The sequence below is a fragment of the Adiantum capillus-veneris genome, chromosome 15 (genome assembly GCF_014529385.1).
Source record: "Adiantum capillus-veneris isolate H3 chromosome 15, ASM1452938v2, whole genome shotgun sequence".
Lineage (NCBI taxonomy): Eukaryota > Viridiplantae > Streptophyta > Polypodiopsida > Polypodiales > Pteridaceae > Adiantum > Adiantum capillus-veneris.
In genome coordinates this window covers 68,889,869-69,034,047 of record NC_140945.1, presented here as the reverse complement: position 1 = coordinate 69,034,047, position 144,179 = coordinate 68,889,869, and the positions used below count along the sequence as shown (strand labels likewise).

The window sequence follows — 144,179 nt, the reverse complement described above, 5'->3', positions numbered from 1 at the left end:
TACTTGCTAAGCTTTATTAAAAGGGAGAACATTTATACGATACATCTTTTAGTCATCAACAATGCCCACCTTATTTATGTATCCAAGGCTTCTTGATGTACTCACGTTTTCTCCCTTCCCTAGGAGGTCCTCTCCCTCTGCTTGGTTTGCTTTGCAATAGCTGCTTGTGGGTGCCAGCACGTAATTTTTTATCCTTTCTAATATATTCATCACGTTTATTGGGGGTGGGGGGGGGACATTGCCCACCTTCTTGGGGAGAGGGAGGCAAAAGAGGAAGGCGCACATAGTGGATGGGAAAGCTGTGTACCTCAAGCAACTACTTGCAGGTGGGGAGAAGACGAAGGTGCGGCTGGTGAATGGGGAAAGAAGAAAGAAGTTACTGCACCTAGCAGAGAAAAAGTGTTGCTCGTGGATGGGAAAAGAAGGAAGAAGTTACTGCACCTGGTGGATGGGAGAGGGAGGCAAAAGAGGAAGGCGCGCAGAGTAGATGGGAAAGTTGTATACCTCAAGTACTTTTGCAGGTGGGGAGAAGATGAAGGTGCTCTTGGTGGATGGAATGGAGGCAACAAACCAGATGAAGGGGCTAAAGATGGATGGGAAAGGAGCATAAATAAAGGAAATGATGGTGGATGGGGTGATGACAAAGGTGCCATTGGTGGATAGAGAAACCATTCAAACCTTCACTTACTTTGGTTGACGTTCTTATTGGTCGAGACAAGTGATAGACAATGAGTTATTGTTTTTGCAACACTCAAAGCTCTCATGTAATTCTTCAATTTACTACTTCCACTCACTCTTTGCCAGAATTGGTAGCGAGTTACTTTTAAGAGGGTCAAATGAGGTGGCAACATTTATAAGGGTTTGAATGGGAGGACATGAGAATGATCTATAGCAGGGACGTGTCCACCATGACAACCATCCCACAACTTGGTAGCCCTCGCCACCATCACTATAATGTGTGTTTAGAACGTGAGAGGGAACACATTAATACATGATCTTGCTTTTGAGATTGAGAGAGAGAGAGAGAGAGAGAGAGAGAGATGAAAATAAGTGTATCATTAAGATCTTCAAAAGGTCAAAATGATCAATGACATAGAAAACAAGTGATAGGGTCACGATGGCTTTCTAAAACAATAAGAAAGTGATAAAATCATTAGGTTGAGTTTAACTAGAATTATATAAGGTGAAGCAGTTTCCGGGAATGTCTCTTTCATTAAGCGATCAAGTGTCCTCCTCGCAAAGAAGCAAAATAAGTGTATCATTAACATCTTCAAAAGGTCAAAATGATCAATGACATAGAAAACAAGTGATAGGGTCACGATGGCTTTCTAAAACAATAAGAAAGTGATAAAATCATTACGTTGAGTTTAACTAGAATTATATAAGGTGAAGCAGTTTCCGGGAATGTCTCTTTCATTAAGCGATCAAGTGTCCTCCTCGCAAAGAAGCAAAATAAGTGTATCATTAACATCTTCAAAAGGTGAAAATGATCAATGACATAGAAAACAAGTGATAGGGTCACGATGGCTTTCTAAAACAATAAGAAAGTGATAAAATCATTAGGTTGAGTTTAACTAGAATTATACAAGGTGAAGCAGTTTCCGAGAATGTCTCTTTCATTAAGCGATCAAGTGTCCTCCTCGCAAAGAAGCAAACTAAAAAAGCAAGTCGATTGCTCATATCTCACAGTAGGAGAGGTTGAACACGCCCTGTGTGTGTGTGTGTGTGTGTGTGTGTTGGGTTCTTGATGCTACACCTACTACTATGGCATGTTTATCTCCGATGGTAGAGGGTATGCGGGAGCTCTATTGCACCAAGGTTATAAGGATAGGCATTAAGGGTAAGAGGGAGAGTCATAGAGGGTGGAGGTCATAGTCTTATGGAGATGCAGAGAAGCAAATCTAGCACCCTAAGGTACAATGGCTGTATGGAAGTAAAGCCATGATCATTTACGGTGTGAATATCACACCCCCAAGACCACAAAACATAATAGATCAAACTTGCTCTTACAAAAATAGCAAGTTATCACTCTTCATTTTTCCACTATTGGAAAACCACCCTCACTTTATTAAGAAAGCTTCCATCGATGATTTGGCTGCCCTATAACCTATGCCCTATTGAATAAACTGGAGAACCTACTAGCCCCACACTAGAAAGATAACTCTATTGGCTTTAAAGGTTCGCTTTGCTAGCAATAATTGCTCTAAGGTTGCAAGTTAGTAAATGACACTGAGGTCGCTCATTATCTCCTTTGCCATAAGCCGGTCCCGCAACACACACACACACACACACACAGTCCCTCCTACCACAAAAGCACATGTTTTTGGATTTGAAGTGTGCATGTTGTAAAAGTATGTGGGATACCTTTCAGGAAGCAATCATGTGGAACACCTTTCAAGAAGCGATCATGTAACACACGATGTCACATACGTACATTATTGGTTCTAGGTGTTGGCATGGAATTTCCCATGTATTATAAATTACAGGTCATCTCATGTCTCTCTTTGAAGGGCAACACAAGTACTTTGCAATGATAACTTTCAAGCGTTGTTGGTCAAGGTGGTGCATTTTCTTCTCTCAATTCTTTTGAGTTCCCATCTTTGCGACATTTTCAAGGCGACTGATATATATATCATTGAAGAAGATGACTTGGACTTGCGTACGGTAGTTAGGTGCACGCACACGTGCACACACACACACAAAGAGAGAGAGAGAGAGAGAGAGAGAGAGAGAGAGAGAGAGAGACTCTTTGCAAGCTTACCCTACTATAATAGTAGATGCCCGCAAAGCTCAACTTTTTACTCATCATCTAAGGTGAAACCCTTTCGGAATTCCAACTCTAATTCATTTTTTCATTTTGAAGGACCCTAATATATCTCCTAAGGCTTCCAAACAGTTAAATTCTATAGGCCTTGAAACTCTAAAGAGAAAGAAAGGCTAGAAAAGGTGAGTAAGGAACTACAAGGAGAAGAAATGAAGCATGCTTCCACCACCAAACATGGTTTTTTGGCTTTCAAAAAAAGAAACCGTTAGTGTTGGGATGGGTTAGGGGGACTTCACAGTTTTAGTTTTCGGTGCCTGTCTTTACTTTCTTGCATTCTATTGTTTTAGAATGCTAAAGTGAAGTTTCACCTTACATAATTTTAATAAATTTTACACACACACACACATATATGTTTTTTGGCCTATGGAAGACCATCATAGGATTCATTGTGCAAGGTTGTTGCAAGACTCAGGCCGTTGGATTCTTTGGTTGGATGAGCGTCACATGCCAAGGGTCTTTGTGAAATAACTTTGTTGTCCTTTTTGTTTTCTCACATCATCTTCTTTGAGAGACAAGTGTCCCTAAGGAATTCAAAAGTCTCCTAAATAGAAAGCTAAAACTTTGGAATAGAAAGCTATTCTCCAAGGCATGAGTTACTTTTCCGCATGCTTGAAAATGACTTTAAAGATCAAAACATTAAACAAAATATTCATAGGAGTTTGATCTTATGATGCAGTCTTCGAGAAAGTCCTTTTTGTCTAAGCGGCAAGTTTTCTCCTTATACAAATACAAAATGGAAATACTATTAGAAATTTTTGAATTTGCAAAATATTAGAACTATTTTCTAGTATATTTTATCGGGTTTTTTCTCCTTTGCCATCCTTTGCAACTGGCTAATCTCGATTTTCAATCGGCTTAAGCCTAAGCTCAGACACATCTTTCTCAAACACTGAGGTATTGATAAACGATTCTCTCATTTGAGGATTTCAAAAAAAAATCACTTCACTAAATTGTTTAATTATTTTCTATGCTTATTTGAAAGCATTAAAACATTCTTTTGTTTTGATTTTTAATGTGTCTTTTTATTTTACTTCCTTTTTGTTTTATTTTGTTTCAAAATACTAATGTGCCATTTGCAGTAGCGAGTACCGACTAGAAGAACATTAAAAAATGTCCTAATTGAGACTTATCTTAAATGTTCTTTAAATTTTATTTGTTTTCTCTCACATAGTCTTTTGTAGACCATAATGAACTTTCACATTGTTTTTTTGGGACTCCATAAGGCCATTGTAAAAGGGTTACATTTTGGGTGCAATTATGGACCATTGGTTCAGAGATGTGTTGGGTTAGGATACTTTCAGTGTTTTCAGTGATGATTGAGACTTACCTTTAATGTTTTTTTGGTTTTAAAGTATTAAATGGATATTTTTATTTCATCTTAGTTCTAGTAAGCTCTATACTACATACATACACATACACACACATATATATTAATTAGTTATATATATATATATATATATATATATATATATATATATATATATATATATATATATATATATATATAAATTAATGAGCAAACCATGATAAAGAGAAGAAAAACTGGTGCAATGATGTCAAAACTTCGCTCAAAGATCCTACAAATTTCAAAAAAATTACTAGTATACTTGGTTTGCTTCTTTGCGAGGAGGACACTCAGTTGCTTAATAAAAGAAAGCCATCGTGATCCTTTCACTTGTTTTGCTATATTTTCAATGTTTTAGTGATGATTGAGACTTATCTTAAATGTTATTTCAATTTTAAAATAGTAAATGGATCGTTTTATTTCACCTTTCATTTCACATCTACATGTCTTGACTTTTCTTGCATTCTATTGTTTCGGCACGCTCATTTCGGCTTCCGTTTCCACTATAGGCAGTACTGCACAGGCTATTTTGTCATTTTGTGCAGAATTTCTATCAGCACCGTTTTCTGCATAACAGGTGCCTTATATAGTCTTCTACGGTTTGTGCTATATAGCACGTGTTTTCCGGCTCCGTTTCTCCTATTTTCGGGCAGTTTTCACATCAGGTGCAGCATTTACCATGGCTGACAACAACAACATAGATGTGTTCAAGATGTTTGCTGCTGAGGACAGGTTGGATGGGGACAACTACCCTATGTGGGCTTATATGATGCAACATGTTCTTGTGTCAAAGGGCATCTGGAACATTGTGCAAGGCATTGATGTACGTCCTAGTTCTGAGGATGTAGGCGATGTTGAGGATGTTGCAGGTCTTGCTGCAAGGATTGCTGCTGTTAGAGTTGTTTTGCCTACGGCAGAACAAGCTCGATGGGATGTAAAGGATGCACAAGCTCATGCATTGATTGCGTTGTCTGTGAAGCGCACCATTGTTCCTCACATCCGTTCAGCAAAATCTCCAAAACAGGCTTGGGATATTCTAGCAAGTCTTTATGCAAGCCGCAATGAGGCTAAAATTGCTTTGCTGCGTAAAGAGCTGGAGTCGAAGATTATGCATGAGGAAGATGATATGGACACTTTCCTTGCTAGTGTCAAGGATATCAATGAGCATCTTATTTCTGCAGGTGAAGTTATTTCAGACAGTTCACTTGTGCAGACTGTTCTTGATGCCTTACCAGATTCTTACGAGACATTTGCTAGTACTTGGAGACTTATGACCCAAGGAAATCCAGAAGTTTTCACATTGCTGTTGCAAGAGTCACTTTCTAGAAAAAACAAGACTAGACAGCGTGCAGTTGAACAGGCTTTTATTGCTTCTCAAAGAAAGGGTGGTAACAACAATGCAACCACTTCTTATGGTTCTGTTGTGAGTGGCAAAACTTCTGTTCCTAATGCTTCTGCTGGCAGCACTTCATCTGGAAATTCTGGTGATAAGGGTAAAAAGAAGATGCGTTGCCATTATTGTAAAGCTAATGATCACTTGATCAAGTCGTGTCCTAAGTTGAAGGCCAAAGAGGCTAAGAAGAAAGAGGGTGGTTCCACTGCAAATGCTGGTTTCACTACAAATGCAGCCATTGTTGAGTCTTCTGTGAAAGGAGATTGTGATGTTGATGTTGATGCAGAATGGGCTTTTAGCGCAGAGTGCACTTACAATCCTGTTGTCCATGATGCATGCTTGTCAGTTGCTGCAGATTCACATGTGTGGTATTTCGACAGTGGTACTACAAAGCACATTACCTCACATCGTGAATTGTTTACCTCTCTCGAGTCTGTCCCTCATGGGAATTCAGTCACTTGTGCCAACAATGCCTCTTATCCAGTTCAGGGAGTTGGAAAGATTGTGCTTACTGCTGCTAATGGTAGTTCCTTCACACTTGTTGATGCACTTTATGTACCTGGGATCAATAAGAATCTCTTGTCTGTATCCACACTTGCTAGACTTGGACTTGTAGTCAAATTTGTGGATGACAGATGTACATTTCATGATCTCAGTTTTGGTGATGAAATTGTTGCATCTGGCCTTTTATGCTGTGGGCTGTATAAGCTCACTTTGTATGACAAGTGTGGACAAAATTTTGCAAATGTTGTTGCAGATTCAAGGGCTATTTCAGATGAAAAACTTTGGCATGCACGTTTTGGTCATCTGAATTTTGTCAGTTTGCTGCGTTTGCAGAAATATGATATGGTTGCTTCTTTGCCGCCTCTTGAAGCACCTGTCAAACATGTTTGTGAAGGCTGTATTTTGGGTAAGATGCAGTGTTCTAAGTTTCCAAAGGATGGTTCAATTCAGGCCACATGCAGGTTGCAGCTTGTGCATAGTGATGTTTGTGGGCCCATGCAAACTCCGTCTTGGGCAATTACCTGTAGTTCGTGACTTTCATTGATGATTACTCCAGGCATGCATGGGTATTTCCGCTTAAAGCAAAGTCTGAAGTTTTTATGTGCTTCAAACAATTTCTGGCTATGGCTGAAAATGTCTCGAAATATACTATGGGCACTCTCCGTTCTGATCGAGGGGGGGAGTATATGTCTCATGAATTCAATGCATTTCTGGCTAGTCATGGGATAAAACACCAATGTACAGTGCCTTATACACCTCCGCAAAATGGTGTTGCTGAGAGGAAAAACAGGTCACTTACGGAAATGGCACGATGTATGGTCAAGACTCAAGCTTTGCCGCATTCTTTTTGGCTTGAGGCCATCATGTGTGCCACTTATGTACTTAACAGGTGTCCTACAAAAGCTTTGCATTCTATTACTCCATATGAAGCATGGCATGATAGAAAGCTTTCTATTGACCACATGCGTGTTTTTGGCTGTTTGGCATATGCTTTGGTGCCACAAGTGCAGTGCAGAAAATTGGATGATAAGGCTGTCAAATGTACTTTTGTTGGTTATAGTGCTGAAAGCAAAGGTTACAGGTTGTATCATCCGCAAACAAAACGTATTCTGGTTTCTCGGGATGTAGTGTTTGTGGAAGATTCTGTTCAGCCCTTGCTGTCATGTACTAGAGACAGTAATGTAAGCTCACAGGACATTTATGACACTTTGTTGCCTCTTTTCAGTGGTGGAAATACGAATGTAAGTTCCAATGAGGCAAATGTACAGCCTATGGGAGTTTCTGAAAATGTTTTAGATTAGCCTATTACTGATGCAGATGTACATGATATACTTGATGAGGAAAGGGCTGAAAATGAGTAGGCTAGAGGTATGCCAAAATGGCTGGTGCACACTTTGCGTGATAGTAATTTGGATGCACCTGTCAGGGAGAGGCTCTCAGCGGGAGAGATCAGCTTGGTTTATGTGCCAACACAGGACAACCTTGCAGATCTTTTCACAGAGGCATTGTCTCGTGAGAAGCTTGAAGCTTTCTGCAAAGCTTTGGGCTTACTCCCCTTTGTGGACTGATCATGTCCTCAGGGCATGGCACTTCCCTTTACTCATGTGCCAGCTCTTGTTCACCGCATCACTGCATGGGGGATTTGTTACCATATACATGTGGTAGTGATGTGTGTGAACACACTAGGACCGCCAGGGAATTTTTTCCCTCTTTAGAAGGTTTTCTCCCCCGAGCATTGTATATACGCCCATCACTCTAGGGCCATCTATCTTTCCATTGCACACTAAGTTATACACTCTCTATTGTGTGCCTTGAGATTCCTTCGTCTTCTCCAAGCTGTGTGTGTTTCTCTGCAACCCTAATTCCAACAAAGGCTACTGTCTTTCAAAAGATAGACTTTGCCAAGCAAAAGCAACAATTCTATGCAGGATTACCTGAAGAGATGGCCGAGTACGTCAACTCCTAACGGCCTAGTTCTATCATCGAAGGAACCCACCACACTGTGGTTGCTTCGTGCATCAATTTCCAACAAGGGGCTAGATGGAATGTCAAGCCCATGGAAAGCAGAGACAAAAGTGATGCAAAGGGGAAAACCAATGCCCAAAATTCTTTCCAAGGCAATTCCAAAAACAACAACAACAATCGGTCTAAGGAGAAGGGAGTTTACAAAGATAAAAACAAACTCTCTCTTGAAGAGCTTGAAGCTTTTCGCAAGGACCACAAATGTTTTAAGTGTGGGGAGCAAGGACATGGTTATTGTTCTTGTCCTAAGAGAAATGCCCGCAATGAGACTCCTAGAGCTTCCACTATTGAAGCTCCAAAAGAGGATGTTCATTGCAAAGGATCACCTCTCTCCTATGCTTGAGGAAAGGTAAGGGAGCATGATGCCTCAATCTTGTTTGACCGTGGCTCTACTCACAATTTCATACCAATGGAGTTGGCCACAAATTTGGGCATTGAATCTTTTGAGATGGGAGATATTGTAACGGCCAAAACAACTTTCAAGGGACAACAAGCCTTCATTACTCCCTTAATTGGGAAATTGAGGCTTTATGTCCAAAGCTATGTCGACAAAGAAGACTTTTTCATCTCTCCTCTCCAACATGAGGATGCTATCCTAGGAGCACCATGGTTCAACCGCATGGCTGCCAACATGAAGTTCCCTGAAATGAGAATCTACTTCACCTCAAGGAAAAGAGCATGCATATAGATGCTAGTGAGTCCGGTCGTGCTATACCACTTGTAAATCCTCTTGCTTTTGACAAATCAATAAAAAGCTCAGTTTCTACGTACATGATTTCTGTCAAAGAGACCCTAAAAGGTCCTAATGTTTCATTAAGTGTAAATGGTAGGAATCAAGAAGAGTTAGACTTGTCAAACTTTCTAAAAGGATTCCAAGATGTGTTCATCGATGATATCCCTATGGACTTACCTTCAAAACGAGGGGATGATGACCATTGAATTGAGCTCCTATCAAGAAGCCCGCTGCCAAACAAGCCTCCTTATCGAGTTTCCCAAGCTCAACAAGAGGAGATCATGAGGCAAGTACAAGTATTGGTAGACAAAGGGATGGTGAGGCCTAGCTCCTCTCCCTTTTGTTCTCCATCCCTTTTAGTGCAAAAGAAAAACAGTACATACGGTATGTGTGTGGACTATCGAGCACTAAGCCATATTACTATCAAAAATAGATTTCCCATGCCTCAGGTATAAGATCTGTTTGACAAGCTACAAGGCTCGACCTGCTTCAGTAGAATCGACCTTAAAAGTGGCTATCATCAAATACGCATAGTGGATGAAGATATCCTAAAGACCGCGTTTTGGACAACATTCAGTCTTTATGAATATCTAGTCATGCCTTTTGGCTTGACTAATGCACCAGCCACGTTCAATCGATTAATAGAGAATTATTTTAGACCCTACTACAAATTCACTGGAGTGTTCTTTGATAATATCATTATCTACTCCAAGTCATTGAAGGAACACAAGCAACATCTTCAAGTGATTTTTCAAGCACTAAGGAAGAACAAGCTTTTTCTAAACCAAAAGAAAAGAGATTTTTTCCTTCAAGAGATTCAATACTTAGGTCATATTATCTCTCAAGATGGTATCCGTATGGATCCATCGATGTTAGAGGCAATAAAAGCATGGCCTAATCCAAAAATCTACATGAGCTAAGAAGCTTTCTTGGTATGTGTGCATACTATAGACGCTTCATAGAAAAATTCTTTTAAATAGCAAGACCATTACATGACTTAACAAAGAAGAACGTTCAATATTCATGGACTGCTAATAAGGAGCAAAATGCTTTTGACAAGCTATCATAAAATCTAATATCTAACCAACCCGAAAGATTTTCTCATATTAAACTGATCATTTAATGTGGAATAATAAACAGGGACAAGGGTTAGATTATAGACATGTGCTTACGGATCTATCTCGATACGGGGCCAATTGTTAAGGAGTCTAAATGAGAGATGGTATGTCAAAGAGCAATGCTACCTAATGGAGCTTAAAAGACCTTGGGTTAGCTTCATTAAAAACCTCCAAAATTTAGTGTTAAAAGGTCATTTGACCTTACGCAAGCTAGGGCTAACCTCGAGGTGGGAATCGTACCCAAGCATGAGGTGCTAAGACGCTTAAAGTGGTTGTGGGAACCTTGCCCAAAGCTTGAGGTGATTTTTATGCTTAAATGACTAAGGTTTTTGAAATGTTAAATTCAAAGATAAGTTCTCAAGAGGCATGAAAGCACATGCTCGATTGACTAAGGCTTGAAGTATCAATTAAAAACAAATGACGTAAGAAGCATAAAAGACACATCCTTGCTTGATTGAATAAGTCCTTGAAGTATTCCATTCAACCAAATGACTTAATAAACATAAAAAGACACATATTCAAATGATCCTCCACATGCGGCCCTCATGATGTGCTTGAATGCTATTGATTAGGTTTTTAAGGGGTCCAATGAGAATTTAGATACATACAAATAAATAATTAAGTTCTTTTTCTCAAAGAGGAAAAAGAGGATACATGTCCAAAGAAAATAATAAAATAATACGAAAGAGGAAAAAGAGGACACATGTCCAAAGGAAATAATAAAATAATATGAAAGACAGAGAGAGAGAGAGAGGTGTGGACCAAGCATGAGAGGGGGGTATACTCTCCCACACACACACACACACACACACATTCTCTCATTGTGTGGAGTGTAAAATGCAAGAGCTCTATCTCCTTCTCCAAGTTTATTGAGAAGTGGAGAGCCTACACCAACACCTTTGGCTATAAAATGCAAATCCAACGAAGAGCCATGCTTCAATGCTTAAGCTGGCCATCTTCTTCATCTTCTTTACTATGCTATTATGCTATGCTAAGCAAGAAGAGTGATGATAAGTGAGGAACTATTTCTTTCTCCTATGGAATGTTTCTTCTTCCTCTTCCCTACCCTCATTCCCCGCTAGCTCTCTCCACCTTCGAAGGTGTTTGAGGCCTTAGGACTGAGGCTTAGGATAGTTAATGCTTTTTGCAAAGTTTATGTTAATCTCGTCTTTTCATCTTCATAGCATCACCAAGGTCACAAGGAACGCAAAGATTATATTGTAACAAAGTCTCTCTTGATGGGAGAACCTATAATACAAATGCCTTTTGGAGGGGGGACCGGCTCCAAGTAAATCCGGTCCTCATTTATTGTCATGTTCTCTAATACTCTCTCTCTCTTGCAAAAGTATTGTTCATGCCAAGTTAATTAAGTACTATGTTTATGTTGCTACCATCAATTAAGTTCACCCTCCAAGTTCTCAAAGTAATCTCACAAAAATGCTCACTCTAATTCTCTTCATTCTGCTATTCTCAAAGTTCATAGGACATTTTCCATTACAATGGTATCAGAGCATTTGGTTTCTCTTTTCTTGCTTAAGAAGAGAGGTCCTTAAGTATCCTGTTAATGGTTGATTTTGTTAATTATATTAGGGTAAGTGGGACTGGGATTTATTATCAGTTTTGTTGAGCCCATTATGTGGGATATGGTGCACACCTCCGCGAGCTTTGGTCTTAATAATAGAGTCTTCTTAGACTTGCCTACTTCTTTACCATTATTGAGTCATAAGAAGTCCGAAAGGATCTATCCCTTGGCAACTTTGCTATGTTAGACCCACTCCACTACTCTCTATAATTAACCAATTGGAGCCGTGGGTGTAGATACTTAAGTGCCTATTTTCAAAGTCTAAGAGGAGTAGCAACTAAGGTTTTGAATTGCCAAAGCATACACTAAGTAGACCGTAAGTTTAATTTAACATGGCTAACAATAACCAAGAGAGTAGAATGAACACTGATAACTTTCATTTTGCACATGAAGGTGCTAATGATGATGCCCCCATGTTTGTTAATTATCTTGTTACTAGGTTGCAACAAGCTATGGGCAACCCAGCTTTGCAAGCCGAAGTTACTCAACAACTTTGGCTTATGGGATTCCTTTCCTCTCCAAGAGGAGAGAAAGCTTAGGAAGCCTCTTAATGAGACCCCCAAAAAAAGACTCTCTCCCATACGAGAGGAGAAATCCAAAGATCAAGAAAGTAATGAATCCCTAAGTTCCTCCAAAGATGTGGCTTCACAAAGAAGGTGGACTAAACGATCGCCAACTCCTCCCAAGAGGAAACGGTTAACCCATAGTCCTTCTCCTCGTCACTCCAAAAGGGAAGAGAGGAAACAAAGGAAGAAAAGGGCAAGAAAGAGGTCAACTCTTCTCCTTCTTCTTCACCTTCCTCCTCTGCCGATGAAATCTATGGCTATACTTCTAGAAAATACGAGAGGGGAGGACATCGCAAATCTTACCCTGCATGGCGAATGTCACAAAAGCTAAAGAAGTTCAAAGAGGGAAGAAAGAGTATCTATTTTCTCACCTATGATGGCACCTTTGGTGCTACCGACAAAGTATTGGCCTTCATCCAACAATTTGATGCGGCCTTTGGAGACAACGGCTTCACGGAGTCCTCCAAGCTACGCCATGTAGCTATGCACTTCCAAAAATCGGCTCGTCAATGGTGGTCTAGCCTTCGTGGCAACGGCGAAGCCCCAAAGATTTGCAAAACTCTACGAGTTTCCATCATGAAGCAATTCCTTGCAAGCGATGCAAAGGACAAAGTGCTCACCAAATGGCGGAGTTTGAGGCTTCTCTCTCATGAGTTTTGGGATTTACATCTCAAGGCTACTGTCTTTCAAAGATGGACTTTGCCAAGCAAAAGCAACAATTTTGTGTGGGACTACCTGAAGAAATGGCCGAGTATGTCAACTCCCAACGGCCTTGTTCTATCACCGAAGTAATCCACCACACCATGGTTGCTTCCCGCATCAATTTCCAACAAGAGTCTAGATGGAATGCCAAACCCATGGAAAACAAAGACAAAATGATGCAAAGGGAAAAACCAATGCCCAAAATACTTCCCAAGGCACTTCCTACAACAACAACAATAGGTCCAAGGAGAAGGGAGATTACAAAGGTAAAAACAAACTCTCTCATGAAGAGCTTGAAGCTTTTCGCAAGGACCATAAGTGTTTTAAGTGTGGGGAGCAAAGACATGGCTATCGTTCCTGCCCCAAGAAAAATGCTCGCAATGAGACTCCTAGGGCTTCCACCATTGAAGCTCCAAATGAGGATGCTCATTGCAAAGGATCATCTCTCCCCTATGCTTGGGGAAAGGTAAGGGAGCATGATGCCTTCATCTTGTTTGACCCTGGCTCTACTCACAGCTTCATATCAACGGAGTTGGCCACCAAGTTGGGCATTCAAGCTTTTGAGATGGGAGATATTGTAACGGCTGACACAGCTTTCAAGGGACAGCAAGCCTCCATTACTTCCTTGATTGGGAAGTCGAGGCTTCGTGTCCAAAGCTATGTCGACAAAGAAGACTTTTTCATCTCTCCTCTCCAACATGAGGATGCTATCCTAGGGGCGCCATGGTTTGATCGCATGGCTGCCACCAACATGAAGTTCCTTGAGAGGAGAATCTACTTCACCTACAGGGGAAAGAACGTGTATATAGATGCTAATGAGTCTGGTCGTACTATACCACTTGTAAATCCTCTTGCCCTTGATAAATCAATGAAGAGCTCAATTTCTACGTACATGATTTTTGTCAAAGAGTCCCTAAAAGGTCCTAATGTTTCATTAAAGGTGAATGGTAGGAATCAAGAAGAGTTAGACTTGTCTAACTTTCTAAAAGGATTCCAAGATGTGTTCATCGATGATATCCCTCTGGACTTACCTCCAAAACGAGGGGATGATGACCATCAAATTGAGCTCCTATCAAGAAGCTCACCGCCTAACAAACCTCCTTATCGAGTTTCCAAAGCTCAACAAGAGGAGATCATGAGGCAAGTACAAGAATTAGTATACAAAGGGATGGTGAGGCCTAGCTCCTCTCCCTTTTGTTCTCCAGTCCTTTTAGTGCAAAAGAAAGATGGAACATACCGCATGTGTGTGGACTATCGCGCACTAAACCATATCACTATCAAAAACAAATTTCCCGTACCTCAGGTAGAAGGTCTGTTTGATAAACTACAAGGCTCTACCTACTTCAGTAGGATTGACCTTAAAAGTGTCTGTCATCAAATAAGGATAGTGGAGGAAGTTATCCTAAAGATCGCGTTTCGTACAACGCTTGGTCTTTATGAATATCTAGTCATGCCTTTTGGCTTGACCAATGCACCTGCCACTTTCAATCATTTGATGGAGAAAATATTTGGACCCCACCGCAAGTTCACTGGAGTGTTTTTTGATAATATCATCATCTGCTCCAAGTCCTTGGAGGAACACAAGCAACATCTCCAAGTGATTTTTCAAGCATTGAGGGAGAACAAGCTTTCTCTCAACCAAAAGAAAAGCGATTTTTTCCTTCAAGAAATTCAATACTTAGGCCATATTATCTCTCAAGATGGTATCCATATGGATCCATCGAAGTTAGAGGTAATAAAAGCATAGCCTAATCCAAGGAATCTACATGAGCTAAGAAGCTTTATTGGTATGTGTGCATACCATAGATGCTTCATAGCACAATTTTCTCAAATAGTAGGACCATTACATGACTTAACAAAGAAGAACGTTAAGTATTCATGGACTGCTAAGGAGAAAAAAGCTTTTGACAAGCTCAAAGAGAAGCTTACCTCTCAACTAGTCCTCATGCTTTCGGATCTCTCAAAACCATTTGAGGTCCAATGTGATGCTTTGTGGTGATTTCCTTGGAGCAGTCTTGCTTCAAGAAGGGCATGCCATAGCATATGAGAGCCGAAGGCGCAATACGGATGAACAAGTCTTGGGCATTTATGAGAAAGAGCTTTTAGCTGTTCTACATGCCCTAGACACATGGAAGCACTATCTATTGGAGACTCCATTCATTTTACGAACAGGCCATCAAAGTCTCAAGTACTTCATGCCCTAGACACATAGAAGCACTATCTATTGGGGAATCCATTCATTTTACGAATAGGCCATCAAAGTCTCAAGTACTTCATGACGCAAACAAAGCTTTCTGAAAAACAAATGAGGTGGGAAAATTTTCTTTTGCAATTTAATTTCCACATTGCTCACATTGCTGGTAATCACAATCAAGTGGTTGATGCACTTTCACGACGACCAAAAGTTAATGTTGTGTCTATAGCAATTCACAATGATCTATCTTCTATGATAGATGAGTATGCTACTGACCCTGACTTTGAAGACATAATGTCAGCCCTTGCTTTATGGAAGAAAGAGGAACCGTTCACCTTGCAGGATGGTTATCTTCTCCATGGCAATAGGCTATGTGTTACCCACTCCCTTCGTGAGAAAGTCATGTATGAATCCCATGCTCCTCCCTATGCGGACATAGAGGAATTCAACCTACTCTTCAAGGAGTAGAGACGTACTTTTATTGGCCTACCATGAAAGTGGACATACAAGAGTATGTTTCAAAATGTGTGGTATGCCAAAAGACCAAGTATGATAGAGGGAAGCAACCTAGATTACTCCAACCATTTCCAATCCCTAATTCACCATGGGAGAGTATATCCATGGATTTTATCTTTAGATTACCCAAGTCTATCCATGGGAATACGGGAATATGGATAATAATGGACAGGTTTAGCAAGCAAGCACACTTTATCCCTGTCAAGAAGACTATTAAGGCACACCAAATGGCAACTCTCTTCATATCCCAGATTTTCAAGCACCATGGGTTGCCAACATCGATCGTGTCATATAGAGATCCTAGAATGATTAGTAATTTTTGGAAAGGTCTCTTCAAAAATCTAGGTACAAAATTGAATTTCTCTTCGGCCTATCACCCACAAACAGATGGCCAAAGTGAGATAGCCAATCTTACGATTCTTGATCTACTAAAGACCTATGTTACAGAAGTAGATCAACGCTCACAATGGGAAAAGTACTTACCTCTTGTAGAGTATGCGTACAATAATACTATCTATACTTCTAAAGGGAAAAGCACCTTTTAAAATCATAGAGGGAAGACCTAAAAGTCCCTTGCTACTTAAAGTACATGGGAAGATCTTCGCTGCGGATGAGTATAGCCGTGACCTGCAAGCATTTTTTCAAAAGATTAAGGAGGCTATATCCATCTCTCAACTAAGGCAAAAAGCTGTTGCTGACAAGCACAGAAAGACCTTAATGTTCAAAGAAAATGATTGGGTCTTACTTAAGTTTCCTAAGGCTCGATTGAGGCAAACGATGGGCAAAAATCCTACAGGCCATCAAAAGTATTATGCTAAACTGGCAAAAAGATACTATGGTCCTTTTCAAATTTTGAAGTCAATCAATGAGGTGGCTTATCAACTCAAGTTACCTAACCATTGGCTCATACACAATGCTTTTCATGTGAGCCTACTTAAGCCCTACAAAGGAGAGCCTCCAAATGAGCCAATATTGAAGACCCTCCCAAAATCGAAGACCAAGAAGAGGTGCTACAACCCAAAGCTATCCTTCGGCATGAAGACAAGGTACTACAACATGGTAAGATTATTCGACGGTATCTTATTAAGTTCAAAAATTATCCTTTTGAAGATGCTAGATGGTTGCAAGGAATCCAGCTTAAGGATAGTATGAACCTTGTCAACGCTTATAATGCTACATTAGAGTAGCAAATGTACATGTTTCTTTTAAATGATCAATGTTTTTGTCTTATAAGATTAATTCTCTCTTTATTGTGCACAAATTTAAGTAGTATGCATACTAAGAATCATGTTTGCGATGACGACGTCTCTATTACCATATACATGTGGTAGTGATGTGTGTGAACACACTAGGACCGCCGGGGCATTTTTTCCCTCTTTAGGAGGTTTTTTCCCTCGAGCATTGTATATACGCCCATCACTCTAGGGCTATCTATCTTTCCATTGCACACTAAGTAACACACTCTCTACTATGTGCCTTGAGCTTCCTTCGTCTTCTCCAAGCTGTGTGCGTTTCTCTGCAACCCTAATTCCAACAATTGGTATCAGAGCAGGTTACGTCTTCTCAGGCTTAATCGCCAGCTGCTCCAGCACACGACTGCTCACTTTCTTCGATTACAATGAGGTTTGTCGAGCGTTTGCAGGTCGACATATATTCCAGGAGAGCTAGTAGTGCAGTTTGCTCAGATTTTTTATTCGGGCTCATTTCGGCCTCCGTTTCCACTACAAGAAAGTCTGCAGAGGCTATTTCGTCATTTTGTGCAGAATTTTTGTCAGTGCCATTTTCTGCATAACAGGTGCCTTATAGTCTTTTACTGTAATGTTGATGTTGATGCAGAATGGGCTTTTAGCGCAGAGTGCACTTACAATCCTGCTGTCCATGATGCATGCTTGTCAGTTGTTGTTGCAGATTCACATGTGTGGTATTTCGACAATGGTGCTACAAAGCACATTACCTCACATCGTGAATCGTTCACCTCTCTCGAGTCTGTTCCTCATGGGAATTCAGTCACTTGTGCCAACATTGCCTCTTATCCGGTTTAGGGAGTTGGAAAGATTGTGCTTACTGCTGCAAATGGCAATTATTGATGCACTTTATGTACCTGGGATCAAGAAGAATCTCTTGTCTGTATCCGCACTTGCTAGACTTGGACTTGTAGTCAAATTTGTGGATGACAGATGTACAGTTCATGATCTCAGTTTTGGTGATGAAATTGTTGCATCTGGCCTTTTGTGCCGTAAGCTGTATAAGCTCACTTTGTATGACAAGTGTGGACAAAATTTTGCAAATGGAGTTGCAGATTCAAGGGCTATTTCAGATGCAAAACTTTGGCATGCATGTTTTGGTCATGTGAATTTTGCCAGTTTGCTACGTTTGCAGAAATCTGATATGGTTGCTTCTTTGCTGCCTCTTGAAGCACCTGTTAAACATGTTTGTGGTTTTGGGTAAGTTGCAGCGTTCTAAGTTTCCAAAGGATGGTTCAATTCAGGCCACATGCAGGTTGCAGCTTGTGCATAGTGATGTTTGTGGGCCCATGCAAACTCCATCCGTGGGCAATTACCTTTACTTCGTGACTTTCATTGATGATGACTCCAGGCATGCATGGGTATTTCTGCTTAAGCGAAGTCCGAAGTTTTTGTGTACTTCAAATAATTTCTGGCTATGGCTGAAAATGTCTCGAAATATACTATGGGCACCCTCCGTTCCGATCGAGGGGAGGGAGTATATGTCTCATGAATTCAATGCATTTCTGGCTAATCGTGGGATAAAACACCAATGTACAGTGCCTTATACACCTCAGCAAAATGGTGTTACTGAGAGGAATAACAGGCCACTTACGGAAATGGCATGATGTATGGTCAAAAGTCAAGCTTTGCCGCATTCTTTTTGGCTTGAGGCCATCATGTGTGCCACTTATGTACTAAACAGGTGTCCTACGAAAGCTTTGCAGTCTATTACTCCATATGAAGCATGGCATGATAGAAAGCCTTCTATTGAGCACATGCGTGTTTTTGGTTGTTTGGCATATGCTTTGGTGCCACAAACACAACGCAGAAAATCGGATGATAAGGCTGCCAAATGTATTTTCATTGGTTATAGTGCTGAAAGCAAAGGTTACAGGTTGTATCATCCACAAAAAAACGTATTCTGGTTTCACAAGATGTAGTGTGGAAGATTCTGTTCAGCCCTTGTTGTCATGTACTAGAGACAGTAATGTAAGCTCACTGGACATTTATGACACTTTGTTGCCTCTTTTCAGTGGTGGAAATACGAATGTAAGTTCCAATGAGGCAAATGTACAGCCTATGGGGGTTTTTGAAAATGTTACAGATCAGCCAATTACTGATGCAGATGTACATGATGTACTTGATGAGGAAAGGGCTGAAAATAAGCAAGCTAGAGGTATGCCAAAATGGCTGGTGCATACTTTGCGTGACAATAAATTGGATGCACCTTTGTCTAGTCGTACTCGTTGAGGCTGTCGCCATGCATCTTATGCATTAGATTGTTATGCTTTGGCTGTGTCTAGCTTACATGATGTTGAGGAGCCTATATCTTTTGATGAAGCACAAAACTCAGAAAATTGCATGGCTACCATGCAATCAGAATATGATGCACGTATAGAAAATGACACATGGACTTTATGTGATTTGCCTCCTGGCAAAGAGGCCATTGGTACGAAGTGGGTTTACAAGTTGAAATGCAAGCCGGATGGTGAGATCGATCGCCATAAGTCTCGACTTGTTGCAAAGGGTTATGCACAACAAAAAGGCATAGATTATGAAGAGACCTTTGCTCCCACTTGTCGTATGACTATTGTGTGTTTTCTATGTGCATTGGCAGCTCATTTTGGTTGGGATGTACATCAATCAGACATTGTTACTGCTTTCTTGAATGGTGACATATTTGAGGAAGTTTATGTAACGCAGCCTCACGGTTTTGTCATAAAAGGACAAGAGGACAAAGTGTGCAGATGTAAGAGGGCTTTGTATGGGTTGAAGCAATCTCCTCGTGCTTGGTATGAGAAAGCTGACACTCATTTGGTCAAACGAGGCTTTTGTAACAATCCAACAGAAAGCACATTGTATGTAAAGCGTGAGGGTGATGTACTTCTCATTGTGGTTCTTTATGTCGATGATTTGTTGATCATTGGACCAAATGAGACATATATTGCTGAATTTAAGGCTGATTTGAATGCTACTTTCAAGATGAAAGATTTGGGGCTGTTGCATCATTACTTGGGTATACAGTTTAAGCAGTGTGATGGTGGTATTGCCTTGTGTCAAAAACGTTACATAGAGACATTGCTATGTAAGTTTGGACTTGAGGATTGCAAACCTATTGCCACTCCCATGGAAACATGTTTGAGGTTGAGTCTACATGATGCTGGCGATCCTGCTGATGTCACTCTTTATCAAACTATTGTTGGCTGCCTCATTTATGTATGCAACACGAGGCCGGATATTCAGTTTGCAGTATCACAGGTTAGCAGATTTACGCATAGCCCAGGGTTTAAGCATTGGCAGACTGTCAAGAAAATATTCCGCTACCTTAGTGTCACTTTACATCTTGGCTTGTTTTATCCCAAGGGCGGATCATTGCCGGCAGACTTACATGCTTTTTCGGACTCAAATTGGGCTGGTTGTTTTGACACGCGAGTGTCCACAAGTTGTTTTTGTTTCATGCTTGGCAGTTCATGTATATCATGGTTGAGCAAGAAGCAACCTACTATGGCCACTTCGAGTTGTGAGGCTGAGTACAGGGCAGTCTTCACAACTATGGTTGAGTGTGTATGACTCAGACGCCTTATGGATGATTTGGGTGTTGGACAGGACACTGCCAACACTATCTACACTGACAGTCAGAGCGCATTGGCAGTTGCGAGGAACCCAATTTTTCATGCTCGCACAAAGCACATTGAGGTGCATTACCACTATGTCAGGGAAAGGTTCTCAGCAGGAGATATCAGCTTGGTTTATGTGCCAACACAGGACAAACTTGCCGATCTAAGCATTGTCTCGTGAGAAGCTTGAAGCTTTCCGCAAAGCTTTGGGCTTACTCCCCTTTGTGGACTGATCATGTCCTCAGGGCATGTCACTTCCCTTTACTCATGTGCCAGCTTTCATTCACCGCATCACTACAGGGGGGATTTGTTACCATGTACATGTGGTAGCGATGTGTGTGAACACACTAGGACCGTGGGGCATTTTTTCCCTCTTTAGGAGGTTTTTTCCCCCGAGCATTGTATATACGCCCATCACTCTAGGGCTATCTATCTTTCCATTTCACACTAAGTAACACACTCTCTATTGTGTGCCTTGAGCTTCCTTCGTCTTCTCCAAGCTGTGTGCGTTTCTCTACAACCCTAATTCCAACAGTCTCTCAAACACCATGTAGAATTTGTCACTCTACTTGGGAGGTTGAAATGGACTAAAGAGCAGACATGTTTGCAGCAGCTATGTCTCCCAAGCACCAAATAGATTAGTCATCCATCTTGGAATGATGTCGTACGGTAAAAAGGGATCCTCTACGCGCTAAGCCAAATTGACGAATGACTATGGCTTTATCTCTTTTGCCTCATAGTCGGAGAGAGGCAATGTCATAAAATCTAATATCTAACCAACCCAAATGATTTTCTCATATTAAACTAATCATTTGATGTGGGATAATAAACGGGAACAAGGGTTAGAATATAGACATGTGCTTACGGATCTATCTCAACACGGGGCTAATGGTAAAGGGGTCCAAATGAGAGATGGTCTGTCAAAGAAAAATGCTACTTAATGGAGCCTAAAAGACCTTAGGGTTAGCTTCGTTAAAGACCTCCGAAAGTTAGTGTTAAAAAGTCCTTTGACCTTACGCAAGCTAGGGCTAACCTCGAGGCGGAAATCGTACCCAAGCATGAGGTGTTAAGACGCTTAAAGTGATTGTGGGAACCTTGCCCAAAGCTTGAGGTGATTTTTATGCTTAAATGAGTAAGGTTTTTGAAATGTTAAATTCAAATATAAGTTCTCAAGAGGCATGAAGAGGCATGAACGTACATGCTTGATTGACTAAGGCTTGAAGTATTCAATTAAAAACAAATGACTTAAGAATCATAAAAGACACACGCTTGCTTGATTGAATAAGTCCTTGAAGTATTCCATTCAACCAAATGACTTAATAAGCATAAAAGACACATGTTCAAATGATTCTCCACATGTGGCCCTCATGATGTGCTTGAATGCTATTGGTTAGGTTTTTAAGGGGTCCAATGAGAATTTAGATACATAAAAATAAATAATTAAGTTCTTTTTCTCAAAAGAGAAAAAAGAGGACACATGTCTAAAGAAAATAATAAAATAATACGAGAGAGAGAGAGAGAGAGAGAGAGAGAGAGAGAGAGAGAGAGAGAGAGGGGTGTAGACCAAGCATGAGAGGGGAGGTATACTCTTCCACACACACACACACACACACACACACACATTCTCTCATTGTGTGGAGTGCAAAATGCAAGAGCTCCATATCCTTCTCCAAGTTTGTTGAGAAGTGGAGAGCCTACACCAACACCTTTGGCTATAAAATGCAAATCCAACCAAGAGCCATGCTTCAATGCTTAAGCTTGCCATCTTCCTCATCTTCATTGCTATACTATTATGCTATTCTAAGCAAGAAGAGTGATGATAAGTGAGGAACAATTTCTTTCTTCTATGGAATGTTTCTTCTTCCTCTTCCCTACCCTCATTCCCCGTTAGCTCTTTTCACATTCGAAGGTGTTTGAGGCCTTGGGACTGAGGCTTGGGATAGTTAATGCTTTTTGCAAAGTTTATGTTAATCTCGTCTTTCCATCTTCATAGCATCACCAAGGTCACAAGGAACACAAAGATTGTATTGTAATAAAGTCTCTCTTGATGGGAGAATCTATAATACAAACGTCTTTTGGAGGGGGGACCGGCTCCAAGTAAATTTGGTCATCATTTATCGTCATGTTCTCTAATACTCTCTCTCTCTTGCAAAAGTATCGTTCATGCCAAGTTAATTAAGTACTATGTTTATGTTGCTACCATCAATTAAGTTCACCCTCCAAGTTCTCAAAGTAATCTCACAAAACTGCTCACTCTAATTCTCTTCATTCCGCTATTCTCAAAGTTTGAAGGCCATTTCCATTACACAAGCTCAAAGAGAAGCTTACCTCCCAACCACTCCTTATGCTTTCAGATCTCTCAAAGCCATTCGAGGTCCAATGTGATGCTTGTGGTGATTGCCTTGGAGTAGTCTTGATTCAAGAAGGGCATGCCATAACGTATGAGAGACAAAGGCTCAATACGGATGAACGGGTCTTGGGCATTTATGAGAAATTGCTTTTAGATGTTCTACATGACCTAGACACATGAAAGCACTTTTCTATCGGGGACTCCATTTATTTTGCGAACTGACCACCAAAGTCTCAAGTACTTCATGATGCAAACCAAGCTTTTCGACAAACAAATGAGGTGGGCAAATTTTCATTCGCAATTTTTATTTTCATATTGCTCACATTGCGGGTAAGCACAATCAAGTGGCCAATGCACTTTCACAATAACCAAAAGTTAATGTGGTGTCTATAGCAACTCACAATGATCTATCTTCAATGATAGATGAGTATGTTGTTGACCCTAACTGTAAAGACATAATGTCAGCCCTTGCTTTGGGAAAGAAAGAGGAATCATTTACCTTGCAAGATGGCTATCTTCTCTATGACAATAGGCTATGTGCTACCCACTCCCTTCGTGAGAAAGTCATGCATGAGCCCCATGCTCCTTCTTATGCGGGGCATAGAGGCAATCAACCTACTCTTCGAGGAATAGAGGTGTACTTCTATTGGCCTACCATGAAAGTATACACGAGTATGTTTCAAAGTATGTGGTATGCCAAAAGACTAAGTATGATAGAGGGAAGCAACCTGGGTTACTCCAGACATTGCCAATTCCTAATTCATACTGGGAGAGTATATCCATGGATTTTATCTTTGGATTACCCAAGTCTATCCATAGGAATACGAGAGTATGGACACAACACGTTTAGCAACCAAGCAAACTTTATTTCTGTCAAGAAGACTATTAAGGCACACCAAATGGAAACTCTCTTCATATCCCATATTTTCAAACACCATGGATTACCAACATCCATCGTGTCGGATAGAGATCCTAGAATGATTACATGGTCACGCGAGGCTTAGTTATAGTTATCGATAACTATACCAACTATGCACAGACAAAACATTTAATGAATAACTAAACCTCTTGGATGGTCATGCGAGGCTTAGTTATTCATTCATTCTCCCAACTATGCCTTGAGCTTCACAACTATGCCAAATTCGACATAATTACAAAGGGGAGGCTTAGTAAGTCACTTAATGCTCCTTTTTGCGTGTGACCAAGAATGAGGCTTAGTTATTTTATTCAAATAAATGATAACTAAGCCTTGCGTGACCATTGCCTGACCGATACCGCATTATCAAATGGGTGAGATGATTAGCTTTGCTCAGTCCCCAGTGCGCCGTTGAATTTGACGAGGCGGCGTCAGAGTTGACGGCGTCGCCGGGAAAGGGAGGGTCCTGGTCGTCTGGACGTGCAACGAGCGATATTCTGCGCGTATGTGTGTATATGACAGAGCAAAAGGATAACACGACAATACTTCTCTCTGTCTCTCTCTCTTTCTGTGATTAGCCTTTTGCGATTAGTCCCGAGCCGCTCATCACAGACACGCCAGTCAGCAAGCTATCCCCGCTTTTCGAATACACTAAACCCTTTGCCCCGTCATCAGTGCTTGCCTTTACAGCAGTGAAGTCCAGCTATGGAAGCGCCTCCGGCACTACGGCAGCAACAGGGGCCTCTTTCAGCAGAGTACGATGCCCTCAAAGCCACAGAGCCGCAGCCCAATATGGAGCTTCCATCGAGGCGCCCAATTGAAAGTCAGGTGAGAGAGAGAGAGAGAGAGAGAGAGAGAGAGAGAGAGAGAGAGAGATGACGACATGGACACCCATATATAGTCTTCTTTGTACCACAGGAACTTCACGTCAAACCCAGCTCTGTGGAGAAAACTGTGATGGATATCGCACCTCATCACGGGGAGCCAAAAATAACCCCAAAAGAGCTCGATCATATCAAGCCTGCATCAGAGGTGAACTCGACGAACATCTCTAGTCACCCTACGCTTTCTACTTTACAGGAACATCACAACGAAACCTCCACAAAGAATAGTTCATCTGAAAATTCGACAGAGAATGATGCTCCGGCACCTTCCTCCACACAGGACAGCCATCAGAAGGAACCCTCTTTAATAAAAAGAGTAGTAGATACATATTCAGACCCCCATCTTAAGCCTGAACATCTCAAGGAGCCGGTGACAATTAATGTATCATCAGAGCCGCAAAGTCAACCAGTTGCGACTCTACTGGAGAGGAGTGAGGCCGCGGTGTTGTCCCAACATCATGCACCAGATACTGTTGATGCCTCCATGAAGACTGTTGACCCTAAGGGCACCTCCTTGCAGAAGGAATTCAACCCAGTGTCTGAGCAGCGAGATGAGATCAAGCAGCCTGGTCCACCTTTAGAGCAAGGGCATTTGGAGACAGCTACGGAGAAAGACGTTAATGTGCCATCGCAACATACAGAACATGACTCACCACATTTGTCCTTAGAACAACCTCCAGTGGAGCTGCCTAGAGAACCACCCGTGATTGATTCCAGAATGTCGGGAAACGTAGAGCTTTTGGCAGAGAAGCATCCTAGTACATCAGAAAAGGCTCAATCATTATCACAACAGGAGTCTGAAAGTCAACAGGAGGCCGGTGTGACGAAAGAGATTCACGTTACCACATTTTTGAAAGAAGTTCAACAGAACTCAACAGGTTGGGTTCAACTTTGATAGTTACAAGTTATGTTTTTTTGCACACCTCAGACATAGTCATTTAGGAATTTTGACCTTTGTCATGCCTTTTTTATTTAAGTTGGATGGGGCAACTTAACGTGGGAAGTATATAAGAGGCCCATGGTTCTAAATTTGTAATCATGAAGTTAGAGTTAATTTGTGCAATCTCAAGCCTTTCGTTACTCCAATGAAAGTTGCAATTCGCCACTATGCAGTAGTGGTCCTCTTAACACCAGTGTGTAAGCTGGGGCCGACGTCCTCTTGCGAAGCTAGTGGGGTTGACTAGAGGAGAGAGTCAGGCTAGTGAGCGAGTCTTTGTGGCTCTGAGTTTAAGAAACGACCTAGTTGTCTCTGGTCCTTCGCCTCCATCAGCTCCCTGGACAGAGTAGTGTATCGACTATGTATGCTCTTATAAGCTGGGCATTTGCAAACATAGTGCTGCAATGGCTCATTATAGATGTAGCGTGGATGATTGGAGCATGTGATTTAGGGGCGAGACGTACTCTTATTGACTGAGTATGTGCATCAAAGTCCAAAGAGAGGATTATCTCTGGTCAAGGGTATCAGTCATAGTCACCAGGAACTGAAAATCGGAATGCGGAACAGGGAATGGAAACGGGCATGAATTGCCATTCCTTGCAACTATGGTATCTGTGGGAGTTTGCCTACAGGAGGATTGCAAGATAGGGCACCTTGGGAGGCTAGGGGGAGGGGCATCGCTCTTCCGTTGAAACCACGAAGAACCCACCCCACGGGCAAAGGGCAACAACACCTGCACACAAGTTTGAGAGAGAGAGAGAGAGAGAGAGAGAGAGAGAGAGAGAGAGAGAGAGAGAGAGAGAGAGAGAGAGAGAGAGAGAGAGAGAGAAACGCTAAAGAGAGAGAGAGAGAGAGAAACGCTAAAGAGAGAGAGAGAGAAACGCTAAAGAGAGTGGTCAGCTAAGCATAAAACACTAGAGAGTAGGAGAACCAAAAGACCAGAGAAAGTATGTGTCTCCAAAACGCTGGCAATTTGCATACACTGGAAACAGATGCTATACAAGGGGGAGGCAAGACCCACAATAAAAACCCCACGACCCAGAAAAAGGGGCCGCCCTGGAAAAATGCTGCATCAACTAAAAGTGCTCATAAACTGGTCCACCTTGTCAAACAAACTCACGGGAACTGCAAAAAACCGAGGACCAGACCTCAACCTAGCAACAAGACTCCTGCCTCATGCTGCCTACGGAGTGGGCAAATACATGGCTTGCATTGCCAGACAAGGTACGTCTACCTCAAATACCAACAAGCACAGCCACAAAACAGCCCACTACCTAAACTAGCCACAAAATGAAACCCTTACAATGAGCTTGGAGATGGTTTTGGAGCAGTTTTGTTTTGCGGTAGTTTCGAGATCCGACGGCTGCCCGTATTCATGAGGAGATTTGTTTGCGGTTGCAAACTTGATCGCTATCCGATTTACCTTTTCCACTACGCCTTTGATACTCGTGACCCAAAGTCTTCCTTTAGGGCTCCTTGAAATGTACGTTTTGATGTGATCCTTTTGGCCAAATATATTTGGATGAGGTTTCTCAGATGAGGGTGATATGCATCACCCTATGCTACTTCTCACTATCGGGATTGTAAATAGTGGGAACCGCCTCTATATAGGCACTTGTACATAGTCGGATTAGCAGTTACCAATAGTAATTATGGCTGGTAATTGTAACAGCGCATGGTAGTAATCATGGCACAGTCGATTAGAACCTAGTACGTTTTAGTCGTTGAGCTGTTGCTCTAATTGTAACGAAGCTCTGTCGTAACAAAGCTCTTTTGTAATTGTGACCAAACTTTGTTGTAATTCAACATCCGGTGCCAATTATACTTTTGATCCATTATTTGAATACATCAGTTCCAGTGTCTTGTGTCCAACATCTGACTTTATACTTCAATTTAGTCCATTATCTGATTTTCTTATGTTCATTTGAAGTCTGAATCTGTTGTCCTATCACCGTGACGAGCTAATTTCATTTTGGCGATCATGGTGGTGAGCTTAAGCTCTTAACAGAAAACTAGCTCCCAGTTGAAAGTCGAAAGTCAACTGAACATTTGCAATGCCACCAAGACGTTCAACAAGAGGAAGGAGACCTACTACAATCTTTGCTGAGGATCAAGATGTCACGGGACGGGCACCATGTGCCAACAGAAATAACAACTGAACAGAAAGAGATGCACGACACGAGACGGGGAGTGGCGGAGTTCCACCCCGAGAGAGCACTGGCCCCAAACCTTGGCGCCCCTATCGGTATTTCTTTATATTACTTGAACTTGGTACAATGCCGGTACCCACTCTTTGCAGCTTCACCAAGAAGAGTGCCAGAGAATGAGCCCTTTGCACATATTTAAAGGCCCTTGGCCTTGAAAAGCAGTTACATGAAAAGCTTCAAACTCAAAAGCATCTGGTCCCAGAAAGCATCTTGACCAAAGGTTGCCAGCACAAACTGTGGAAATCCGTATAATCTGCCACGTCAGCAGTCAACATAAAACGCGCTGCCATGTCAGCATGTCAGTGCAAAATCCAAAAATTCGTACAGGTCTGCCACGTCATCAGCTGTTTGCGCATTCTTTTGAGTGTGTCGTGCTTGGTTTTAATGTCTTGAGTCACTTTGGACCCTATCGGACGGGGTTCCATAAGTTGGTGGGAACTCCTCTTTAGTAATAGGCACTTGGCAAGACTTTGCAAGTTGGTAAAACTTCTTTTGGTGCTTCTTCTAGGGTTTAGGCCCCTTGGCTGGGATATGCTGGTTGGCTCCATTCTTCAGTGGCTTGAGATGTCAGCAGTTTGTGACGCAAGACCATATCAGCATGGTGGCTGAAGAATCGGAGGAGAGCTTTTGTAACATGACATGCTGGAGATAGAAGTATCCCCCTTTGCCTGTCAAAGCCAACTCCAACACATGCACGGGAATATGCACTTGAACTGCTGCATACCAGATGAGCAAGAGTCACCTGAGGTCGAAACTGGAACTTCCATCCTTAGATGGACAATGGAAAATCAAGAACATCCTTTGCCGCAAAAAGGGAAGAGACTCCCCTCTGTGCCAAAGTCGACGATGCGGAAGAGTAGAGAGAGAGAGAGAGAGAGAGAGAGAGAGAGAGAGAGAGAGAGAGAGAGAGAGAGAGAGAGAGAGAGAGAGAGAGAGAGAGAGAGAGAGAGAGAGAGAGAGAGAGAGAGAGAGAGAGAGAGAGAAATGAAATTAAATGTTATATTAACGTCTTCAAAAGGCCAAAATGACCTATGAGACCAATCTGTTACAAAATGGTGAATCTAATACCATGTGTGGGTACAAAAGAGAGAGAGAGAGAGAGAGAGAGAGAGAGAGAGAGAGAGAGAGAGAGAGAGAGAGAGAGAGAGAGAGAGAGAGAGAGAGAGAGAGAGAGAGAGAGAGAGAGAGAGAGAGAGAGAGAGAGAGAGAGAGAGAGAGAGAGAGAGAGAGAGAGAAAAGAAATGCAATGTTATATTAACGTCTTCAAAAGGCCAGAATGACCTATGAGACCAGAAAGTTACAATGTGGTGGATCTGATACAAAGGCAGAGTAACAAGATGACAAAATGACAAAATAAAATACTATGGAATCCTAGACTGCTGAGTGTGGACTAAGCCGCTAAAACAGCTAGTTGGGATAGCTAGATCACAGGAAATCTAGCATCGGTTGCTGGCGGATCTCATCAATCTCCTCCATGGTAAGTAGTCTGATCGGGCGTCGTGCATGTTGAGCCAAAGTGACCCGGATCCTCTGCTGCAGCCTTTGTCGATGTTGTGTAGTCCTCCGCAGTCGTGGGCGTCTGGATCTCCCCAGCTCAGTCGCTCGGTCGATCAGTATGCCTCTGGTGTAAAGCGACGAGCTCTGCTGTGGTAGTAACTCCTCCGGGTGTCCAGTGGCAGCTCTAAAGAAGTCTGTGATCTGTCTCTGAGACTGGCTAGTCTTTCCTCTCATCAAGCTCTCTCTGTGTGTGCGTAGCTCGAGCAAAAACAAACCCAAGCATCTCTGATCCTCATACCGCATGACTCTAGAGAATGGTCCAAAGCCCTCTCTGAACAAGCAATGGAAGCGGCCTCGTATCTTGTAGTAGACGGGGCAGTGGCATGTGTAGTGCAATTGTGTCTCAGGCTCGATGTCACACAAGGGGCATGTCCTGGCCTCTGCTGGTATTCCGCTGTATCTCCCAGTCTCGATCCGCAGATGGTGTGAAGATGTGCGTATCTGGCCAATAGCACATCGTATCCCATGAGACAGGAGTCTCGTGAACCGATCAACCTGGGCAATGTATAACTGAGTGTGCAATACAATGGAGGCAAGGGGTTTGCATATATACCAACCTCAGTAATTTGCCCTACGGAAACTTTGACACATAAGTAAAATAAATACCTAAAAGCCAAAATAAATAATGGGATCACATTGGGCAATTCACTTTAGATGCCAAAACTCTTGACACCCGCTCTGCAATTCATAGTGGACATAATTAATGAGACCAAGTCAATGAAGGAGCTACCATGGACACTCCAACAACACCGGCATACTAGATACACCTCGGATTTGCTACCCTCAACTTTATACTTTAGAAGAATGCCATCTTAGAGCATCGGTTGCCTTTTTAGAAAATTTGAACCGAAGAGCACACTATGTCCAAGAATCCTCATTCGTGAACTGTGAACACGACGTCCAAAAATAATATTCCAAGAAAATGAACTGTGGAACTCATCTTGTCCATGATCCGCCCAACAACAATGGATTGTGCACTCATCCATAGTGTTTTAGATACGTCTGATTGGTTCTCTTGCGAGATGCATGTGCCTTGAACTCCGACCCACGTTTTCAAACATCGATAACTGGAACTCCAACATAAAGGTCGAAATTAATTATACAAAGCACCTCTTGCCCCCCTCTGCCACTCACAAGCCTCTCTCTGGATGAAGCTAGTGGCGACACCAATCTCTGTTAGGTGCAGCGGAATGATTGTTTGCGCTTTGCTCAAGATGATTGCTTCGAACTGTGCTCAAGGTTCCTTTTGTTCTTATGGAAGGTAGAGACTTCCGTTCTTAATGAGAGAATGCTATGATCACAAACAAAGTGAATGGACACTGTGCGTGCAAGTGTATGAGATTGAGAGATAGAGAGAGAAGAGAGATACGACACCAGAGACGTTGTAAAACCCTCCTCCGAAGGCCCCACTCTCGTCGGCGAGAGTGGTCTACTTATGATTGCACAATCTGGTACAAATGGTATGCATGAGCCTGATGCAAGTCTAGGCTATGTTGACGATGACGACGGTGATGACGAAGTCAACCTAAGGGCTGAAATCTGCAATCTTTCTACTGCTGTCCAAAAACGCTATGGACTGAAATCTGCTGATCTTCTATCTGCTGAATTCTGACTCTATGTCGGTGACGATGTCAATGACGACGATGCGACGACGACGCTTTGAATACGCAGATGCTGTGTAACAGACTTGGACACTCCAAGTCAAGAATCAACCGCGACAACACCAAATAACCACTTCAAAACAATTCACAGATCACAATAGATTTGCATTGGCCCGGCGGAGTTCCGTGCCTAGAGATATTGGCCCCAAAGACTGGCGCCCCTTTCGGTATTTCTTTTTGTATCTCAGACTCTGCGTCCAGATGCTCTGAGAAGTGAAGCCCTCACCACTTATTTAAAGGTACAAGGGATGCCCAAAAGCAGAGCCCCAAAAGCTTTTAGAATAAAAAGCATCAGTTCTCTCTCTCTCTCTTAGAGAGTCTTCAAAATTCTCGTCGCTCATCATTTTCAAATTTTTTTTTTATAGCCTCCGTGATTTCCGGAAATCAGGGTTTCTGGCAAAAATTAGGGTTTCTGATGTCCGCCACGTCATCACTTTGTGACATACCCCCCTCTTGAAAGCATTGTAATCGATTGCGATTACACCTGCAAAACCGATAAAAGCCATAAACCATCTTAGCAGACACTGACTGGTAGTACCTACGTACTAGGAACACACATCTAGCACATGTACAAAATCGACAGTCACATCACAGGACATCACCAGACATCACAGGACATCACACGACATTCAACATTCATTCGGATCTTAGACCATGATTTATCGGCAATGTAGCTAGCAATCACATCTAGGTCCAATCGGGACCTCATCGATGTCCGATTGACTAACCCCTATTGCAACCATGTCTATTCGAGATCAATCCGACCAAAATGCTGAAGTCATTTCGTCTGTCAGTTCCTGCACTCACAAGAAGTAAAGAACAAATCAGTATCATTATCAGGAATTCCATTTCATAAAGTCATCCAGCAGAATACTGTCAGCTCTCAGTATCCCTGAAGCTCAAAGAGACATCAGTGACTTTAGTATCAAAATCGAGGCATCTGTTGACAAGGGAGCGGAGTGACTCCCCTCTTGTGCATCCCACTGCACCAGATCTCGGCCAAGCTGAATTCTGGGTTCCGTTTGGAGTAGACTATGCTAAACCAAAACATCGAGGTAAAGTTTCTCAATCCGAGGAGTATCTGCTAGGTCCTCCTCCTCCATCCACTTCGCATCAAATGCAGGAAAGTTCTTGAACTTAACCAAGAATCGCCTTCGGACTTTACCTTTCTTCGTATCGTTATGTGCCAAAATCTGTTCATGAACAAGGATCTCCTCGTTTTCTTCCACTTTGGGTTGCTCATCAGGCTCCTCGTCATCAAGCACATCACCCTTACTAGGTTTCAAGAGACTCACATGCAATGCATTATGAATCCTCCAAGTATCTGGCAGTTTCAATCGGAAGGAGACATCATTTATCTTGTCAGTGATCTGGAAAGGTCCGTAGTATCGCATACTAAGCTTTGGAAAAAGCCTCTCCTTTCCCTTTTTCTTTCGTAGGCGTGCCTTCTCAAAAGTAAGAGCACCCAATCATCCTCCTTCAATTTCAAATCGCGACGATGGCGATCCGCTGCCTTTTTCTATCGTTCTTGAGACTCCTGCAAAGTGTCGCGAACCTTGGCAATAGCCATATCCAAATCTTGCGAATATTCATCCGCTTCAAATATCTAATCTTTCGTGCTCAGGAAGGATGGAACCTTCGCAGCACTTTCAACAATCTCACATGGCGTCTTCCCCGTCGAGGAGTGTATCGTGTTATTGTAGGCAACTTCCACCAAAGGTAAGTTCTTTTCCCATTGAGTCTTCTGATCCGAGATACAAGACTTCAATAAATCTAAAATCACTGAATTGGCAATCTCAAATTGCCCGTTAGTCTGCAAGTGGAACGATGACGAGAACTACAACTGCGTGCCAATGTTCTCCCAAATTGCCTTCCAAAACAAACTCATAAATCTGGGGTCTTTGTCGGAGACAATCGTCTCAGACGTGTCATGTAATCGGAAAATCATCGTGATCATTCTGTGTTCTTGGGAGATCAAAAATGAAATCCATTACAATACTTTCCCAGAGGTGGGTGGGTATGGGTAAAGGCTTTAACAATCCCTGTGCCTTATGCCTGTCAAACTTGACCTTCTGGCATACCAAGCAACTGCGCACAAACTTTTCCACATCCTTTTTGAGTCTCGGCCCAAAGAAGTATCTCTCTACCCCCTTCATGGTGGTAGCAATGCCGCGGTGACCCGTAAAAGGTGGACAGTGGCATTCAGCCATAACCTTATCCCTCAACGGCTGTGTAACGCACAACATAGTCTTTTTCATCAAGTAGCCTTCCCGAAGGGAGTATCCAGCTACTTTCTCCCCATCTCGTATCCGTGTGAAAATATATGCAAAATCTGTATGTGTGGCATACTGATCGACCATATCCTCGAAGCTCCTATGATGTATCGCGGAAACAGCCAGAACCAACGGTTTCCGAGACAAAGCATCTGCCACCACATTCTTCTGTCCCTGCACATGGACAATCTGGAAGTGGAACTGTGACAAGATGTTCGCCCACCGCATCTGCTTTTCTGAAAGCTACTTCTGTGACAAGAAGTAGCGCAAACTCTGATGGTTTGTAAAGACAGTAAAATCCACTCCGAGTAGGTAGTGCCGCCACTGAGTAAGAGCATGGATAACCGCCAAAAGCTCCTTCTCATAGATCTGTGCTGTCATCTCCGGCCTAGAGAACAAACGGCTCTCGTAAGCTATGACATGGCCTTCTTGCATCAAGACCGCACCTAGACTACGACCACAAGCATCACAATATACTTCAAATGACTTGTGCAAGTCCGGCAAAGTCAAAATAGGTCCCGTAGTCAATTTCTCTTTCAATGTCCGAAAGGCAGTCACCTCTGTGGGTCCCCACGAAAAAGGTACTCCTTTCTGTGTCAAGGTATGCAAAGGGGAAGCAACCACTGCAAACTTTCGTATGAACCGCCTGTAGTACGAACACAGTCCCAAGAAGCTTCTAACTTCATGGACATTCCTCAAATCGGGCCAATCACGGATAGTCTCTATCTTGGCCGGGTCCATTTGCACTCCTGCTGCTGACACACTGTGTCCCAAAAAGTGTATCTCTGGTAGGAAAAATTCACTTTTCTTTGCATTAATCACTAATGTGTGATCTCGTAATGCCTGAAAGACTTGAAGCAGATGATCTCTGTGTTCTGCCTCATTCTTGGAGAAAACAATGATGTCGTCAAAGAAAGTGCCAACAAATAGCCTGTACTCTCGAAAAATCTTGTCCATCATCCGGTTAAATGTCGCAAGAGCATTGGTTAAGCCAAAAGGCATCACCAAAAACTCAAATAACCCAAAAGTCGTCCGAAAAGCTGTCTTGTAGACATCTCTTGGCGCGATCCTGATCTGATGATATCCACTCTTCAAGTCAATCTTGCTAAAGCACGAGGATCCCTGTAACCTGTCGAGTATATCATCGATCCTAGGAATCAGAAATCTGTTCTTGATGGTGATTTTGTTGAGAGCTCTATAATCGATGCACATTCTCCAAGATCCGTCTTTCTTCAAAACCAACAACACTGGAGAGCAATACGGTGAAGTACTAGGCTGGACAAGACGCTTTTCCAAGAGGTCTTTCACTGGGTTCATAATCTTTTCATTCTGTACTCGGCTCACACGATAAGGTGGCCGATTCGGTGGCGTGCTTCCAGGTATCAGATCAATGGTCTGATCTTCAGGCCCTCTGAAAAGCAATCGGCATGAGTTAGGAGAAAAATCTTGGCGTTCTTTTGATCAGGTCAAAACATATTCAACCTTTATCCAGCGTTCAGTTCTCTCCCAAAAGAATGATTAAGAAACTGAAGTTCATCAAGTACAATCTCTAAGCCCTTCATTTATCAAAGTCGCTTTCTCTGCCCGGTAGTCAACCACGGCGTAGTTCTTGTGGTACCAAGGGATCCTGAGTAGAACGTCACTCGCGTGCCCTGAACACCCCTATCATTGCAAACAAAGTTTGCCAATTCTCGGTGTAATGGCAACATCCCATCTGTGTGCCAGTCGAACTACCTCTGCCTGTGGCGTCAGTCTGTCGGGCGTAATTCCAAATCGAGCCGCCAATTCCAAGTGAAAAGAAGTTGGCCTTGGCTCCTTCAAAAGAGCTTCCTGATCCTTCACTCTGCCCCAAAAGCGGCAAAGTTTGTACTTTCATTCATTAGATTCGGTGCAGGTCCCACGCCATGTGGTACCAGTTCTGCTTTTCTATCTGCCTTTTCTGCCACATTCCTCAACTGCTCTCGAACTCTCAGACCTGTCATCGTCTTTATCATTCTGTTCTTTCTGTGCTTAATTAGGGCAATTCGCGGAGATATGTCCATGTTCCCCGCATCCAAAGCACTTCCCCTCTCTGATGAAGCGAGCTCTCTCCCCAGGAGTAAGCTTGGGTCGTGCATCCTTTTTCTCAGGGTTGCTCTTTTTCTTTCTACTTTCATTCCCAGAAGTCTGTTCGGCTCATTGAGTCATGACCTCATCTGTGGGGTAGGTCAGACTGCCAGAGTGAATGGCAAAGCCCCGCTTTGCATGACTCATCAACTCATGAATAGAAGCTGACTTTTGTTCCAAGCAGTGATCTCGGATCTCTGTAGGTAGACCCAAGGTAAACCGCTCAATTTGTTCTCTGAACGAGATCTTCTTGAATGAAGAGGCGGGTAGAAAATAGCTCCAGAATCTTTGACAATAAGCATTGATTGTATCTTTCTTGGTCATCCGAAGATGGTTCCAAGCAGCTCGTATATCTCGTTCATATTCTTGCGTCAACCAAGAAGAAATAAAAAGCTTCTTAAATTTCAGCCATTTAACTGGCGCAGTCTTGTTTAAAAGAAGCGTGGACCACCAAGTACGAGCATTCCCCTTAAGGTAAGAGGTAGCTCTCCGAATCTTGGAGTGCTCTGAATAGCGTCCTCCCGCGAAAGCGATGTCAAACTGCTGTATAAAAGACAAAGCCTTCGAAGCATCTAAGTATCCTGAAAAAGTATCAAACTTGATCGAGTGGCCACCTTCCTTAAACTCTCGGACTTTCTTGCTTTTATCGTCGAGAAAGTCATACTGGTTGGCTTTGTAAAAATTCTTCTTGTTCGCATAAACTTTCCGTCATCAGAATCTGAGCTGTCTGTAGACGAGTCCTCAGTAGAACTGTTAGTCTCTGGGCGAGATTTAGCCTTCTTTGCCTTTCTCTTGCCCTTTCCAAAGCGTTGCTTCTTGCTTCGCTTATTACCTTTTCTGTCTTCTTCGCTCGAATCCGAGGAGCTAGAAGAACTGTCAGAAGAAGAAGAAGAAGAAGAAGAAGAAGAACTACTGGGTACTCCTTCAAATCGAACACACTTCTTCTCTTTCTTTGCCTTGTCAAAAGTCGACTGACGACCCAAATAACCTGGAAAGTCAGTGCTTTTCTTCTGCTTTTTGCCGTGCTTTTTGGCTTTCTTTTGCGTGTCAAAAAGCTGAGCAATCTGTGCATCAACCACGTTCTCCAGTTCCTTCTCCGTATATTTTCTTGGAGACAGAAGGTTTCTTGAGAGCGGGTTTCGGGAGTGGTTTTGTGGTTCTCTGCCACTCCGTCTGTACCTCTTCCAAAGAGGTCTGGTCCATATATTTTACCATCTTTGGGTCCTTGGCAAAATTGAGCATCATCTTTGTTGCATCGCCGTTCAACTGGCTGACGCTCCATCTCTCGCCGCTCCGCCTAAGTAGGCCAAGGCGGGCCATACTCTCTGCCGGAATCTTCGTTGTGATCCCTGCCCGCATCTCCAGATGCAGAGGGAGTCGACTGATCATTGCGTGAAGCCATAGGTGCCGCGGAAAAAAATTCGGGGATCGGATTTCCCGTAGAAGTGAAATCGGCCGTGCTCTGATACCACTGTAACAGACTTGGACACTCCAAGTCAAGAATCAACCGCGACAACACCAAATAACCACTTAAAAACAATTCATAGATCACAATAGATTTGCACTGGCCCGGCGGAGCTCCGTGCCTAGAGATATTGGCCCCAAAGACTGGCGCCCCTTTCGGTATTTCTTTTTGTATTAATCAATCATCAAAGTACAAGAGAGCGGTTAGGGTTTCACTCTCAGACTCTGCGTCCAGATGCTCTGAGAAGAGAAGCCCTCACCACTTATTTAAAGGTACAAGGGATGCCCAAAAGCAGAGCCCCAAAAGCTTTTAGAATAAAAAGCATCAGTTCTCTCTCTCTCTCTTAGAGAGTCTTTTCTCTGTTTTTTATAAGAAAAAAGCAAAATTCGCGTTGCTCATCATTTTCAAATATATATATATATATAGCCTCCGCGATTTCTGGAAATCAGGGTTTCTGGCAGAAATTAGGGTTTGCAGGAATTTTAGGGTTTCTGGCAGAAATTAGGGTTTCTGCTGTCCGCCACGTCATCACTTTGTGACATGCTGAAATCTGCGTTTTCCGGACTGAAACTGTAAACCTTGCGGAAACTGACCGTGCGGCGAGGAGCTACTGTGGGAAGGTGAGATCTGCGAGGTTCGGGACTTGATCTGCGATGTCTAACTGCTGAAAACTGAAAACGCTGGTCCTAGGGCTGATTCTGTCGCGATAGATCTGCAAAACACTGAGGTTGATGGCAGATGCAAAAACGCTAGGGCTGAAAATCTGTGTTTTGTCGCCGGGATTCTGCAGATGCAAAAACACTAGGCTGATCTGCTGTGGTCTTGTTGCCGTGGCTTTGCAAATGCAAAACGCTGGCTGATTTGTGGTGTCTTGTCCAAAAACGCTAGCCAAGTTGTTGTGGAGCAAAAACTCTAGAAGTCCTTGGGGTCCTGCTGAGAAGGTGCCTGTTGAGCGGTGCTCCTGCTGCCTCTTCTGCCAATTAGTGCTAACTTGGGTTTGCTTATATACAAACTTAGCAAAATTGCCCTACCTACTTTTGTTGGAAAGTCACTTAAAAATAATAAGTGAAAAATACCAAAAATAGGGAAAATAGGCTAAATGCACTGGAAAATTCCCCTAACTGAATCTAATGGATTCTGATGGGAATTCCAATGATCATGCTGTGTGCAACCAGAGGATATGCATCTATGCTAAGTGACTGGGCATGCACGGTCTACGAATAGACTCACAAAAGTGCCAGATCACTTTTAATCTAGACTTGACTGGACCGACTGAACCCTGATCATGCTGTAGCTTGTCCACAGACACATAGGGTTGGGATGTGTCACTTGACATCCCCTCCTTTTCAAAGTGAAGTACTGGTACCGAACTGTATGGCGTCGAGGGAGATCGCCAATAGCATCTGGAATCCTGGAAGGGACTCTTCGCCGGCCCACCCTGATGTGTGGGTCGCGCGGTACTTGAACTTCATAAAGGTCTGCAATGCTTGCTTCCTTGGGCGGTGCCGAAAGCGACACAAAGTCTTCTGTGGCTCCTTTGATGCTACATCTTCGTTGAGAGTCATGCTTCCTTCTTCTTCAAGAATCTCCATGGCTGAAAATTCCTGAAACCATTTCCAACACAAAACCATGAACATATCTATTCCATGTAAAGTGAGTGGAAAAAATCTTGTCTTCGCTAAAGACTGTGTATGCAATGTAGATGAACATAGAGACGGAGTGACAACCCATTCATCAAACACATGCAAACAATGAGATTGAATCTTTCTCTTTTGATCTAAATCAATCAACTGTGGCAATTCACAACGGAAATGCCCATGCTTGGTGCTCATATTTTCATGTGCTCGTTCTACGAATGTATCATGCGAAGGAAGAGACATGGAATGTGACTTCCTTACATACGTACTTTTCAGCTTTTCATGAAAAATCCGCATACATTCGTGCTCATTCATGAGTGAAACGTGCTCAACGTACAATATGTCATGCCTAATAGAAGGGATCACATAAAGATGCTGACTAAAATACAGGAAACGATCACGAATGAAACACTTGAACAATGCATGCGTATCAATCATGCGATCACATAATACTTCTGTTGGAGGAGCGACTCACACACCCATGAAGTGCATGCAAACCCTACCTAGATCAACATAATGTCAATCGAGGACACAGATGACACGATAGGCACACGGAGGAAATCTCTTTAGCTTGTCAGGTTGAGACCATCCTACACATACAACACTCTGGAAGGCCAACTAAACCACAATCAAGGACCTCGCCGCTCTCAACTACACCACCTAGCCACATACACACATACGGAAGGTAACTCACCTAATCATGCCAGATTCGTACGAAATTTAAGGAACACCATCCCCTCACTAGGATACACCTGTCCCTAAGCTTCTACACTCAAAACCCCCACTCTAAACCCATCTGTGGAAAACGCGTAGGATGATAGAGCAGAATTTTGAAAGTGCCCGAAACTGAAATTTATGAGTACCTATGCGTAGCTTATGTCGCTAAGATTCTATAGACTACTAGCACGCAGAAAACAGACATCGTTTGATACACTTACGGCCACAAATAGCTCGTAGATGCGTTGGCGTGTGCGCTTCGTCTCGCGTGGAATGCTTGGCGTTGTTGCGTAGCTCTCCTCGAGCCTACATCAATGGTGCAGTCGGATCTCCAATGTGTTGAGCGAGCCGGGGGTAGCGAGAGGATAAAGCTCACGCTCACTCTCTTTCTCTCTCACACACAGTAGACGGCAGCGCTAAAGTTTTGATTATGATTAAAAGTCTTCCTTACAAAATGACCTAGGTACCTTATATACTAAGGCTACCTTAGGTTTAACCAAAAATGGGATTGAAAGGGTCAAATGGCTTTGTATTTACGCCATTGCACCCCGGCTTCTGAAACTAGAATAACTACTCATTACAAATGACGTTTATAGCCATAATCCGCAGCATTTCATAACTCGCAAAAGATAAGACTTTGGTACGAAACTTGAGTTATGTTGTGTTGTTGACCCAACGGTCAACACTACCCCCTTCCACGTTCATGTCGTCCCCGACATGACCTGATTGTCGATGGCGATGTGGTCTTTGCTGTTGTTTTGGCTTCATCTGTTGCACTGCTTGTAACTTTTTTGAACCACAACAAGAACTATGATCCATTAGAGCGGACATCTATCATCATAACCATTCATCTTTTGAGATCCTCTGATTACTTTTATGTCGGCTCTTCTTCATTGGGGACTTCTTTGTTCCTGTGCAATCATGTTGTGAGTGTTGTTTGCAGCTTTGTCATTGTAGGCCATTCTTCGACTCGCCATTGAGGAGAAGTACGCTATGATCTGAAATTGGTGCTCCAATTCATTTGTCAATTGATTTGAGTAGCATTTCCTTATTGTTGATGTAGAATGAATATGCACAAGAGGATGGTGATAGGTGTCTTTAGATTAGGGTCTAAAACCTGGATGACCAAAGGGAAAAAACCCGGTGGGAAAAAAATGCCTTTGGTATACGCTCTTATTGGAGTTGAGCAGTTGAACGTGAAGTACATGTTCATGAAAGGTGAGTGCTTGGGTGAAACACGGAAAGAGTGCCTGATGCAAGTGCCAATTATGGGACACTCTATATGCATATGAGAAATTTGTCACCAAAAGCATGCAATGTGAAAGAAGGAGATGATGGGTGTTTCGAGGAATAAATGTAGCACATGTGACATCAAAAGATGTCTCAATAGCTTCCACCTTTCCAAGAATGGTTTTCGATGTAGAAGTTTCTCCACTTGTATCTCACTGTGCTCAGTACGTGAGTGTCTTTTGGACCTTCTCCTTCACTTCACCAGACTTAAGTACTTAGACTTAGATTTTTTTGCTCACCTATACCAGCATGAGCGACACAACGTAAATATGCTCAACTCTTCCAGCTTGAGCAGTACCTAGAATAGCTAAGACGCTTAGACCACAGAGAATATTACTTGAAGCTTTGAGACTAACACCTCACTCATTTTGTGGCTTAGCTACTCAACTCTGACTTTTATGACTTGTTGGTTGCCTGTTGACACTGCTTTGTGACAAGTTCTTCGGTTGTTGTAGTGAGACATACTTCGTAAAGTTTCATCGTTTCCCTGTACCTTCTTCTCTTTGTAGTGCTCAGGCCTCTCGTGAGTCTTTTATTCATGTGGATTATGGATTTTTTTATTTTTTCTTAATAATAAACAAAAAAAATCTTAAAACAACTCAACAAAAGAAAAATCATTCAAATAGAAATCTAAATGCTATGTACACTGTACACATGTTCCTAGGGGCTCATATATGGATTTTGTCCCCATACTCCTCTGTAACACTACTATGACGGCATATACTCTAAATTTCGTCAAAAAATTATCACAATAAAACGCAAAAATTCAATGCATCTCACAAAACATTGCCCTCTAATAGTCATAATGTTAGGTTCGCATTCAGAATGCCTCCCCCCTTCCTATTTGGAGTCATCCTTTATGACAGGGTATCGCAAAGGGTATGTGTTGTGCTTGGGCAATTAAAAGTTGTGCCTATGCAGGCCTTGTAATGTAGCCCTATTATGCATACACAGTCAATGCATGGAAAAGATTTATGTTGTGCAAGATGTGGGTATAAGCAATTTGCTTATTGGCATTTGTTGGCGAGGCTTCTTATTCTAAGCAATGTAATGGTCTTTGAAGCTCCTGTATCGTTGCTTGATTGAAGCGATTTGCTCTCTTCTAACTGTACTGTAATCGTAGGAAGAATTGTAAGAATTCAAGCGGCGATGCACTGATAGCAGTTTTGTTGTTCTTCTTTGGGACCCATTTCTTTGTGATTATTGGCTGTTTTGTTGCTGGCTCTCGTTTGGGAACCCATACTTGCCCGTGCATCGTTTGTGTTTGAAGAGACTTCTTTGGGATCCACCTTTTTGTTGTGCGAGTCAACAGTGGTCTTTGCTTCAGTCCTTGTACGCTTAGTTGGGGACGGGATTCAGGCTTTAAAAGTTGATATTGTGGTTGTTTTGGAATCCAAATGAATTCTTGACTTTTTTGTGCTTGAATCAACTTCTTTGGAGCCCAAACCTGAGTTGTGAAAGCTTGCGATTTTGTGATATTCTTACCCGTTCGTGCACGCTTTCCTTGTTTTTGTTTTGGTGTTGGATCTTGTGATTTGTCATTAGAGATCTTTGTCTTCTTGATCCATATCTGTTTTTGGCCGATCTGGCTTTTTGGTATCCAGATTTGTCGAGCTTTTTGGCTTTGACTTGTTGTCCTGTTTTTTTGACCTGTCATGGTTGTTGCTGAAGGGGTTGGTGATAGTGATGGCCTGAGTTGATAATAGGGGATGTCGTAAGATTCATCACTATCGCTACTATCCTCAACAAGGTTGACTTCTTGTACTTTCCCTTGATTTTTTGGCTGGTAGTGAAAAGTTATTGTCTGTTTGCTCGTGGGTGGTAGTTTCTTGGAGGACTTTTCTAGCCCATTGATTAGAGCATTGTTAGCTCGTGGCTCTGGTCGTATTCCTCCTAGCTGAGTCTTTGCATCCTTATTAGGAGCCACGTATGAGGATGCTTGTGGTGGCTGTGTCTTCACCGAGGACTTTGGAATCCACTTTTGATGCACTTTATTCATGTAGCGATGACATTGATTCCCGGGTCGTTGATCTTCTGGAAGCTCGAAGTGTTCTACAGAGTCATAGAACTCGTCGTCTTCCTCATCTTTTGATTCTCCACATTTTTTTGTTTGCTCCTTATTTCGAGAGCTTGTTGATGTCTGGATCTCTTCGTTTTCCTGGATTACACTCACTGCAAAATAAGGAACGACATCATAGCCATTTTCATCATAAAACTTTGTTGTGGGAGCATCCTCCACGGCGCACACGTCCAGAGTAGCCAAGATGTGTTCCTATCCAAAAGGCTCTAACTCTTCTTCAGGAAATGGTTCTGGGATATATTCCATATTCTCTATAACCTGCTCTAGGATACATTCCTCAAGTTTCAAGCTGCCACATTGTGAAGCTCCACACATCCACAGTTCTTTAGGCTTACCTAACCAAGCTGGAAGCTTTGATCCTGCTACTGTGGCGGAATCAAACTCCTCGACCGGTGTTCTTGTCACATCCCTATAGCTATGGTTCCTCAAGTTTATCTTTGTTATGGTTTCCATATGTCTCAGGTATATATGGTCATAACCCCAATCTTGGACCATTTTCAATTGTCGCATGAATGGTCTTCCCAAAATGATGTCATAGTTGTTCTTCTTGCCAAAGTCAACAACAACAAAAGTGTGTTCATATTCAATGCCACGAGAAGTAACAAGTACTTTTTCTAGCAGTCCTAGGGGCTTTTCCTTGTGTCCGTCTGCAAGCTGCAGGGTCATTCGTGTGGATATCAAGGCAGGTTTTCCCCATTTTTTCCAAACCTCTTAGGTTGCAATGGCCACACCAGCTCCACTGTCAAGGATTGCCATGGTTTTTACATTATTGAATTCCACAGGAAGGGTGGTGTTTCCCTCTTCTCCCTCGTAATACTCGCCTACCTTGTTTAATGGCACTGGCTTAGTATTTAGTTGAGGCATTTCAAGCTCTTTGATGCCTTCCTCGATTTGAGTCATTGGGGTTTTTACACCAAATTTCTCTAGACATTTACCCACATTAGCCTACATGTTTGGTCTTATTTTGAGCAACTCGGCTAACATTATTGTACAAGTGACTGGGGTAGATAGAATATCTACTAGCCTCTTTGAATCGATGGCTTTGTTGGGAGACAGTATCTGTGATGGGACTGCAACCACATTTGACTTGGTTGTACAGATCCTTTGTCGCCCCAATACGATCGCACGTCTAGATTCATTTGAGCTCCAGTCTCAAATTCCTCTATTACTGGTAGAAACACTCCTCGTTCATCACCAGTCTTGTCTACTCGTCTTCTTAGGTCATCGGCTTCATTGGCCTCTTTGACTTGTTTCCACAATTCGTCAAGACCATCTATCTCTTTACAATCCTTAGGTATAGCTTGGTGAAATCCCTCGGAAGAGTTATCTGTGGTATTCATTACTATCCTTGGTTCTAATGCTTGGGTCTTTGAGGTTTGGTCTGTGCTCATGACTAGAATCTGGCTCTTTTAGTTCCTGGTTTGGTGGGATTACTTGTGTAGGCATGACACGGATCACATCCTCAGGTTTTGCAACTGGTGGTTCTAGTAAAGCTTGGGCTGTTTGAATCATTTTCTGGCACATTTCAAACCTTTGCTTTTCTAGTTCCGCATAGGGATATGTCATCCACCTGTGTTCTTGGGTTTGGTTGTTTTTGAGCCTCACATCATGGGCTTTCAAGAGGGTATCTAATGTCTCATTAACCTTCTCTGCCAACACAGATCCTTCTGAACTAGCACTTCTCGGTTTCTCATCCGTGGATGGTTCTTCTAGAGGTTTAACCATCTGTGTAAGAGAAGGTGCCTCCTTTTTCTTATGTTGTTTTATCTTCTCCTCAGCTTTGGTAAGCTTCTCAGCTAGGGATTTTTGCTCTCGTTCCCTGCGTGCTTTCATCCTAGTCTTTTTAGCTTTCCAACTATTTCGTTTGCTCTTGGTTTTCTGACTAGGTGCGTGTGTCTTTGGTCCATCATCTTTCTTTGGACTCATGTCACTTTCCGTGTTCTTTGTCTCTGGATTCTCATTAGCTTTCTTTTGAGCTTGTGCTCTCGTAACCACTTGAACTGGTACGACATTTTCATTTTCTGAGCTATTAGGTAGCTGGACAATCCCTAATACATTTGTCGTGATTTTCCTGATTTGGTTTGGGTTTTTTGGGCAATCGGGGATCAAGTGAGTGATGCCACACTTAAGACAATAGGCATTTACTTCAGTGCTCTCCGTATGAGTACATTGTTTGACCAAGTGGTTGTCACGACTTTTGTGACAATCTGTCTCTGGTTGAGGAGATTCTTTTAGCATTTCCTCTCGGCTATAAGCAAGCTTTGACCTAGATAAGCCGTTATTTGCAATGAATCGTAATGTCCTTTCGTCCATTTCATACCTTCTTTCTTTCTATTGAAACCCAGGAGGTGGAGGTTGCACCAGCCTCACCACTCCATGTATTTCTCTCACATTTTGTTGCTCCGAAGGGTAGTACTCACTTTGGTTGCTATACCACATTGTAGCTGGTACTGGCGTTGGTTTATTTGATGCTTCCATCATTGGCATGTATCTCATGTCTACCTGCATTCTAGCACCTGGCAGCGGAGGTTGTTGTCCTAAGACAAGCTGTGGCCTTAAAACTCCTACTGGTCTTGGTGCAATTCTCGTAATGTATCTAGGTGGAGTAGGTGCTTCTGGAACAGGTTGTACATACCTCTCCCTAGCATTTTCGATGCTATAATAACACTTCCCCCGTATGGTTCGTCCATTTTCTCTCAATTTCACACCACTTCGGCTCTCCCGAATCAGACCTTACAAGAGGAATCAACCCCTTGACCAAGTCGTCGATAAGCTTTTCTTGATCAATAGGTGCCGTTGGCTTGGCAATGGACTCACTTGTCTGTGAAACACTGTGTTGAGAGGATGTGTCATCTCCTTGACTCTTTAAGTCCTTTTCTTTGTATGCCTCAGAGTTATCCACTAGATAAAGAGCTTCTTTGATCAACTCGTTTAGCGTCATCCTCCTTATCAAATGCAGATCCTTCTGAAGGCCCGCATGTCTCATTCCCTGGATAAAGATCATCATCAGTCGTGCTTGCGTAGGTAATTCCGCTCTCGGACAGAGCTTAACATATCTCTTGAGCCGTAATGATGCTTTGCGTACTGATTCATCCTCTTTCTGTGTGAATCTATGGATTTGCGAGACCGTGTTGTGAGCAATGCCTTTTGGCGAGAATTCTTCAATAAACTCCTCAAAGAACTCATCTAGGGTCTCAAAATCCCATTTTTCCACCGAGTAGAACCATGTAGCTGCATCATCTTCTAGAGTCAATCCAAATCTCGCAAACAGTGTCGCAAAATCTGAAACTTCTCTGCTCTAATCACTCTTCTAAAAGCCGTTACATGATCTCTCGGATCTTTATCTCCGGAGTAATTTTTGTTTACCCATTTCTGGACTTGGGATGGTCTAACTCGTCGATTGTCCACAAGTCTAACTGAAGGAGTACGAGCGGAAGTGCGACGCGAGAGAGAGAGTGCGAGAAGAAGAGCACGATGATATGGTGAACTCGCTCTACTGTAATGTGTAGAGCATAGTGAGTTCTTATTAGGTTTTAACAAAAGAATATGTGTACATACCTGGCGGCCCGCCCACTTACCTGGGCAACCACATTGGGCTTTATACCCCAACAACCTTCCACTTAAAGTCCAATGTGGTACTTTAAGTGTGAGAGAAGCTACTATACAAGCTAATATACAAGAGATGTAGAGAAGTGATGTACTACCCTACACCTAACTGCTTGCGGAAATGCGCAAAGCTCTCTGAGGGAAGTCCTTTTGTAAGTAGATTAGCAGGATTTTCTGTGGTGTGAACTTTGACAAGCTGAAGTTGCTTATCCTCGAGCATTTCCCTGATGAAATGATACTTCACATCCACATGCTTTGTCTTTGAGTGGTAAACTGGATTGCGAGCCAATTGTATAGCACTTTGACTATCACAATATAACACAGGCATCTCTTCTTTGATTCCCAAATCTGTTACTAGTCGATTAAGCCAAATTGATTCTTTGCATGCCTCTGATGCTGCAACATATTCAGCCTCTGTAGTAGACTGAGTAACACAATCTTGTAATCTAGAACGCCATGATACTGCTCCACCAGCCAATGTAAAGACATACCCTGACGTAGACCTTCGGTTGTCTAAGTCACCTGCATAATCTGAGTGTAAAACCCTTTACACTTAGCTCCTGACTCCCATAGCATATACGCATACTCTTTGTAGCGTTCAGGTATCTCAATATTCCTTTCACTGCCTCCCAATGTTTCTTGCCTGGGTTTGACATGTATCGACTTACTACTCCCACTGCAAATGCAATGTCTGGGCGAGTAGCAATCATTGCATACATCAAACTACCCACTGCAGACGCATATGGAAGCTTATCCATTTCAGCCTGTTCTTCCTCAGACACAGGACAATCTTGTTTGCTAAGTTTCACATATGGTGGCAATGGAACACTCAATGCCTTTCCCTTCTCCATATTGAAACGTTGCAAAACCTTGTCAATATACTCTGTTTGAGATAACCAAATCAACTTCTTTGATTTGTCTCTCTCAATGCGCATACCAAGTATATGACTTGCCTCACCCATGTCTTTCATGTCAAACGATTTTGCCATCTTTGACTTCAAAGCTGAAATTTCTTCCAAGTGCTTGCCAGCAATCAACATATCATCCACATACAAAATAAGGATCAGCCAACTGCCATCCTTAGCCTTCTTTGTATATAGACAGTGATCGAACTCACTACGTTTGTAGCCTTGAGAAAGCATAAACTTGTGGAACTTATGGTACCATGCCCTCAGTGATTGTTTTAAGCCATAAAGACTCTTTAACAACTGGCATACCAAATCTTCCTTGCCTTTCTCAACAAACCCTTCTGGCTGCTGCATGTAAATTTCCACATCTAAATCACCATGCAAGAACGCTGTCTTGACATCCATTTGGTGCAACACCAAATATAATATGGCAACCAATGCAAGAAAGCATCTCAATGTAGTCATCTTGACCACCGGAGAGAAGACTTCATCAAAGTCAATGCCTTGTTCTTGCTTAAAGCCCTTGGCAACAAGCCTTGCTTTGTACTTTGGCTGACTATCATGAGCGGTGATCTTATACCTGTAAACCCATTTACAAGGTAGAGCCTTTTTGCCCTGTGGTAATTTAACTAGCTTCCATGTCTGGTTTTTATGCAGAGCTGTCATCTCTGACTGCATGGCCAATTGCCAATTCCCGGAGTCCTTCATTTGCACTGCTTCCTTGTAACATGAAGGCTCATTGCAATCAGTCAACATGACATAGTTTATAGATGGAACAAACCTATCAGGAGGTCGCGTGATACGTCCAGATCTACGCAAAATAGGTGGCTCAGGCTCAGCCACAACCTGTGGTTCCACTCTATCCTGTACTTGCTCCTCTTGAGCCCTGACATTTTGTCTTGCACGTGCAGGTCCATGTTCTTGGAAGACAACTCTTCTAATCTCCTCAACCCTCTCTGGTTTAGAATGATATTTGGCTTCATTAAAGTGAACATCATTGCTGCGGATAACCTTTCTGGATTCGGGATCCCAAAGTCTATACCCCATCTCACCAGAATTACCATAGCCTAGAAAGATGCACTTTCTACTCTTTGGCTCAAGTTTGTTTCTAAATTCGTTTGGAACATGAGTATATGCCTCACAGCCAAAGACTCTAAGATGCTTGTATGAGGGCATTTTGCCTGACCATACCGTCTCTGCCACTGAATCCTTCTGCAAAACCTTGCTAGGAGATCTATTTATAAGATGAACAGCTGTTGATACAGCTTCAGCCCAAAACCCATTTGGCAGTTGTGCATTAGACAACATACTTCTGACCTTCTCTTGTATGGTCCTATTCATCCTCTCAGCAACACCATTTTGAGGAGGATTGTAAGGAGCAGTAAGTTCACGTTTTATACCTTTTGACTCACAAAAGTCCTGAAAGGCCTTTGAAACATACTCTCCACCATTGTCAGTGTGTAAGCATTTAAGCTTCTTGCCACTCTGATTCTCCACAAGTGCCACAAACGTTTTGAAAACACTAAACGCTTCATCCTTGTGCTTGAGAAAGTAAACCCATACTTTCCTCGAGTAATCATCTATAAATGTCATAAAGTAAGAAGCTCCCCCTAGAGATAGGTTAGGCATAGGTCCACACAAATCACTATGAACAAGTGCCAACTGTGTATCTCTTCTAATGCTTCTATGCTTATGTGGCTGCTGTGTTTGCTTACCATACAGACAATGTTCACAGAATTCAAAATCATTAAATGACAAGCCAGACAAATAACCAGAACGAGACAAGATTTCCATTCCCTTCTTGGACATATGTCCTAACCGGCTATGCCACAAAGAAACGTTCGGCTGCTCGGTTGCATTGATTACATTTTTAGAGACATTTGATACATAAATCATGTAAAGTCCTCCAGACTTTACTCCATGTGCTACTGTCATAGAACCCTTGGATATCTTCCACATGTTCTGTCCAAAAGTGGTGACGTAGCCAGCATCATCAAGTAAACCTATGCTGATCAAGCTCTTTGTAATTGCGGGAACATGTCTCATATTCTTCAGCGTGAAAGAAGAGCCATTCTGAAACTTCAATTGAACATCTCCAACACCTAAGATCTCACATGTCTGCCCATTGCCTAGCCGAACATGATCTTTAGTGGTCACATAAGAGGTAAACCACTCCTTGTTTGGAGACACATGAAGTGATGCCCCTGAGTCTATAATCCAGTCACTCAGTGCATTTCCATCAGATGCTGTAAGAAGAGCTGAGTCCATTGTATTCTTCAAGAAGTAGATGTCTCCTGACACTAGACTGTCATCCTCTGCAATAGTGTTTGTCACATTTATTTCTTGAATCTTCACTGAGGACTTGTTCTTCTCACCATGGTCTTCAGCTTTCTCTTTGCCTTTTTCTGCTTTCCATTCTCTGCAGTCTCTTTTCATGTGACCCTTCTTGTCACAATGGTAGCATTCTATGTCACTCTTGCCTGTAGCACTGCGGGACTTGCTTCTTTGTACTTTTCTTTGGTACTTCCTCTGACAACTAAGGCTGTTCCTTTGCCTTTGTCCATTGTCTTTCTGTTGGTTTCTTCAGTAAGCAGACTGCCTTCTACACCTGCTATGGTCAAACCATCTGGAGGTACAGAATTACTCAAAGCTGTGCGAAAAGTGTCCCAACTTTCCGGCAATGTGATCAACAGGAACATAGCTCTAACAGGTTCATCAAACTTGACACCTTGAGCTGACAACTGACTGTAGATGGTGTTGAATTCATTCAGATGATTGGACATAGGGGTCCCTTCTTTCATCTTCAAGTCAACAAGCTTCTTAAGCCAGTATACCTGTGAAGCTGCACTCTGCTTCTCATAAAGATCACTTAGCTTTGTCCATGCTTGATAAGCCGACATCTCGTCTGCTACATTGAAGTAAACGCTTTCTGCCAAAGTCAGCATAATGGTAGAAAGTGCCAATTCATCCATTTCGCTCCATTCATCTTCGTCCATATCTTCTGGTTTTATCCCCTTGAGCTTTATAGGTTTTATCTGCTTCACGTGCCAAATCTGCTTCTTCCACAATGGGAAATTGGTTCCATCCAGCTTCTTGATATTGTAAAGAGCAGTGTCCTGTGATCGAGCCATAACTACGCTTCATAGTAGTTTACTTTCCTGGGAAAAATTCAACAGAGTTTCCCCTGTAAATTGTCCTCTGAACCAATATCAACCTGTCAAATGAACCAAGAAAGCTTCAGATTCTGCAAAAATTTCGGCAGAGTCTCCTTTGTAAAATGGCTCTGGTGTACTAAAAAACAAACCAAAAACAGCTCAAAAAACCACTGTCTCTCTAACACTGTAAGCTGTGGGTAAACCTGTCCTGCACCTGTACTGTCTCTCACTGTCCTGTAAGCATAGACTGTGACAATGCCTCAACGGCAGTAAAGCAAAGATGCAATCCCAACTGCTAACTCACAGTCAATACATCCTAGCTGCCTATCTAAGGGTGCTCGAGGGATCGCTCCAAGACCTGTATCACCGAAAGGATCTCAACATTCGAGAATCCCCCATCTCAATAAAACCTCACTCGACCCTCAACAAAGGCTGCAGTAAATCTGACAGTACATAGACTTCCCACAAAGTCATACATCCACAAATTTCCCACTGTATGCTGTAACCGCTGCGGCGGTTGTTTGCCGCGTGACTCACAACCAGCAAACCCTCAACAGACATACATCATCTTTGACAATACATCCCATGTGGAAGTACCTGCAATGTCAGGATGAAATCTGGAATATCAAGCAGCAAACACAAGCTACCTGATGAACTAGTGGATGTCGCCTACAGTCTGTGTGTAGGTGCGTCCGTGTCGTATGTGATATGCCTCCAAGAACTGTAAGCCGTCCTTCGTTGTGTAGATAGCCACAAATCAGCACTCTGGAAGTGCAGATATCCTCAGCACTTGCAGTCGTAGGCCGAAATCCCAAATTTGCAGAGTTGGATCTGCACCCGCCAAGACCACGTAGTCGAAAATGGCCTGCGCAGATCTTTGTCGAAGCCGAACGGTGGCCGAGATGACCTCAGATGAACGGTGGCGGAAAATGGCCGTGTCTTCGCCTGTCGAATCTCACTCCAATCTGAGCAGGTGACTTTGGCTACCTGCAAATGCTGCCCTGAGCCTCGATCTGAGCTCTGATACCAATTGAAGGAGTACGAGCGGAAGTGCGACGCGAGAGAGAGAGTGCGAGAAGAAGAGCACGACGATATGGTGAACTCGCTCTACTGTAATGTGTAGAGCATAGTGAGTTCTTATTAGGTTTTAACAAAAGAATATGTGTACATACCTGGCGGCCCGCCCACTTACCTGGGCGACCACATTGGGCTTTATACCCCAACACTAACCAGAGACTCTCCCAATCCTTCTCTTGTTATCGCTCTTGAAGGGAATCCTGGTGGCTCTCTTCTTGGAATTCCTATAGGAATTCTTGTGTTTGGTGGAGGCATTTGCGGTCCTTCATTGACCAAATATCCACCTCTTTCTAGTACAGTCTGTGGATTTGTGCTTTCTACAACTCTGTATTCTCGTCCATACTTGTCGACAACTATAGATCTCCATTGACAGTCGACTCCGTATGTGTAGACATATAAGAGCTTGTAATCCGTTATCTCTTCTAGGTATGGATCTGAGCACCTATAAAGATTGACCTCATTGTCGTCAATGTATCTATATAGTCCTTCACTCATGACCAATCATCCAAACTCTCTCAACAAGACGGGTCTTTATCAATTGCAAGTTTGGAAGATCCATTGTGGGAGGATATTCCTCTATCGTCGGGATCTCCAAGCTTGTGTAAGCTGCGTTTGAATCTAGGGTAGACATGATTTATGGGCTTAAGAGCTTTTGCTTGGTTCAAGTAGACTTAGTCCACTGTGTTCAAGTTCTTTGGTTAGGGAAAAGTCGAAACTATGTCCAAAACCGCAACCGTTTCGTCACAATTCTCGCAAATTGTCGCTTTCAGACACCCCTAACTTGCGGATGTATTTTGAGGCCTCAAACGACGTTTTTTTTCAAAGTTTAACTAAATGGTTGCCATAGGCATACATTTAGTTCAAGTTTTGCTCTAAGATCTGTAGAGCCGCTCTCAGGCTACGTTTTGATATAAAAACTTTTCCGATCCGATACCGTTTGTGAAAGTTATGGCCAAAACAGTGAAATGCAGTTTAGAATGGTCAAAATGAGTCCAAATTCAATTTTAAAAGAATATTTGGGATCTCTGTGACACTGTGAACACTTTTGTATGGTCAAAATTACAGTTGGACCCTAAAACTGGCCTAGAGACATCCTAATATGCTCAAAATTTAACAAAATTTGGTCCAGAGACTTCCCTAAGTCCAACAACACAATGGTATGCTCAGAATTTTATTTGGACCTAAAAATGGCCTTGAGACATCCTACGCGTAGGATGTTTTTTTGCTCAGAATGACTTGAAATTTTCACCCCAGCTTCTCCTTGATGTGCTGATCACAGTGGTGTGCTCATAGGTTGGTTTGGAGTCCTAAATCAAGCTGGAGACATCCTACGCGTAGTATGTCTAACTGCTCAGATTTTGTCCAAACTTGATCCCAAGATTCTCCTAGTGCTCAGCAACCCAATGGTATGCTCAAAATTGAATTTGGATGCCAATAGGTCAAGATTTAGGCTGCAAGAGCTTCTAGTGCACTCCATGTCACAAAACGGGAGCGTACACGAGCACTTGAAAATCTGAAAATTAAAATGCTCTGCAAATGTGAGAGAAGGGAGAAGATCGACACAGTATTGGGGACCAGAAGATGGGTTGGTCCCCCCCCCCCCGTCAAGAGTATTCTTTATTCAGGGAGAGTTCGTATACAAGCACAAGAACCCGAGGAAACCCCTCCATTCTGTAATCTTAGACTCGAAGGTCATTCCTTTCCGTAAGGGACTTAGGCACGAGGCCGTACTTTCCCGTAAAGGGACTTAGGCACGAAGCCGTACTCTCCCGTAAAGGGACCTCCCCTAAAGGAAGAATTCCTGCAAAACAAACCACACAAAGCAACAACTCGCAATGCGTAATCAACAGATTATACCTGCTGCTCCTCGCTCGGAAAAGCGACCTCGTACTCCGTCGGCACGAACACTTGCAGATTTCTCGCGTCAAAATTGGCTCCAAATTTCTCAGCACTGGCTCTTCTCTGCTCCTTGCGCTGTGTAGAAAACTGGAACGTTGGCACTTCTTTTATAGGCCCCCAGATCCGGCAACAATAGCAGCTTAAAGCAAAAGCTTTTGGGGCGCAGAGAGAGAGAGAGATCGCTACCCTCAGCCAGCCCGTACAGTGCTTTTTGCGTAGAGTTATTTCTACGTAAGTTTTTGGAGTGCACTGCTTTATTTAATTATTAAAAGGGCCGATCACTTTAAAGTGACCGGCCACTTTACTAAATAAAGTGTGAACCTGTTCAAACTTTAAAAACCACTTAGTTAGATAAAAACCAATGCGATACAAACACATTCCAGGTGTCCTCGGGTGCAATTCACGGGCACAGAGCAATGCAGACACAGACTTCTCACGGGGAAGCATCTGCCCTCCCGCGAGCATTCCTGCTTTTCGTAAAAAAAGCTTCATTGAACCCATCTTTATTCTTGTGCTTGCGTTCTTACGCGTATTTTCTTACTCAGTTCGGATTTCCTCCTTAGCCTACGGAATGCCCCCTTTCTGATGCACCTATCACCCATCATGTGACGCATCAGGGGCACCCGTAACCCGGCCCTTTCCACCGAACTTACGGAAACTCCTTCGCGATGTTTACCGTCACCCATCAAATGACACATCAAAGTTTATCCGTTCTTGATGGCAGTTCCTGTAGCTACAATCTTTTAACAGTTCTTAGTGCACATAATAAAATATCCTAAAAAAGAGATTAATCATTAAAAATAAGAAAATAGTCCAATTAGCAACACTCCAAGAGTAGGATGTCTGACAATTCTTGTCTTTGCTTGGTAAATAGGCCAAACAAGGTCCAAATTCACTTTTGAAAAAAAGTTCTAGAATCCTTGAGACACTTAGAACCTCCCTATATGGCCAAAGTAGAATTTTGACCACTTTATGACCCTGGAGACATCCTACGCGTAGGATGTCTTTTTGCTCTGTTTCAGCTCAAACTTGCACTGTAGCTTCCCCTTGATGTGCTAAGCTCACAGCTATTTTTACTTTTTGATTCTGACACCTATAGGTTGGTCAAATGATCAAGAATCTGTTCCAAAAGCCTGATGTCTGTTCTGATGAATTCACCAGTCAAATCAACTCCAAATTGGACCAAAATTGCCTAGGTGGCTTATCTAAGGCTATATGACAGCATGGTATGGTCACAATAGAATTTTGGTTTCAGAATTATGCAGTCATCCTATGGTTTGGTCTCAAAATTAGACCTTGGACACAATTTGGGTAGGATGTTTGACAATTCTCGTCTTTTGGCTTTGATCTGTCAAAATTTGGTCAAATTTCCACTTTCCAAGTGAAAATAGGGTAGAACCTACCTTCTAAACACACTAGTAACCTCAGATTTTCAAAAAAGTGTCCAGATCACCCTGTAGACATCCTACGCATAGGATGTCTACTGCTGATTTTTTCAGACCGAAGTGTCCCTGATGCTTCCTTATGCTCTCAACAAGTGCAAGTATGCTTCACAATTGCAAAAACATGCAAAAATCACTCAATTAAGCCTTTGCTGAAATTTTACGTTTTCTGACTCCGCCTTTTGGCTTTTGGTCAACAAAAATAGGGAAAAACACTCAAGTTAATATGTTACTAGGGTAAAACCTACCCTCTGAACCCATTGGTGCAGTCAGAATTTTCAAATTTGGTTTCCAGAACCCCCTTGAGATATCCTACGCGTAGGATGTCTATGTTTACAGAATTGCAGGTTTTCTTCACAGAACCCTTGCAAATGCTCTTTTATATGCACAACATCAGTCAGTCATACAAAAATATCCACAAAAGCTTGTTTAATGCATTTTTACCCTCAAAAGCACACTTTTCCGTGATTTCAAATGCAATCAAGCACTTTAGCAAATAATTCAGTGTTGAATAGCTCTAGATCAGAATCGGATCACTTACCTAAAGCTACTCCTACAAATCATATGGGGTTTTGCATCTATAAGTAGAAAAACGCTTCACTGCCACACACGGACTAGTAAACGCTTTTATCACCTCACAAATCACTCGACCACCAACAACTACTCTAATCCACAGATCCTAACTAAACCTATCTAGTCGCAGACCCTCGGCAAGACACACGCTTTGTGGCTATCCACTTGATCGCGGAATATCCTCTTCCGGATCCACTTAAGAAAAACGCTTTCTTTAACCGAAACTAAATCAAGCAACCATCACACGAGTGTTAGTAGGAAACCTACTTAGGTCCTTGTGTCCCCGGCAACGGCGCCAATGTTGGAGGAGCGACTCACACACCCATGAAGTGCATGCAAACCCTACCTAGATCAACATAATGTCAATCGAGGACACAGATGACACAATAGGCACACGAAGGAAATCTCTTTAGCTTGTCAGGCTGAGACCATCCTACACATACAACACTCTGGAAGGCCAACTAAACCACAATCAAGGACCTCACCGCTCTCAACTACACCACCTAGCCACATACACACATACGGAAGGTAACTCACCTAATCATGCCAGATTCGTACGAAACTTAAGGAACACCATCCCCTCACTAGGATACACCTGTCCCTAAGCTTCTACACTCAAAACCCCCACTCTAAACCCATCTGCGGAAAACGCGTAGGATGACAGAGTAGAATTTTGAAAGTGCCTGAAACTGAAATTTATGAGTGTACCTATGCGTAGCTTATGTCGCCAAGATTCTATAGACTACTAGTACGCAGAAAACAGACATCGTTTGATACACTTACGGCCACAAATAGCTCGTAGATGCGTTGGCGTGGGCGCTTCGTCTCGCGTGGAATGCTTGGCGTTGTCGTGTAGCTCTCCTCGAGCCTACAGCAATGGTGCAGTCGGATCTCCAATGTGTTGAGCGAGCCGGGCGTAGCGAGAGGATAAAGCTCACGCTCACTCTCTTTCTCTCTCACACGCAGTAGACGGCAACGCTAAAGTTTTGATTATGATTAAAAGTCTTCCTTACAAAATGACCTAGGTACCTTATATACTAAGGCTACCTTAGGTTTAACCAAAAATGGGGTTGAAAGGGTCAAATGGCTTTGTATTTACAATCTGGAAGTGCCATTGCACCCTGGCTTCTGAAACTAGAATAACTACTCATTACAAATGATGTTTATAGCCATAACCCGCAGCATTTCATAACTCGCAAAAGATAAGACTTTGGTACGAAACTTGAGTTATGTTGTGTTGTTGACCCAGCGGTCAACAACTTCCTGTAAGGGTTCTTTGAACCTAGGCTCGAGAGCCAAGATCGATTCTTCCTGAATGATCGAATCATCCTGTGGGGGTTCTTTGGACCTCGACTCGAAAGCCAAGATCGGTTCTTCGTAATTGATTGAATCTACAACGAGGTTAGCTTCGCTAGAAAAAGCATCCACTAACACATCATCCTTGTGAACAATCACATCATCTTCATGCAACTCATCATACTTGTGAGAAATCATATCTTGATCATGCAAATCATCATCATGCTTCACACAATCATGCACATCCTGTGTATCATGCTTTGGAGAAGAAGAGACTGAGAGAGTCTCCTTTTCCCGATTCTCTTGCATCTGTGTCTGAGCTTGAGAAAAGAGTCGCAAGAACTCTTGCATGCTTGTTTTGTTCTCGCGATAAAATCTTGCTTCTCTTCTTTGTTCTCGCGATAAAATCTTGCTTCTCTTTCTTTGGTCTCGCGATCAAATTTTACTTCTCTTGCTTTGTTCTCTCGATCAAATTTTGGTTCTCTTGCTTTGGCTTCCAAGCGTGCTTGCTCGCGCTCACGCACTATGGCTGCCATTCTTTCTTGGTATTTACGCTCTATGGCTGCTATTCTTTCTCGGCTTTCTAACTTCCTGTCCATCATTCTCTTGTCGAAAGCCTCCATAGGAGTTAGTGCAATCCTTGTCGTAGATGGAAAAGGGGGAGGGTCGGAAAAACCTCCCGGTGGGGAAAATTCTACTTCACCTCTCTCATTCTCATCACCTCCAAGCGAAGTATCCATTCGGCTTCGAGTGATGACTATTCTGAAGTTGTGGGTTCTTGTGGGTTCTTAAGTTCACGAGGAACTTGGGTTCTTGGGGGTCTTGGTTCTTGGGGTTCTTGAGTTCTTAAGTCCATGAGGAACTTGGGTTCTTGGGTTCTTGAGGTTCTTGAGGTTTTCTTTCGTTTGCAAATCGCGTTTGAGAAGGATCTTCTCTTCACCCGAGTTCTACTCTTTTCCGCAGGTGCACCCCTTGGTGGCCTTGCGCTCACACCAAGGTTGCTTTTTCCCACCTCATGTCGATTGGCCGGCCGCTAAGTGCACGGTCCGCTCTCAATGAGTGAAAAGAGACACAAGGGGAGGCTGGACAAGCCCTTCTTTCTTGGGATTCCTGTCACTCTTCAACAAAACACGATTAGGAATCGACACGCCCAAGCGAACTTGGGTTTGTGCGACCTCAACAAGCAAAAAAAACTCTTATGGTTCTTTCCTTGAGTGATACAGAACATTGCCAAAGCTCTAATATCAATGTTAGGTGTAGCGGAATGATTGTTTGCACTTTGCTAAAGATGAGTGCTCCGAACTGTGCTCAAGGTTCCTTTTGTTCTTATGGAAGGTAGAGCCTTCCGTTCTTAATGAGAGAATGCTATGATCACAAACAAAGTGAATGGACACTGTGCGTGCAAGTGTATGAGATTGAGAGATAGAGAGAGAAGAGAGATACGACACGAGAGACGTATAACCCTCCTCCGAAGGCCCCACTCTCGTCGGCGAGAGTGGTCTACTTATGATTGCACAATCTGGTACAAATGGTATGCATGAGACTGATGCAAGTCTAGGCTATGTTGACGATGACGACGGTGATGACGAAGTCAACCTAAGGGCTGAAATCTGCAATCTTTCTACTGCTGTTTAAAAACGCTATGGGCTGAAATCTGCTAATCTTCTATCTGCTGAATTTTGACTCTATGTCGGTGACGATCTCGATGACGACAATGTGACGACGACGCGCTGAAAACGCAGATGCTGAAATCTGCGTTTTCCGGGCTGAAACTGTAAACCTTGCGGAAACTGACCGTGCGGCGAGGAACTGCTGCGGGAAGGTGAGATCTGCGAGGTTCGGGACTTGATCTGTGATGTCTAACTGCTGAAAACTGAAAACGCTGGTCCTAGGGCTGATTTTGTCGTGATAGATCTGCAAAACGCTGAGGTTGCTGGCAGATGCAAAAACGCTAGGGCTGAAAATCTGTGTTTTGTCGCCGGGATTCTGCAGATGCAAAAACGCTAGGCTGATCTGCTGTGGTCTTGTTGCCGTGGCTTTGCAAATGCAAAACGCTGGCTGATTTGTGGTGTCTTGTCCAAAAACGCTAGCCAAGTTGCTGTGGAGCAAAAACGCTAGAAGTTCTTGGGGTCCTGCTGAGAAGGTGCCTGTTGAGCGGTGCTCCTGCTGCCTCTTCTGCCAATTAGTGCTAACTTGGGTTTGCTTATATACAAACTTAGCAAAATTGTCCTACCTACTTTTGTTGGAAAGTCACTTAAAAATAATAAGTGAAAAATACCAAAAATAGGGAAAATAGGCTAAATGCACTGGAAAATTCCCCTAACTGAATCTAATGGATTCTGATGGGAATTCCGATGATCATGCTGTGTGCAACCAGAGGATATGCATCTATGCTAAGTGACTGGGCATGCACGGTCTACGAATAGACTCACAAAAGTGCCAGATCACTTTTAATCTAGACTTGACTGGACTGACTGAACCCTGATCATGCTGTAGCTTGTCCACAGACACATAGGGTTGGGATGTGTCACGTGACAATCTCCATGTGACTAGAAGGCGGGAGGCCGTGCTAGTGTAGACTCCACTACACCAACAGCCTCTTTGTTGTCCTTCCCTGAGTCACTATCATTGCTTTTCTCCGGATGCTCGCTTTACCTTTGTTCTTTGTAGAATCTCTATCTTTGCCTTTGGATCTGCAATCCTTAGCCAAATGACCATGCTTTCCACAATTGTAACAGCGGTTCTTGGTCGTCTTTTTGGAATCCGAAGCGGCAAGTGCTTCCTCACCTTTCTGAGAAATATGAGTTTTGCCTTGAGTTATCAACATGGCTTCCTCCTTAATGAGAAAAGAGCCGAGATCATCAAATTCTAGCTTTTCCTTCGTGATTTAGCCAAAGTATCCTAGACATTGCTTCATACGCCTCATGCAACTTCATGAGAACCAAAGCAGCTAATTGAGTACTGGTCAGTGCACTTCTCATAGCCGATAGTTGATCATGAATAACTTTAGCCTTTATAAGAAATGATTGCATGGAACTTCCTTGTGGAAACTAGATGGCAAACAACTGTCCAAGAGGGGTGATTGTTCGCATCGTAGAATCTCTATCAAAAATTCCAACGAGGTTGAACCACACATGGTTGGCAGTCTTCAAAGTCTCAATGGGTGGAGAAATGTGCTTTGTAAGAGTTTCCACAATGGCCTACATTTCCTTTGCATTGGCCGCATCCCAATTGACACACGATTTGAGATATTCGTCATCCTGAAGGCGGGTGTACGTGTAGTTGGGATCCCTCATGGGACGGGGCTCCGAGCTGTCGACAATATACCATAAGCCTTTCCGTGAGAACCAAAGTCGCATGATCAAATTCCAATGACCGTAGTTATTTCCGTTGGCGCTCGAGCAACGGGCGCCCATGTTGAAGTTGCAAGATCTAAAAATCTGGAATCCTTCTCGCACCCCAAGGGTGGCCGTACTAACCAAGCCACAAAAATCTCCAAGCTGATCCACTCCTTTGCACAAAGAGCTCCACACAAAGTGGGCTCCGTAAACTCTGCTATCCCTCTCTTGAGCTCCAATCTGTTCGCCTTTTCCAAGCCGCTCCACACCCTTGGCTTCTCCCAAACTTCTCCGCAAGCTTTTGAAACTTCGTAAAAAAGAATCTCCTCGAGAGATGATCTCCCACTTTTTCGGCTCCCAAGCCACTCCCAAAAGTTGATTTTACACCCCACTCTTTAGATCCTATTTCCAAAACAATAAGGCACCTCATGGCCCTTGACACCACCCTGATTCTGGAGTTCCAAGCCTCTCTAGGTGTGGGTCAACGCTAAGTCCGTTTGAAGCAAGGGTGCAATTGAGGGTGGGGTCCTGGCGATAGATGCACTTCATTTCAAAACGCCTTGTGTATTGTTGTAAGGTGCAGCGGAATGAATGTTGAACTTTGCTCAAGATGAGTGCTCCGAACTGCGCTCAAGGGTTCCTTTTACTTACGGAAGGGAGAGCCTTCCGTTCCTTTAGTGAGAGAGTGCAATGGACACAACAAAGTGAATGGACACTGTGAATGGAAGTGCATGAGACCGAGAGATAGTGAAGAGAATACGACACCAGAGACGTTGTAAAACCCTCCTCCAAGGGCCCCACTCTTTATGGCGAGAGTGGTCTACTTATGATTGCACAAATCTCTACAATGCTTGGACTTGCCGACGATGAGGAGGACGACGAGACGGGCTGAAATCTGAAAATGCTAAGGGCTGAAATCTGCAAATCTTTATCTGCTGAATTTTGACTCTATGTCGGTGACGATGTCGATGGCGGTGCGCTGAAAACGCAGATGCTGAAATCTGCGTTTTCCGGGCTGAAACTGCAAACTTCGATGGATCCCACCGTGTGGCGAGGAACTGCTGCGGGAAGGTGAGATCTGCGAGGTTCGGGACTTGTTCTGCGAGTGTTAAAGGCTGAAAACTGAAAACGCTGGTCCTATGGCTGATTCTGTCCCGATGATCTGCAAAAACGCTGAGGTTGATCTGCAAACCAAAAGCGCTAGCGCTGAAAACTGACCTTGCGGGGAAATTTGCTAACGCTAGGGCTGATCTGCTATCTACTGTCGCCGGGAATCTGCAATTGCAAAAACGTTGGCTGATCTGGTGCAAAAACGCTAGGCCTTCTGTTGAGAGAAAACGCCAGAGTTGTCGTGGGGGTTGGTCTTGCTGAGAAGTTACCTGTTGAGCAGGGTGCTCCTGCTGCCTCTTCTGCCAGAAAGTGCTAGCGCTAGGTTTCTATTTATACAAACTTAGTAAATTTGCCCTACCTACGTTCCAACAAAAGTCACTTAAAAATAATAAGTGAAAAATGTCAAAAATAGGGAAAATAGGTCTATGCACTGTAAAAATGCTACTGATGGGATCTTACTGGTATCTGATGGTCTTGTTATGTGTAACGAGAGGATATGCATCTAATCCAAGTGTCTGGACATGCACGGTCTGCGAACAGACTCACAAAAGTGCCAGATCACCACTTCCTATTCTAGACTGACTTGACTGAACCGAACCTTGGTTATGCTGTAGCTTGTCCCTAGACACATAGGTTGGATGTGTCACGTGACATCCCTTCCTTTTCAAAGTGAGGTACGGGTACCGAACTGTATGGCGTCGAGGGAGATCGCCAATAGCATCCGGAATCCTGGAGGGGACTCTTCGCTGGCCCACTCTGATGTGTGGGTGGTGCGGTACTTGGACCTTCATAAAGGTCTGCAACACTTGCTTCTTTGGGCCGCGCCGAAAGCGACCCAAAGTCTTATGTGGCTCCTTCAATGCTTCAGCTTTGTCGAGAGTCATGCTGAAACCGGCCTGTTAAATCCAAAAAGGGTGGTAGACCTTAGATTTTAAACTTTATTTGCTTTCACCCATCTAATTTGTCACCCACTTTACCTGTACTTTCAAGACACAACAAAGGGGAAGGGATACAGGTTGCTAGATTGCACCTGTATGAGAAGACTGACACCAGATTGGCCCCTAAATAGGCGCCCCTTTCGGTATTTCTTTATTCTTTAAAAGAGGGAATAAAAGATGTGGTTCCCTACAAGCTGCCCTGCACAATCTTGGCTGAATTTCAACTGTTCTGGCCCGATTTCGGCAGCATAACTGTACTAGGACCCTTCACAGTCAGTATCCCCATGCATTGGATGACTTTCCCGACGCATACGGACACTTTGCAAAACCTGGCGAGAATCTGCAGCACGCTGAATTCTCTGTTTTCTGCCCCGAAAATGCGCCAGATCACCTGTACAACGGTCCCCTCGCGTCCCCGAACCTCCTGGGGGTATTAGGGTCCGTTTAGGGCCAAAACCCTAAACCTGCAAAAATACACAGCAGGCTGTAATTCACTGTTTCGGGCTCCGTTTCGCGTGCCGGTCGCATCCGTAGCAAGTCCTCGAGCTCTCGCACCTGTAGGGCTACTTGCCCTTTGAATCGGACGAGATTTCGCACGTGAAACCTCTCCGAATCACTTGTACCTGCGGGGGATTAGCCGCTAGCTAATCCAGTACCTGTGCAAGAGGCTCTTGCCTCGGCAATCGCGCATGAACCCACACGACTGTACATTGGTGAAATGAAAAGCCGACTAGAGGGGCATAACATACTGTCATAGGGGGGAGAGAGAGCAGTGCGTAGCGTGCAGGGCATCACTCCTGGCACCACACTGTACATAAGAGGGAAAGGAAGCACTCCATAGCTCTCAACCTGTGTGACAGAAGCTTGAAAACGAGCCTTTTCTCTCTAAAATTAGCGCCACTTCTTCATGCATGAGGAAAGTGCACAGAAATGTGCCACTTGGCACATTTACAGGCCATTTCCCGTTTCGGGGTTGCTGCCTAAAAATCTCCCGACCGGTTGCCCAGTTGACTTCGCGGTAGAGTAATAAAATGTTCCCCTTGACATTCCGGAGGTAATGACGCGAATACATTTTCAGGTCCAAAATAGTAGTTCCCTAAATTTTAGGAGATGCTGCCATTGTATCTTTCTAGGTCATCTGACCCTCTTTGTACACTGCAACCACACCAAGAATTGAAATGTAGCCTCTGTAGCAAAGGATTCCACTTTGGCTAGTCAATGACCCCACTTTGGCTAACCATAGTCCTTGTCCAACCTTAGTGCTCTCTTGCTCTCAGGCCTGGACTCCCTCTGAAGAGTTCCACACTAGCTATGCAATGTAGGGCAGTTAGATTTCCAGAGGGGTGTTTCCAAAAAGTGAAAATGAATAAATAATAAGAAAGAAATCAACAAAAAGGATAGATAGTAGTCACACGTTGGTGACACATGCTTCTTTCTTCTTCAAGAATCTCCATGACTGAAAATTCCTGAAACCATTTCCAACACAAAACCATGAACATACCTATTTCATGTAAAGTGAGTGGAAAAAACCTTGTCTCTCTAAAAGACTGTGCATGCAATGTAGATGAACAAGGAGACGGAGTGCCAAACCGTTCACCACACATATGCAAACAGTGACATCGAATCTTTCTCTTATGATCTAAATCAATCAACTGTGGCAAAACACAATGGAAATGCCTATGCTTGATGCTCAATCTTTCTTGTGCTCTTTCTGAAACTGTGTCGTGCCAAGGGAGAGAATGGAATGTGATGTCCTTGAATGCATACTTTTCAGCTTTTCATGAACAATCTGCATTCATTTGTGCTCATTCATGAGTGAAACGTGCTCAATGTACAATATGTCATGCCTAGGAAAAGGGATCACATAAAGACGCTGACTAAAATACAGGAAACGATCACGAATGAAACACTTGTACAATGCGTGTCTATGAATCATGCGAACACATAATATTTCCTTTGAGGGTTCTTTGGACCGAGGCTCGAGAGCCAAGATCGGTTCTTCCTGAAGGGGTTCTTGGGACCTAGGCTCAAGAGCCAAGATCGGTTCTTTGTGATTAATCGAAGCTTCCTGTGGGGGTTCTGTGGACCTCGACTCGAGAGCCAAGACCGGTTCTTTGTGATTGATCGAATTTGCAATGAGGTTAGCTTCGCTAGAAAAAGCATCAACTAAACCATCATCCTTATGAACAATCACGTCTTGATCATACAAATCATCATGCTTGTGAGAAATCACATCTTGATCATGCTCATCATCATGCTTATCATCATACTTGTCATTATCATTCAAATCATTATGCTTATCATCATGTAAATCCTGTGTGACATGCTTTGGAGAAGAAAAGATTGAGAGAGTCTCCTTTTCCTGAATTTCTTGCATGTGTGCCTGTACTTGAGAAAAGAGTCGCAAATGTGTCACGCTTGCTCATGCTCATGCTCACGCTCTATGGCTGCCTTTCTTTCTGCTTCTCTTTCTGCTTTTCTTTCTACGTGTCTACGATCCATTTCAGCCATTCTTTCTACTCTTCTTGCTTCGCGTTCTAACTTCCTGTCCATAAACATCTGCGCCAACTCCTCTATAGGAGTTAGTGCAATCCTTGGCGTGGATGGGGAAGGGGGAGGGTCTAAAAAACCTCTTGGTGGCGAAAATTCTTCTTCGCCTCTCTCATGCTCATCACCTCCAAGCGAAGTAGCCATTCCGCTTTGAGTGATGACCATCCACTGAAGTCGTGGGTTCTTGTGGTCTTGGGTTCTTAAGTTCATGAGGAACTTGGGTTCTTGTGGGTCTTGGGTTTGGGTTCTGGAGGGTCTTGAGTTCTTGAGGTTCTTCTTTTGCTTTCAATCTGTGTTAGAGAAGGATCTTCTCTTCACCCGAGTTCTGCTCTTTTCCACAGGCGCACCCCTTGGCAGCCTTGCGCTCACACCAAGGTTGCTTTTTCCCATCTCACGTCGAGTGGCCGGCCGCTAAGTGCACGGTCCGCTCTCAATGAGTGAAAAGAGGCACAAGGGGAGGCTGGACAAGCCCTTCTTTCTTGGGTTTCCTGTCACTCTTCGAAAACACGATTAGGAATTGACACGCCCAAAAGGACTTGGGTTATGTGCGACCTCAACAAGCAAAAAAAAATTATGTGGTTCCTTTGGTTCTTTCCTTGAGTGATACAGAACACTGCCAAAGCTCTGATACCAATGTAAGGTGCAGCGGAATGAATGTTGAACTTTTCTCAAGATGAGTGCGCCGAAGTGTGCTCAAGGGTTCCTTTTACTTACGAAAGGGAGAGCCTTCCGTTCCTTTAGTGAGAGAGTGCAATGGACACAACAAAGTGAATGGACACTGTGAATGGAAGTGCATGAGAGTGAGAGATAGAGAAGAGAATACGACACGAGAGACGTTGTAAAACCCTCCTCCAAGGGCCCCACTCTCTATGGCGAGAGCGGTCTACTTCTGATTGTACAAATCTCTACAATGCTTGGACTCGCCGACGACGAGGACGACGACGAGATGGGCTGAAATCTGAAAATGCTAAGGGCTGAAATCTGCAAATCTTTATCTGCTGAATTCTGACTCTATGTCGGTGACGATGTCGATGGCGACGATGCGACGACGACGCGCTGAAAACGCAGATGCTGAAATCTGCGTTTTCTGGGCTGAAACTGCAAACTTCGATGGCACCGTGCGGTGAGGAACTGCTGCGGGAAGGTGAGATGTGCGAGGTTTGGGACTTGTTCTGCGAGTGCTAAAGGCTGAAAACTGAAAACGCTGGTCCTATGGTTGATTCTATCGCGATGATCTGTAAAAACGTTGAGGATGATCTGCAAACCAAAAACGCTAGGGCTGAAAACTGACCTTGCGGGAAAATCTGCTAACGCTAGGGCTGATCTGTTGTCTACTGTCGTCGGGAATCTGCAATTGCAAAAACGTTGGCTGATCTGGTGCAAAAACGCTAGGCCTTCTGTTGAGAGAGAACACCAGAGTTGTCGCGGGGGTTGGTCTTGCTGAGAAGTTGCCTGTTGAGCAAGGTGCTCCTGCTGCCTCTTCTACTAGAAAGTGCTAGTGCTAGGTTTCTATTTATACAAACTTAGTAAATTTGCCCTACCTACTTTCCAACAAAAGTCACTTAAAAATAATAAGTGAAAAATGTCAAAAATAGGGAAAATAGGTCTATGCACTGTAAAAATGCTACTGATGGGATCTAACTGGAATCTGATGGTCATGCTGTGTGTAACCACAGGATATGCATCTAACCTAAGTGTTTGGACATGCACGTTCTGCGAACAGACTCACAAAAGTGCCAGAGCATTTCCTATTCTAGACTGACTTGACTGAACTGAACCTTGTTCATGCTGTAGCTTGTCCACGGATACATAGGGTTGGATGTGTCACATGACAATTGTGAGGTGAATGCATCGACAATGGCCTGTAGGAGTCTCATATTGAAACCGATGTCAAAGTCGACAATGCGGAAGTGTAGAGCGAGAGAGAGAGAGAGAGAGAGAGAGAGAGAGAGAGAGAGAGAGAGAGAGAGAGAGAGAGAGAGAGTCTCGTGAACCAATCAACCTTGGCAATGAATAAATGAGTGTGTAATACAATGGAGGCAAGGGGTGGTATATGTAAGTTGCCCTATCAGACTTTGACAAATAAGTAAAATAAATACCCAAAAGCCAAAAAAAATAATGGATCTCATTGGGCATTTCACTTGAGATGCCAAAACTAACACTGTGTCATCCATAATCCATAATCTGGTACAAAAGTGCAACCAAATCATCAACCTGCTACCCATCGGATAGGTAGCTCTATCGACAATTTCAAGAAAGACGTGCGTTTGCAAAAGGCACAACAAATCTGCTAATCCATCTCCTCGAAGAAAACACAGCCATAGAAACTTGCTTCAGAAGTGTTGAAGAAGATCCTACTGCTGTCCAAACACTTCTCTCTGAAGAAGAATCTGGAAATGAATAGCTTCCGCTCTGGATCCAACAACTGCATGCTTGCTACCCTTGCGGGAAGGCACGGTAACATGGCCTAATTTAGGAAGAAACCGAAGCAATCCAACATTGCTATACATCTTTAAACCTCCATCGGGTTCCCCTCGCGATGAAGAGAGGTCGGGGTAAACAAAAGGGTAAAGATGGGGAAGTCGTAGAGGAGGATCCAAGGCCTCCACATACCTAAATATGCCCCAAACTTGGAGAAAACCAGAAAACCAGGAGGCTTCTTCTCTCTCAATCATGAAACCGCACCGGATTAGCCACATCCGAGCATCTAGGGTGGTCGTATCACCATAGGGCTCTGATACCATGTAAAAGGTGGCAGTGGAAGATGCAATGAAGACAAGAATTGGCTCGTGATCTGGCGGAAACCTCGACTTTGATCTAGAACACTGGCAATGCCGAACACATGAACAAGGCACACCTGTGCAGAAGAGAGATCACTGAGGTAGAGAGAGAGAGGACATCTAAGAGAGAGAGAGAGAGAGAGAGAGAGAGAGAGAGAGAGAGAGAGAGAGAGAGATCTAGGAAAGGCTCTCCATGCTGATGACAATCTGCTCATACAAGTGACCAAGGGTGGTCCGGCATAGAACTAACATGCCAACTGGATTGACATGAGGTACACACAACTGCGACTGCTACTGACATTGCCAATTGCTCCTGCACAGGAGAGTTTGAGACCACTGACATGGTCTCCACATGGCTGCTCTAGCCTCCTGAGGAAGCGAGGCTCTGGCGGATCTCCTCCTAGCAAGAAAACTATCTGGAGAAAAGAGGGAAACATGTCTCGTGCATGGAACCTCCTCTCCGGTGCTTGCACCTCTGCTGTGGTGCTCTGCATCGTGGTGATCACATTGTCTCCGTATAGATGCTCTGAGAGGAAAACCGCTAGGGGAATGCCCCTGCTGCCCATCACTTGCCTGACGGTGCTGCCTTCCTCACCATGAAGAAAAACGCTTGGGATGGGAACATCCAGCAAGAACGCCCCCCCCCCCCCCCCCCTGCCTCCATACTCCCCCCAGAGCTGCCCAATGAGGGGACCCCGCACCACAGGGCCAGTGCACATCTGCGATCTCCTGGTGCCCTGGCCACACCTATATACCCACCCATATCCAGGTCGGCCAGCTGTCCAACAGCCCCCACCACCTGGGAACTGGGAGAAAAAAAGGAAAATGAGCACCAGAGGCTATATAAGCAGAGGGAAAAATACTGCCAAGGGTAGGAAAAATACCCCCAGCGTGCAGGAGTCTAATGGCCATGGAACCAAGCTAAAACCCAAGGCTAAACATGGCTAAACACATTCCGACGTGAGAAACCTACCTCACACTGGCCGGGCACAGCCACAAACAGCCCTCACTCCCCAACAGCGGGACCGACTGGACAAAAAGCGGTCAGACGCGTTGCCTCCTTGCTTCTTTCTTCCTCTGCTATCTTGTATGTATTCTTTTGCAAAACTCTCTCAATTTCTTTGCTTTTCCCTTTCGTTGATCGCACATAAAGCTTCTTCTTCATCCTCTTCTGCTTTCGTATTTTCTTCCGATTCCATAGCTTCAACTGCAAGCAGAACTGGTTTGCTTGGTTAGAAAAGCAAACAGTTGAAGCTCTGATACCATTGTAACAGGTAGGACACAACATGCCGACTGGAAATAACAATCGGAAACAACTTTAGCGCTTTAAACACTCGAACTGAAAAGAGCTTCACACTTGAGACAAGACACAGTGGCAAAGTTCCACTCCTAGATGCAAGGCCCTTAACTGGGCCCGTCATGCAATATTTCTTTATATTATTAATCTCACAGATGCAACTCGCACTATCCAACACTCTTTAGGATGACAAATAAGAAATAAGAGTTTTCTCATTGTTATCCGAGTGACCTTTTCCTAACGCATGGTTGCGAGCATTTCAAGTTTGGGGATCCTCAGGACCCAGCACTATAATTGGGCCAAAAGACCTTTGACAGGGCAGAGACCTCCTTACCACAATTGTACCCGTTGTATGCAATGAGATGGTGGCATGCTGCAGCTTTAGAAAGTGTTCACTGTCTGGCACTGAGTCCGCAAATGTGCGAACAACTCCCACCTCCTTTGCATCCATCGTGTGTAGCACCTCTCTCACAACTGACGTGGCATGTTGGCACTGGACCGGAAGAGAGGAAGTGCCGAGCAGATTGAATGCCGGATCAAAGGACCCAATTCTATTCTATGACTTTTCAGCTTTTTGGGATGAGTAGCTATGAAAGCGGTTGACTTTCAACGCTTCATAAAGCCAGAGGTCAAGGGCCTTCAAACATGAGCCTAGAGGGGGTCACTTGGCACTTCTGCGAGGTCACCTAATATGTTTCTGTAATTGGTACTAGTTTTTGGCTCTTGTTTAACATGAAGCTGACAGGCATGACTTCATGTTGGATATTGCTTGCTTGCTCAGGATTGTGTGCTTCTAAATGTTAATTTCTAATCAGCTGCAAAGTATTCTGCCTGGCCTGCGCACATGTAGACAGAGACTGTTTTGGCTCTTTGCAGTTATCTTACTGACGTGACCTTTGCAGAGCAACCTACTGTTAAAGAATCTCAAATTTTCGCTTTGCGGTCATCTCAAAAATCCACGAGAGCGGAGATTGATACGGCAGCACCATTCGAGTCTGTCAAGGCAGCAGTAAGTCTATTTGGAGAAAGGATGGATTGGAAGTCCCAAACACGCCCTCCTCAAGTGCACAATGTGGAGGTAAGCTTAGCTGAGCTGTTGTGGGGTCTCATGTTGTTATTATGCATATGCGACAATTGTTTTGTCGTTTTTGTGTATTCCATCTGTCATATAGTCTTAAATAGGAGGCTTTATTCCTGAGAAGAGAAACTTTTTACCTGCATATGCGACAACTGTTTTGTCTTGTGTATTCCATCTGTCATACAGTCTTAAATACAAGGTTTTTTCCCTGAGAACAGAAACGCGTGTTACCTGAATCGGAACTTGTTAAAGCCCAGGAGGATCTTATGCACTACAAAGATCAGCTTGCTCTGACACAAGCATCCACTGCTGGTGTTCTTCTTGAGCTGAAGAAAGTAAAGAGGCTGATCCATAATCCTGCCAATAAGCTAGGAGGTACTGATATCTTATCGGACAAGTCGTTCAAGGCTGCTGATTCATGGAAGAACACAGGGACAGCTTCTACGGATAAGTCTAATAATGAACTGATGATTATATTGAGAGAGGTGGAAAGTGTTAAGGAGGAACTCATTTCAATTACAGCTTCTAAGGAGGAAGCTGTTAACGGTTTGGAAGATGCTCTCTCCAACTTGAACTCTGTATTAAAGAGGGTGGATGAGCTTGCTGCAGAGAAGAAGTCTATTGACGAGGCTGTTGCTGATGCTCATACTGCTCTAGCAGATGCCGAGGAACAAGTTGTCCTCTTAAAGTCGGGTCAAAAGGTTGAATCGTTAAACAGTATGCCTAGTGATTTCATGAAGAAGAAGTCAGCAGAAGTAAGGGGCTTGGAATCAAAGCTAGAGGAGGCCAAAGCGATGATAACAACCTTGAAAGAGGAGTTGGTGGTGTCGAAGAAAGCTGAGAGCCTAGCCTTTGCAGCTGCTTCGGAAACTCAGCAAAAGATGGCCAAGGTAAAACTTGAGCTTGACCAAGCAAAATCAGAAGAACTACGCATGGTTGGGAAACTTGCCACAGTTCTGGAAGAGTCCGATGAATCAAAAGCCAAGCTCGAAAAGGCGGTGCAAGAGAACGCCACTCTTTCATCTGCAGTAGAGGATTTGAAGTTGAATATAGAACAGGATCGCAAGGAGTTTGAAAGCATGCATGAGAGAGAGCAGATGGCATGTGCAACATTAGCATCTTTGCAGGATGAGCTGCAGAAATTGAAAGCAGCTCTGAAGTCAGCTCAAGGTGGGGAAGCAAGGGCTCTAGAGGCCAAAGATACTCTTCCTGCAGCAATAAAGCAGGCAGCCTCTGAAGCTGATCAAGCTAAGGCTGCTGCCGTGGCATCAAAAGAGGAAGCACGTAGAGCAAAGCAAGAAATAGAGCAAGCTAAGGCGGCCACTAGCACAGCCACTAGCAGGCAGCAAGCATCTTTAAAGGAGTTAGAGGCAGCCAGGGCCTCTGAGGCTATGGCTTTGGCCGAGCTGAAGGCGTTAACAGAGTCAGAGTCTCAAAGTGCTGAGATGGAATTGTCAGAATCTGAGGGAATATCAGGAGTGTTTATCTCTCTTGAAGAGTATAGTTCCTTGAAGCAGGCTGCCGTAGAAGCTGAGAGTCTTGCCGACAAGAAGGTTGCGGAGGTTATAACACAGGTCGAAGATGCCAAGGCCAGCCAAGAGAAGGCTCAGTTAAAGCTGGATGAGGCTGCCAAGGAGTCAGGAAAAGGTAGGGAGGAGCTGAATAAAGCACAAAAGCAGGCAGAGGATGCCCAAGAGGCCAAATTGACAGCGGAAGGTGAATTGCGCAAGTGGCGGGCAGAGCACGACCAAAGGCGAAAGAGTGGAGGCGCTCCTCTTGATCCCAAGGTGGGAACAGTGAAAAACGCTGCAAGAAAGGACAGTGAGGATGAAAAATTGGCGAATTTCAGTATGCCTTATGAGAAGGACGATTTGGCAGGCGAAGAGAAGAAGGCTGCAGGTAGGGATTCTTTGGCTCAAGTCATGCGACTCGAGGTGCCTACTCCTGAAAGACTGGAGAGAGTATTGACTGTAGAAGATTCAACAGGAGAGAAGGTAAAAGGGAAGAAAAGGAATCTGATCAGGCGTTTGACTGCCATTGTCGCCCTAAAGAAGAAGCCTTAATGTCGCTTGCCCACGTAGTGTCCGAGCCTTGATTGTTCATAGGTCTGTATTATAAGTCAATTGATTATTGTGGACTGGAAGTCGACTGGAGCTTAACAAGGAACGCCAGAAGTACCAGCTGACTCCATTGAAAAAGCATCTGCATCAATTTTTTGTGTGGTTTGAAAAGAAATCTGCAGACTTGGAAATTTTCGAGAAACTCCTGCATTGAGACATGGTTATTCGAGGAAAAAAGACTATTGTACCATAGTGTGTAGCTTTTTGTGGGGCATGGCCTGCTCCTTCTGATCGTGTATTGTTTCATACAGAGTTTTAGCGTGTGTTAGGCATATTGGCCATTATTCATCATTTTTGGACTGATCCTGGTCCACTTCTGTAATTTTCTTTTGTAGAGCAATGTGCATATATAAACATAATGAAGTTAATGTAATTGGTTGAGCTCGCTCTGCATGAGTTTTTGTGTTGGGCATGACTGACTAGCTCAAATATCAGCTGCATCTGCAATGAAGTGGAATCAGGTAATTTAGTTGGAAATTTTTCGACTATTAAAATATTTGTCATAAGAGGGTTAATCTGTCTATAGTAATTAATGTCAATCTGTGAATGTGAGTGAGCTGGAATATGTATGTTCTGTTTAATTCAGCTTGAAGAAGTTTTTCTTGCGAGACATCAAGAAGCGGAACCTTGGGAGCTTGGGGTGAACTTGAAATTTTGGGTGGCTTTTTAAGTTCTTCCAAAGAACAGAATTTTTTCATTAAGATGACCTCTTTAAGTAAAGAAGTACAGAAAAGACCACATTATTATAGAACGTACTTGAATCTACGACCAATATAAGAGAGAATTTGGTGCATTGGCTCCAGTGTCAAACTCATATATTAGTATTTCCATTTCTAGACCTATAAGCCTCTTTGCTCTACATCCTTTCTCCTTGGTGTGTGTGCAATCGATTTTATCTTACCTTTGCTGTTTTTGTGCTTGCCACATGCTCCGAATCTTGCGGCTTTTGACTATGCACATTCAGCAGCCATATGCGCTCTCCTCCCACTTAGGCGGTAGTGACTGGGTAAACTGATTATGAAGCCTGTTGAGGAAGATTTTTTGCATTGGATGATAGAATTGCCAGTCTTATGGTCATAATGTGACCCTATTTTGGGACCATACATTCACCAAACACATCGGAGTCTTGAAGAAATTGTTCTGATAATGAACCTAACTTGCAGAGTCTGTGCCTGTGTTCACCGATGAGAAATTGTTAAATGGATGTCCAAAGGAGATAGCTTGATTTTTTTCAACCTATTTTGGAAACTCCTCTCTCAAAATGGGAGACTTGCACAATGCTAATGTCATGGAAAGTAACCCGGATGTAGTCACATGCCACTCTCTTAGGACAATGATACGACTCTACTCTACTATGTCAGGTACTGAAGGAGCAACCAAACCCCATGTAAGTAGCTAGCTCAGGAGAGTGGGACAAGGTTGCACTTTGAACTCGTTTATAATAAACAGAAAAATACAGTTTTCAATAAAAATGATTTCAAACGTTTTCTGATGTAAAAAACTTGGGCTTTTTCACAATTTTTGGCGAGATTTTTTTCATACTTAGATGGTCATTTTTAGGGTTTATTTTTGTACCTTAGTGCTCTTGGTGTGAGAGAGGACGGATTCCATGGTTGTATGTCCCATGTGCACACACGGAGGTTTGTAGCTGATTGTTTAAAAAATCCACATTCTAAATGTTCTTTATGGGAGCCAGCGTGCTATAGACCGTGTTTCAAATGTTTTAGTTCACGGTCGTTGGAAATTTCAAACTACCTTGAGGTGGGGGAAGGAAACCATTAGGGCAATGATGGAAGGGGAGGAGTTCACTAGTAACAAGGTAATTCAAGGGCAGATAATGGCATCCCACCAATCTGCCAACTTGGCATCCAAATTCTACGATGTTTCACGTGCCATACAAAACGGGAATAAACAATTAAATGATTGTTTCTCTAAGCTAACATGAAGCCATGGCCCGCTCCTTCAACATTTTATCTCGATACGACGTTTCTAATGGAGTAACAGTTGCATCAATCTTCTTGAGGTGCTATATGCTACTTCAAATTTTTTGTGCTGCTCTAAGGCTACAAAACAAGACAAGGCATTTAACATCGAGAACATTGCTTGAGAGAGAGAGAGAGAGAGAGAGAGAGAGAGAGACACACAGAGAGAGAGAGAGAGAGAGAGAGAGAGAGAGAGAGAGAGAGAGAGAGTAAAAAAGAAGGGCTTTATTAACGTCTTCTAGAGGCGAAAGTCCGCCTATGAGTCAACAATGTACATGAATGTGCCCTCCAAGTATCCAAAAATATGGACAAATGTGCCGAAAATGCATGTTACAAATAAAAGATTGACGTGGGGTGTGCACACATGCATATGAGGGATGAATAGGATGGAGATCTAAATTGAGTGGATGTGAAACTCTATGCATAGGGGAGTACAACCATGATATGCAAAAGACTTGCTAGAACAATCCGGTGCCAAATTGGGGGTGTAGTATGGCATGCATAGTTGTGCAGGGAGTGAAGTCACTCCAATATGGTTTGAGAAAGCCCACTCTATCTCCTCCGTCTGGTCTTCTCACATCAAAGTTGAATCTCTTGGATGGCTCTTTGATGTATTCTTTGAGCTGGTGTCTTTGTGCTCTTGGGGGCGTTTATAGGCTAAAACAATCTCTCTCTAAATGTTGGTGGGTTGTACTGGAGCAATCTCCAAAAGAAGTCGGTGAGTTGTGATTGTCTCCCTAGGGAGTGCAGGTGATTGGGGGAGTTTGTTAAAAAGCGACAACTATCTTTGATCTCGAAGAGTCAAGTGTGGGTTGTCTTGTGAAAAGAGTTGTATATCAGCCCTGTATGCTGTCATATGCTAGCATCTGCATACATAGTGCTCCTCTCCGACCTACATACCCTACATGCCCTCCAATCTTTGTCAATTTGGACTGCCCGTCCAACCCTCAATCTCTAGGCCATGAGATGAAACCCCGAGTTGTCTAATCACCAATCTAGCTCTATGGCATATATTTGTCTATATGTCGCACACACACACACACAGAGAGAGAGAGAGAGAGAGAGAGAGAGAGAGAGAGAGAGAGAGAGAGAGGGGAACATTTTAACTGTTGTCGGCAAATTCCCAAGAAATTAAATTGAACAACTTGACATGGTTTTTTGAAGAGAGAGAGAGAGAGAGGAACATTTTAACTGTTGTCGGCAAATTCCCAAGAGATTAAATCGAACAACTTGACATGGTTTTTTTGGGGGAGGGGGGTTATATGATATTTGGGACTCTCTTTAGATGCTATTAGGAAACATATATGCTATACTTTTGAACCATGTGTGTATTTGACCCTCTACATAAGACACAAAGATGCCATCAATGAAGTGCTCGCAGAGTGAAGCAGACAGAGACATCTCCCAAACCAATTTTACTACCTCGGTAGACATGCCTCCAAAACCAATCAAGGTGATCAATGCAGCACATAAGAGAACTACCCATATTCAACAGGCAAAGGAATGTTGCGCGATGAATGCATTTATGCATTCGACTCCTCAACAATTACTCTCCTTTACCTGCTCGCGCATTTTTGTTGGATCATTGAAAGTTCTCTCATGTGTTCTCATGTGTTCTATGTCCACTATTTTCTCTCCTCTTTCTTCCTGATGCAAGAAGCACATACATTCACCCTCGACTTGGTCACTCCTGAGTTCTCTTTCACCCATACACACTCAAGGGTATCACTAGATGCTTGTTACTTTTGGGTGCAACCATCTCATGGCTTGAACTTCATGCAACGTCAGGCATGAAAATTTCCTCCCCTATGTTTTGCTCCCGCACTCTGATGTAGTACAATAAAAGATGTTAAATTGTATATTTATTGTACAGACCCTTTGGGAGGGGATCTCTCAACTCATATCAAAGACAAAGATTATAGGGATAACTTGAAAACTGATATCTTGCAATCAAAGCACTTCATCTCATCTGAGAGAGATCCTTTGGGTCAATGCATTGGAGAATGCACTTTCATTGAAACATTCCATAGCCTCTCAACCTTGCCCCATACAAACCACTCCATCTGAAATTGTCAATACTATGAAGCCCACTCCATAACACTTAAAAATATACCTTGGCGAGGGGTGAATCAAGCATCTATCTCCAATTTAGCCTCTGATACTTTGCCAGACTACCCTTTCCTGCTATTCCATGGGCTTGCAGTATACTGAGCACTGCTGGGGGCTTAAATCTTGTAAGCACTTGCAGGAGCTACATCATGAGATGCATGGCAAATTCCAGCACTGCACAATACATGTGCATCATATCTCAGGCCACTTCTAAGAACCACTCTTTCGTAAGCATCTTGTTGGGAGGCAACCTCAACAAGTAGTCTTCTGTGGGATATGCTGCACGTGCACCAATCAGTAACCAGCCTTACGAGGTAGTTGAGAGGACGGGCACTGGTATTTTAATCTGTTTTGGGCAGATCCACATCAACATCAGAACAGTAATCAACCTCATGCGAATGAGGCTCATCTAAAACGGCTTGCTGTTCAGATGCTGGCGCACACAGCAAAAACACACCCCAAAGATCACAATAACACAGCTGGCCCAAAATCATTTCATGCACCTTGATTACAATGGTGTGTTTTGTGGCCAACTAAACTCTGAGTTTTGCGACAATAAGCAACCTTCAGAGCGGGTATCTACTATGTCACCTCTTGCTTTTGTCAACTTGTCACGTGCTGATTGTATGCTCTTGAGATGCAGTTTCCAAATGGCACCTATACCTTGAAACAAGGCTACCTAACCAGTTCCAAAGCAGCAGTTAATAACTCGCTTGAATCAATGCCGGTGGTTGCCTTGCCAATTTTGAGTTAACTCATCCAGCATTATTGTGTCTGAACCTGCGCTAGCTCTTCCATGCAGGCTTGCACTACCAGCTTAGCTTCAAGCCCGTCAGGATAAGCTCGTACTGCCTGTTCAGATGCCCACTTGGCTTGTTCCAACAATTGTACATCTGGTTTGCTTGCCAATCCATGCAACCAGTATCGGTCTCTAAGGGCTAAACCCCAGCTGAAGTAAGCTGCCAAAACAAAAAATAACTCTCTCTCTCTCTCTCTCTCTCTCTCTCTCTCTCACACACACACACACACACACACACACACAAAGCTACCCAGTCACCTGCTCCAGAGTAGTCCTTAGCAAGTTGTAATGTCGCTTTGAACTTGTCTATGGCTGTCAAATAAATTTTGTCTGCATCCTTTACAGCATCCTGTTTTAAGGCAACATTGATATAAAACATTTGGATTTTGGAAAATTCCTTGGACACACCAACATTAATCCTATTCTGCAAGGCAGCTGTCAACATCATTCAAATCAGCTACAATTCACTAAAGTTGGGTTCCAATCTGAAAGTTATGCAAACCAAGGTAAACATGAATGTTATAGCCTATTTATTAAGTTAAGTCATTTGATGTATTTGACATAATTTATTTGGGTTGGGTCGGGCAACTTTCTATGGGAAGTATATAAGAGCCCTTCGGGCCATCAATTTGTATTCATCTGGTCAATATTAACTGAAGCAATTCCGAGCTTAGCTTGTCAATCTCTCTATGTTCTCTCTCTCCCACTCTTGTGCGTGTCTGAGGTGCGGCGGAAATAGATCTAGGTTTTACACTTCCACAAATCTTTACTTCTTTCCTTGCTACTTAGCATGAATGATGGTTCCTTTTATTTCCCTGAAGAGAGGGAATGAGAGAGAGGTAGGGATGCACACACACACACACACACACACACACACACACACACACACACACAGAGAAATGTTATATTAACGTCTTCAAAAGGCCAGAGTGACCTATGAGAGACTCTACTGACTCGAATGGGGAATGTCGCCGCAGTAACTCTTCAAAATGAAGCACCTCCGGGGCTGATTTCACGCACGTTTGGATCCGTCTCAATGAGGAGTTGCTGATGGCAACCAAGGGGTAGAACTGGGGCTGATTTGTGCTCCTGATGTGAGAGGACACAAGGGCTGAAAGCTGGCTGCAAAAACACAAATCTAGTTGCAAAAACGCAGCCAATCTGTCGCATAAAGCAGGGCTACAAAGATTGAAAATGTCAGCCAAGAGCTGCCTCATATAGAGTACGATTGATTGTACTAGAGAACGAATCATTTAAGAGAGCCTAAACTAATGGCAAATATTGTTCCCACTTACATTGTTTATCATGAACGAATGCTTTGAGAACATCAAATGCCAACTGGTATATATTTCAGTTTGCCCATCAGATAGTGGATGCAATGCACATGAAAAATTTAATTTAGTGCCAAAATTTTCAAACAAAGCACGCCAAAAATGGGATGTGAACTTTGTATCACGATCTAACACAATTGATTTTGGTAGACCGCACAATGGATACCAATGCTTTATGGACAACCGTGCAACATCTTGTGCAGTAATATTGGCCTTGCAAGGGATCAAAATGCAAAATTTGCTAAATATATCGACGATAGTTAGACATTTAGCGGTCGGCCAATCGACGTGAGGTGGGAAAAAGAAACCTTGGTGTGAGTGCAAGGCCGCCAAGGGGTGCGCCCGCAAGAAAGAGAAGAACTCGGGTGAAGAGAAGATCCTTCTCTAACACAGATTGCAAGCTAAAGAAGAACCTCAAGAACTCAAGAACCTCAAGAAACTCAAGAACCCAAGAACCAAGAACACAAGAACCCAAGTTCCTCGTGAACTTAAGAACCCATGACTTCAGCGTATGGTCATTACCCGAAGCGGAATGGATACTTCGCATGGAGGTGATGAGCATGAGGGTGGTGAAGAAGAATTTTCCCCACCAGGCGGTTTTTCCGACTCTCCCCCTTCCCCATCTACACCAAGGATTGCACTAACTCCTATGGAGGCTTTCGACAAGATGATGGACATGAAGTCAAAACGCAAAGCAAGAAGAGCAGAAAGAAAAGTAGAAATAGCCCGCGAACACGAAGAAAGCATGGGATCCATAGCCCATGAAAATGAAGAAAGAATGGCAGCCGTAGAGCGTGAGCACAACGAAAGGAAAGCTGCATTGTTCCGACTCTTTTCTAATGTGCAGGCGTAACTTAAAGAGATTCGGGAAAAGGAGACTCTCTCAGTCTCTTCTTTTCCAAAGCATGACACACATGATTTGCATGATAATGATAAGCATGATGATGAGCATGATGATTTGCATGATCAAGATGTGAATATCCACGAGCATGATGATTTGCAGGATAACGATGTGATTGTTCACAAGGATGATGGTTTAGTTGATGCTTTTTCTAGCGAAGCTAACCTCATTGCAAATACGATCTATCACAAAGAACCGATCTTGGCTCTCGAGTCAAGGTCCAACGAACCCCCACAGGAAGTATTATGTGTAGAATGATTAGTCAGTACGCACTGTTCGAGTGTTTCATTCATGACGCTTTCCTATATTTTAGTCACCGTCCTTATGTGATCCCTTTTCATAGGCATGCCATATGGTACAATGAACACGATGCACTCATGAATGAGCACGGATATATGCGGAACTCTCATGAAAAGATGAAATGTTTGCATTCAAGGAATTCGCATTCCATGTCTCTTCCTTGGCATGACAAAGTATCAGAAAGAGCACAAGAAGGATTGAGCATCAAGCATAAGCATTTCCATTGTGATTTGCCACAGTTGATTGATTTAGATCAGAAAGTCAAGATTCGACCCCATTGTTTGCGTGTGTTTGATGAACGGTTTGGCACTCCGTCACTTTGTTCATCTACATTGCATGCACAGTTTTTTCGAAGAAATAGAATTTTTCCAGTCACTTTACATGGAATGGTATGTTCATGTTTTTGTATTGGAAGTGGTTTTAGGAATTTTCATCCTCAGAGATTCTTGAAGAAGGTAGACGCATGACTATAGACGAAGTTGAAGCATTGAAGGAGCCACAAATGACTTTGTGTCGCTTTCGGCGCGTCCCAAAGAAGCAAGCGTTGCAGACCTTTATGAAGTTCAAGTATCGCACGACCCACACATCAGAGTGGACCGAGGATGAGTCCTTTCTAGGATTCCAGACCCTATTGGCGATCTCCCTCGACGCCATACAGTTCAGTGTCAGTACCTCACTTTGAAAAGGAGGGGATGTCACGTGCACATCAAACCCTATGTATACGTGGACAAGCTACTTCATGACATGGGTTCGGTTCCGTTAGATTAGGAAGTCATAGAGAGTGGGGCCTTCGGAGAAGGGTTTGACAACATTCTGGTGTCGTATTCTTCTCTCTCTCTCTCTCTCTCTCATGCACCTTCATTCACAGCGTTCACCACTTTGTTTGTGTCCATTGCACTCTCTCACTAAAGGAACGGAAGGCTCTCCCTTCCGTAAGTAAAAGGAACCTTAAGCACAGTTCGGAGCACTCATCTTGAGCAAAGTTCAACTTTTACTTCCGCTGTATCTTACAGTTGCATATTACCAAAGGTTTTGGGATACCTTTTTGCCAATGTTCTCTTTTCGGAGGATCACCCTGAAGGACCAAATTGAGCGGTTTTGTTGCGAAGAGTTTCGACGATATTGCTTGAGGCAAAAGCCAGAATCGATTCAAAGGCTTATGGGACATGCCAAGGAAGGTTTTGGTATGCATGCCTGCTCATTGACCATACTACATACACGGAAGTGTCCGCCTAAACGAGGCAAGAGTCTTCCAAGGGAAAACAGAATTTGAAGAGGAAATCCAAAGGGCCCTATAATTGACAGAAGAGCAACGTGCTGAGGTACTTCAAAGAGGGCAAGTGTTACGGTTGTGATGAGTAGGGACATGTCTTTTGGGATCGTCCAAAGAAAATACCAAGGAAACTAGTTGATACTTCTTCTGATAGTTCCTAAGAACTAAGGGAATCAACTGATAGTTCATCAGAGAAATCTGAAGATTCAGAATAAAGTGCCAATGAACAAGGAGCCCGAACAACAACCAACGCGTCCTAGGAAACAAGAAAAAGAGTAAAAGGATAAGCTAAGTCCACAAATAATAAGATCAAGAGCACGCTTCTCCGGGTCTCGAGGCAAAGTGGATAGGGGAAGAGAACTTCGCAAATTCTTCTAATTTGAGTTGTTCCTTTAAGGCTTTTGGATTTTTTAGCAATGTCTATTCCTTAAGTACACATCAAATGAGCGGGCGCAGTGTGTGTTGCACAAGAGGGGAGACACTCCACTCCCTTACCTAGATTGCATAAAGTCACTAATTTCTCCTTGAGATTTTAGGAATGCTGACGGTATTGTGAGGTGCAGCGGAAGTGTTTATGGATTTAGCTCGGATCTAGTACTCCTCACAAACACAAGGGACACTTTACTTCACTTAAAAGAACTGAAAGAAAGAGAGAGACATGAGAGAGAGAGAGAGAGAGAGAGAGAGAGAGAGAGAGAGAGAGAGAGAGAGTATGTTGGGTCCCAAGCATCCTCAAGGGCCCCCTTGCTCTATTGCCAGAGCAGTACTTTCTTTATTCTTGCACAAATGCTCATACAATGACTGAATGCTAAGATGTTGATGCTAATGGGTACTGATATTGGGTACTCATGCTACTGATGCTGGGTACTACTGGTTCTATGTCGAAGTCGATGACGACGACGACGATGCGTCTACGGCTGAATGCCGAACTGCTAGTAGCGAGGTCCATGGTTAGGGGTCGCAACCACGATGAGGCTAGGGTTGAATCTGCTGGCTGATGGCTGAGATCTGATGGCCATCATCATGAGCCGAAAACGTTGATCTTGCTCTGCTGAAAACGTTGGCCTTGTCCTTTGAGAAAACGCTGGGCTGCTGGCTGTCTTGCTGCATGGTCTGGTGCACCGCCGAGTTCCCTGGGTCTTCTACTCTACAAGCGCCAAGTCTTGCTGCTGCCCAAAACGATGATGGGACTCTGAGGAAGGGGTTAGCGATCTGGCTGAAAACGCCCAAGAGGTTGAGAAACCTCAAATACTTCTCCTCCTCTGCTTCTTGCCTTACAAACGCTGACCATGGGCTGCCCTTTATAGACTGAACTAGCTGGGTCGAGCAGGGTCTAATTCAGCCCACGATTCCATTAAATTTCCCTAAGTCACTTAATAAATTGAGTGACCCAACTAAGAGGTGGCTCATGCGGCACAAATGCCTACGTGGTAAAAAATGCTGCAAGAGAGGGTATGCAACTGTGAGCGGCCTAGGCATGCACATCCTGCTAGAGGCTCACAAAGGTGCCAGGCTCAGTCCTAAGCTATTGGATCATTTTAGACTGTGGCAGAAAATGTCCACGTACCGCAAGTAAAGTGCGAACGTGACATCACCCCCTGTTAAAGGTGAGGCACAATTGCCGAACTTCTATTTGTACTTCTGATGCATGTGGATGCATAAACCGATGAAAACTCCTCCAAACGGGCAGATACTACGGATGTAGATCTCGTGCGATGTAAACACCTACCATACGAGTTTCCAGGTAGCCTTACTACTTTTGCAAAATACCAGCCTTCCTACTAGCTTTGCCTTGCAAGCAAGTACGACCACTCGAATAGTCTTGTCGTGAAAACATTGCGGGTGAAGCTAAAGGTAAGGGTGCTTGGAGGTAAGTCCAAGGGTTTCTTATCGATGGAAGTGGATGCACGCTACATGCGAATGCGAATGCGAATGCAGAAGAGGTTAGGGATCTTGTCTCCAACTCCTTCCATATCCCCATAAGAGGCAAGTAGATCCTCGTACTCAAGATCTAGGTTTTCGTGTATCCGATGTCGATCTTCCATCAAAGACATAGTAATGAAGATGGGATCTGGTAAGTCCATGGTCGGGACTAGAAGATTCTTCAAGAACAAAAACTGGGAGAGGTTCCTTGGGTTCTTGGTACTTGGGGTTCTTGATGGTTCTTCTTTAGGTTCTTCCCTTGAGTTCGTGAAGCCGAAGCACACACAGTGCTCTGATACCAATGTTAGGTGTAGCGGAAGTGTTTATGGATTTAGCTCGCATCTAGTACTCCACACAAACACAAGGGGCACTTTACTTCACTTGAAAGAACTAAAATGAACTAAAAGAGAGACACACGTGAGAGAGAGAGAGAGAGAGAGAGAGAGAGAGTATGTCGCGTCCCAAACCCTCAAGGGCCTTCTTGCTCTGTTCCCAGAGAAAGTACTTTCTTTATTCTTGCACAAATGCCCATACAATGACTAAATGCTGAGATGCTGATGCTAATGGGTACTAATGCTACTGATGTTGGGTACTACTGGTCTATGTCGAAGTCGATGACGACAACGATGGGTCTACGGTTGAATGGTGAACTACTAGCGTGGTCAATGGTTAGGGGTCTGCAGCCACGACAAGGCTAGGGCTTCTGCTCGTTGATGGCAATCATGAGCTGAAAATGTTGATGGTAAAACCTGAAAACGTTGATCTTGCTCTGCTGAAAATGTTGGCTTTGTCTTCTGAGAAAACGCTGGGCTGCTGGCTGTTACAAATTGCTGACGTGTCAAGCCACTGAAGAATGGAGCCAACCTTTAGATCCCAGCCAAGGGGCCAAAACCCTAAGAAGAAGCAACAGAAGAAGAAGAAGAAGAAGAAGAAGTTTTATAGACTTACAAGGTCTTGACGAGTGGCCTATTTTTAAAGAAGAGTTCCCACCAACTTACGGGACCCCGTCCGATGGGGCCCAAGTGACATAAAGACATTAAAAATAAAGCAAAACACACTCATAAGACTTTGCACAACAAAATATGATGACGTGGCACTTGTACGGACGTTTTGCAATTCGCGACCGATTTTTAGGAAAATCCCGAAATTTTAGATAAGTGTTTTTTTTGGGTCAACTTTTCATATTTGATGTTTTTAGGCTTTGGGCCTTTAAATATGAGCCTTGGGGCCCTCTCTAGCACTCTTCAACGCGCAGATTGTAGAGGAGGTGCTGTTATACTTTGCGAATCAGCAATAATAAAGAAATATTGAAAAGGGCGCTAGCAGTTGGGGCCAGTGCTCTCTTGGGGTGGAACTTCGCCACTCCCTGTCTCGTGTCGTGCATCTCTTTCAGTTCGGTTGTTATTTGAAGTACTTAAAGTTGTTCAGTCCGTTCTTTTCTCTTGGCACGGGGTGCCTGTCTTGTGACAGTGGTATCAAAGCATCAAGCGTGTGCTTTTCTGAAATCATACCGGTCCTACAAAAAGAGCAGACAGAGCAAACCAAAGACTACTGGAACTATATTTGAAGTATCTTCGGGTCCCGACCCCAGCCTAATACCCTTACTTCATCGCGCATCAGGCGCGCTCTTGTCTTCATCGCTCATGTCTTACAGGGCATAAGCCAAAAAGATCACTTGCAAGAGAAGGATCCAAGATTTGTTTCGAGTCATTGTTTTTCTCAAAAGCAGTGCCATGCAGACATTGATGTCTATAGCTATCGAGCTGCACACTCCATGGACTTGGCAAGCTTTCAAGAAATTTTTGCCCGAAGTTATACGGTTTCTCACACCTCCCTTCGGAGTGCAACTTAGAGTGGGTATCCTGAAATGCTTGCCAAAACCCTAGTAGATTATAACTTGAAATTTCTAGACATCTCTTAGCAGATGTCTCTTGTTGATAACCTCGGAGCTTTGGTGTGATTGCTGTCTTGGGACTACCATCATCGCCACAGGAACACTGCCTGTCCAAGAACATATGGACCATGGTGCCGTCAGCTACGACTTATGGAAGGAACCTAACCCTAATTTTTTTGGGTACAGGTTTCAGGATGGAAAGTCAGTCGACTTTTCGAGCTCGGCTGATGTCGAGATTGCTTTTTAAGTTTGAGTTCTGTTTGAGGACTTGTTTGGTGATCTTGTTTGGAATTTGTTTGAAATGGATGGTATCTGTTTTGAACATGTCTTGGTGCCGATTTGAATTGTTTGACTCTAGTTTTAATACTGGTTTCAATGATTGGTGATTTTACTCCCGGGTGGAGTAGTGAGAAATGATGTTTCAAAATGCTTGTTCATACTCGTGGCCAGGACCCTTGTGGTTATTTACGGGGGTAAATTATGCATGAAGGAAACTAATTTAGTAAAGGCCTCAACTACGAGAGGATGGGCAGCTAACTCAGCCCAAATAATCTCATGTGGCACTGAGGTCTTAGCCTGAATCATCTGAGAGATCATAGAGACTAGAGGCCTCTCCATACATCTCCATCCATCAGTGCTACCAGATCTGCCCTAGTGGTCCATTGAGGGCCCCTAAATCTGAACCCCATAGAGCATAGCTGAAGCCACTAGGGTGTCAAAAAGCCACAGCTTTGTTCGAGGTTCCTGAAACTGAACTTTGCGAGCACATCTTTTCCAAACCTCCCAAGGCTGCATAAGCTCTCGTCAATCTAGTGTCTACTACTCTCCTCAATGAAAATGCCGGTCCACTAAAGACTACCCCACGATAGGTGTATGCATCTGTAGACTCCATCGTTTCCTGGCCATATGTTTTGTTTTGTTTTCGGAGTCGAGTAGGGCACGCCCGGCCGCTCCCCTCACACACCAAAAAAGTATACAAGAAGAACGACCAGGACTATGCACCCAGAAACCGAAGGCAAACGCTTTTTTTGTCACTAATTTCCTCTGGACTACGAGAGTTCAGAATTATCTACACTCTTACGGCCATGACTAATCCCTTGAGAGACCCACTTCGCCACTTGGATTTGGGCGTGACAACGACCAAATACCTCTATTCAGAGGCCCAGGTACTGCGGGACTTGCTTCGGTCTTCCCTTTGGAGTTGCCTCCTCCAGGTAACTTATCGCTCACCTCACTAAACTGCCTTTGAAACCCGACGGTTTTCCCCTAGGAAATGCCATACCCGCTTGGAAGGGCGTCGGCTCATAGGTGGCGTCCGCTGAGGTTGGTGGTGTCTCCCGTTTGCACCTCCCAACCCCTTTTAGGTGAAGTTGACCCCCCCCCCGGGGGGAATGGCACTTGGGCGCTTTTGTAGCTCATCTGGCTTCGCTTGGGGAGAATTACGTCATTTCCCCCGGAAGGGATTGGATTCAAAATAACAGCATAGGAAGGGGAGCATTATCTCCCCATCCGCCTGTGCAGAGCACCCAAATATCGGGGTACAACTTCACCGAGGAACTTCGCCACAGGCACGTGCCCTGCGGTTCTGTCCCTTGAGTGCAGATCACGGCGTACCCAGAAGGGCATAGGCTTCCCGCGAAGGGTCCAACGAAGGGTCGATGGAGTTGAATTGGTTTAGCCAGCGCCCCCTCGCTTCAGCTACCGCCGAACAGCTCATCAACAAATGCGAAAGCGAACGACCCTCTAACTGGGAGCACAACGTGCAAATGCTGTGTCCGCGCATGTAACTATCAGCCAGTTTGAGCCCACCTACTCTCGCGAGAGCCAGCATTCTCTCCTCCTTCCTATTCACTATAGTGCTCCTATTGAGCTGCAGCACGTATCCACGTGTTTGTTCAAAGCCTGCCTCCTTATAGGGCTCCAATGCCAGGCACGAATGCCTCTCGTCCCACTTGTCCCATGCGTGGTAGCGAACTGAGCTAAAGTCAGCTAGGATATACTTATTCATCCAGTTCTGGGTTCTCGTCGTCCAAGTCCACTTCTTGAACGGTTGGTTCTTAGGCTTCTTGTTTACCAAGGAGCCTGTCCAAGTAGATGAAACCGAGCGGTACTTGTCAAAAGCCCTTGCTTGTTGTCCCCCACAAAAGGCAGGTACGGGTGGTATGTTAAACTCGTGATGGAGAGTTGCCGTCCCTACAGAGGTTGACCTTGCTCCCTTTCCAAGTAACATTCGCATCTCGGTGGCGACGAGGCGCTGCAGAGAGTGAAGGACACACTGGTCGTGGGCCCCCATAATTTCCGCGCCATAACAAATCACTGGATACACGCACGCCTTAAAAACAGTCAGTCGAGACCATATAGGGATGGCTCGGTTCGCCAGTAGGTGCTGACATGCAAAGAGACTTTTCCTCCCTTTGTACGCTCGCTCTTTGACGATGCGTTCAATGAAAAAGGTCGAGTTTACGTCGATGCCAAGGTACTTGTACGTTTCACCCACCGCAACCATCTCACCACCCAAAATAAAGATCCTCATAGAGAGATCTTGCAGGTCTCCATGGAACACCGTGACCATGCATTTGTCAATTCCAAAGGTCATGCCCTAGGTCTTTGCCCATTCACTTACCTTGTCAAGGCTTGTTTGTAGGCTTTCATGAGAGTCAGCAAATAGAACCAGGTCGTCAGCAAAAAGGAGTCCTTTTATTCTCTTGAGGAGGTTAGGTACTTCAACGCCCCATGTTTCCCCATCTGCGTCTAAAATATCGTTGATGTATATATTGAATAGACAAGGCGATCCCGGGCATCCTTGGCGGACTCCCCGCTGCACCGGAATTGAATACGATAGTTGTTCCATGTGTCAGACTTTAATAGAGGTGAACCTGTAGAGCGCTTGGAAGAATCTAAGTGCTCGACCTTGCAGGCCAGCCGCAGCGAGCTTTAGGAACAACGCCTCGTGCGGTACTGTGTTGTATGCCTTCTTGAAATCAATGTAGGCCGCATAAGTTGGTTTCCCATCCTTGTGACGGAGTTTCATGATCTCTTTCAGACATGCAACTTGCCCTATGCATTCCTCATTAATACGGAAGCCTGTTTGGCCGGGATTGAAGAAATTCCTCTTTTCAAGTATCTTAGTGATCCGCCTAATCACGACCGTAGTGAGGACTTTTATGGCTGGAGATTAACGCGATCCGTGCTGACCTCTTGACCCACTGTGGTGTAGTGTTAAACACCGTAACCTTGGTTTTCCCCAAGTTAACAGACAATCCACTATCGTGGGCAAATGTGTACAAAGCATCTAAATGAAGCTGCATCTGTCACAAGACGGGCACCACGTGCCAATAGAAAAGAACAAACTGAACAGACTTTTAACACTTCAATAACAACTGAACTGAAAGAGAGAGACGACACGCGATACGGAGTGGCAGAATTCCACCCCAAAGAGTATTGGCCCCAAACCTTGGCGCCCCTTTCGGTATTTCTTTATATTGCATCAACACAGTACAAGCTGGTACTCCAGGTCTGCACCTTCGCCAGGAAGCATGCCCTAGAGTGAGCCCTAATCTCATATTTAAAGGCCCTTGGCCTAAAAAGCAGTTTACAGTAAAAAGCCTTCAAACTTAAAAACATCCAAGAATTCATGCGTGCATTTGGCTGCTCACTGCTGCTTGAGCCCTCCCCCCGCCTTCGCGTACCCCCCCCCCTCCTACTTCCTGCGCTGTCCACCCCAGCCCGCACCCGTGCTGCCTGTCACCTGTGTGCGCATCCCCCCCCCCCCCCCCCCGTTGCTCCTGCCCGTTGTCCCCCCCATTGCTACCCCCGCTGCCCTCCTGCCGATACCTACCCCCACTGCCCCCTGCCAGACGCAGCCAGCTGCCCCCCCATTTGGCATTGCCTCCCCCCCCCCCCCGCATCCCCCTTTTTTTGCTCGCAGGAGGCTATCCCCACGGCCTGCTCGGAGCTTCGCGTCCTTCCCGCCTTCTTCGACTCAACAGCAGACACACATGGAAGCTCCAGCTTCGCCACAGAGGGACTCTACCAAAGCCCCCTCGCCCGACCCCGCTGAGCCCACCATTCGACTTGCTCTCACCAACAGAGCAAGCGAGCCTAACCGCAGAGGTAGAGCGCTTGCAGGCGACTTCTGTTATCTGCAAGATTCTCGGTACCCGACCCAGTAGAGGAGAGCTGCGTAACCTTCTCCAGGCCCGCCTACTTGCAGAGGTGGACAAGATCTTGGACGTAAAGATACTCGGACGAGGCTACTATCAGGTCGAGTTTGAGACCTCTGAGATGGCGTCCAAGGTCATCGCCATGAGTCCGTTGACCATCCAAGCAGCTCGAGCCCACTTTTGACAATGGAGACATGGTTTTGACCCTGCTTCGGATGTTCTGGTAGAGGATACAGACATCCCCATCTCCGTCTGCTTTCCTGGTTTGCGGAGGGAGTACTTACCACTTTTGTCCAAGATAGGCTCAGCGATTGGGACTCTCCTGGAGACACCTCGCACGGCAGCCTCAGTAGCTGCCAAGGCGGACGGCATTCCCTCAGTTCGCGTTCTGGTTAGGGACACTCACACGCTCTCGAAGGTCATTCTTCTGCCTCGGGTGAGTGGGGGTTGGTTTAGACAGAGCGTGGAGTATTCGGGTCTTCCGAACCAGTGCTTCATTTGTCGACAGATGGGCCATCTTGTGAAGGCCTGTCCACGGAGGAGGCCTCGACCTACTCCACAGACTCAGCCCCAGCCCTTGCAGGCTGGCCAGCAGCCACAGGCTGAGACATAGCGCACACATGCAGAGCCTCCCTCCGAGCCTGGGACTCCAGTGGCGGAGGGATGGCAGCAGGTCTGTGGTCGACGACGGCAGGGGCCACAGAGACAGCCTGGTACTCAGAGTGGTCCTCAGGCCCCTTCCCAACAGCAGTGGGTTCCCACGGGGAACCATTTTGGTCCTCTTGAGCAGGATGAGGTCCCTGCTCCAGCCCCCACCTCAACTTTACCCTCGACGGCTCCCCCCCCCCCCCCCCCCCCCTCCCCCCCCCCCACACACACACACACACACACACACAGAATTTCCCCCCTCCTCATTATCCTCCCCCCCCCCCCCCCCCCCCCCGCCCCTCTTCCTCTGCCGCCCCCCCCCCCCCCAGCCCCTCCTCTTTGCCTCTTACCCCTGCTCCTACTCCCCCCCCTCCCGCTCCAGTTCCACAGCCGACCCTGGGGGCAGGGCCATCTCCGGCTACTAGGAGATCTCTTGGTAGCGCCTTGCCACGAGTCGCTTGGCGAGAGAGGGACAACCTTTCTTGCGACCCCCTCTACAGGTACAGACGTCTCCTTTTGCAGCTATCCCTCGTGGTCTGACGAGCATCGACTTGCGGCGCCGATGGGACTTCTTCGACTACGACTTCACTCGTTTTCTCGGCGACCCATCAGCAGACCATGAGGCAACCTGCTTCAGGGTCCATGTTTTGTTCCTTGCAGCTACGGGGATAGAGGCCTTGGACTCAACAGTTGGCTTCTCATTTCCCTTTGCGGCAGGGACCAGACTGAGTGGACTCTCGACTCAGTGTTGGGGTGGTTACACACACAGGTCCTAAAGTTCTCTCACCACATGGGAGAACTAGGAGTTACAGACATGCTTCAGACTTTGTGGCCTTTGGCCAAGTTTGCGGTGACCCCTCAAGATACAACAGGATGTAGACACATTGTGGTCTACTTCTTTGCCGATATGCAGTGCTTGCCATGCTATGTGCACATTCATGAGGACTCCTGGACAGAGGAGGTTGCTTTACGGTCGGCTCTATCTACTTGGGCTTGGGCCAAGCACTCGTTGCAGTCACGCCTATCTAGAGGACGCTCGGATGCGGATTACTCCCCATCCAAGCCAGCCTCAAAGATAGCACGTTTAGCTGCTGCGGCAGCATTTGTTCTCTCTCGCTCCCCATGAGGATCGTCTTATGGAATGTGCAGGGACTTGGTGGGCCCCAGTTTCAGCGTCAACGGGGCCGACTGCGTCAGGAGCTTCAGCGCTGCCTTGTGGGAGGAGAGATTGATCTCCTTATGCTTCAGGAGCACCATCTGTGTGAGAGCCGCATTAGACGTTGTGGTCAGCTCTTGCGTGGACGATATGATACTTTTTGGTCAGTTGCTTTTGGACCTGGGGTGGGGTATGTATGACTATTGCGGATTCTTTGCAGCAAGTCATTGTGGGCAGAGGGATTATTGTGCCAGGCAGGGCTCAGTGGATCACTATGCAGGTTCAGGGTTGCCTTGTGGGCTTCCTGAACATCTATGCGCCCAATGTGGCGAGTGCTCGAGCAAAGTTTTGGTCACAGATAGTTGAGTCTCTGCCGCAGGCAGAACACTGGTGCATAGGGGGGGGGCCTTAACATTCTGACAAGATTGGTGGTAGCCATGCTACTGTGCATGGAGTTGAGTTGGCAGATTGGGAGAGGTTTTGTATGACTCTGAGGATCTCGAATGTATGGCAGCACTCTAGTTTTGTGAGACCCCCCGACAGCCTTGCCTTCTCTCGTTCAAACCCAAAGTGGGAGGAGTGAATCTATCGCGGATAGATCGCTTCTACACTAGTGACCACTTCAGTGACTTGGGAGGGACAGTTGGCATCCTGGCAGGGCCTTCCTTCTCGGACCATGCACCAGTGATCCTCATAGTGGCAGATAGGCAGAGGAGAGGGAGGACGATGCTTCGCATCCCAGAGAGGGTCTTGCTGGACTCTACACTCAGAGAGCGTGTAGAGGCTCTCTGGACAGAGAGCTTGGACAGGCAAGATTCTCCTACTGACAGAGTGGCCTCAGGACTAGCTCAGATTAGTCATTTCTTTCTCCAGGAGTCTTTGGCTCGCTAGGCTGCAGCGAGAGAGGAGGAGCAGCGTCTCAGACGGGGCATTGCTTCGTTGCAGAGGATACAAGAGCAGCATCCAGACAGTCCTTGGTTGGAGGAGCAGCTACAACAGGCTCGCCATGAGCTTGTTAGCACAGAGGAGCGGCGACATGAGTTTGCTTTCCATCGACAGGCATCTAAGTGGACACAGGTGGGCGACAGAGTGACTGGTGCTTTCTTTGAGGCAGTGGGACCTCGACATTTGCATGCCAAAGTCAGTCAATTGAGGAGGCCCGACGGGTCAGTTGCTTCAGAGCCCGAGGATATGCGTGCAGTTGCTACTGACTTTTACCGTGAGTTACTGTCTGCAGAGCCTCGGTCAGAGCGTCAGGATGCATGCAGGGAGCAGGTGTGGGCACAGATGCCTTGCATTGTGACTGAGGAGATGCGTCAAAGGCTTGAGCTGCCACTTCAGTTGGAGGAGCTGCACACGGCTCTTAGTGCCCTCCCCCGTGGTAGCTATCCAGGTGAGGATGGGTTGACTCTTAGTTTTTTCTTGGAGTACTGGGACTTGCTTGGCCCAGATCTCTGTAGTGCTTTTCAGTACATCTTGCACACAGGCATGATGCCCGACAGCATGAGTGAGGGCTTGATCTACCTCATTCCCAAGGAGGGTGGCTCCTTGGATGAGATTCGATAATGGCATCCCATCACCATCCTCAACTCAGCCTACAAAATTCTTGCCAAGGCTCTGAGTTTGAGGATCCAGCCACTTCTAGAGAGCCTTATACATGGGACTCAGACAGGTTTTGTCAAGGAACGCAGTATCCTTGACAATATCTTTACTTTTTGGAAGGCTTCTGCCCTAGCGCGGCTCCGTGGCGAGGACCTGGTTATTCTTCTTCTCGATTTTGAGAAGGCATACGACAGAGTTGACTGGGACTTTCTAGAGGGCACTCTTCGCAGGATGGGCTTCTCAGATGCTTGGATCAGAGGGGTGTCAGCTTTGTACATACAGTCTCATAGTCAGGTACTTTTGGCAGGAGGTAGAGGTGATAGCTTCATGCTCACACGTTCGGTCAGAAAGGGCTATCCTCTTGCCCCTTTGCTCTTTCTGTTCTATGCGGAGGCGATGAGCAGGTTTTTGGTGTCACAGCAGGTTGGTCTTCGGGGATTAGCACTCCCTATTCGGGGAGATGAGCTTCTGGACGCTGAGTTTGCCGACGACTCAGCCTTGTACTTAGATGGCCAGGAGGCCAACCTTCATAGGTGTGAGCAGGCTCTGGAGACCTTCTGTTGTGCATCTGGCGCACTGATCAACTGGAGAAAGACAGTGGCTTTCTCGGTTGGTAGTGCTCCTGTGCCCGATTGGATGCCAGGAGAGGGTTTTAGGTGGATTCCCCCAGGGACTACAATTCGGTACTTGGGCTGTCAGGTTGGTCTGGACTTGTCCCCTGAGCAGCAGATTGCTCCCCTCCTCCTGTCTATCAGGAGGAAGTTGCTACATTGGAGCTCAACACGACTTTCTTTGGCTGGTAGAGTAGTAGTGGCCAACCAGGTAGTGTTGGCGACTATGTGGTACATCACTTCTTGCTGGATCTTCTCGAGTTCTTGTATCAGCCAGATAGAGAGGCTGATCAGGAACTTCCTTTGGTCAGGACGTGACACTCAGAGAGCCCGAGCCAAAGTGGCTTGGCAGGTCATCACTCTTCCTTGTTCACAGGGAGGGCTTGGGATCATTGACCCAGGACAGCAGAGCAGAGCCCTTCTTGGGAAGTTCATAGTCAGAGGACTTCTTCCAGGTGAGGAGCCCTGGAAGGAGTTCTTGCTACAGCGGCTTCGTGCTAGGATGCCTCAAGCTGGAGGCCCTTGGCGACCTTCAACCAGATGGATCTTCACAGAGATGCGTAGAGTTGGTTTGAGCAGGAGACTGGAGGACCGCTTCGCTGTGAGTTTGCTTCGTTCTTGGGAGCACTTGCGGCGAGGCCTGGAGCAGCGACAGCCTACTTGGACGGAGGAGCGCCTAGGACAACCCCTTGTTTGGAACCCCATGGTTAGCACTCAGAGAGGCCACTTGGTTGGTAGTCGGCCTCATGTTTCCTGGGGTCCCATGGCAACGGGTCCAGCGCACTCTTTAGGTGTCTGGTTAGTGTTTTTAGGCTTGTCAAAGGAGGTGCAGGGTTTCCAGCTACAAGGCATGAGAGGGGTGCAGAGCATGTGCCAGGACATCTCAGAGGCAGTTCCACTTGAGTGGCTCACACCTCTCGAGCCAGTAGCACCCAGGTGGATGGGAGCCTTCACACGACTGGAGGTTCTCATCTCAGTCCGGGCCTGCTCAGAGACTGTTCCATCCCTGTTCTTCGAGCTCCAGGTGAGGAACGCCTACAGTGAGTTGCAGTAGAGGCCCCGCAGGTGGCAGAGTGTTGTTTTTAGAGGATCCGAGTGGTGGGCATCTGTGGGAGGACTTGTGTCATCGATCCTGACCCAGCAGCTCTTGAGACTGGACAGTGGAGACTGTGGGCTTGAGAGTGCTGTCCACTGGCACGAGTACAGTGGGATCCTGGAGAGTGGCTTTGGAGGGACCCTTTCTCTTCCGCAGACCACCCAGGTGTCCCGTTTCTTCAGTACACTGTTCGATTGGGACGTCACATACTAGCAGCACAGAGAGGCCCGCCCCGCTGCAACACCTCATTGGCAGGAGGAGGGTCTTACAGTTGAGTTCTTGGCAGCCTTCTGGGAGAGGTTGTGGGACTCCAGACAGCCGAGGCGAGTCACCATGTTTCAGTGGCTGGTCGCACATAGAGCTACAGCAGTTGGGAGCTGGCTAGTGCATAGTGGTCTCTCGGCCACATGTACAGCTTGTGACCATCTTGTGGAGAGTCAGTGTCACTGTCTTTGGGACTGTCCTTTGGCACAGCAGGTGTGGCTTCGAGTTCTTCAGCTGATGCTTGCTCTTTCCACAACTCGACAGTACACTTGGGGAGCAGCGGCTTGGTCCACCCTCACGGGCCCGGCACTTCAGTTTGAGCTATCTTTCACCAGTAGGATGATAGTGATGTAGGAGGGGCTACCTACACTCCAACCTGCCACAGAGCTTACTCCACAGGAGTGGTGCAGTGAGAGAGAGGAGTGTTGGGAGCTCATCAGTGGCTTGACACTCTGGTTCATCTGGCGGGCCCGTTGCTTCCACATCTTCGAGGCTCGCTCTGTGCCACCAGCAGAGACTGTTCGCGACCTTTGGCTAGAGCTAATCCACACTCTTAGAGAACAGCTTGAGAGACTACAGGGCAGCTCCGACCGCATGCGGGAGCGCAGAGAGGCTTTCCTTCGACTATGGTGTCCTGGGCCTTTCTATACCATGGTCCAAGGTGTACTCCGATGGCACTACTGACCACCTGTGTGGCTTTTCCCTCCCCTCATTTCTTGATTTAGCCCCATTGTAGCCCTGTGGGCAGTTTCATTAGCTAATAGAAGGATCTTTTTCTCGAAAAAAAAAAAAAAACTTAAAAGCATCTGGTCCAAAAGCAAAGCCAAAAAGCTGCCATCATAAATCACGGAAATCCGTACAGCCTGCCACGTCAATCATGTCAGCGCAATTTTCAAAAATTCGCCACGTCATCAGTTTGTCTGTGTGTGTGTGTGTGTGTGTGTGTGTGTGTGTGTGTGTGTGTGTGTGCAGGTCCTACTTTATTTTAATCCTTTGTCACTTGGGGCCCCATTGGACGGGGTCCCCATAAGTTGGTAGGACTTCTTCTTCTGTTACTTGTTCTTCTTAGGGTTTAGGCCCCTCGACCGGCATGTTCAAGTTGGCTCCCTTCTTCAGGGCTTTGACATGTCAACAGTTTGTTACAGCATCCCTACGGGGAATATAGAGCCGTGATCCCCCAAATTAACTCTTTTGGAACCCCCATCTCTTGCAGTCTGCACATCAATATAGCTCTGGGCACTATATCGAAGGCTTTGCCGAAGTCCACAAAGCAACAATAGAGCCGTTTCCCACGCAATCGCCCCTCCTAAATAATGGCTCTGAGTGTCACGATATGATCAAGAATAGAGAAACCTCTCCTGAAACCTGCCTGTCCTGGTGCCCGTACACCCTCTCTCTCTACCCAGCCACTCAACTGCTACTCAAGGATGGATGCGTACAACCGTACCAATGTGTGTCCAATCATAATAGTGCGGTAGTTCCCAGGCTCCATAGGGTCCCCTGACTTGAAGATAGGTACAATCGTGGACAAACTCCGAGTATCAAGTAGGCCCTCGCACATGGCACAGTTGAACATCATTGCTAGAAGCTCTGCAAGCAAATCTTTGGCATGTATAAAATGCCCTGCTACCAAGCCATCGTGATCATATGCTCTCCTAGTCTTCATCCTGCCAATGCCTTTCTTTACCATCTCGGCGGTAAAGAAAGCACATGTGTGTGGGCATGGCTCTAGCGAATCTGGAAGAGGTGGCTGCCCCGAGACAATGTAGAGAGATGATGCATACTGCCCCCATACCTCCGTAGAAGTGATGACCAGTTAGGGGGAATGCTCATGGAAGAGTCGCCATGCCTCGCCTGAATCCTGGCTCAAAAACAACTGATATAAATCTTGCCCTAGCCGAGCTAGAAACACCCTCTTCTTTCGTCGTACCAAACACCAAGCAATCCGTGACTGCTTGTGAGTAATGACACCTAGAAGTACCTCCCTTTGAAGTCGGGCTCTCGTCTCTCTGCACTCCTCAGCATACCAGCTATTTTGAGGTGTGCTCCTAGAACGTCGGTGCTACCCAGAATCAGTACGGGTGTATGCCTCTGCTGCTGCATGCTGTAGTGTCTTTGTCAATATATAAGTGAGCTCCCCTTAAGTCTCCCCAAATCTTCTATGCATAAGCGTCTGTAGATACCATCTATGTAGACAGAATCGGTCTCTAAAGTAAAAGTGTATCAGGTATGCGTAGGTGTCTGTGTCAGTCGAGCTGTGCTGAATTGGAATGAGACGGTAAACGTGAGGAGAGCATGATCTACTGCTACCCCAATAGGCATGGGCCCGACTGTAAAGTCCTGAATAGAGGGTATTAAACTAGGTTGAGCTAAAATATTATCCATTGTGCTGACCCCATGTCTACGAGGCAAGCAAGTGAACCCACTTGACGTTGGGAATCTGTGGAGGCCATTCAAGATGGCCAGTCCATGTGCAGTCCCAAAATTTGTCAGATATCCCCCATATCCAGTGTGCTCTTCATCTTGCAAACACCTGGCTGATCCCATATCACTTACATCCAATTCTCTCAACATTCTCAGGTATCCTAGAAAGCTGTATGAGACTGGCCCGTCCTAGCATCGAAGTCTCCCAAAAGAATGACATCTCCATTGTCACAAACCGGTGACGTGGCATAGCATGTTATGGGCAACAGATACACAAACCCTCCCCGGCATGGCCCGCTCCCGAAAATTACGCAGTTTTGCCGACGTGGCATGCTATACGAAAACCCGTGATTTGTGGCGGGAATTCCGGAAACAGGCTGACTTGGCAGTATGTACGAAAAAGCTGTACGGATTTCCAGCTTTTACTCTACGCAAGTCTACGCAAGCTTTTCGGGAAGCTTTGGGGAAAAAATTTGCATTAGTTTTTAATGCTTTTAAAAGATGGCAGCTTTTGGGGCTCTGCTTTTGGCATCCCTTGTAAACCAATAAATAGGTGGTTTGGCTCCCACTTCTTAGAGCATCTGGACGCAGAGTCTGAGAGTGAGACCCCTCCCACTCCCTTGTACTTTGAGCACAGATTAATACAAAAAGAAATATCGAAAGGGGGGCCAATATCTCTAGGCACGGAACTCCGCCGGCGGGCCGTGTCGAATCAATTGTGAACTGTGAATTGTTTTGAAGTGAATCTTTGCTATGTCGCAGTAGAATCTTGACTTGAAAGTGTCCGAGTCTGTTACAGTGGTATCAGAGCGCGGCCGATTTCTCTTCTACCGAGAAATCTGATCCTTTTCTCGCGACACTTACGGATTCAAACAGTGATCGGTCGACTTCCTCTGCATCTAGGGATGCAAGAAGAGATCACGAAGAAGATTCTCACAAGGAGTATGGCCCACCTCGGCCTACTCACGCGGAGATTGAAGAGATGGAGCATCGACAATTGGTTGACAATGCGACAAAGATGATGATTTAATCTTGCGAAGGATCCCAAATTTGCAACATTTTTTATGCAGACATCCTTCGACGAAGTGCACTCTCAATGGCGGAAGGCCACAGAACCACCCCTCAAACCAACACTCAAGAAACCTCCTACTCCAAGAATGTTTACAGAGCAAGAATTAGAAGAGGTGGTTGATAGACGGATTACCCTGCTTGACGCAACCAACAAAGTCAGAAAGCAGAAGAAAGGAACTGAATCTCGGGTTATTTGGGTCGTCAATCTGCTTTTGCCTCGGCAAGAAAGCAGAAGAAGCATGTCAGATTTGAACGAGTATCCAGTTCTTCTTCTTCTTCTTCTTCTGATAATTCTTCTAGCTCTTCTGACTTGAGCAAAGAAGACAAGAAAGGGTAAAAGCGAAGCAAAAAGCAAAGCTTCGAAAAGGGCAAAGAAGCCTAAGTTTCGCCCAGTTTCTGACAGTTCTGCAGAGGACTCGTCTTCAAATAGTTCCGACTCCAATCATCACACATTTTATGCAAAGAAGAAGAATTTCTATAAAGCAAACCAGTATGACTTTCTGGAGGATAAAAGCAAGAAAGTTCGATAATTTAAAGAAGGTGGACAGTCAATTAAATTTGACACTTTTTCTGAATTCCGAAATGCTTCGAGGGCTTTGGCCTTCATACAACAGTTTGATATAGCTTTCTCTGGAGGGCATTACTCAAGCACTCCAAGATTTGGAGGGCTACCTCTTACTTCAAGGGAAATGCTCGAACATGGTGGTCCACTCTTCTATTGAACAAGAAAGCGCCACTTAAATGGCTGAAATTTAAAAGGCTTTTTATTTCTTCTTGGTTGACTCGGGAGTAAGAACATGACATACGAACTACTTGGGACCATCTTCGGATGACCAAGAAAGATACCTTGGACGCATATTGCGACAGATTTTGGAGCTCTTTTCTACCTACTTCTTCATTTAAGGAGATCTCGTTTAAAGAACAGATTGAGCGGTTTACCTTGGGACTTCCTACGGAGATCTGAGATCACTGCTTAGAGCAAAAGTTAGATTCTATTCAAGAACTGATGAGTCATGCGAAACCGGGCTTTGCCATACACTAAGGCAGTTTGATTTACCCCACAGATGAGATCATGACGTAGAAAACAGAACAGACTTCTAAAAATGAAAGTAGAAAGAAGAAGAGCCCACAAGATCAGAAAGATAAGGATGCACGACCCCGGCTCACTCTTCGGAAGAGAGCCAACTACATTAAAGAGGGGAAGTGTTTTGGATGCGGGGAACAAGGACACATCTCCGCAAAGTGCCCTAAAAAGGCACAGAAAGAACAAGATGAAGAAAGGCCAGAGAGTTCGAAAGCAACTGAGGAACGTGGACGGAAAGGCAAGATGAAAGCAAGACTGGTTCCAGACTGCATGGGTACTGACCCAAGCACGATTGATGAGAGTACAGAACTTTGCCGAGCTTGGGGCAAAGTGAAAGATCAAGAAGCCCTTATTTTCTTTGATGAAAGAGCCAAGGCCAACTTCATTTCACCTGAATTGGCGGCGCGGCTCGAGATTCCACCCGACCGGATGGGGCCACAAGCAGAAGCAATTCTAGCGGCACCCAGCAGGGACGTGGCCATTACATCTGTCATTGGCAAACTTCGGTTGCATTGTCAAGATTATTTGGGGCACGAGGACTTCTACATAATGCCCTTGGAAGGTTGTGATGTCCTCCTGGAAATTCCCTGGTATCATAAAAACAACGCCATGGTCGACTATCGAGCGAGAAAAGCGACTTTGGTGTGAAACTTAAGGGCGAGTCTGTCCCTATTGTATCGGCTTCGGCCGTTTCAAAATTAATGAAATCCAGTCTGTTTGTTTACTCGATCTTTTTGAAAGAGTTGAATGATGATCATAGGACAAATATGTCTGATCTAGAAAAAGAACGCAAAGATTTTCTCCACACTCATGCCGATTGCTTTTCTGAGGGCCTGCCAAGCGAGTTGCCACTAGCTCGTCCTGGGAATCATACCATTGATCTGATACATGGAAGCACACCACCGAACCGGCCACCTTACTGTGTGAGCCGAGCCCAGAATGAAGAGATCATGAACCAAGTGAAAGACCTCTTAGAAAAGGGTCGTATCCAGCCAAGTACTTCACCTTACTGCTCTCCGGTGTTGTTGGTTTTGAAGAAAGACGAATCTTGGAGAATGTGCATTGACTATAGAGCTCTCAACAAAATCACCATCGAGAACAGATTTCCGATTCCTAGGATCGATGATATTCCAGACCGACTACAGGGATCCTCTTGTTTCAGCAGGATCGATTTGAAGAGCGGATATCATCAAATCCAAATCGCGTCGGTAGATGTCTACAAGACAGCTTTTCGGACGACCTTCGGTTTATTCAAGTTTTTGGTTATGCCTTTTGGGCTTACCAATGCTCCAGTAACCTTTAATCAAATGATGGACAGGATTTTCAGAGAGTACAAATCTTTTGTTGGCACTTTCTTTGATGACATTATTGTCTTCTCCAAGGATGAGGCAGAACAAAGAGAACATCTACTACAGGTCTTTCAAGCATTACGGGATCACAAGTTGGTGATCAATGCAAAGAAGAGTGAATTTTTCATACCAGAGATACACTTTTTGGGACACATTGTCTCAGCAACAGGAGTGTAGATAAACCTGGCCAAGATAGAGACTATCTGTGATTGGCCAAATTTGAAGAATGTCCATGAAGTTGGAAGCTTCTTGGGCTTATGTTCTTACTACCGGCGGTTCATTAGAAAGTTTGCAGAGGTTGCTTCCCCTTTGCATATTTTGACATAGAAAGGAGTCCCTTTCTCGTGCGGACCCATAGAGGTGATTGCATTTCAGACATTGAAAGAGAAATTGACTACAGGACCAGTTTTGACTTTGCCGGATTTGCAGAAGTCATTCGAAGTATATTGTGATGCTTGTGGTCGTAGTCTGGGTGCGGTCTTAATGCAAGAAGGCCATGTCATTGCCTACGAGAGCCGATTGTTCTTAAGACCGGACTTGACAGCACAGATATATGAGAAAGAGCTTTTGGCGGTTATCCATGCTCTTACTCAGTGGCGACATTACCTACTCGGAGCCGATTTTACGGTCTTCACAGATCATCAGAGTTTACGCTACTTCTTATCACAGAAGCAGCTATCGGAAAATCAGATGCGGTGGGCAAACATTTTGTCACAGTTTCACTTCTAGATTGTCCATGTGCAGGGACAGAAGAACTTGGTGGAAGATACTTTGTCCCGGAAGCCGTTGGTTTTGGCTATTTCCGCAATACATCATAGGAGCTTCAAGGATATGGTTGATCAGTATGCCACAGATACAGATTTTGCATTTTCACTTGGATACGGAATGGGGAGGTAGTAGCGGGATATTCCATAGCTACTTGATGAAGAAAACGATGTTATGCGTTACGCAGCCGTTGAGGGAAAAGGTTTGAACCGAATGCCACTATCCACCATTTACGGGTCACCGTAGCATTGCTACCACCTTGAAAGGTGTGGAGAGATACTTCTTTTGGCCGAGACTCAAGAAAGAAGTGGACGATTTTGTACGTAGTTGCTTGGTATGCCAGAAGGTCAAGTTTCACCGGTATAAAGCACAAGGATTGTTACAACCTTTACCTATACCCACCCACCCCTGGGAAAGTAATGCAATGGATTTCATTTTTTATCTCCCGAGAACACAGAGTGGACACGATGGTATCTGGACTGTTATTGACAGATTTAGCAAGCAAACTCATTTCCTTCCAATGAAGAAGACAATCAAGCCGGATCACTTAGCGAGACTGTTTGTGGCCCACATCTTCAGATTACATGGCATGCCTTAGACAATTGTCTCCAACAGAGACCCCAGATTCACGTGTTTGTTTTGGAAGGCTATTTGGGAGAACATTGGCACGCGATTGCAGTTCTCGTCATCCTTCCACCCGCAATTCTCGTCATCTTTCCACCAGTAGACAGATGGGCAATCGGAAATTGCAAATTCAGTCATACTGGATTTATTAAAGTCTTACATCTCGGATCAAAAGACTCAATGGGAAAAGTATTTGTCCTTGGTGGAATTTGCCTACAATAACACGATACACTCTTCGACGGGGAAGGCGCCATTTGAGATTATTGAAGGTGCTACGAAGGTTCCACCCTTCCTAAGCACAAAAGATAAGATTTTTGAAGCCGATGAGTACACACGAGACTTGGACACGCCTTTTGCCAAGGTCGGGGAGGCTTTGCAAAAATCTCAGGAAAGATACAAAAAGGCAGCAGATCACATCGTCGCGATTTGAAATTAAAGGAGAACGATTGGGTGTTCTTACGTTTTGAGAAGGCACGCCTGAGAAAGAAAAAGGGAAAGGAGCGGCTTTTTCCAAAGCTTAGCATGAGATACTATGGACCTTTCCAGATTTTCGAAAAGATAAATGATGTCTCCTTTGGACTGAAGCTACCGGATATTTGGAGAATTCACAATGCTTTTCATGTAAGTCTCCTGAAGCCTTTTAAAGGCGATGTGCCCGATGATGGGGAGCCAGATGAGCAACCCGAAGTGGAGGAAAACAAGGAGATATTCGTTCCAGAACAGATTTTGGCACATAAAGATAGAAAGGTAAAAGGTAAAATGATAAGGCGGTTCTTGGTTAAGTTTAAGAACTATCCCGTATTGGATGCGAAGTGGATGGAGGAGGAGGACCTGGCAGATTCTCCTCAGATTGTGAATCTTTACCTTGAAGCATTTGGTTTAGCATAGTCTATTCCAAATAGAACCCCGAACTCAACTTGGGCGGAATTTAGTGCAGCGGGTATGCACAAGAGGAGAGTCGCTCCACTCCTTTGTCAATAGATTGCTCCGATATTTGATACTAAAGTCACTGATGTCTCTTTTGAGTTTCAAGGTTACTGTGAGCTGACAGTATTCTGTTGTATGACTTTATGAACTGGAATTCCCGATAATATGATACTGATTTGTTCTTGACTTGTGTAAGTGCAGAAACTGATAGACGAAATGACTGCAGCATTTTGGTTTGAAAGATCTTGATAAACATGGTTGCAACAAGGATTAGTTAATCGGGCATCTATGAGGTCCAGAGTGGACCTAGATGCGATTGCTAAATACGTTGCCGATTAATCAAGGTCTGAGATCCGAATGAATTTTGAATGTGATTTGTCATGTAATGTCCTGTGATGTCAAGTGATGTCCTATGATGTGACTGTCGATTCGTACATGTGCTAGATGTGTTTCCCTAGTGCGTCGGTACTAATAGTCAATGTCTGCTAAGACAGTTTATAGCCTCTGTCTGTTTTGCAGGCGTAATCGAGGGCGATTACAATGCTTTCAGGAGAGGGGTATGTCACAAACCGGTGACATGGCATGGCAGGTTATGGGCAGCAGATAGACAAACCGTCCCTGGCATCGCCCGCTCCCGAAAATTACACAGTTTTGCTGACGCTATATGGAAACCCGTGATTTGCGGAAACATGCTGACGTGGCAGTATGTACGGATTCCCAACTTTTACTCTACGCAAGCTTTTAGGGAAGCTTTGGGGAAAAAGATTGCATTATTTTTTAATGCTTTTAAAAGATGGCAGCTTTTGGGGCTTTGCTTTTGGCATCCCTTAACTCCGCCGGGGCCGTGTCGAATCAATTGTGAACTGTGAATTGTTTTGAAGTGAATCTCTGTTGTGTTGCGGTAGAATCTTAACTTGGAGTGTCCAAGTCTGTTACAGCTGTAACACACTTGGACACCCCAAGTCTAGATTCTGTCACGACACGAGAGAGAATCACTTAAAATACTTCACAACTTTAAAATCCACAGTTCAATTTGGTCGACACGGCCCGGCGTAGTTCCATGCCAAGAGAGATTGGCCCAAAAGACTGGCGCCCCTTTCGGTATTTCTTTTATATTAATCTTTCAGCAAAGTACAATTCATGCAGGAACCTTTGCTCTCAAACTTTGCGTTCAGATGCTCTCAAGAGTGACATCCCCATCTCGGTCTGCTTCCCGGGTTTACGGAGGGAGTACTTACCACTTCTCTCCAGGATCGGCTCCGCCATTGGGACTGTCCTGGAGACACCTCGTACGGCAGCATCAGTAGCTGCCAAGGCGGCTGACATTCCCTTAGTTCGAGTTTTGGTCAGAGATACCCACACGCTCCCGAAGGTTATCCTTCTGCCTCGCGTGAGTGGGGGTTGGTTTAGACAGAGTGTGGAGTACTCAGGCCTCCCGAACCAGTGCTTCATTTGTTGACAAATGGGCCATCTAGCGAAGGCCTGTCCACGGAGGAGGCCGCGACCTACACCACAGCCTCAGCCCCAGCCTGCAAGGGCTGGCCCGCACCAACAGTCAGCGGCACAGTGCACACATGCCGAGCCACCCTCCGAGCCTGGGGCTCCAACGGAGGAGAGGTGGCAGCAGGCCCATGGTCGACGACGACAGGGGCCACAGCGTCAGCCTGGCACTCAGAGTGGCCCTCAGGCACCTACTCAGCAGCAGTGGGTTCCCACGGGGAACCGCTTTGGTCCTCTTGAGCAGGAGGAGATCCCTGCGCCAGCCCCCACATCCGCTTCACCCTCGACAGCCTCTCCCCCCCCCAGAGTTCCCCCCCTCTTCCTCATTCTCCCCCCCCCCCCCCCCCCCCCGCCTTCTGCTCCCGTCGCCTCTCCACCTTGCCCCTCTACCTCCGTTGCCCCATCCCGCCCCTCTTCTCCTCCGCTCCCCCCAGCTCCTTCTCCCCCCCCTCCTACTCCATCTCCATAGTCGACCCAGAGGGCAGGGACTTCTCCGGCGGCTAGGAGATCTCTTGGCAGCGCCTTTGCCACGAGTCGCCTAGCGAGAGAGGTTCAGCCTTTCTTACGGCCCCCTCTGCAGATTCAGACATCTTCCCTTGCAGCTATCCCTCGGGGTCTGACGAGCATTGACATCCGGCGCCGCTGGGACTTCTTCGACTACGGCTTCACTCGTTTTCTCGGCGATTCCGCAGCAGACCATGAGGCAGTCTGCTTCAGGGTCCATGCTTTGTTCCTTGCCGCTAGGGGGACAGAGGCCTTGGACTCAGCAGTTGGTTTCTCCTTCCCCCTCTGTGGCAGGGCCGAGTCAGAGTGGACCCTCGACTCAGTGTTGGGATGGTTACATACACAGATCCTAGAGTTCTCTCACCACATGGGAGAACTTGGAGTTACAGATATGTTGCAGACTTTGTGGCCATTGGCCAAGTTTGCGGTGACACCCCCAGACTCAATAGGATGTAGGCACATTGTGGTGTACTTCTTTGCTGATACGCAGTGTTTGCCTTGCTATGTATACATTCATGAGGACTCCTGGACAGAGGAGGTTGCTTTATGCACGGCTCACTCTGCTTGGGCTTGGGCTAGGCACTCACTGCAGTCACGCCTATCTAGAGGATGCTCGGATGCGGATTACTCCCCATCCAAGCCAGCCTCGAAGATATCCCGTCTAGCTGCTGCGGCAGCATCTGTTCTCTCTCGCTCCCCATGAGGATTGTCTCATGAAACGTGCAAGGACTAGGTGGGCCCCAGTTTCAACGTTAGCGGGGCCGATTGCGTCAGGACTTCAGCGGTGCCTTGTGGGAGGAGAGATTGATCTCCTTATGCTTCAGGAGCACCATCTGTGTGAGAGCCGCATTCAACGATGTGGTCAGATTTTGCGTGGACGATATGATACCTTTTGGTCAGCTGCTTTTGGACCTGGAGGCATCCAGGGTGGGGTATGTATGACTATTGTGGACTCATTGCAGCAGGCCATTGTGGGCAGAGGGATTATTGTGCCAGGCAAGGCTTAGTGGATTATTATGCAGGTTCAGGATGGCCTTGTGGGTTTCCTGAACATCTATGCGCCCAATGTGGCGAGTGCTCGTGCAGAGTTTTGGTCACAGATTGTTGAGTCTCTGCTGCAGGCAGATCATTGGTGCATAGGAGGGGACTTCAACATGTTGGAGGACCCTTCTGACAGGATTGGTGGCAGCCATGCTACTGTGCATGGAGTCGAGTTGGCAGCTTGGGAGAGGTTGTGTATGACTTTGAGGGTCTCGGATACATGGCAGCACTCTGGTTTTGTGAGGCCCCTAGACAATCTTGCCTTCTCTAGATCGGACCGCAGAGTGGGAGGTGAATCTATCGTGGATAGATCGCTTCTACACTAGTGACCACTTCAGTGACTTGGGAGAATCAGTGGGCATCCTTGCATGGACCTCCTTCTCGGACCATGCACCAGTGATCCTCACAGTGGCAGACAGGCAGAGAAGTGGGAGCACGATGCTCCGCATCCCAGAGAGGGTCTTGTTGGACTCAGCACTCAGAGAGAGGGTAGAGGCTCTCTGGACAGAGGGCATGGACAGACAGGATTCTCCTGCTGACAGAGTGGCCTCAGGCCTAGCTCAGATTAGCCATTTTTTTCTTTAGGAGTCTCTGGCTCGCCGGGCTGCAATGAGAGAGGCGGAGCGGCGTCTCAGACGAGAGATTGCTTCATTACAGAGGATGCAGGAGCAGCATCCAGACAGTCCATGGTTGGAGGAGCAGTTACAGCAGGCTCGACAGGAGCTTGCTAGCACAGAGGAGAGGTGTCATGAGTTTGCTTTCCACCGACAGGCATCTCAGTGGACTCAGGTGGGTGATAGAGTAACTGGTGCTTTCTTTCAGACAGTGGGACCTCGGCACTTGCATGCCAAGGTCAGTCAGTTGAGGAGGCCCGATGGGTCAGTTGCTTGTGAGCCCGAGGATACGCGTGCAGTTGCTACTGACTTCTACCGTGAGTTACTGTTTGCTGAGCCCCAGTCAGAGCGGCAGGATGCATGCAGGGAGCAGGTTTGGGCACAGATGCCATGTCTTGTGACTGAGGAGATGCGTCAGAGGCTAGAGATGCCACTTCAGCTTGAGGAGTTGCACATGGCTCTTAGGGCCCTCCCCCGTGGTAGCTGTCCAGGTGAGGATGGGTTGACTCCCAGCTTTTTCTTGGAGTACTGGGACCTGCTTGGCCCAGATCTCTGTAGTGATTTTCAGTACATTTTGCACACAGGAGTGATGCCTGACAGCATGAGTGAGGGCCTCATCTACCTCATTCCCAAGGAGGGTGGCTCCTTGGATGAGATTCAACAGTGGCGCCCCATCACCATCCTCAACTCAGCCTACAAAATTCTTGCCAAGGCTCTGAGTTTGAGGATTCAGCCACTTTTAGAGAGCCTTATACATGGGACTCAGACAGGTTTTGTCAAGGAACGCAGTATCCTTGACAACATCTTTACTTTGTGGGAGGCTTCTACCCTCGCACGGCTCCGTGGTGAGGACCTCGTGATTCTTCTTCTCGATGTTGAGAAGGCATAAGAGAGAGTTGACTCGGGCTTTCTAGAGGGCACTCTACGTAGGATGGGCTTCTCGGATGCTTGGATCAGAGGGGTGTCAGCCTTGTACAGACAAGCTCACAATCAGGTGCTTTTGGCAGGAGGTAGAGGTGATCGTTTCATGCTTACACGCTCGGTTAGACAGGGCTGTCCTCTTGCCCCCTTTCTCTTTCTGTTCTATGCGGAGGCAATGAGCAGATTTTTGGTGTCACAGCAGGTTGGTCTACGAGGCTTAGCACTCCCTATTCGGGGAGATGAGCTACTGGACGCTGAGTTTGCCGATGACTCAGCCTTGTACCTAGATGGCCAGGAGGCCAATCTTCACAGATGTGAGCAAGCTTTGGAGACCTTCTGTTGTGCATCGGGCGCACTGATCAACTGGAGAAAGACAGTGGCTTTCTCGGTTGGTAGTGCTCCTGTGCCAGATTGGATGCCAGGAGAGGGTTTCAGGTGGATTCCCCCAGTGACTGAAGTTCAATACTTGGGTTGTCAGGTTGGTTTGGACTTGTCTCTCGAGCAGCAGATTGCCCCCCTTCTCCTGTCTATCAGGAGAAAGTTGTTACATTGGAGCTCAGCACGACTTTCTCTGGCTGGCAGAGTAGTAGTTGCCAACCAGGTGTTGTTGGCGACTATGTGGTACATCACTTCCTGCTGGATCTTCTCGAGTTCTTGTATCAGCCAGGTAGAGAGGCTGATCAGGAACTTCCTTTGGTCATGACGTGACACTCAGATAGCCCGAGCCAAGGTGGCTTGGCAGGTCATCACGCTTCCTTGTTCTCAGGGAGAACTCTAGTCAGTCACCTAGAGAGCGCGCTGGACCTGTTGCCATGGGACCCCAAGAAACATGAGGCCGACTACCAACCAAGTGGCCTCTTTGAGTGCTAACCATGGGGTTCCAGACGAGGGGCTGCCGTAGGCGCTCCTCCGTGCACGTCGGCTGTCTTTGCTCCGGGCCACGCCGTAAGAGCTCCCAAGATCGAAGCAAACTCACAGCGAAGCGGTCCTCCAGTCTCCTGCTCAAACCAACTCTGCGCATCTCTGTAAAGACCCGTCTGGTCGAAGGTTGCCAATGGCCTCCTGACTGAGGCACCCTGGCACGAAGCCTTTGCAGCAAGAACTCCTTCCAGGGCTCCTCACCTGGAAGAAGTCCTCTGACTATGAACTTCCCAAGAAGGGCTGTGCTGTGCTGTGCTGTGCTGGATCAAAAGGTTTCCAGCTACAGGGCATGAGAGGTGTGCAGAGCATGTGTCAAGACATCTCAGAGTCAGTTCCAGCTGAGTGGCTCACGCCTCTCGAGCCAATAGCACCCCGGTGGATAGGAACCTTCACACGACTGGAGGTTCTCATCTCAGTCAGGGCCTGCTCAGAGACGGTCCCAGCCCTATTCTTCGAGCTTCAGGGTGGGAAACAATTGCAGCGAGTTACAGTAGAGGCCCCGCAGGTAGCAAAGTGTTGTTTCCAAAGGATCCGGGTAGTGGGCATCTGTGGGAGGACTTGCGTCATAGACCGTGACCCAGCAGCTCTTGAGACTGGACACTGGAGGCTTTGGGCTTGGGAGTGTTGTCCACTGGCACGAGTATAGTGGGATCTTGGTGAGTGGCTATGGAGGGACCCCTTCTCTTCCGCAGACCACCCAGGAGTCCCTTTCTTTCAGTACACTGTTCGGCTTGGACGTCATATACTTGCAGCATAGAGAGAGGCCCGCCCCGCTGCAGCACGTCATTGGCAGGAGGAGGGTCTCTCAGTCGAGTTCTTGGCAGCCTTCTGGGAGAGGCTGTGGGACTCCAGACAGCCGAGGCACGTCACCTTGTTCCAGTGGCTGGTCACACACAGAGCTACAGCAGTAGGGAGCTGGCTAGTGCATAATGGTCTCTCGACCGCGTGTACAGCCTGTGACCATTTGGTGGAGAGTCAGCGTCACTGTCTTTGGGACTGTCCCTCGGCCCAGCAGGTGTGGCTACGAGTTCTTCGGCTGATGCCTACTCTCTCCACGGCTCGACAGTACACTTGGGGGCAGCGGCTTGGTCCACTCTCACGAGCCCGGCACTTCAGTTTGAGCTATCTTCCACAAGCAGGATGATAGTGATACGGAGGGGGCGACCTACACTCCAGCCGGCTACAGAGCTTACTCCACAGGAGTCGTGCAGTGAGAGAGAGAGGAGTGTTGGGAGCTCATCAGTGGCCTGACACTGTGGTTCATCTGGCGGGCCCGCAGTTTCCGCATCTTTGAGGCTCGCCCTGTGCCACCAGCAGAGACTATTCGTGACTTTTGGCTAGAGCTGATCCATACTCTCAGAGGACAGCTTGAGGGACTATAGGGCAGTTCCGACCGCATGCGGGAGCACCGCGAGGCTTTCCTCCGACTCTGGCGCCTTGGGCCTTTCTACACCATTGTCCACGGTGTGCTCAGATGGCACTACCGTCCACCTGTGTGGCTCTTCCCTCCTCCCATCTCTTGATTTAGCCTCATTGTATATATGCTGTTTTTTCATTGGGAGAGTCTCCCCATCATGCTTGTTGTAGCCCTCTCTTGCAGAGGTGGTTGTAGCCCTATGGGCAGTTTTCATTAACTAATAGAAGGATCTTTTTCTTTTTTTTTTAAAACAGTCACTTAATAATAATAAGTGAAAAATGGCTAAAATAGGGAAAATGGGTTCTATGCACTGTAAAATGCTCCTGATGGATACTGATTGTAATCTGATGATCATGTTGTGTGCAACCAAAGAAAATGCAACTACTCTAAGTGTCTGGACATGCATGGTCTACGAACAGACTCATAAAGATGCCAGAACACTTCCTAAGCCGAACTGAACCCTAGACATGAAGTAGCTTGTCCACCTGCACATAGGGTTAGATGTGCACGTGACATCCCCTGCTTGTTAAAGTGAGGTACTAGTACCGAACTGTATGGCGTCAATAGAAATCGCCAACAGCGTCTGGATGAATCTTGGAAAGGACTCTTCGCCGGCCCACTCTGATGTGTAGGTCGTGCGATACTTGAACTTCATAAAGGTCTGCAACGCTTTCTTCTTTGGGCCGCGCCGAAAGCGACACAAAGACATCTGTGGTTGCGTCAAAGCTCCAACTTCAGCTATAGTCGTGGATCTACCTTCTTCAAGAATCTCCGAGGAGGAAAATTCTTGAGAACACTTCCAACACAAAAACATGAACATACCCATTCCATGTAAAGTGACTGGAAAAATTCTAGTCTTCTTTAAAGACTGTGCATGCAATGCAGATGAACAAAGAAACGGAGTGCCAAACCGTCATCAAACACACGCAAAAATTGGAATCGAAACTTGACTTTCTGATCTAAATCTATAAACTGTGGCCAATCACAATGAAAATGCCGATGCTTGATACTCAATCCTTCTTGGGCTCTTTCGGATACTGTGTCATGCCAAAGAAGAGACATGGAATGTGAATTCCTTGAATGCAAACAGTTCATCTTTTCATGAGTAATCCGCATACATCCGTGCTTATTCATGAGTCAATCGTGTTCATCGTACAATATGGCATGCCTATGAAAAGGGAACACATAATGACGGTGACTAAAATACAGGAAACCGTCATGAATGTTCATCTCCTGCGCGAGAGCAATCGCTACCGACTTGTTGAGATCTACAGGGTCGAGAACTTCGACATCAAACCTGATATAGTCGTCCAACCCGAAAATAAAAGCCTCCTTGTGCTCATCATCCGATTTGCGTAATTGGGTTCCAAGCTACAAAACACGATTAGAGAAAGACATGACTGGCATACCATTTGCTTGAGGCTACGCAAATCGTCTTTCAATCGTGCTAGGTACTGTGGTGGCATAAACCGTGCCTTGAGCTTGTCTTGGAAGTCAGCCCAATTGAAGGAAAGGGGCGCACCTTTGTCTGCTTCCTCTAGGTGCGCGGTCAACTGTGTCTCTTGCCATGCGTGGTACCAATTAATCGCATCATCGGCGGCAAGGTACATGGCTACCGTCAAAACCTTGCTATTCCATGTCTCTTAGTTGTCGCAAAAAAAGCATTAAAATGATGCAACCAAGAACGAATAACACTAGCATCCATCTTACCGTCATACTTACTGAATGTGATCTTCTCTGTGACGGGGTAGTTGGAGTTTGAGTCTCTACTACTTCATGAACTACCAACATCTTTGATCGGCTCGGGTTTTGAGGTAAGTACCTGTAGGACCAACTCTTGCATGCGTTGGTCTCTCTGCGCCTCACGCTCTAACTCCAAGGCCGCTCGTCTATCTTCGGCCGCCAACCGCGCTTGCTCGCGCTCACGCTCCAAGGCTACCCCTATGTCTCCGGCTGCCAAGCGAGCTTTTGCTCGCGCTCACGCTCCAAGGCTAACCGTCTTTCTTCGAGCTCAAGATCCAAATCGGCCTTTCTTTCTTTGCGCTTGCAATCCAATTCTACCTTTCTTTCTTCGGCCGCTAAGCGCGCTTGCTCGCGCTCACGCTGTAAGGCTGCCATTCTTTCTTCGCGCTCGCGCTCCAAGGCGGCGCATTGCGCTTCTTGTTGTATCATCATGTCCATAATCGTCTTGACCAAAGCCTCCATAGGATTTGGTGCAATCCTTGGCGTAGATGGGGAAGGGAGAGGGTCGGAAAAACCTCCTGGTGGGGAAAATTCTTCTTCGTCACCTCCATGCTCATCACCTCCATGCGAAGTATCCATTCCACTTCGGGTGATGACCGTACACTGAAGTCTTGAGTTCTTGAGTTCACGAGGAACTTGGGTTCTTGTGGTTCTTGGGTTCTTGAGTTCTTGAGGGTCTTGAGTTCTTGAGGGGAGGGTCTTAAGTTCTTGTGGTTCTTGAGGTTCTTATTTAGCTTGCAATCTGTGTTAGAGAAAGATCTTCTCTTACCCGAGCTCTACTCTTCCCTGCGGGTGCACCCCTTGGCGGCCTTGCGCTCACACACCAAGGTTGCTTTTTCCCACCTCGCGTCGATTGGCCGGCCGCTAAGTCCACGGTCTGCTCTCAATGAGTGAAAAGAGGAACAAGGGGAGGCCGGACAAGCCCTTCCTTCTTGGGTTTCCTGTCACTCTTCAAAACACGATTAGGAATCGACACACCCAAGAGGACTTGGGTTACGTACGACCGCAACAAGCAAAAAAAATTATGTGGTTCTTTCCTTTAGTAATACAAAAACACTGCCAAAGCTCTGATACCAATGTAAGGTGTAGCGGAAGTGAATGTTGAACTTTGCTCAAGATAAGTGCTCCGAACTATGCTCAAGGGTTCCTTTTACTTACGGAAGAGAGAGCCTTCCGTTCCTGTAGTGAGAGAGTGCAAATGATCACAAACAAAGTGGTAAACACTGTGAATGAAGGTGCTGAGACTAAGAGATATAGAGGAAAGAATACGACACCAGAATGTTGTCAAACCCTCCTCCAAGGGCCCCACTCTCTATGGCAAGAGAGGTCTATGCTATTGATTGCACAATCCTAGTACAATGGACAAAATGCAATGGACTTGCCAACGATAACGACGACGATGATAGCAACAACGAGACAGGCTGAAAACTGAAAATGCTAGGGGCTGAAATCTGTATCTGCTGAATGGCGGTGACGACGACACGCTGAAATCTGCAAAAAGCGGGCTGAATCTGCAAACGCTGGCTGATCTGACCGTGCGGCGAGCATCTACTGCGAGAAGGTGAGACGTGCCAGGTTTGGGGGCTGCGGTGCGGAGTCTGACTGCTGAAATCTGAAAACGCTGATGCAAAAGTGGGTTCTATCGCCAAGAAACTACAAATGCTAGGGTTGATCTGCTGTTCCAAAAACACTAGGCTTGAGGGGGTATCTCCTGCAAAAACGCTAGGGAATCTGCTAACGCCAGGCTGATCTGCAACCTGCAAAACGCTGGGGCTGATCTGCAGCTGCTGAAAACACTAGATGATCTTGATGGCTGAAAAAGGCTAAGTCCTCCTGCCGGTCTTGCTGAGAAGGTGCACTACCAGAACTTGGTTCCCTGCTGCCTCTTCTGCCAGAAAGTGCTAGCGCTAGCTTTCTTATATATTTCCTTAGCCAAATTGCCCTACACAGTTCCCAACAAAGTCACTTAATAATAATAAGTGAAAAATGGCTAAAATACGGAAAATGGGTTCTATGCACTCTCCTCATGGGTACTGACTGTAATCTAATGATCATGCTGTGTGCAACCAGAGGAAATGCAACTACTCTAAGTGTCTAGACATACACGGTCTGCGAACAGACTCAGAAAGGTGCCAGAACACTTCCTAAGCCGAACTGAACCATAGACACGAAGTAGCTTGTCCACCTGCACATAGGGTTAGATGTGCACGTGACAAACCAACTCGTGGCGACCTGGCCTTCAATGCTGCTGGTGAAACTCTCGGCCATCGACCATTTCACACTGGCAATACGATGTCCGGCCATTTGTGACTTCAACAAGAGGGTCCAAAAATTATATAAAAATGAAGGGAAAGAAACCAACAACTAAGATTAGTGGTTGTCACAACCTTGTGACAAGGGGCCAAGGCTTGGGGCCAGTGCACTCTTGGGGTGGAACTCCGCCACTCCCCGTCTCGTGTGTCGTGCACTCTCTCTCAGTTCAGTAGTTCTGAAGTGTTTAAAGTTGTCTCGTGTATTCTATTCCGTTGGCAAGTGGTGCCCCACCCGTTGCATAAACAATACAAGGGTTGCCCAAAAGAAGAGTCCTAAGAGCACTTCACCCAAAAGCACTAAACCCTAAAAGATTTAGCTCTCAAAAGCTGGTGTGAAAACTGCCCAGAACAGCCCGCGCATATTGCGAAAATCCGTACAACCTGCCACATGGCACAACTAGCGTAAAACGTGGAACTTCCGTACAGTCTTGCCACGTCAGCATCCGGACACATCTGCAACGTCATTATCCAGCATGTTTTATGGAAATCTACAGTAAGTCCTCACGCCTTTGAGTTTTAGGGTTTTAGACCCTTGGTCAGTGCTCCATAGATTGGGTGGGACTAGGCTTTAAAAATCCCTTGTTCTTTTCAGTTTTAGGCCCTGCAGCGGCCATTCTTTCTAGGTTCAGAACTTCCTCTATTCTTCGGGTTCAGTTTCTCTTGTCCTATCAGCCATTTTCTTTCCGGTTGGCCACACCATGTCATCACTTTGTGACATTCCCTCCTCTTGAAAGAATTGTAATCGCCCTCGATTATGCCTGCAAAAAAGCCATAGGACAATCATGCACCAAATTCCACCAATCCAGCACTATTACAAACACATCACGCAGTGATCAATCACATTTCTGTCGAGGGTCTCAAATACAAATCATGATCATTGTAACCATTTAGACATCACATCCAGACCGCACTAATCTTTTCATGGACGTCTTGATCGGCCAATGCGTTCCGTTTGGAGTAGACTATGCTAAACCAAAACATCGAGGTAAAGTTTCACAATCCGAGGAGTATCTGCTAGGTCCTCCTCCTCCATCCACTTCGCATCAAATGCAGGAAAGTTCTTGAACTTAACCAAGAACCTGCCTTCGGACTTTACCTTTCTTCATATCGTTATGTGCCAAAATCTGTTCAGGAACAAGGATCTCCCCACTTCGGGTTGCTCATCAGGCTCCCCATCATCAGGCACATCACCCTTAACAAGTTTCAAGAGACTCACATGCAATGCCTTGTGAATCCTCCAAGTATCTGGTAGTTTCAATCGCAGGCAAATTCCACCAAAGGTAAGTTCTTTTCCATTGAGTCTTCTAATCCGAGATACAAGACTTCAATATATCTAAAACCACTGAATTGGCAATCTCAGATTGCCCATCAGTCTGCAAGTGGAACGATGACGAGAACTGCAACTGCGTGCCAATGTTCTTCCAAATTGTCTTCCAAAACAAACTCATAAATATGAGGTCTCTGTCGGAGACAATCGTCTCAGACGTGCCATGTAATCGGAAAATCATCGTGATCATTCTGTGTTCTCGGGAGATCAAAAATGAAATCCATTTCAATACTTTCCCGGGGACGGGTGGGTATGGGTAAAGGGTGTAACAATCCCTATGCCTTATGCCTGTCAAACTTGACCTTCTGGCATACTGCGCACAACTCTTCCACGTCCTTTTTGAGTCACGGCCAAAAGAAGTATCTCTCTACCCCTTTCATGGTGGTAGCAATGCCGTGGTGACCCGTAAAAGGTGGACAGTGGCATTCAGTCATAACCTTTTCCCTCAACGGCTATGTAACGCACAACATAGTCTTTTTCATCATGTAGCCTTCCCGAAGGGAGTATCCAGCTACTGTCTCCCCATCCCGTATCCGTGTGAAAATATCTGCAAAATCTGTATCTGTGGCATACTGATCGACCATATCCTCGAAGCTCCTATGATGTATGCGGAAATAGCCAGAACCAACGGTTTCCGACACAAAGCATCTGCCACCACATTCTTCTGTCCCTGCACATGGACAATCTGGAAGTGGAACTGTGACAAGATGTTCGCCCACCGCATCTGCTTTTCCGAAAGCTGCTTTTGTGACAAGAAGTAGCGCAAACTCTGATGGTCAGTAAAGACGGTAAAATCCGCTCCGAGTAGGTAATGCCGCTACTGAGTAAGAGCATGGATAACCGCCAATAGCTCTTTCTCATAAATCTGTGCTGTCATCTCCGGCCTAGAGAACAAACGGCTCTCGTAAGCTATGACATGGCCTTCTTGCATCAAGACCGTACCCAGACTACGACCACAAGCATCACAATATACTTCAAATGACTTTTGCAAGTCCGGCAAAGTCAAAATAGGTCCCGTAGTCAATTTCTCTTTCAATGTCCGAAAGGCAGTCACCTCTGTGGGTCCCTACGAAAAAGGTACTCCTTTCTGTGTCAAGGTATGCAAAGAGGAAGCAACCTCTGCAAACTTTCGTATGAACCGCCTGTAGTAATAACACAGTCCCAAGAAGCTTCTAACTTCATGGACATTCCTCAAATCGGGCCAATCACGGATAGTCTCTATCTTGGCCGGGTCCATTTGCAATCCTGCTGTGCTGACACAATGTGTCCCAAAAAGTGTATCTCTGGTAGGAACAATTCACTTTTCTTTGCATTAATCACTAACGTGTGATATCGTAATGCCGGAAAGACTTGAAGCGGATGATCTCTGTGTTCTGCCTCATTCTTGGAGAAAATAATGATGTCGTCAAAGAAAGTGCCAACAAATAGCCTGTACTCTCGAAAAATCATGTCCATCATCCGGTTAAATGTCGAAGAAGCATTGGTTAAGCCAAAAGGCATCACCAAAAACTCAAATAACCCAAAAGTCGTCCAAAAAGCTGTCTTGTAGACATCTCCTGGCGCTATCCTGATCTAATGATATCCACTCTTCAAGTCAATCCTGCTAAAGCACGAGGATCCCTGTAACCTGTCGAGTATATCATCGATCCTAGGAATCGGAAATCTGTTCTTGATGGTGATTTCGTTGAGAGTGCTATAATCGATGCACATTCTCCAAGATCCGTCTTTCTTCAAAACCAACAACACTGGAGAGCAATACGGTGAAGTACTAGACTGGACAAGACCCTTTTCCAAGAGATCTTTCACTGGGTTCATAATCTTTTCATTCTGTACTCGGCTCACACAGTAAGGTGGCCGATTCGGTGGCGTGCTTCCGGGTATCAGATCAATGGTCTGATTTTCAGGCCCTCTGAAAAGCAATCGGCATGAGTGTGGAGAAAAATCTTGGCGTTCTTTTGATCAGGTCAAAACATATTCAACCTTTATCCATCGTTCAGTTCTCTCCCACAAGAATGAGTAAGACACTGAAGTTCATCAAGTACAATCTCTAAGCCCTTCATTTATCAAAGTCGCTTTCTCGGCCCGGTAGTCAACCACGGCGTAGTTCTTGTGGTACCAAGGAATCCCGAGTAGAACGTCACTCGCATGCCCTGGACACCCCTGTCACTACAAACGAAGTTTGCCAATGCTCGGTGTAATGGCAACATCCCATCCGGGCGCCAGTCGAACTACCTCCGCCTGTGGCGTCAGTCTATCGGGCGTAATTCCAAATCGAGCCACCAATTCCAAGTGAAAAGAAGTTGTCCTTGGCTCCTTCAAAAGAGCTTCCTGATCCTTCACTTTGCCCCAAAAAGCGGCTCTTTTTCTTTCTACTTTCATTCCCAGAAGTCTGTTCGGCTCGTTGTGTCATGGCCTCATCTGTGGGGTAGGTCAGACTGCCAGAGTGAATGGCAAAGCCCCGCTTCGCATGACTCATCGACTCCTGAATAGAAGCTTACTTCTGTTCTAAGCAGTGATCTCGGATCTCTGTAGGTAGACCCAAGGTAAACCGCTCAATCTGTTCTCTGAACGAGATCTTATTGAATGAAGGGACGGGTAGAAAAGAGCTCCAGAATCTTTCACAATAAGCATTGATTGTATCTTTCTTGGTCATCCGAAGATGGTTCCAAGCAGCTCATATATCTCGTTCATATTCTTGCGTCAACAAAGAAGAAATAAAAAGCTTTTTAAATTTCATCCATTTAACTGGTGCAGTCTTGTTTAAAAGAAGCGTGGACCCCCAAGTACGAGCATTCCTCTTAAAGTAAGAGACAGCTCTCCGAATCTTGGAGTGCTCTGAATAGCGTCCTCCCGTGAAGCGATGTCAAACTGCCGTATAAAAGACAAAGGCTTCGAAGTATCTTAGTATCCTGAAAAAGTATCAAACTTGATCGAGTGGCCACCTTCCTTAAACTCTCGGACTTTCTTGCTTTTATTTTCGAGAAAGTCATACTAGATAGCTTTGTAAAAATTCTTCTGGTTCGCATAAAAGTTTCCATCATCAGAATCTGAGCTGTCTGTAGACGAGTCCTCAGTAGAATTGTCAGTCTCTGGGCGAGATTTAGCCTTCTTTGCCTTTTTCTTGCCCTTTCCGAAGCTTTGTTTCTTGCTTCGCTTTTTGCTTTTTCTGTCTTCTTCGCTCGAGTCTAAAGAGCTAGAAGAACTGTCAGAAGAACGGGGTAAGCCTTCAAACTTGACACGCTTATTCTGTTTCTTTGCCTTGTTGAATGTCGACCAACGACCCAAATATCCCGGGAAGTCAGTGCCTTTCTTCTGCTTTTTGCCGTGTTTTTTGTCTTTCTTTTGCACGTCGAAAAGCTGAGCAATCCGTGCATCAACCATGTTCTCCACTTCCTTCTCCGTATATTTCTTGGAGGCAGAAGGTTTCTTGAGAGCGGGTTTCGGGAGTGGTGTTGTGGTTCTCTGCCACTCCGTCTGTACCTCTTCCAAAGAGGTCTGGTTCATATATTTTGCCATCTTTGGGTCCTTGGCAAAATTGAGCATCATCTTTGTTGCATCGCCAATCAATTGACGACGCTCCATCTCTTGCTGCTCCGCCTGAGTAGGCCTAGGCGGGCCATACTCCATGCCGGAATCTTCGTTGTGATCCCTGCCCGCATCTCCCGATGCAGAGGGAGTCAACTGATCATTGCCTGAAGCCATAGGTGCCACGGAAAAAAAAATTCGGGGATCGGATTTCCCGTAGAAGAGAAATCGGCCATGCTCTGATACCACTGTAACAGACTTGGACACTCCAAGTCAAGAATCAACAGCGACAGCACCAAATAACCACTTCAAAACAATTCACAGATCACAATAGATTTGCACTGGCCCGGCGGAGTTCCGTGCCTAGAGATATTGGCCCCAAAGACTGGCGCCCCTTTCGGTACTTCTTTTTATATTAATCAGATCAAAGTACAAGAGTGTGGCTAGGGTTTCACTCTCAGACTCTGCATCCAGATGCTCTGAGAAGTGAAGCCCTCTCCACATATTTAAAGGTACAAGGGATGCCCAAAAGCAGAGCCCCAAAAGCTTTTAAAATAAAAAGCATAAGAGCTCAAAAGCTCTTCTGTCTCAAGTTCTCCTTTTTTTTGTTAAAAAAAAGCATTCTCTTCAAAAGCGAAATTCGCGTCACTCATCATTTTATAAATTTTTTAATTTTTATTTTTAAAAGCCTCCACAATTTTTGGAAATTAGGGTTTGTGGCATAAATTAGGGTTTGCAGGAATTTTAGGGTTTCTGCTATCCGCCACGTCATCACTTTGTGACATACCCCCCTCTTGAAAGCATTGTAATCGACCGTGATTACGCCTGCAAAACCGACAAAAGCCATAAACCGTCTTAGCAAACACTGACTGTTAGTACCTACGTACTAGGAACACACAGCTAGCACATGTACAAAATCGACAGTCACATCACTCGACATCACCAGACATCACATGACATTCAACATTCATTCGGATCTTAGACCATGATTTATCGCCCAAAAGCAGAGCCCCAAAAGCTTTTAAAATAAAAAGCATAAGAGCTCAAAAGCTCTTCTCTCTCCAGTTCTCCTTTTTTTGTTAAAAAAAAGCATTCTCTTCAAAAGCAAAATTTGCGTCGCTCATCATTTATAAAAATTAAAAAATAATAATAATTTTTTTTCCAACATCCGCGATTTCCGGAAATTAGGGTTTTTGGCAGAAATTAGGGTTCTGCTATCCGCCACGTCATCACTTTGCGACACTTCTTCTCTTTCTTTGCCTTATCAAATGTCGACTAACGACCCAAATAGCTCGGGAAATCAATACCTTTCTTCTGCTTTTTGCCATGCTTTTTAGCTTTGTTTTGCGCGTCAGAAAGCTGAGCAATCCGTGCATCAACCACCTCTTCTAATTCCTTCTTTGAATAGGTCTTGTGAGCAAAAGGTTTCTTGAGAGCGGGTTTCGGGGGTGGTGTTGTGGTTTTCTGCCACTGCTCGTGCACTTCCTAAAAAGAAGTCTCGCTCATATATTTTGCCAATTTCGGATCCTTCGCAAAACTGAGCATCATCTTTGTTGCATCGCCGATCAATTGACGACGCTTCATCTCTCGTTGCTCCATCTGAGTAGGCTGAGGCGGGCCATACTCTCTGTCGGAATCTTCGTTGTGATCCCTACCCGCATCTCCGGATGCAGAGGGAGTCGTCTGATCCTTGCGTGAAGCCATAGGTGCCTCGGAAAAAAAATTGAGGATCGGATTTCCCGTAGAAGAGAAATCGGACGTGCTCTGATACCACTGTAACAAACTTGGACACTCCAAGTCAAGAATCAATCACGACAGCACCAAATAACCACTTCAAAACAGTTCACAGTTCACAATAGATTTGCACTGGCCCGGCGGAGTTCCGTGCCTAGAGATATTGGCCCCAAAGACTGGCACCCCTTTCGGTATTTCTTTATGTATTAATCAGTGTTTAAAGTACAAGAGTGGATCGGGTCTCACTCTCAGACTCTGTGTCCAGATGCTCTGCAGAGTGGGAGCCCAATCCACATATTTGAATGTTTACAAGGGATGCCAAAAGCAGAGCCCCAAAAGCTTCAATTCAAAAGCCTAAAAATAAAAGCAAGGTTTCTTTCTCTCACAAGCTCTCTTGAGCTTTAGAAACAAATAAAGCAAAAGTATTCTCTCTCTCTATCTCAATTTGCATAGAGAAAAGCAAACTGCCGCAGCCCGCATATTGCGCCACAATTTACGAAATCTTGCCACATCATCACGGAATTCTGCTTTGCTGCCCTTTTAGGGTTTGGGTTAGGATTGGGGTTAGCGTTTCTGACAAATTTTAGGGTTTACAGAATTAGGATTTTCAGCAACGGTTAGGGTTTCCCGCATGCTCTCGAGCAGACACGTCATCACTTTGTGACAATTGTACAACCATCTCATCCTTTTGGAACTCGTAATGCATTCACATCAATCTCCAGTCATCTCATCTAGATAGACATCTTGATGCACTAGAATCTCATTCACTTAGCAATCACATCCAGATTTCATTGTTGTCTATCAAATGTCTAGATGCACTAAGTTCAAATCATTTATCAGACAAAATACTGCAGACATTTCATCTTTCTTTACATGTCTCTAACAATACACACATGAAAGAGCACATGTCTCTAACAACACACACATGAAAGAGCACGTGTCCTTAGTTCAATCAAGCAAATTTCCAATTCAGCGCACATACTTTTATAAAGTCATTCCGCAAAATACTATTAGCCTATCAGTATTCCTAAAATCTCAAAGAGAAATTAGTGACTTTATTCAATCTAGGCAATTTATGACAAGGAAGTTGACTATTTTCCCTCTTGTGCAATCCGCACCGCACGAGATTCAACCTGTTGATTCATCAGTAACTTTTGGCACAGACACTGCTAAATATCCAAAAGCTTCAAGGTACAACTCTCTGTGAAGAGAATTTGCGATGTTCTCCTCCATCCACTTTGTATCGAGAGCCAAAAAGTGCTCTTGACCAAATTATCCAATGGACCTAGCTTACCTTTCTGTTCTTCTCTTGTGCCCTGTGACCAGTTGGTAGCCCTGCTGGCCTCCCTTGTCATTGGCCAATCTATATCTTTGAAATTCTCTGATCTACCAACTGATTCCCTTCATGTTCTTTTTGTGCCTTGGGACCTGTTGGTAGCCTCGCCAGCCTCCCCTGTTTGTTGCATTTCAATCTCAATCGTCAAAATTCTCTGATGAACCATCAATCCATTCCCCTGCTATGTCGGAATCCTTAGATGCACTATCACTGGATTCCCTTTCAACTCCAGAATCCTCTGATGAACTTGCATTTGGTTCAGTTAGCTCATAGGAACTCTTGGATGCACTACCATCTGATTCCCTTACTTCTCTGAAAACCTCTAATGAACTTTCATCCAATTCCCCTGGCTCATTCTCTTCACTAGAAGACTCTTCCCCTGTTGAGGTGGACACTAGCCTGTCTGTAGGATAAGTCAATGAGCCGGCATGCATTCCAAAACCTTGCTTGGCATGTCCCATAAGTCTCTGAATAAAGTCAGACTTCTGTTGCAGACAATACTATCAAATCTATTTTGTGAACCACAACAAAACCATTGACCTCCGCTGCGTGTCTCGTCCTTGCCTCTTGGGATGATCCCTGAGGTATAGAAGGATACGAGCAACGTCGCCATAGGAGCCATGCTACAGCAGCATGGCCATCCAGTTGCATTTCCAAGTAGGAAGTTAAACAGAAAAGAATTACTCAATGTACGAAAAGGAACTTCTCTCTATAATTCATTCTCTTAAGCATTGGAAGCATTTTTTGTATGGTAGAGATTTTATTGTTCGTATTGATCATCAAGTCCTCAAGTGGCTCCAACCTATACCTAGTGCACATTGGAGTGACCGCCACGCAAGGTGGTCTCAATTTTTTGAGCAACTTGGTGGTTTGATTGAATATGTTCCTAGTAAAACTAACCTCGTTGTAGATGCGTTAAGTCGCTTGTTTCTTGAGTCAAGTTCCACACTCTCCATTTAGGGAGTAACTTTTGACAGCATAAAAAATCAGTATGCATATTCCGAGCTTGGTAAGCAATGGTTGCAGCCCAAGGGCCCAACAACTATCATGAATAGCAACTATCTCATTCATCATGGTCTCTTGTATTTTCGTCACCGTCTTTGTATGTTACCTTCTCTTAGGGAAGCCATATTGCACAATACACATGATGCACTTACGGGTGGGCATAGAGGCATAGAAAAAATAGAAAGAATCTTTTACTCGCCTAAAATGCAAAAAGATGTCTTAAGTATGTCGCACAATGTCAAAAAATAAAAGTCCCTAGCGGTAAGCAGCAAGGTTTTTTGATGCCGGTGCCTATTCGCGAAGGCCCATTTCAGGACATTTCCATGGATTTTGTGACTAATCTTCCACCTAGTTTGCATTCAAGGAATACACAGTGTCTAACAATCGTTGATCGTTTTAGCAACTTTTGCATGTTAGTTCCTTGTAAGACCACAGTCATAACACAAGATGTAGCACGTTTGTTCATTAAGCATAAGCATTGGTATCCCCTTTGTGGTTTGCCAAAGTCGATTGTGTCAAATAGAGATGTCAAGTTTACATCACATTTTTGCCAAGTACTCTTTGAAAATTTTGGCACTAAGTTAAATTTTCCATCTGCATTTCATCCATAGATCTTATGGTCAACCTCAGATTTACAATCAGTTAGCCTTGGATCGGTCAGTCCATTGCCTGATGCCAATGCTGAGAGTGAGTCCTTGGACGAGATTACTAAGAGTGTGAAGCTTCGGCTAAGCATATTCACGATAGCATCGTCCGGATGTGTATCTTAGAATCATGAAGCAATATCTTAAGCAAGTAGGAAAGAAGTGTTCAAAGTTGTCTTGTAAAAAGTCTGGTGCATTTCCAGTCATTACAAAGATAAATGATGTGTCTATGAAATTGCGGTTGCCTAACTCATGGTCAATGCACAACGTTTTCAACATTTCTTGATTGAAGTTGTTTCAGGGAAATCTCCCAAAGAAGATTTGTGAAGAGAACGAACCCGAGATCGTAGGCGAAATCGAAGTCATAGAATCGGAGTAGATTTTATTGCATAGTTTTCGCCACAGCTTAGCACAGTAATACCTTTTGAAGTTCAAGAATTAAGGAACCCACGAGGCAGTGTGGATCGCAAAAAATTTCTTCATAGATTACCCCGAGTTGTTGGCAGACTACTAAGGAAGCCATGCAGCTTGGTACCAATACCTCACCATAAAAAGGAGGATGTCACGTGCACATCTAACCCTATGTGCATGTAGACAAGCTGTAACTCCTACTTCTAGAGTTTAGGACACCTTAGGAAGTGTTTTGGCACCTTTGTGAGCTTGTACGCAAGACGTGCATGTCCACGCACTTTCGCGTAGTTGAATACCCTCTGATTGCACATGAGCACAACCAATGTCTACTAGGTGTAAGCATTGGGGAGTGTTCCCACTTAGTCTAACTTGGGTAGTTAACTACATGCGAAGCACCGCTTATAATGGGGTTTTTAAACTTATTAATAAGTGCATATTGATGAAGTTGTGGGGCCTTCTGGCAGCATGCTCGACCCAAACTTTTTGCATATATAAGTGACCTTAGGGCTCACTTATCAAGCATAAGTCAAGTACCAGTAGCACCAATGGGCAGCCAACCCATCAGTACCCTCAAGAACCCCTAGCGTTACGAGATCCCCAAGCACCTTCAACATTTTTGCATCAACAGTTTTCAGCCAGCAGCATTTTTACATCAGCCCTTCAGCATTTTGCATCAGGATCCCTGGCACTTGCAATCTACCCCGCAAGGGCAGATCACCTTAGTTTCAGCATTCAGCCTCCATCTTCATCGATTCCAGATTTCAGCCCTAATCTTGTCATCAGATTGCAAATCCAAGCCAAATCAGCCCTAGTGTTTTCAGTTTTCAGCCCTTGGCCTTGCAGATCCAAACATCTACCACGAGATCCCATCAGCATCTTAGCGTCTAGATCCATTGTATCAAGATATGTGCAATCTAAAGCAAATAACTCTCTAGCAGGGGCCCTTGGAGGGGGGTTTGAGACCCCATTCGGTGTTAGTCTTCTTCCCTCTCTATCACTCACAGAACCTTCACTCACAGTATCTAAAAGGAATCTTGAGTACGCGTTGAGCACTCGTCCCGAGCATTCACCATCAACAAAGCTGTGGGGCTAAATACATTGCAGAGTCCAAATGACGGTGACCTCTAGTACAAAAGGTGACAATGACAATGCCATGCTATTCAGGATCACGTCCCTTTTGAGGGTATTCAAGCTTAAAAACTTCAAGCACCCCACAAATCTTCTTTTATGGAAAGAAGATTCAGTTTTCAGCCCTTGGCCTTGCACATCCAAACATCTACCACGAGATCCCATCAGCATCTCAACATCTAGATCCATTGTATCTGGATTTGTCATAAAATCTAATATCTAACCAACCCAAATGATTTTCTCATATTAAATTGATCACTTAATGTGGGAGAATAAACGGGAACAAGTGTTAAGATATAGATATGTGCTTATAGATCTATCTCAACACGGGGCCAATAGTAAAGGGGCCCAAAAGGGAGATGGTCTATCAAAGAGCAAGGCTAACCAATGGAGCATAAGACCTTAGGGTTAGCTTCATTGAAGACCTCCAATAAATGTGTGTAAAAGTCCTTTGACCTTAGGTAAGCTAGGGCTGAGCTTGAGGTGGGAACCCGGCCCAAGCTCGAGGTGCTTGTCTTGCTTGAGGTGCTTGTCGTGCTTGAGGTGTTTGTCATGCTTGAGGTGCTTGATTAAGATGCTTGAGGTGCTTGACTGGCTCTATGCTTGAGGTGCTTGACTTGCTGCATGATTAAGGTACTTGAGGTGCCTTGAGAAGCTTGCCTGAGATGCTTGTGGGAACATCCCCTAGTTCAAGTGCTTTGTCATGCTTGGTGAGTAAGGTGCTTGATCACCTAAAGTCGAAAGCATTCCTACAAGAGGGGGGGCGAGCCCTTTTCCTAGGGGCTAGAGAGAGAACACCCACTCACACACACAAGGGAAGCCCCAACTTGAAGAGGCAGCAAGGACACATGTCAGGCCCCTACCCATGTTACCTTCATGTGTTGCTTGAAGCGTATTGGCTAAGCTTCAAAGGGGTCCAATGATAAATTACATGAATTATCTAATTGTTTTAGCATTTATCTAGCCCTCTCTCTCAAAAAGAAAAGGGGGACACTTGTCTCAAGGCTACCCCTACTGCTTGTAATGCCTCCTGCTCATGATTGGCTAGGCCTGGGAGGGTCCAATGAGCTTCAAGCATGAGCTACAAGGGGGGGTCGACCCAAGCTAGCTAGGGGCTTGCTTGAGGGGTATACTCACCCACACACACTCACAATCACTCTCATTGTGTGCTATGCAAAGTGCAAGAGCTCCCTCTCCAAGCAAGTAGAGGTTGAGAGCCTACACCAACACTCTTGGCTATGGAGTGCAAATCCAACCAAGAGCCATGCTTCAATGCTTGAGCTTGTCATCTCCTTCTTCTCCATTACTATGCTATTATGTATGCTAGCAACAAGAGTATGATAAGTGAGGAACTAGTTCTTTCTCCTATGAAATGTTTCTTCTTCCTCTTCCCTACCCTCATTCCCTGCTAGCTCTCTCCACCTTCGAAGGTGTTTGAGGTCTTGGGACTGAGGCTTGGGACAATTAAAGCTTTCTTCAAGTTCATGTTATGCTATGATTGTGATGCATGAAGCTTTCCATCTTCATTGCATCACCTAGGTCACAAGGAACACAAAGAATGTATTGTAACAAGTCTCTCTTAATGGGAGAAATCATAATACAAATGCCTATTGGAGGGGGGATCGGCTCCACATAAATCCGGTCCTCAACTGTTGTCATGTTCTCTAAATTCTCTCTCTTGCAAAAGTATTGTTCATGCCAAGTTAACTAATTGCTATGATTATGTTGCTATCTTCAATTATGTCTACCCGCTATGATCACAAAGTTATTTCTCGAAAGTATTCTCATTAATTTCCGCTATTCTCAAGTTGAATAGGCTAATTCCATTACATTGGTATCAGAGCATTTGGTTTCTCTTTTCTTGCTTAAGAAGAGAGGTCCTTAAGTAGCCTATAAATGGTTGATGTTGTTAATTATAATAGGGTAAGTGGAACTGGGATCTAATATCGGTTTTGTTAAGCCCACTATGTGGGCGATGGTGCACACCTCGGGAGCTTTGGACTTAATAATGGAGTCTTTTTAGACTTGCCTACGGCTTTACCATTATTGAGCCATAAGAAGTTCGAAAGGAGCTAGCCCTTGGCAACTCTGCTATGTTAGACCTACTCCTCTACTCTCTATAATTAACCACTTTGAGCCGTGGGTGTAGATACTTAAGAGCCAATTTTCAAAGGCTAAGAGGAGTGGCAACTAAGGTTTTGAATTGCCAAAGCATACACTAAGTACATACATAAAATTTTGTTAACATGGCTGACAATAATCAAGAGAGTAGAATGAACATTGATAGCTTTGATTTTGCACATGAAGGTGCTAATGATGATGCTCCCATGTTTGTGAATTATCTTGTGACTAGGTTGCAACAAGCTATGGGCAACCCTACCTTGCAAGCCGAAGTTACTCGACAACTTCGTGCCTATGGAATTTCCCTTCCTCTCCAAGAGGAGAGAGAGCTTAGGAGGCCTCTTGAAGAGACCCCCAAAAGAAGACTCTCTCCCATTCGAGAGGAGGAATCCAAAGAGAAAGAAAGCAATGAAAGTCTAAGTTCTTCTGAAGATGTGGCTCCACGAAGAAGGAGGTCTAGACGATCTCCTACTCCTCCAAAGAGGAAAAGAGCAACCCATAGTCCTTCTCCTCATCACTCTTAAAGGCAAGAGAGGAAACAAAGGAAGAAAAGGGCTAGGAAGAGGTCACCCTCTTCTCCTTCTTCTTCACCTTCCTCCTCTTCCGATGAAAGTTATGGCTATTCTCCTAGAGAATACAAGAGGGGAGGACATCGCAAATCATTTCCTGCATGGCGAAGATCACAAAAGCTAAAGAAGTTCAAGGAGGGAGGAAAGAGTATCTCTTTTCTCACCTACGATGGCACCTTTGGTGCTACCGACAAAGTCTTGGCCTTCATCCAGCAATTTGACGCGGCCTTTGGGAACGAGGGCTTCACAGAGTCCTCCAAGCTACGTCATGTAGCTATGCACTTCCAAAAATCAGCTCGTCAATGGTGGGCTAGCCTTCGTGGCAATGGAGAAGCCCCAAAGACATGGAAAACTCTACGAGTTTCCATCATGAAGTAATTTCTGCCAAGCGATACTAAAGATAAAGTTCTTACCGAATGGCGCGGCTTGAAGCTTCTCTCTCATAAGTCTATCAACAAGTATGTAGACAAGTTTTGGGATTTACATCTCAAAGCTACTGTCTTTCAAAAGATAGACTTTGCCGAGCAAAGACAGCAATTCTGTGCGGGATTACCTGAAGAGATGGCCGAATACATCAACTCTCAACGGCCCGGCACTATTACCGAAGTAATCCACCACACCATGGTTGCTTCACGCATCAATTTCCATCAAGGGGCTAGACGTAATGTCAAGCCCATGGAAAACAAGGATAAAAATGATGCAAAGGGGAAATCCAATGCTCAAAATAACTCCCAAGGCACTTCCAACAACAACAATCGGTCCAAGGAGAAGGGAGTTTACAAAGGTAAAAACAAACTCTCTCCTGAAGAGCTTGAAGCTTTTCGCAAGGACCATAAGTGTTTCAAGTGTGGAGAGCAAGGACATGGCTATCGTTCTTGCCCCAAGAAGAATACTCGCAATGAGACTCCTAGAGCTTCCACCATCGAAGCTCCAAAAGAGGATGCTGATTGCAAAGGATCATCACTCTCCTATGCTTGGGGAAAGGTAAGAGAGCATGATGCCTTCATCTTGTTTGACCCTGGCTCTACTCTCAACTTCATATCAATAGAGTTGGCCACCAAGTTGGGCATTCAAGCTTTTGAGATGGGAGATATAGTAGTCGTTGATGCAGCTTTCAAGGGACAACAAGCCTCCGTTACTCCCTTGATTGGGAAGTTGAGGCTTCATGTCCAAAGCTATGTCGACAAAGAAGACTTCTTCATCTCTCCTCTCCAACATCAGGATGTTATCCTAGGGGCACCATGGTTTGATCGCATGGCTGCCCACATGAAGTTCCCTGAAAGGAGAATTTGTAAATTCACTTACAGGGGAAAGAACATGTATATAGATGCTAGTGAGCGTGGTCGCACTATTCCACTTGTAAATCCTCTTTCTTTTGATAAGTCAATGAAGAGCTCAGTTTCTACGTACATGATTTTTGTCAAAGAGTCTCCAAAAGATACTAATGTTTCATCAAATGTAAATGATAGGAATCAAGAAGAGTTAGACTTGTCTAATTTTCTAAAAGGATTCCAAGATGTGTTCATCGATGATATCCCTATGGACTTACCTCCAAAACGAGGGGATGATGACCATCGTATTGAGCTCCTTCCTGGAAGCTCACCACCTAACAAGCCTCCTTATCGAGTCTCACAAGCTCAACAAGAGGAGATCATGAGGCAAGTACAAGAGCTGGTAGACAAAGGGATGGTGAGGCCTAGTTCCTCTCCCTTTTGTTCTCCAGTCCTTTAAGTGCAAAAGAAAGATGGTACATACCGTATGTGTGTGGATTATCGAGCACTAAACCATATCACTATCGAAAACAGATTTCCCGTACCTCGGGTAGAAGATCTGTTTGATAAGCTACAAGGCTCTACCTACTTCAGTAGGATTGACCTTAAGAGTGGCTATCATCAAATAAGGATAGTGGATGAAGATATCTTAAAGACCGCGTTTTGCACAACGTTTGGTCTTTATGAATATCTAGTCATGTCTTTTGGCTTGACTAATGCACCAGCTACGTTCAATCGTTTGATGGAGAAAATTTTTAGACCATATCGAAAATTCACTGGAGTGTTCTTTGATGATATCATCATCTACTCCAAGTCTTTGGAGGAACATAAGCAGCATCTCCAAGTGATTTTTCAAGCATTGAGGGAGAACAAGCTTTATCTCAACCAAAAGAAAAGCGAATTCTTCCTTCAAGAGATTCAATATTTAGGTCATATTATCTCTAAAGATGGTATCCAAATGGATCCATCAAAGTTAGAGGTAATAAAAGCATGGCCTAACCCAAGAAATCTACATGAGCTAAGAAGCTTTATTGGTATGTGTGCATACTATAGACGCTTCATAGCAAAATTCTCTCAAGTAGCAGGACCACTACACGACTTAACTAAGAAGAACGTTAAGTTTGTATGGACTGCTAAGGAGCAAAATGCTTTTGAAAAACTCAAAGAGAAGCTTACTTCCCAACCAGTCCTCGTGCTTCCAGATCTCTCAAAGCCATTTGAGGTCCAATGTGATGCTTGTGGTGATTGCCTTGGAGCGGTTTTGCTTCAAGAAGGGCATGCCATAGCATATGAGAGCCGAAGGCTCAATGGTGATGAACGAGTCTTGGGCATTTATGAGAAAGAGCTTTTAGCTGTTCTACATGCCCTGGACACATGGAAGCACTACCTATTGGGGACTCCGTTTATCCTACGAACCGACCACCAAAGTCTCAAGTATTTCATGACGCAAACCAAGCTTTCCGACAAACAAATGAGGTGGGCAAATTTTCTTTCGCAATTTAATTTCCATATTGCTCACATAGCTGGTAAGCACAATCAAGTTGCCGATGCACTTTCACAACGACCAAAAGTTAATGCGGTGTCTATAGCTACTCACAATGATCTATCCTCTATGATAGATGAGTATGCTACTGACCCTGACTTTAGAGACATAATGTCAGCCCTTGCTTTGGGGAAGAAAGAGGAACCATTCACCTTGCAGGATGGTTATCTTCTCCACGGCAATAGGCTATGTGTTACTCATTCCCTTCGTGAGAAGGTTATGTATGAATCCCATGCTCCTCCATATGCAGGGCATAGAGGTATTCAACCTACTCTCCGAGGAGTAGAGACGTATTTCTATTGGCCTACCATGAAAGTGGACATACAAGAGTGTTTCAAAATGTGTCGTATGCCAAAAGACCAAGTATGATAGAGGGAAGCAACCTGGATTACTCCAGCCATTGCCTATTCCAAATTCACCATAAGAGAGTATATCCATGGATTTCATCTTTGGATTGCCCAAGTCTATCCATGGGGATACAGAAATATGGACAATAGTCGACAGGTTTAGCAAGCAAGCACATTTCATTCCTGTCAAAAAGACTATTAAGGCATACCAAATGGCAACTCTCTTCATATCTCAGATTTTCAAGCACCATGGATTACCCACATCCATCGTGTCAGATAGAGATCCTAGAATGACCAGTAATTTCTGGAAAGGTCTCTTTGAAAATCTAGGAACAAGATTGAATTTCTCTTCGGCCTATCACCCACAAACGATGGCCAAAGTGAGATAGCCAATCTTACGATACTCGATCTACTCAAAACTTATGTTACCGAAGTAGATCAACGCTCACAATGGGAAAAGTATTTACCGCTAGTAGAGTATGCCTACAATAATACTGTACATACTTCTACGGGGAAAACACCTTTCGAGATCATAGAGGGAAGACCTAAAAGTCCCTTGCTACTGAAAGTACATGGGAAGATCTTCGTCGCCGATGAGTATAGACGTGACCTACAAGAATCTTTTCAAAAGATTAGGGAGGCTATAGCCATCTCTCAACAAAGGCAAAAAGCTGCTGCTGATAAGCACAGAAGAGCCTTAATGTTCAAAGAAAATGATTGGGTCTTACTCAAGTTTCCTAAGGCTCGATTAAAGCAAACGACGGGCAAAAATCCTACGGGCCATCAAAAGTATTATGCTAAACTAGCAAAAAGATACTATGGTCCTTTTCAAATCTTAAAGCCTATCAATGAGACGGCTTATCAACTCAAGTTGCCCAACCATTGGCTTATACACAATGCCTTTCATGTAAGCTTACTTAAGCCCTACAAAGGAGAGCCACCAATTGAACCAATTATTGAAGACCCTCCCGAAGTCGAAGACCAAGAAGAGGTGCTACAACCCGAAGCTGTCCTTCGGCATGAAGACAAGGTACTACGACATGGTAAGATAATCCGACGGTATCTTATTAAGTTCAAAAATTATCCTTTTGAAGATGCTAAATGGATGCAAGGAGTACAACTTAAGGATAGTATGAACCTTGTCAATGCTTACAATGCTACATTAGAGTAAGCAAATGTACAAATTTCTTTTAAATGACTCATGTTTTTGTCTTATATGACTAGTCCTCTTTTTAATTGTGCACAAATTTAACTAGTATGCATGCTTAGAATCATGTTTGTGATGACGACGTCTCTCAAACACCAAGTAGAATTTGTCACTCTACTTTGGGAGAATGAAATGGACTAAAGAGCAGACATGCTTGCAGCACCTATGTCTCCCAAGCACCAAATGGATTAGTCATCCATCTTGGAAAGATGTCGTAGGGTAAAAAGGGATCCTTTACCCGCTAAGTACGATTGACTAATGACTAAGACTGTATCTCTTCTACCTCATAGTCGAGGACGACTATGATTTCAAGAGAGAGGTAATGTCATAAAATCTAATATCTAACCAACCCAAATGATTTTCTCATATTAAATTGATCACTTAATGTGGGAGAATAAACGGGAACAAGTGTTAAGATATAGATATGTGCTTATAGATCTATCTCAACACGGGGCCAATAGTAAAGGGGCCCAAAAGGGAGATGGTCTATCAAAGAGCAAGGCTAACCAATGGAGCATAAGACCTTAGGGTTAGCTTCATTGAAGACCTCCAATAAATGTGTGTAAAAGTCCTTTGACCTTAGGTAAGCTAGGGCTGAGCTTGAGGTGGGAACCCGGCCCAAGCTTGAGGTGCTTGTCCTGCTTGAGGTGCTTGTCGTGCTTGAGGTGTTTGTCATGCTTGAGGTGCTTGATTAAGATGCTTGAGGTGCTTGACTGGCTCCATGCTTGAGGTGCTTGACTTGCTGCATGATTAAGGTACTTGAGGTGCCTTGAGAAGCTTGCCTGAGATGCTTGTGGGAACATCCCCTAGTTCAAGGTGCTTTGTCATGCTTGGTGAGTAAGGTGCTTGATCACCTAAAGTCAAAAGCATTCCTACAAGAGGGGGGGCGAGCCCTTTTCCTAGGGGCTAGAGAGAGAACACCCACTCACACACACAAGGGAAGCCCCAACTTGAAGAGGCAGCAAGGACACATGTCAGGCCCCTACCCATGTTACCTTCATGTGTTGCTTGAAGCGTATTGGCTAAGCTTCAAAGGGGTCCAATGATAAATTACATGAATTATCTAATTGTTTTAGCATTTATCTAGCCCTCTCTCTCAAAAAGAAAAGGGGGACACTTGTCTCAAGGCTACCCCTACTGCTTGTAATGCCTCCTGCTCATGATTGGCTAGGCCTGGGAGGGTCCAATGAGCTTCAAGCATGAGCTACAAGGGGGGGTCGACCCAAGCTAGCTAGGGGCTTGCTTGAGGGGTATACTCACCCACACACACTCACAATCACTCTCATTGTGTGCTATGCAAAGTGCAAGAGCTCCCTCTCCAAGCAAGTAGAGGTTGAGAGCCTACACCAACACTCTTGGCTATGGAGTGCAAATCCAACCAAGAGCCATGCTTCAATGCTTGAGCTTGTCATCTCCTTCTTCTCCATTACTATGCTATTATGTATGCTAGCAACAAGAGTATGATAAGTGAGGAACTAGTTCTTTCTCCTATGAAATGTTTCTTCTTCCTCTTCCCTACCCTCATTCCCTGCTAGCTCTCTCCACCTTCGAAGGTGTTTGAGGTCTTGGGACTGAGGCTTGGGACAATTAAAGCTTTCTTCAAGTTCATGTTATGCTATGATTGTGATGCATGAAGCTTTCCATCTTCATTGCATCACCTAGGTCACAAGGAACACAAAGAATGTATTGTAACAAGTCTCTCTTAATGGGAGAAATCATAATACAAATGCCTATTGGAGGGGGGATCGGCTCCACATAAATCCGGTCCTCAACTGTTGTCATGTTCTCTAAATTCTCTCTCTTGCAAAAGTATTGTTCATGCCAAGTTAACTAATTGCTATGATTATGTTGCTATCTTCAATTATGTCTACCCGCTATGATCACAAAGTTATTTCTCGAAAGTATTCTCATTAATTTCCGCTATTCTCAAGTTGAATAGGCTAATTCCATTACAGGATTTGTGCATTCTAAAGCAAATAACTCTCTAGCGGCGGCCCTTGGAGGGGGGTTTGAGACCCCATTCGGTGTTAGTCTTCTTCTCTCTCTATCACTCACAGAACCTTCACTCACAGTATCTAAAAACAAATTTGAGTACGTGTTGAGCACTCTTCCCGAGCATTCACCATCAATCACTTCCGTTGCACATTACAACAAAGCTGTGGAGCTAAATACATTCCACAGTCCAAATGACGGTGGCCTCTAGTACAAAAGGTGACAATGACAATGCCATGATATTCAGCCCTTTTGAGGGTGTTCAAGCTGAAAAAACTTCAACCACCCCACAAATCTTCTTTCATGGAAAGAAGCATAAAAAGGGTGGTATCATACACCACAAGGCCAGACCATAGCTATTGTATAGTAGTGCAAGACATCATGTTGAGTGTATGTACGCATATTGTGGTTACGCACTGACACATTGGTCATTTACATCAACAAGGTGATTACAAGGAAAATATTAGATAGATGCACACAAATAAATGTGTGACTCAAGCAAGTAACTTTGTATAAAATTGGCTTAAGGAAATTAACAGCTTCTCATCTTAAAGACAGAGTTGAGAAGAAAAAAGTATGCAAAAGTTACCTCCAACCCATCTGCCGCAATTAATCGAGCACGGTAAAACAGGGCCTGACCCCAGTTATACAATGCAAAATCGTTGCTCTTATCCAAAGAAACTGCCTTCCCAAACTTTCGACCAGCTTCCATAAGCAACTTCTCACACTCCTCACAAACTTTTGGAATCATATCCTCCAAATTGATGACTGTGCCTTCAGGATCCAGCTTCTTACGAGGTGATCCTGCCTCTAAAAGCATATCTCTGAGCTTTTCACTCAATATGAGTTTCAACTTCCCATGGGCAAGCAAGGTAGTGCCCCATGCATTAACAGCAGCTACACTTGATGGATTGATGGCTGAAGCTGCAGCGAATCGCACCGCCGCCTCTTTGAGCATGCGGGACGCAACACCCACCTCTAACCTACCATCAAGCCCCTGTTCCCCTTCTGTCAAGAGAACCGTCCCCACATCCATAAGCTCCTCAAATTCATCTGCCACTGATGTGTCTACTCTTGAGTGACTAAGTTTGTGTGATACATGGAAAAAGTTGAGAACGTTCTTTCCCAGTTTCAACCTGGAGTATTCATTGTCACAACCTTGGAGGTTTGTGCCATAGCCCATCACTCCATCCTGGCCTCGCCCATCATCGACAGAAGACATCTTACCACCGGTAAGAGTTTCATAACCATTGTTGGAAACATCTGGCTTGAAACTTCCCTTCTCAGAAACATAATTCTTTGAGTTAAACTGCGCTCTGGCATTGACAAGCATCGCTCTTACTTTTTTATCATAACTCTTGCTGATTGTATTGGCAAGCTTTTCCTGCATAGAATCTGCGAAAAGACGACCTTTGACATTTGAAATGCCGGGTTGAAATGAGATCTTTTGGGAGAGAATGTCCATTTTCTTCCTGCTGAGTTGCTCACAACTGGGTCGTCCTCATCATTAAGCGGCGAGGGAACCGTGGGATCAATGGGTAGGAGCGAAATGTTTGACAAAACAATCTAAAGGCCTGTTTAAGGGCTTCGTAAATAGAACGAAGGTAGAGTAGATGCTCCTCATTATTTCCTGGTTCAAACATAGAACTAAGTCCTTAATTCATGCCAAGGACACCAAGAGAGGTAGAGGATCCTCAGCACTATCTAACAAGGGGTCCAAGTGCTGGGCACGCAAACATCGAGACGAAAGGAGGGTCCACAAAAGGTCAATGCTTGGACGAGGGCCGGAGATTTGAATCCATGACCTCACGGTTCGCTATAATGAGCTAATCACGCAAACACGTGTGGTTTGTTGAAATTATTATGAGCGCTCTTGGTTATAAAGTGAGTTTACTCCCCCCCCCCCCCCCCCCCCCCCCCCCCCCCCCCCACCCCAAAACCCCCCGCCAAAAAAACAAATGTCCTTGTTTACTTTTCAACAATCGATGTCCGCGTGCCTCTTTGTTTTTGTGCCCGCACTTCCCGACTGTAGATCCCACTGCTTAGGTGTCATTAAGACCCAGTGTTAGATAGTGCTGAGGGTAGAAGATCTGGGAGAAAGTCTTCTTCGGCAAGTGGCTTTAGGAATCATAAAAACTTTTACATATAAAAACCGGAATGTGGAGTGGCTTTATCAAAACAAAGTAATGTAGTGTCCCTCCTTTAGACCTTCAAATATTTGGGTCCGATGAAGAAATATTAGGTAGATGTATCTCACAATATTTCCAAAACAATTTTTTTATGATATCAAGAAACGGATGTTTTGGTAATTTAATGATCTCATCTCTAATATACAATTCAAGCGCAGTTATAGTTCTTTTATGGTTGTTTGTAAAGATAGGAGTGAAGAAAATTTACAGCAAAAGAAGTACCTGCTTGTATTCACTATAAATCCCAAACAGCCTTTACTACAATTACATGTAGGAATCTCAACCTTGGAGAAGATATGTTTAGCATTGTACACAAGGCCAAACAAAAATAGTCTCAAAGAAATGATGTAGCAAGAGTATGTCGATAGGTAAGGAGATAAAAAGCAGAAGGCTTACTAGTAGGGAGTGTAACAAGCACTTTTCTGCCAACTTGAACATCCCCCTGCAATCAAAAGTAGAGAATGCACTTGGGGGTTAATACACACCTTGCTCTTGACACAAGTTGCTCTCACCATCAACTCTTACAATAGATTCTCATTTCAATTTGGATCTCATTATCCCATTCAATTGAGGGTTAAACCTGTTCTGGCTTCCATGACTCACAACCCAAGGCCACTTGGTTAGCCTCGTGCCTCATTGACTATTTTTAGGTGTGTGTGTGTGTGTGTGTGTGTGTGTGTGTGTGTGTTGGGGTGGAAAAAGAGATAGGGAGAGGTTCTTTAGAAGTCGATGCATTAAGGTTGGGTTCAGACAACCCGGCAAAAAAGGGGCGTGTGACGCAGTTGGACTCAAGCATTTGCTGAGTACGTTTGCAAGCTCTCTGGACCCACCTGCAGAATGGGCGAGCCCTCCTCCCCCCCGGGAAGAGAAGGGTTGTCGGGTTTCTTTTTTCAACGCGAAACCCGGGTTGAGCGTGGAGATCCTTGACTGCTAGGCTGAGAGCCAATTGCAACACTTTGGCAATTCTTACACATCATACCTGCTTCTCTTTATCGGCGCTTCGTCCAAACCAAACAAGCGGAGGCAAGAAGAAATAGAGCGAGGTACCGCCGCCTTATATGAACTAGGCCTAGCCTAAACTACTTCTCCGAATCATTGGAAAACCACTATCTCAAAGAACTTGTAGTTAGTCTAGCTTCCACTGTTGAACCTTTCATCAAATTATCCGACTTGTAATTTCTAAGTTTACTATTTTTACGTAATTTGTGTCATTCAATAATGAGTAGTAGTGGAACCACCCTTGAAATGCTGATGTTGCTAGCACCAATTTGTATGCATCGCCTGAGTTACAAAAATTCGATTGATAGAAGTTTTGTATTAGAGTGTGTGTGTGTGTGTGTGTGTGTGTGTGTGTGTGTGTGTTTTTTAAGGACTGTAAGTTACAATTAAGAGGATTCATCAGCTCGTGAACTTCAAATCTAGCCTGATTTCTTGAGGCACTAGAATAGGGTGCTTTCACACTTGGCAATTTGTGCCAAACATCACCCAAAAATTGATTAAAGCTGAAAAGGCACTAAATCTGCCCAAGGGGCATGTTCCCACCAAATCTTTTGAAGGTATCTCTTTCGACGCTCTCATCAAAAGGTGCATAATACTATTCTTTAGCACCACTTTGGGCCCATGGGACTTGCTGAATATTATTGCATGATAACAAGCGAGCATATTAGAAAGGGGTTGTACAAAGGAGGAAAGTTGGATTTTGCAAAGAGTGGTCCTGCATATATGGATAAGAAAGTGTCTTTTTCATGCATGTAGGTGAGTCTTCTGACAATCACAAATGAATCCACGTGCCTCTTTTAAGGTCTTCTACATAACCTCAAGTGAAGGTTCCCAATGGCAACAACATAAAGTGCTTGATGGGATATTTCTCTTTAAGAGGGGTTAGTCACACACGCACATGCGAGCGTGCTCGGGCAGACAGACACTTGATGGGATATTTCTCTTTAAGAGGGGTTAGTCACACACACGCACATGCGAGCGTGCTCGGGTAGACAGACACAAAACATCCCCTTTCGTATGACACGACCCTTTTTACTTTGGCACCACCTTTAAGATGAAACACTAATCTTAAGATGGTCCCCTCTCCTCTTGGTAAGAGCAGTTTCGCAAGCCATGGCAACGTGGGTAAAGATTATGCAAGTAAAGTTGGAGAGAAGCATATAAAGAGTTCTGAAGAGCATATAGCATACAGAAGGCTTGTCTTGTGCGCTGGATAAAGCAGGGCTAGCGCCAACTCTACCAAAATTGGCAGGGTTGAGGGGGCACACCCACGTGAGGATGCGCTCTATATGCGGAGGCATAGTGTACTAGTGGACAAGGCACACATAGCACAAAACCCCATGATACCCTTGCATTAGAGGTCACATAATACAAAGGTCATGATGAAGACCGCCTAATATTATCTTAATGAGCTTACTAACACTCAGCTAATAATATAAAGGTGTGTCCTATGGATGAAGGAACTAGCATGGTAACAGACAAAGTACTTGGAGGCCTCTACCCTTAAATGGAACTCCATTCATCCATCCCCCCCCCCCCCCCCCCCTCCTCCTCCTCTCTCTCTCTCCCCCCTTGTGCCATATCATTTCAAAAACATTTATCAACCCTCTGTCTATCCCAATACAATTGCTAAATATCAAACCATACAACTAAAAAATATGATCTCTTCATTCATTGTTCAAATTCACTTTCATAAACTAATTCTGGGTAGCTGAACATAAAAGAAGGGGTGAGAGGTCACGTTGGTATAATAACACCAAAAAATGAAAGGACCTCCCTCTTGAATCCATTTACAAACTAAAATAGCAAAGAAGATTTAAATCATTCCCTGCTTTACATGCAAAAGTCAAATGTATGCCTACCTCCCTTCTTCACTACGGCTTGTTTTAGAAAGCCAAAATAGTAGCAGCTAGAGTCACCATTAAAAAAAAAAGGTACTTCAATTTTGACGCAAAGGTGAATGCACAAGACAGTTTCACATACACCACTACCGAGTGTGCCCAAAACAAAAGACATTAAATCAGCCAAAACTTCAAACTTCCATTATTAAACAGACTTTGTCCAGCATGACCTGACTGCGTGTCCAAATTTTCTTTAAGTACCAATAAACAGGCTCTGAAACAAAGGGCTTGATCACTTCACATTAGCAAAGAGCCACCTTTGGCACCCATAACATGGTCCACACTCCCATACATGCCAGCCCTGAAGGCTTATATTCTTACACGTTAGCAAGGGAATTAATCCCGAATTGCCAAAACCTGACATTGATCTCATTGGTCAGGCCAAGACAACATCATTCTCTCCATCATGAAGTACACACATACTTCCCTTGTATGGTCAGTCATCAATGAAGGTGAAGTCAAATCTGCATCTAGATAACCGCATCAAATACACAAGGGGCACATGATGAGCCCATTCTCATTACATTTGGAGCAGCGCTCGGTTGTACCGCTTAACGAGATTATCTTGCAGCTTCCGCTGCATGCAGTGCAGGGAATGAACCTCACATCTGCACAAATCTCGCAAACTTGCCTGCACTCGGTTGGGAGCCCCTCCAGCAATTTGGAAAGTATACCTTCCTCATTAAGCAACTCCACTTCATCTGCTCCTCCTATGTACCTGCCCAAAATGAACAACCTGGGCACGGATAATGCCACACCCATTACATCGGTAAGCTCCTGCCTAAACTTCGAGTGCATCCACACGTCTCTTTCGTCCACATGAACCCTAAACCCTTGCAGAATTAGCCTTACCATGAAGCAATTCTCATAGGTCTTTCTCACTCCCCGCAAGCTCGTGAAGTACAGGACCACCTTCCCTTCACAGCCGGGCGGACACATTTTGGCGAATTTGTCCAAGTAGGTCTCACTGTTCCAATTTCGTTTGTCGTTCTTGAGGGAAAGAACCTTTGAAAAGGACGGCTTCCTATTCAAGAACGAGAATGTCGTTAGCTGGGGCACATTTCCAACGGGCCTGTGTGCCGCTGCAGCCCGAGATCTCAATGACTTTAGCCTTGATAAACTACGGCTGTTTTGGTTTGATTTATCAGTATCCAAACAGATTCCTGGTGATAGAAAAGGGCTCTCAGTTTTGTTGACAAGCGGGGTTCTTGGAGAACTCAGAGCCACATCTTCGACAGCTTTTTCAAAAGTGGCCAATAATGATGGATCAAAAAGGGGAATTTCTGGTTCCATCAGAGTGCTCGACGCTGCTGCCCATTGAAGCTCCAATGGGGATGCATCATCCATAGAGACCCTCGGAAAAGATCTTCTTGCAAAATCGTTGCCACGCCTTGCTGACAAACTTTCTTTTGTAGATAGGGACTTCTCCAGACAGGCACCTCTGCTCGGGGAGACCAAGCTCTGTGAAGACGGCAGCGACGATGAGTTTAAAAGCAGCCTCAAGCCAATGCTTTGATCAAACCCAGCTGTTTCACATTCACCTCTTCTTTCTCTGAAGCTTTTGCATGGAGCTACAAGCCTCCGTTGAGACTCCGTTTCTGAAGATGGTTGGAAGGTCATGGACCTATTCAAGAAGCTCCCACTCTGCCTTGCTTGGTTGTGGCCGTTTGCGTGGTGATCCATCTCAAAAGCTTCTGGCGAGTCACTGAAATCTACCTCTTCCTCTTCTTCCCTCAATGGCTTTAACCTGGACATAATCCCACCACTTTTGAAGCTCTTCCCTCTGCGGTACGACTGAGGTATGCTGAAAAGCTTCAATTTCCATGAGACAGAGGTGGGGCTTTCATCGTTCATTTGATACCTGTTATTTGGAGTGGACACACTACGTGACAATGAAGCCTTCCACCCTTCTCGGGTCTCCATTTCCTTCGATGTAGTGGCACCCATTATTTTTGCAGATAAGCCAAGAGCCACTAGTTGTTTCCTTTTAATACTGTGATAAGAAAGTTTCTATGGTAACCATACATCTACTATCAATGCACGACCCCTCTTCAAGCTTATTTGTGCGACAAAGCTTCGCAAGGCAAGGTGGCAACAAGGTTCTTCACATCGGTATGCACAAATTCATTACGTAAAGCTCTGCAAGTGCGTAGATTTTCAGCACATTCACTTCCGGAGAGATGCATACACCCACATCAACATGCAGCATGAAACTTATGAACCAAAGCAGCCAATTCTGAAAGATACAAAGCGTAGATGTTCGCTTGTACTATTACAAGCGTTTTCTTCCCAGCTCTCGCACAGACGAGAGCAAATGTTCGCTGGGCGTTTTCTTCTGAGAATCCTTCTGTTAACTATATGACAAGCGGCATACCTGCAGCTTTCTTAATGGAAATGTTGGGTTCTCTGCTCAATTAGGGTTTCAGTCTGTGCCCGTAAGTAGAAGCACGATGAAAATCCACAATGAAAGCCAGGCGTGCCGTATAAGAAGAGCAGCCGTCGAGGAGGACGTTTGGCCTGGTCAGGGCGTGCCAGCGACGGGCTTAAGCGGATCCCAGGCTCCAGCTGGCTAAAGACGTGACTCGTGGGTCCGAAAGTCTCGTGACTCGTGACTCCTGTCTCTCAATGCCAGTCATTTTGGAATCAGAAATTGTGTCACGCCAGCCGCCGCCCGCCGGGCCGGGGAAATTTGGATCCTTCCTTACAATTACAATCCACGACACTAAGTGACACATGGGGGCACGTGGGGGCGAGTAAAGGGATCGACGGCGGCGAAGGCTGATGGTGGGCATCTTGAGGTGGAGGAGTGCACTCAAAAAATGGCGACGCCGTTGAGGGGTTGGGATTGGAACCCACGACGTCCCACCTCAATGCTTTTGGAAGCATGGTGGGCTAACCACGTCGCCCGTCCGCGCACATGTGAAAGAACTCCCATTTTACACAATGATATAAACGATAAACCTGGACAGCTTAGAACTAAACCCGGACGAGGCCCTTGGCCGGATTTAGTTTTAATAAGCCATCTACGGCCCAGAACACCTCGACGGTCGTGCGTGGAGTTCCCGTCCATTGATCCCCTCACCCCCCCCCCCCCCCTCTTAAATGATCCGTGTCACTTAGTCCTGAGGAATTACAATTAGCGGTCTGTACCGCCCCAGCCTACTGGCCAGCCGGTGTGTCTCACTTTGGCAGCAGTTTGTTGCATGAACATGCACACATTTGATCATGAATTCTTTTGCTTACATGCTTCCAAAATATAAGCATAGATGGATTGGATCTATCAAAAAATCTTCTCTTTGGATTCGTTCTGGGTGAAAATAGCCCACCGCTATCTGGTCCTTTCCTTTGGGGATATCCTACAGTTCATGCAATTCAAGAAATCGCATAATGGATGGGAAGCTCATCAAAGATTTTTGTGCTTTCAAAAGTTCATCACATTTGGAATACATGTAACCAAAAACATTCCAAAGATCAACCTTCCTTTTTAAGATCTTGTGACCCTGGACATACTCTCTTATGACTCTGGTCAAAGAAACTACCCCTTATACCAGAAGCTCCCTCTTTTGTCCTTAGTGTCTTGGCACCTGCCTCGTTTTGCTCTAATACAATTTTCATTTACCAACCCTTATTAGATCCTAAGCAATGTCTATGCCCTTATTGGTTCCTTTAGCAATGCATTTAGTGGTGCATTTGAAAGGAGAATCTTTTAAAGGCAATGGCATGAGAGTCGTAGTGTAGAGCTTGCGATAACAAATTGAAGAAACAGAGCTTTAGGAGTGAGTTAGAAAGCTAAAAATGTAGAGATATGAAAGGTCCAACCCTAAAATGAATTTAAATGAAGCGAACCAACTTATCAGTAATCAAAGGTTGCACACACAAAAGCAAGTGAGGTTTGCAATACATCAGAGTATTGATCATAGCGAATGAAGGATAGGTAGCTAGAGTGGCAAAATTAATTTACAACCATTGATCATCACGAATACCTTGCTCGTGTGTGGGCATCTAATAGACATTAGTCTCCCAACGATATGTTGCCGTTGCCAGGTAACCCATTGTGCAGTAGGGCTAAGGGGTGTTTACAGAGGGTCAACTTTTTTGCAGTAGCATTGAGTCTAACAATTGGGGGCAATGAAGGGACATATGTCTTCCTCCATATTGGTCGCATCAAGAAATGGAATCTTATAGAATTTGAGGAGTATCATGGAATGCGATATATCAATAGAAAGATATTAAAAATTATATTCTAATGCTTTACAACAAGTTTCAAATTCAATTCTAATTATTGTGCACCCTTAGAGGGTGAATGTATATGGATACCGCTTTCTGCATCAGCATGGGAGAGAATAGTAGAAGGTGAAATAGAGTGCACATGTGGACATAGGAGGATACATGACAGAAGTTTTGTTACCAAATTAAACGAGTCAAACATGAACTATGTATTCATGCTATTAAAATTATGTACATCATTTTTTTTAAAAGGCTTTGTAAGAGCATTGAAACTTATGTGGATCAACCAGTCCAACGATCCGCTCGCTCCTACTACCGATAGAGAGAATCTCGCTTTGATGGGAGTGAGCCTCAACACTTTCATCCCTTGCCATAGACCAAATGAGGCCGCTTTGCCTCCCTTCATGAGGCCAAGCTCTGAAAGGATTCCAAACACCTATTGCTAGTAGGATTTCAACACCAAGGTTAGGCACCACACCTCTTCTATGACCACATCGAATGACACATCAGAACTTGCATACATGAATTGAGCCGTGCAGACCTGCTACATATCTTTCTAGCCAACTCAACAACGTAGGTCTGAAGATACTACCTTAGCGAATCCCTCCTACCTGAACATAAAAGAGCCATCCCCCATAGACCTCTCCTTTATTGTTGTGCAATGCAGATTGCTAGGTGGTTATCCAACGATGTTGCATATATCAACATAAACATGAATCTTCTTTATGGAGCCACAATATGTATCAAATAGTTCCTTTCACCAAGGCAGTCAATAATGTTGAGTCTTTATCCTTTGTATGAATCGTAAACCATACGTATGAATCTTACAACTCATACAAACACACCTTGGCTATGGCGAAGAGACCAAAACCATCAACCGTAATCCAAACATGAACCATAAATCCATCAACACATCACATGGATGTCGTATCCCACCCCTCTTTCGGTGATGTGCAACCATCCTTGCAAAACCACTTTAGTACAACATATTGCTGCAAGAATTTCGGTAGCATTTCAACAGCACAACCATATCCATGAAATAATTCACGAGTCACATCCGGCTATCACAACCATAACCATAAGGGAAACTTAAACCCTTAGCTATAAACTAATGTCATCCCTGAAAAACATAATTTCCACACTTGGACCATAACCATATTCACAACCATTAGACTTATCAAATTTTGAAACATAATCTTTATCAAATCAAGTTTTTGACCATCGAGTAAACACTCTCTTAATATTCCAAATTAAGCATCCTTAATCACATGCAAGTGACATACCATAACAATACCTTATCCTCGTTTCACACAGAACTAGTCTTGAACTAGAAAGATGAGAATATGGTGCTTACAGGCACATGAAAATCCACATATATTCTTTGATGTTCCATGCATAACCTCTCATCACCAATGCTCATGCAGGCACATGAAAATCCACATATATTCTTTGATGTTCCATGCATAACCTCTCATCACCAATGACCATATGCATGATACTAAATAGCTCCATCACTTTGGTTAGGCGTATACCATAATTCATCCCTTATGCGTCTAGACAAGTTTTTCTGTATTTTTGAGAGCATGCATAACACATAAGAAAGCGTATATAACCTTGTACCAATGCATCCAACTCAGCCCTATATTATAAGCTATCATCCTATCAGATTACTTCTTGCATATAATACTTATACCAAATTCTATCATGCCAAAAGAAAGTTGCTTAATGCAAAATTGACTCTATGACTTAATGTAGGTGACCATACATTAACATATATGGTCAACACATATGTCCTTGGACATCAAAGAAGAGTATTAAGCTCACAAAAAATTTCATAAAAAAACA

At 44.7% G+C, this 144,179-nt stretch overlaps 3 protein-coding genes across 3 annotated transcripts; 1 reads left to right on the top strand and 2 right to left on the bottom strand.

Moving 5' to 3' along the window:
* The first annotated feature begins 24,108 nt into the window (after positions 1-24,108).
* Positions 24,109-71,976, top strand: LOC147440838 (uncharacterized). The gene is made up of 4 exons (XM_086482654.1): positions 24,109-24,436; positions 24,527-25,370; positions 69,294-69,469; positions 69,688-71,976. Exons 1-4 carry the CDS (start codon positions 24,314-24,316, stop codon positions 71,530-71,532), a joined length of 2,988 nt encoding a protein of 995 aa, XP_086338780.1. The 5' UTR covers positions 24,109-24,313; the 3' UTR covers positions 71,533-71,976.
* A 2,995-nt stretch (positions 71,977-74,971) lies between these two features.
* LOC147440837 (uncharacterized) lies at positions 74,972-134,702 on the bottom strand. The gene is made up of 3 exons (XM_086482653.1): positions 133,608-134,702; positions 76,738-76,828; positions 74,972-76,639 (listed from the first exon to the last, which is right to left on the bottom strand). Exons 1-3 carry the CDS (start codon positions 134,481-134,483, stop codon positions 76,446-76,448), a joined length of 1,161 nt encoding a protein of 386 aa, XP_086338779.1. The 5' UTR covers positions 134,484-134,702; the 3' UTR covers positions 74,972-76,445.
* Positions 134,703-138,226: 3,524 nt separating this feature from the next.
* Positions 138,227-140,685, bottom strand: LOC147440836 (uncharacterized). Its single transcript, XM_086482652.1, has one exon. It carries the CDS (start codon positions 140,052-140,054, stop codon positions 138,591-138,593), a length of 1,464 nt encoding a protein of 487 aa, XP_086338778.1. The 5' UTR covers positions 140,055-140,685; the 3' UTR covers positions 138,227-138,590.
* Between the last annotated feature and the right edge of the window lie 3,494 nt (positions 140,686-144,179).

Bases quoted from the DNA above. Each gene is read 5' to 3' on its own strand.
- LOC147440838 (XM_086482654.1), top strand. From the start codon at position 24,314: ATGGAAGCGCCTCCGGCACTACGGCAGCAACAGGGGCCTCTTTCAGCA. The intron at 25,371-69,293 runs GTTGGGTTCAAC...TGACCTTTGCAG, and splicing joins AGTTCAACAGAACTCAACAG to AGCAACCTACTGTTAAAGAA. The intron at 69,470-69,687 runs GTAAGCTTAGCT...CCCTGAGAACAG, and splicing joins CTCAAGTGCACAATGTGGAG to AAACGCGTGTTACCTGAATC.
- LOC147440837 (XM_086482653.1), bottom strand. From the start codon at position 134,483: ATGGACATTCTCTCCCAAAAGATCTCATTTCAACCCGGCATTTCAAAT. The intron at 76,829-133,607 runs GTAACTTTTGCA...GCCTTAAAACAG, and splicing joins TTGCGGCAGATGGGTTGGAG to GATGCTGTAAAGGATGCAGA. The intron at 76,640-76,737 runs GTGACTGGGTAG...TTGTTTTGGCAG, and splicing joins TAAGGACTACTCTGGAGCAG to CTTACTTCAGCTGGGGTTTA.
- LOC147440836 (XM_086482652.1), bottom strand. From the start codon at position 140,054: ATGGGTGCCACTACATCGAAGGAAATGGAGACCCGAGAAGGGTGGAAG.